Here is a 129573-nt window from a genome sequence, read left to right as displayed (position 1 = left end):
ATATGGTAAAAGAAAAAAAAGATTTTGTTACTCTGCTCCATCAACGCTGAGCACACTGCAGCAGGATATGAAGCTTTCCACTTTGATTATTTTGGGACAATTCAAAATTAAGATAAAACGAGAAATCTTCTTTTGAAACTTGCTCTTGTTTTTGGCTCATATTTTAATTGTTTTAATCAAAACTCTTGGATCTCAGTGAGACAAGCCGTATAAATAAAGAGGGGGGGATTATAATGTAATTTTAAATTCCATGTTTCACCAGTGAGGTTTCACCTGTGTCTCCATCTTTTTCATTTTGGACCTCCACGCTCATTACAGAACTTATTTTCTCCTTCTTCTTTTGCATCCACTAGGCCTCCTGATCCTCAAAATGTCATCCATCCATTTTCTTGCACCCTTGTCCCTTAGTGGGGTTGTGAGAGGTGCTGGTGCCCATCTCCAGCTAACGTTCCGGGCGAGAGGCGGGTCACCCTGGACAGGTCACCAGTCTGTCGCAGGGCAACACACAGACACACTGGAAAAACAACCATGCACACACACTCACACCTAGGGGCAATTTGGAGAGGCCAATTAACCTGACAGTCATGTTTTTGGACTGTGGGAGGAAACCAGAGTACCTGGAGAAAACCCACACATGCAGAACATGCAAACTCCATGCAGAAAGACCAAGGCCAGGAATCAAACCCGGAACCTTCTTGCTGCAAGGCAACAGCTCTACCAACTGCACCACTGTGCAGCCTTCCTCAAAATGTCATACCTAGAAAAAGTGTTTAATTCAGATGAAGATTTGCTGTTTTTGTACAAACAGTGACTCCTGCTGTCAGAGGGAGGCAAATAAGAGAAAAACACATCTATTGAAAGTTGATAATTCAGTTCAGTTTTATATTTGTAGTGATCACATCTCAAGGCACTTTACAAAAAAAATCAGTCTAATTTAAAGTCAAGTACATCATTTCAATATATCCCAGTTATAAAACAATACAATGAGGCTCTGTTAAAATAAACCAGACATTTCCAGTGAAATAATAAACCAACAGCTATCCAACTAACAATTTGTTTCACCTTCGTTAAACATTAAAGCTGCAGACAAACATAGAGCCTTGAGCCAATTAGTAAACTGACTTACAAATGCTGGCAGCTCTGTAGTCTCAGTTATGTAACATCTGCAGTCGCTGCATCTATGAGGTTCTGCTAAATTAGGATTTCATTGGGTCACAGAATGTGATTTCATAGTAAATCATCAATGAGATTTGAGAACAAAACAGACTTACTTTGTAATAGTTTGAACTTTAAAGTTAACAACTCTTCCAATTTTCTGACCTGGAACCAGTTTTATTTGACAAACTTAAAGACATGATCTTCATTGTTTGTTAGAGTCTTACCACCATGTGTTGTATTACTAAACAACAGATAATAGCCTGTAATTATGCTGGTTTTCTCCTTTGTCTCCTGTCTGGACATCAGCTTTCCGCATGGTTTTGGTATTCATGGTCACCCAGAAGTATTTTGCTGTAAAGCTGCTGCTGTTCTTCTTTAAAAGTATCCTTCACTTTGGTTCGTTTCAGTCCGGCGTCCCTGGGTGAGCATATATGAATAGAAAATGCACTGTCACTCAGAAAATCAATGTTAACGCTAATGTTTCCCACTGACCCTGAAGGGAGCAATTAGGGCTTGAGCCTCCGATTTAGCTCCGGGGTTTAATACTGTCAAAGATAAAATCCCCAATAATGTGTTTCATGAACTAGGGCCAGTGTTCTGCACTATTATTACTGTCCCCATAAAAATGTGAAATGAAAATGATAAATAAACTAAATGACATTTAAATAAAACAGTGACTCACCATATGAGGTCCACCAGCCCTCCCTGGGCAGCTATGGCAGCTTTTACTCGATTGGCGAACTGCGTGGCATCCTCTCCTTCCTACAAATGAATTTTTAAAAGAAATGAAAATAAAAAAGACATCCTCTTTTCTTAATGTAACTTTACATACTTTGAATAATGTATACAGTCATATTAAAGGTGATGTTTCCCTGTTTTAAAGGAAAACATATTGGGTTTTTATCTTATACAAGTCACTTTAAGCTCACCAAAATGGAAATGGGAAGAGATATTTTATATTTTATTGCCTATACAAATGGGCTTATTTTGATTATTCATTATGCCATTAAAATAACTTTTTGAGGTATAAAATACCTCACCTTCTTGTTCATCGGTGGCAAGTACCAAACGCTGCAGACGATGGCCCAGCTGCTCATCATCCTCAGAAGGTATCCCACCAAACCAAATTTACTGCTATTCCAAAAAGCATCTCCAAAGCGAGGATCATACTGAAAAAAAATTTAAAAAAGTCTTGTCTCAGTGGCTGCTATGAACAACATGAGCGCAGTAGAGAGCGCAAACACCCAGAGCTACCTTAATGGCAGCAGGATAGACGGTGCAGCCGATTTCGAAGCTCCCCTTCCTAAACATCATCACTGATGTGTTGTTGACACAAGTACCTGTAAATAAAATAATGTGAGGATTTTAAAACAAATGTTTGCAAATGTAGCATGATATATTTGTTTTTGCCTGTCTTTAAAATACTTTTTGCAGCCTGACTGAAGGAACTTTTTAAATGACTCTCAAACATTTTCGTATACGCTCTGGATACTTTATCCTGACAGTACAGTTAGATCTTATTTTTGCTTTCAGATGACAGATTTGGCATCTGGTGAGACAAATTTCTGCTATTGTAGCTAATCTGTTTAAAACAAGTTTTTGTTTAGCTTTTTTTTTTTTTTTTGCCTAATGGATATTTTCTCCTGTTTCGTCGATTCCCCTTAAACCTGAAAAAATGGTCTTGAGTTAAACTTTAAGTACATCAACAGTATCTGTTTAAAAACACTTTAATTCTCCGTCTTCCTTGGGTTGAATTTCAACACGTTGTCTTCACCACATCTCAGGTTGCTGCTATGCAAGGGGCAAATTTACTGCTTTTGTTAACAAAATGTTGAAAAGATTTAAGAGACAAACAGTCATGTGATTAAAATTGTGATATATGTGTATCACATGTGATAAATGTAATTAACCTTTCTTTCTCTCTCTCTTTACATGTAAAGAAAAAAAGGACCATTCATTTGCGTGACATTGGAATTGAAGGGAAAAATATCTATCTGGAGAGAAATAATTATTTTATGTGCATAAACGTCATTAATATCATTTTTGCAGACTGGATGTTACCATAGTAAGCACTTTAGCAGTATGCTTGCTACATTTAGTACTGTTGTCCTCCAATGTTAAGTATTCAAAAAAGTGTGAATGTATTTTTTTTAATCTTAAGGATTGTTTTGACAAAATTAATGTTCACATTTAAATGTATTTATATGTAGTAGGAGAATTGTACGGAAGACGATTAGGGCCACTGGGAAAAAAATTATAAAAAATTCTGACTTTAATCTCAGAATTCTGAGATTAAAGTCAGAACTGTTTTATTTATATATTTTTTCGCAGTGGCCCTAATCCTCTTCCGTAAACTTGTGCTTAAATTAATTTAATATTTCATACAGTCAAACTTCTCTGATTGGGTATCTAGTTATGTTGGATTTCCATACTCACCTTCAGGGAAGATGAGGACAGGATGTTTGTTTTCATCTGCAACATGATCCCTGAGCCTGAAATAACACCAACAAAACTGAATTAGAGGATTTGTTTTGTGTTATGCTACTCATTTTTAAATTTTTTGTTTTTTTGGAACAATGTACTTGTTTATTTTCACTTATACATAATATTTTTGAACTATTTTCACTGTAGTAGAAGTGGACAGCTTATATTATTTAATTGAAAATTATTTGGTGAGTCACAAGTTCATACTTCTCCCCTTTTAAAAGTGAAAACGCCATGAACTCAGAGACTAAAAAATAAATAGGTACAATTATTTAAATGAACCAAATCAGTTTTAAGACACTTTCTTACACGACGCTGTAATGTCTGTAATGCTACCTTTTGGCCACTAGGCGTCTGTCTTTGACTTCAGCTCGCTCAAACCATATATGAGGAGAGGACTTCACCATTGCTCTCTGGATCAATCCCAGCAAGCCTCCATGTAGCTGCCCAACCTGTGAGATGATTTCACTTTGAATTTACTTCTTCCCCTGAGCCTTTAAAAATACTCTACTTACAACTGACACCCTAAACACACACACACACTTAAAATTTCATACCAAAGAGTAGCAATGGTCATTGGCCAGGATGATCCCATCTATTGGTGTCGTGTGATTGGCCACGCAGATGCCGTCATTCTTTGGTTTGTTTTCCCTGCAGATACACAAGGCACAGACAGAGAAGTTATCTTGCTGCAAGCTTAAGTCCAGCTAGGAAATCACTTTAAATAAACTCTGCTGATTCTGATTAGCAGTGTGGTCAGATATCCTGCTAGATGGAAAGAAAAAGAAAGCGATCAAAAAATGTTTTGCCAAGGCAATATTTAAAATTGTTCGGATTGCATGTAATAACGACGAGTCAGCTGAAAGTCATGAAAATAGACACGCCTATGTTGAATGTATGTGTTCCTCTCACTGCAAATGTAGCGTTACCATTGTTGACTCTGTACAGCAGTATTGCTCTGCAGTGTTTTCAGTAAGGCAGGTTTGTTTCAGAACATTAATTATCCCATACCTGTTGTGATAGGTGATGATTCCAGTCAGAGATCTAACACAGAGGCGATATCCCATCAGATGCACCTTGTCACTAACGTAGGTTCTCAACCTAGAGTCACACGCAATGATCGGTTTAGATGGATACACACATGGCTAAGATTGTCAGGTTTGTAACTTAGGATCTATCAACGTAAACCTCACTTATATTCATGTTTGAGGCATTAGTAGAACTCACTTTGTGCAGGGTATTAATCCCACCACGGTACTTAAAACAACAAACAGAAAAATGCCTGTGACGGCTACAGTTGCTCTGCAAAACACAGAATAAAATGGTTATTTAAGACAGCTAAAAAAAATGTATCTTAAACCTACTTATTTGCCTCTCTGACCTGAAAGGCAGCAGTACACCATAGCGGATTAAAACTCCCAGAAACCACGAGGCTAAAAGTTTTAGACTTATGCAGCGGAAGTTGTGGTTGCTCCTAGTGAGCAAGTTCCAGTTTTCCAACTTCTGGGCCGAGAAGCGCTTGGTGACGTCATCGTCTATGATGTTCTCCAAAGCTTTCCGACAGAAGACGAAAACATCAGCCAGTTCAAACCGCGTATCCAGACTCAGACAACCAGTACTATGTCGTAGATCTTGAATTTCCTGCTTCAAAGTTGAATCTGGGACTTTGACTATGATACCTTAGCAGAAAAAAATTATAGTAAAGTTTCATAGAGAAAGATAAGTCAGTGCATAATTTGTGACTGAAATGGCAATGCTTTACCACTGGTGTAGTGTTTGTAGAGTTGGTGATTCTTCTCTTTTGCCTTTAGCTCCATTTGTAATGTTGTCCACTAAATAAGGACAAATAAACAGACAAAAGCCTCTTCAGGTCACTAGACAGGAATCATAGTTGGATATTTACGGAGAAAATGTGCAGCAGAAGGTAATGGTGTGATCAAAGCAATAACATCAGACAGCAAGTTTTCTCTGGAGCACAGCTATGCTCCACAGAAGATTGGGAGCACATGTGCTTTGCAGATGATAAACTCTATTATGGGCCAATTTTAGCTTCAAACTCTCACTAGCCAGCTTGCCAATTGAAAAAGTGGGTCATAAACTTGAGGGAGGAAAGTTCTGCATCAGATATAAGAAAGATAAATGTACAGTCATTGTGGAGTTGTGGAACAAACAGATGAATAGATGTAATACTTCTATTAAATATAACTATCTGAAATTTAAAATGTCCAAAACATAATGCATAAAAATGGGAAGTACAGCATTTTGTAAGACAGAAAATGACATGTATTACATACAGAAAAGTTTCATTCTGTTTCAATCTCGAGATAGTTTCAAAAAGGGCCAATTTAAGAAACTCCAGTTACCAGTATCGTATAAACGTACGGCTGGATTGTAACAAAAATGTTCCCATTCAAGTGGCTCCATGTAGAACGACTCAAAATATCCAAATCAACTGGTGGTGTCTCCCAATCTCCCAAGATTAACATTTCGCCACAAATTTGGTTACTTCCGCTTTAAATACAAGATCAGGACAGAATGTGTGTAGCTTCCACATGTGTAGGTAAACCACTGGGACTAAGCTTGTTCAAGAAACTGCATCGGATGAACAACTTCCCAGGGATCTGAGATTGATACAATATCAACATCAACTCAGATGGTGGTCCTAAGGCTGCAAGCTTTTCTCTCAGTGGGGAGGGTGTTAAGATAAGTCTTTTTAAATACAATTCTGTCACTCAAAAAGAGCCTTTAAAACCTCCTTGGAAAAAACAACCGATGATACTAAGTCATCTGGGCACACGGAGTAGAACTGCACATTGCTGCAAAGTGATATTTTCGAACAGATAATATAAAATTGCATGTCACTTGGGCATGATAATTTGTTTTAACTATTTTTTCCTTCTTTCTTGATTTTACTTTTGTCTGTTCAAAATAAATAAATAAACAAATAAATCAATCAATAAAACTGAGTTTTTTCATAAATTTTTCAGCTCAAATGCAACACAGTAAACAAGAGGAGGAGTGAGGAACCTTAGCAGGAAAAATATGGTATGTTTTGTGAAAGTAATTAAAGGAAGAACATGAATTTTCTTCTTTACTCAAGATTTGGATTTTTGACTGAGTGATAAGAACTCAATTCATCTGCTGTCAAAGTGATCAAAAATAGCTCTAAAGGAGTCAGAGGTGAGATTACTGAAATAGTTGAACATGATTTTTTCCCAAATAATTTTGTGTACCTCTTATCAATTCAAAACGTTTTAAAAATTAAATAAATAAGTCCAAAGTAATTCTTTTTCTCTCTCTCTTTCAGTCAGGAATAATTAGTAAAAAATGATGATGCAGTGGACCACCTGTTTGTGGTTCATTATCTGCAAATTCCCCTATTTGCTGATTTTTTTTTGTGGAACATAACTCAAATTTATTTGTGGAAATGTGCCTATTTGGGAAAATATTTCAAAGAAAATGTAGCTTGTAGCTAGGCTACTTTCCTTGGCACTGATTGGCTGAGACCACTATCTTTTATAATAGTGCAAAGACAGTTTCAACCTTGGTATTAATGCATATTAAGGTATAGTTAGTGGTATAGGTTAGTGTTGGGGTCATTAAAATAGACTGCTATAAGCATTGATAGAGGAGGTCCCAAGTATTTATGGGTTTATGTGCCACTTTAAAAAAAAAAGTGAAAATGAAGAATATTTATTCCAGGGATGTCAAACCAGAGACACTTCAAACTCACCTCAAATATACTGAGAAGTATCTTCATGTAGTATTTATGGATCCCAAAAGGAAGTCCAAACACAGCCGGCACAATTAGGAAGCCAAACACCAGAGTCAGCCACACATCGGTGAATAGGCTGAGATATTTGGAGAGCAGATCAACAGGCAACGTCAACCAAGCCATGATTTTAGTGTAGAAGGAGACATTAACTCTGAAGAGATGGAAACCTCCAGTGTTACAAAAAGACCTGCTGCTCTGTTTAAAACCACGATGACCGGGTCAGACATCAGGATTTAACAATGTAGATCTGATTTTTTTAAAAAAAGAAGAGAAAACTAAGATAAGAAACACACAAAAACAAACTTTGTGATCTCAAGCTGTTGTTTCTAGATGAGTAATGAATTAAATTGTCTGGGACATTTTCTTTTTGTATCTTTCTGTGCAATTCAACCTTTTTATAATAAGCTCACAGCAACACAAAGTAACCCACAATTGTCTCCTACCGTCTGTCGGGTATGAATTTGTACCTGAGAGGATGACAGATGATTAGTCGGTGCTCCATCTACGAGAACAAGGGACTCTGTGCTGTTTGCTTTTCAGACAAGCAGCAACAAGTCGCTGCAGAAACACTTGGCAACAGGTGGCCAATGAGAGCTGCAGTCACTGCGCTGTGGACTGGGAATAAACCTTAAATCAGATTATGGTGGATTTGCTATGCACTGCAGCAAAGCTTTTTGTTAGGGCAGAAAATTTTGAAGATTACCTACATTTTTGTTTTTAATCTTTTTTGATTAAAAGAAATGTTATGATGATGACTTTATAGAAGAATTTTTTTTGTTGAAAAATATTAAAATGATCAAATCAAAGTGTCAGGGATGAGAATAAAGTCAAAAGATTTTTTTTCACATGGTTTGTGGCCTTAAATTTCCATTTTCTTTGAATCTTTAAAAATACTTCTGTTAGTGGAGCATCTCTGGCAAATTCATGTTGTGACATTTAGCAAATTAAAATAATTTTGATAGTTCTCTGACCCAAAACAAGAAAAGTTTGGTCTGATTTAAATTCAGTGAGAACAAAAAGGTGGATCTGTCTTTCTATAAGGATTAATAAGGATATTTACACAGTTTAAACTGTTTGAAACGTATTTTTCTAGCCACATTAAGGTTCAAACTTCAATGTTTTACAATATTTATGATTAGTACGTTCAGCTTGTTTAAAAATGGTGTAATTTCAATATCAAATAAAAATAAAATGCAAATTGTGTGTCACATAAACACACATTTTCCAATTGAAATATCTTTATTTTTAAATATTCTGCTACAAATTGCAGTAGTTTTGCCATGCATAGTTTCACACAGTTAAGACACATAAAAATAACAAAGTTGGATTTCTTTTTTCAAATATATCTCAAGATCAACAAACATGCATATTCTCTCATGTTTATTCTTGAACAGTCAAAGCTGTCCCGGCTTTACTTATTAAACTAAATCAGGTTTTGTAAACGTTCTTTGGCTTTTTGCATAAGAAGCTCATCTTGCTTCCTTACATTTACTGATAATAAAGTAGTAACACAGGTTTCAGAGACTGGAATGTGTTTAGGGAGGAGAACGGAGGACATTTATGTTTCAGCTCACTTTGAGGTATATAATGCTGACAAACGTTGCACCAAAAGGGAACATTTTGGCTTTTGAAATAAGAAAACTTAACAAAATCCCCAAAATAAAACACTTTCATGACACCTAAAAACCATCACTTATTAACTAACCTGCTGACTTCCTCAGTGACAATTAGTGACGACGTTCTGATCACATACTTCATTGCTATTCATGCAAGTAATAACCAAACATAGAAATAATCAAAAGCTTATTCTGGTACTAATGATGTTTTTCTTACAGGACTGCAGCTAAATGAATGTATTCTGCACACTAGGAGTTGCACATGTATGTCACAGAAAAGTCATTGCTACGTTATACATACTCACCAAACAAATATCTGATTTTTCTGTAGACCGTATCGACGTTAAACATCAACAATACACAAAACGCGCACGCAGACATGACGAGATGACATGGAATATATTGCTTTTTGCGTCTGTGCTTCATATAACCTCTGCATTTAAAACAGATTGCGCTGCGCTTTGTGTCGCTTTGCTTCGCGCCGCTGTGTTAAATATAATTACTCTTAATTGCTACAGTCAGTAATAAGAGGCTGTTGGTGTTTGCAGAAAGTATCTCAAACATCACATCCGCCGTTACCCATTGCGTCGGTAAAAACATAGAAATGTTGCAGCTATTAAAGGAAATCGTGTTTTAAAAATGTACTCTGGAAAAGTCACGAGTGCAGCCGTCGGTTTTGTTTATGCTCGGAGGAACAGCAGCAGCGTGTTATTAACAGTGAGGCTCCCGGCTGGACTCGTCAGCCGCTCAAGCGAGGCAGTTTTGGGGCAAGGTTGATATGTTTTTGCCGTCTTCACAGTTCAGAGAAATTCGGTTTTCTTCGCCAGACTTTCTCCGCGCTCCTCCAGCTGAGGATCCAGGTCCGATGCAACGTCGCAGCCGAACTCATCGGGACATCATTCGAACAAATTCTGGGAGTTATGGAGAAAAGGATGTATTGTTAGCACAGATTAACGCGAAAATTTAATTTTGTTTTAAATAGATAATACCTGAATTTCAAAACTTCACTATTTGTTGATTTAATTTTTTTTTTACCTTCTATGTTGAACGTAAATAGCAATTTGATTATTTTATTCATTAAATTATTTAAACTATTTTATGGCTTTAATTTCAACACTTTGAAGCCTTGCAGTAGCTTGACGTAACCTCTTAAGTTAATTATTACACTTAACATTATATTCCCACGGCTGTTGCTGCATCTTTAAAACAAAAATAAACAAAACCTTAAAAAATACAGTCAAAATTCATCCATCATTTTATTTTCTGATTTAATGTGCCTATTTTCTATGTCCCTCTTCAGTCTCACTGTTGTTCAACTTTTTTATTTGTCTACTTATTGTCAAACACCTGATTAATTCCTATGATGCATTAGCTAAGCTACAAAAATAACGGTCAAAAAAAGTTTTAAATTCAGAATATATTAAATACTTGCACACAAAAATACAGAACAGATTTTGTGAATACTATATGCAAACTTCAAAAAGTTAAATGTCAACATTTGACCATTAGACATAAACATTTAATGAAATGCCTGCAAAACGTCATGAGAATGAAAGTATAAAAATTAAACAGTTTATTAATTCTTGATTTTTATTTTTAAACTTTATGTTTATCCATCTTTTTCTCTGGTGGTAATCTTTGAATCTTTAATCTTTGTGGCCTTGTAGATGAACTAACTCATTCATCCTTCACCCCTTCACTCCAAAACCAAGAACGTGTCACCACGAGATAGACACACACTCATTTTAAATAAATGCATCTGTGTGCATAAATAAACACACAACTTTTGGAAACTACCACAAAATGTAGATCCAGATCATAACTACTACATGTGTTATATTTTCACATGTGCATATAAGTACATATTAGCTCTTTCACCTTCAAAGTCTACATGTCCATCTCCGTTTAGGTCAATGTCACGAAGAATTTCCTCCAGATCTCTGTGTCCAACCTGGTAAAGTCGAGAGGAAAGTGTCAACTTCTGTGGCACACACTCAGACTAAATTTGCATGTGAGAAGAGACGGGCAGAAATCAGTCGGACACTGATTGATGGAGAGACGCCGAGAGGAGGGCAGTCTCTCGGAGCGGCTCCGTACCTGCTGTCCCAACAGTTTTTTCATTGCTTCTCTGAGTTCGGCTGTGCTGATCTGGCCGTCACCGTTGGTGTCAAACTGAAAATAAGGAAATCGATTGTTAAAATAAGCAGCTGGTGTAACTTCTTGGGTGTATTTTTTTCTTTTTGTAGCCTTTCTTCTGTTCTTTGTTTATCTCTTAAGTCTCTTAAGCAAATATAATGCGTTGCATAAAGAATAGGGAATACCTCTGCTACAAATATGAAAGCAACTTGGTTTTACTCGTTTCATTTTACAAGATGATACAAATATTTTTCAGCAATTTATGCACACAGATGTTATGCCAATTAGTCCTGAGTTAAGTGTCACACAGCAGAGGCATCTTCCTCACCTCCTTAAAGGCGTCTCTCAGCTCCTTTACTCCGATCATGTCGGCTGTTTCAGCCAGAAGTTTGGGCCCCATAAGTTCAACAAAGTCCTCAAAGTCAACATGTCCTCCCACTGTAGGAAAACAAGAGTTAACCTCAAATCCACGTCACATGCAAAAAAAAATAAAAAATCCACAAAGCTACGACGTGAAGCAGAAGATAAGCCAGTGTTGGACTTTATGTCAGGAGGAAATAAAACGAGACAAAACATTTACGGTTCATGTTGATCTGCTGGCTCAGTTCTATCAGCTCCATCTCTGTTGGCATGTATCCCATCGTCCGCATGCAGTTCCCCAGGTCTTTGCAGCCAATGAATCCGTCTTTATCTTTGTCAAACTCCTTGAATGCTTCACGCAACTCTGGGGACAAAAAATACGTCATAAAATTTGATGAAAATATTTCAGAAATTGCTCATTTGGATTGTTTATTCTGCTATAAATAAAGCTTTGTTCACAGTTATCAACAACTCTGGTAAATGTGTGTAGAAAAGCCTTTTAAAAAGTCTTTAAATAATGTGCATTATTAGTTTTGCTGCGGTTCTCATGGCTGTCATGTAGTGGGAAAATAAACTTGAATTGTCCAGAATTTGTAAATGTTGGGAAGTTGAAGTCAGTATCTAAAAATCCTTACGTTACTAATATGTTCTCTAATCTTTCCCATTTATGGAGAGTCCCAAACAGAAACAGGCCATTGCTTCACGTTTATAAGAAATTCCAGGGCAAACTGATAAGTTTATGTGGTAAAATATACCTAAATTTACATTTATTATTCATGAATTATTAGGATTTTTTTATTACTTTTCTTGGTTTGAGACGGAATGTACTCAAATAAGAGATTGGATTCCTCCACAATTTAAGATGTGAGATTGTAGCACAGCAGTAAAAAGTAACAGCTTTATTTTAAAGTACATCTTTAAACTTGATTGACGTTGTTGTCTGACATACCGTCCAGCTCTTCTGGCCTCAGCTCTCGGTCCTGTAAAGAAATCACAATGCAAGGTTATCACCCAAACTGTGGCTGACATGTTTAAACTCTTGCCAACTTTCCTCATTCCTCACACAACGTGACACTGCAAAAAATAAATAAAAAAATAAAAAAACCAAAAATAAGGACTTTTGGATGTGTGCCAGCAGTTTTCGGTTTTGCTTCCAGCTGGACAGGAGGAGCTCATCCGTAAGATCACAAAGAGATGAAAACACGCTGAGAGTCTCTTGGCAGTCGGGTAAAATTTGACATATGGAACAAAAGAAATTAGACAAACATCAGAAATATGGGATTTGTAACATTTCATTTTCACTGTGTGAGGAATAAATGTTTTGTTTTTCAGCTGGTATAATGTATACATACGTACAGTGGCTCTCATAAGTGTATGCTCCTGTTAAAATGCCTGGTTTTTCATTGTTTTTTTTTTTTGTTAAAGCAGCTTTTTAATCTTTTTCATTAGGAATCTGTCAGCGTCTTAAATCGTAACTAAAAGTTGGCCACTTCATTTTACAAATGTTCTCTAAATCTATTAGACTGTAATATAATAATTTAACAGTCTATCTCCTATCTAAATCCCTCTTCAGGTCAGATTCTGTCGGATTGCATCTTGGATTCTGGTTAGATCATCAAAATTTTAGATTCTATTGATGCTGATGTTAACTTGGATAATTATAAGCTTTCTAAGCAGAGAGATGATCGATTCTGGTTAAAACTGACTTGTTCATGAATTAATTCACAAAAAAATATGTTAGCTTCTATTTATGGTTGTTGAATTTAATTTTGTGCTACTTTCTCATTTGCTCTAAGATCCCTTAGCCTAGCTCGTCCTTTTGTTAGCTCTGTCACACGAGTGATAAGTGTGAAGAAGATTAAAAACCCTGCACTTTTAACAAGAGTATGTAAGCTTTTGAGAGCCTCTGTGAATTCTACGCAAAATCTATTTATTTTATTGACTCACTCAGAATGCTATCTGACAATTTGTTCACTAAAAACCAAAAAAAAAATCTACATATTTTTATGCATTTCTGCAGGAGCATGAAAAGAAATAATGACCAGGAAAGGTGTATTACAATTAATACCATAGCCCCTCTTTGTATTTTTCCATTTTCTTACTCAAGTACCCAGCTTGTTAGACTCAAATACACACCACGCAGACACACACACTGTTCTGTCTCGTTTCCAGCAACCAAGAACACTCCGTCCATGTGAGACTTTCAAGTCCCCCAAACGCCATCCTCTGAGCAACACCACATTTGTCAAATGCTTATACATCAGTGTATTGTGATCATAAAATCTTCTGCTGGTGGTTATTGTGCATAAACTGCATTTTGTGCTAATCTCCTTTGGATTGCATGCACTTTATATGTTCTGGACTTACGTACAGCCAGCCGGCTCTCAGCGAAGCCCTTGCGTAGAAAGATGCATGCAGGCCCCAGCACGTTGTGCATGTTGGCTCCGTTCTGGGCCAGGGCTACTAGTGGCTCAAGATGGCCCCCCCCAGATCCCCCCTCCTCACTGGACTGCACTGCTTTGTAGTTCTTCTTCTTGTCCTGGAGCAGCATCCAGGGTGAGGGGCCAGAAATGGGAGCAGAGGTAAAGACAGGGGTAGAGACTGTGACTCATTTTGTTGAGGTGTGGTGTCAACAAGGAGTCGGGTGGAAGTGGAACGGGGTAACGGGTTCAAAGGGCGTGCAGGGGGGGTGACTGTGGACTGACACATGTCAAATCAGGAAAGTATGAATTCAGGTTATGATGGATGAAAGAGCCCAGTCAAACAAAACAGGGTGTAACATATTATGACAAGGCAACTGATGCCATAAATGAATCTGACTTGTGCATTACCATCCTGCTTGGTAAAACGGTGGTAAATCTTCACATTATGTGGAATTAGTTGAGAATTACCCAACCATTTTGGAGTTAAAAACTGTTGTGTCGTTCTTCTAAAACATTTAAGGTATTGTATGTTGTGAACTGCAACATTGAAAAATGCCTCTAACAGGATTGAAAAATTTTTGATTTATCTTTTGAATGTTGTACCAAGCTCTTTGTAGGCGCTTTATTTCAAAATGTCTGCACTGAATAGAGCTTTTTGGAAATATATTTATACATTTGAGCTTTTTGTCAGCTCAGTTGGATTCGACAGGTAACGTCTAAATAGAAATTTTAACGGCTTGCCACAGATCCTGACTTTGACTGGGCCACTCTCTAGCATAAACATGCTTTGATCTCAGCCACTTCAGCAAGGCATTATTGTCTAAAATCTCACATTAACATATTTGCAATTCAATCTTCTTGTCTTGTTTCTTTTTTGTAAACCAATCCTGTTTGTCCTAAACGATGAAGTAAAATTTCACTTAGCCGTGAAATTATAATTACCAATTAGCCAATCAACCAGCGGGCAGATGTTGTTCTCTCAGTGGCCGTCTCAATTAGTGTGAGAGCTGCAGGTTAATTAAAAACAATCACTGCCTCTCAGAGTGGAAGATTCCTGTAGATTAAATCAAAAACGCTCCTACCATCATTATACTGGAGCATAAAGGCAACATTTCACAGCTTTTATTAAATTCAGAACATTAAATGTGGGGGTTCTGCTCTAAAAACCACAAAAGAGGATCAACGAGAAACTGTAAAAGCAACTGACTCAACATCTCGGAGAATAACCGAGCATCCATTTATCCGCTGCTTAAACTCTCTCTGACATGAGCTCGCAAACACAGGCAGATGAAACATTCCTTTACTTGTATGACATCCTACAAACAACCTTCACACTCCATCTGCCACCATGCCAGTCCTAATGCCAATTTGTGCATTCCTACAGTTCTCGCCACAGGAACGGATGCCCACTGGGTAATCTGAGCAAGCGATGCATGGAGCAGGGCTACATTCTGCCAGAAAAGTACCATGAAGCCTCGTGCCAGTTATATAATCTAACAAGAAGAGTAAAAAAAAAAGCACATCTACACATGCACACATCAGAAGAAGAAAGTGAGGAGAAACTCTGCAGCGCTCCTCGAACAGATGGCATCAACAGTTGCTTGTCATATTGTGCTTTCTCAAGGATGTGCAGCTGCAAATATGATGCTATGATGAGAGTGCATTCAAGCATAAGGATGACACAACCAGAGCAGCAAGTAATGAGATGAATTTGTTAGGTTTGATGTTTTTTTTTCGGGGGGGGGGGGACACTGTGATTAAATTCTGGTTATAAATTTTTATCTGACAGACTCTGATAGTAATAAGAAGCTGCTTACAATACAAGAGGAATTTAAGGCTTTTAGGTCTGATGACATGATCCTAATCATGAAAAGATCTGAAGCGCTAACCAACGCTGCAGGACAAATGCTGCGAAACAATCCTGTGTCAACTATCCTGACTAAAAGTCATGGCGTCAACAAGCTGTGACGCTAATTCTACACCAATCCCCTGTTTGATTTGACTTTATAGCTACAGCTGGGGACTAAAGTATCGAAATGAACAGAGGGATCAGTCAGGAGGGATTGAGTCAAATATTACAGCCACTGATCCAGTTGGTGACACACCATTACACAAACATGCACTGAGGGTCAGGGGGAGTCAAAGGGAGACGACCACAGGGTGAAAAACCTCAGAGCGAAGCTTACCTTCTTGGTGAAATTTTTTAGTGACTTTACAGAGTTTCCCATTGCAAAAAGAAAACAACAACAAAAAAAGGCAACAAAATCTCCCTGTCCTTTATGTTTTACCTCTAACTGTGCTACTGTGTCTGTTTGTGAGTGCACTTGTCTGCATGCATGTTTGGATGGGTGTCAAGGCATGCATTGGAGTAGAAGGATCAGAAAGGGGAAAAAGGTTCAGTGGGTTACTGACTGACATAAAGGGACATTTGGGGAAAGACGGAGGAAATACGAGGAGAAGGACAAAGGAGGACCTGCTGGACGGCACGAGGAGACGGAGGCTGAGACAAAATAAAGGACAGGTTAGGAGAACAAAGATTATCAGGGAGAGGAAGCATGCATGTGATCAGTGGAAGATGCGAGTGCCTAAAGTGGAAAAGCAGGATTGCTTATTCATTCCATCCTCTCCTCTCCTACAGTGTCTTCCCTCCCTCCCCTCTACCCTCGCTGTCTCTCGTTGTGTGTCCGTCAGTCTTGCTCTTTTTCCCCGCACACCCCCCATCCGCCTCCCAAACTCCTGCTAACGCCACACTTTTAAACCATCTTTGTACAAATGTGCCTGACAAAGTTCTTTCGGACAAGCATATTACCTTCTTCTGACCAAGAGGCTAAAGACACTAATCCAAACACGCAAACACACGCACACACACTTGATTAAACACACTTGGATGTGGGGCTAGGAAGCTAAAAATAAAACTCTCTCTCTCTCTGTCTCTTTTCTCCACCCCTTTTCCGACTCTACCCCCAGCATCCATCCCCGACTACACGGAGGCAACACAAAGTCATGATAAGCTTCAGGGCTCGGATTCAGATCAAAGCCAAAATGGTAAAGAAATTACACACGGATGCCGAATTACCCTGACGGAGAGACGAGCGGAGCAGCACGTGCAAACGCAAACACACACAGACAGGGAAAGAAATGCTCGCCGGCAGTTTGTCTTTTACACATTCACACACGCACACACACGCAAACATACACATTTACCACAGAGGATAAATGCTGAATATATAGAGCATCTCTAACACCAGCAGTTGGAAGGAGTAAATGTAAAAACAGAATATTTATTCCAATGCAGCTTTGAATAGAAAAATAAATTACAGTTTTGATGACAAAATTTACATTGTTGTTTTAGTTTCCAGAATGTCTTTAGCTTACACAGCATAGCTTATTTACTATGAGCCAAAAATCATTTCCTTTTATTCAGTGATTAGGATGTAAGGCTTTCTTGAAAGGTTTAAGGTTTTTCAGGCTCCAGAAGGTCTTTTAAAGATTTTGTTTGTACTGTGGCGTCTATTTCAGTTCCTTCACGTAAACCTTTAAATTATTTTAGGGATTTAGTCCTCATTTGATTCCCCCCACACATTTTAGTGTTTAATTTTGATGGTTTGTCTGTAAAAAAATTCCTGCTCTCAGAATATTGTTATTTTGCATAGGAAAGGAAGTGTGTTATTGACTGCTTCGTGTCTGTGAGATTGGATAATTTGCACACAAGATGGCAGCGTTTCGCCAGAAGCAATAGGTGAGGTTATCTATAGAGGAAGGTTTGATCAGTCTGCCAGACACCTGCTTTCTTTTCATTCTCTTGCTCTTGTGTTTGGCAGCTCCAGAAATACTTCTGTTATGCATGTTCTACCTACTTCTTCCAAGAGGAAACATGCTTGGTTTTGCTGCGCTAACAATAGTATAAGTATGGACACAACAAAGACGGACCACGGAGATGAAGACATCTCTTTATCAGCATCATACTGAATAACAGTATTATGATGTTCAAAAAGACCTTTTTTATTACTAAAACAAAAGGGGCCAAGTTTAATGATACTGTTAGGTAAATTATATTATTTTCTAATATTTGTTATACTTTTATAATGTTCTTACCTTATGTATTCTTATTTGTTTAGTCATATCTTTTAAGAAATGTTCCTGTATTGTTAAACACTCTGATTTCCTTTCTCAGAGGGCCTCTCTGAAGAAGAGCAGTGACAGCAGCTCTTCACAGAACGCCCTGCTTTGAGCTGTTAGATAGCTGTAAAACCATCACCGTGAAGATGTACAACTGGCTCTGTTTGACCCCATGTCAGAAACTGGATAATCTAGGTTAAGATAGATTGTGTTGCTAGTTAGTGATAATCATTGGCGCTGTAACTGTGTGATGAAGTGTCTTTCCCCCTCCCTTTAGAGTTACAGCGCTCTCTGTGATTAGGGATCCTAAAGACAATACAAAGAGAGGGGCAGGCAAATGTGCTTTCAGAGCAGTAGGAGATTTGTAACTGAAAGCACATCTCTGTCTGCTCTCCTCGTGAGTATTCAGAATCTAACTTTCTCTTGTCTTTCCTGTTTTATTTAATCTGTGTTTTATTTAATCTGTGTTAATAGGTGTCAACTCTGACAGATACATTTGGAGAAACCTGAGGGAAATCTGTCTTAAGTTCAGCCAAAAGCTCAGTAACTTTGAAATTAGGTTTAAATTCTCATTCTTCCTACATTGCTATGTGTGTGCATCTGTAAAGAGTAACACCAATACTGATTCTTTTTCAGGTGATGTAATAAGAATCACCACATCATTATTAATTATTTTAATTATCATCAACAACTTTCTTTAAATGCTTCTGAGTATTTATTTACAAGCCTAATTCCTATCAAATAGCAAATATTCACCTTACAGAGATCCCTGTTCACTTTATTTCTGCTTAAAAAATAAAGCGGGCCTTTGTCTGCTTGTATATGTAATTAGAAGCTGTGGATTACTGTTGAAATAATTTCAGGCACTATGATCAACTTAAAAAAAAGTAATAAAAATTATACATTTTATAGGAGATGTTTTGAGTGACACAAACTGTGGCAAAGTAAAACATTTATTTAGATTATGCTGCTGCTTAAAGGTTGATTTTACTTTGAACATCTAGCAAGGTTCACCAATTAATGTATTGTATTTCATGTGCTCACTATGTGATTTCAAGTTTCACATGTGAGTTGAAATTATGACTAGACTGAGTTTTCAATTAACTTTTGGATTCAAAGAAAATCATGCTCCTATGTAATTATTTTTTTTCACTGATCTTAAATCAACTTTATAGTTTCAAACTTGTTGATTTATTTTAGAAGGTCCAAACTCCTCTTCTGCCTTCTGCTGTGCCACACGCAGTAAAAGCATCCTCTCTTCAAAAAGCCGTCCGCCACTGTCTCAACTCCGCAGGTAACGCCAGCGTCAGCCACTGCAGCCACTGCAGCCACCTAATATTCTCTTCTCCTGCTCGACCTTGTCTGTTCGCTCCTGTTCTAATAAACACATTCACGCCGGAGTCATTTCAGATCTAAGCTCCCATTCAGCGTCCTCTTTGTTGCTCTGCAGATGATTCATCCAGCCTCTCACCGGAGGCTCATTGTGAACTTCAGAACACATCAGACGTCAGATACAGGAGCCGTCAGCTCTTATAATGTCACACCACAGTGTGAGGGCTTCATTTCCATCTCTTTCTCTCTCTTTATTTCTTTTTTGTGGAGTTTTTTTCTTCTCCTTACTGGATTTTACTCACTCACTAACTCAGAAAATCATGATTGCTATCTTACATAACTGTTGGACACAGCATAGTAACAGCATCCTGCAAAATAGCAGTGATTCTAGGATCTAACTTAGAAGCTGCTTGTAATAGACTTCATTAAATGTTTCAGGCGCATTAGGAAATAAACAACAGGTCACTCACTATAAGAAGAAATATTTGAAATTTGAGTCTACAGCCCTTCAACTTTTTCACATCTCACGACTTTTATGTATTTATTTAGATTTTATGTGATAGATCAAGGTAGTGCTTAAATGGAAATGAAACTCTTGAAGAGTTTATTCATATTTATTCCCCTTAAGTAAATACTTTGGAGAACTACGTTATGCTTTAGTTACAATCTTTTGGAGTGCGTCTCTTCCACCTCTCTACATCTAGTCTAAAATCTTGTTCTGCCAAAATATTTGCCAGTCTGCCTTCACACCTAGATGATCTTGAGTTACATCCCATTCTTAATTAATACAGTTCACTGTGATGTTATCCCACTCCTTTCGGTAATAACAGGTTCAAATCCTCTGGGAAAAAACAAACTTTCTACAAGGTTTGGAAGTGAACTTATGGGAAATTTTGACCATTCTTCTATATTACATTTTTGAGGTCAAACGCTGGTGTTGGTCAAGAAGGCTTGGCTGATAGTCTCCACTTCAATTCATCCCAAAGAGGTTTTGCTGAATTGGGGTCAGGCCAGTCAAATTCTTGTGCACCAAACTGGCTAATCAATGGTTTTATGGACCTTGTTTTGTGTAAAGATGCACAAGGTCATGTTGAAATATTAAGACATAAACCCCAAACTGTTCCAACAAGGCTGCTATGCTGCAGCATTAGGAGTTCCCTTACACTGGAACCAAGGGGTCAAGTTCATAAAAAAACCCACAAAATCATTTCCCGGCACCAAAATTTACCCTTGACAAAGAGGCAAGATTTGCCACTCCATATTTCTACTCTTCCCACTGGTTTAGCGCTTCACATCTGACATTTGACTCTTTGTGTTGCATCTGGTGATGTAAGGTTTGGATGCAGCTACAAACCCATTCCATAAAACTATCTACACAATGTTGTTGAGCTGCATGAAGTTTTAAGTCCTTCAGCCACCGACTCTGCTGAAAGTTGCCTTTCGTCTAATCTTGGATTTTATCTACCACTTGGTTGATTTTCTTGTAATAACCAGTAGCACCTCATTTGACTGTGGAATATTTAGAAAAGAGGACATTAATGACTGCACCACCCAGGAAAAGCAACCCATTCTTTTACAAGTGTTTGTAGAGGCAGTCTGCATGTCCAGGTGTTCGATTTTACACACTTGAGGTCATGGAAGTGACACCAAAATTCAATTGGATGGATGAAGAAATTCTTAAGGCAAATATAGTTATGGCTTTGATATGATTTAGGTCTGAACTCTGACTGAGCTATTGTAGCATGTGAGTTTTTCTTAATCTAAACCGTCCATTGTACATCTGCTTGTATATTTGAGGTCATTGTCCTGCTGGAAGATGAACCTCCATTATAGTCGCAATTCCTAATTTAACTTGCAAGGCGGTTGATTAAAAAGCAAAAAATCTCAATAAAATTCATTTTATTGCATGGTACTGGCTGGCTGTTAAATTTGTGTTATAAAGGAGAAAGAAAAAATATATTTTGCACCTTACATTGTGTATTTTAGGTCTATTTGTCCTCCTAGGAAGGCAATTACATTTCTCTGTGCATGTGGAAGCTGAGACGAAATAATGTGACCATGAGATTCCTTCTCTCTGTGCATTTCCGTCATCATAAACAGCATTGAAAAAAAAAAAAAACACATTTGCGTCATCTCCTCATGCTTTGGCTGAGACGTCACACTTTCATCCAAATGATCCACTAAAATCACATTTGACCAAAACATCAGACTTCATCCTAGATGTGGTTTTCATCTAGTGTGTCTCTATTTCTGTTCTTGTTTTTTTTAGTAAATCTATGTCTTTTTTTTGTTTCTTATTTTAGATTCAGATTGCCACAAACATTCATTTTTTTAACAAAGCAGAAATTCAAACTGTATATTGTGTGTGCGTGGGATCTGATCCTAATTTTGTGGATTTCACCATAGGGTAAATTTTCTGCCTCCATCTTTGGCAGCACAGATATAAAAATACCCAACTGTGTCTAAAAATAGCCTGTTACACTCCAGACAAACTGAGAACATATGCAGCCGTGAGATTAAGCCTCTCGCTCTCTCTTTTAATTTCCATACTCTGTGTGGTAAAGATGGATTTTTATTTCTTTGAGTGGATTCTTTGACGTCATCAAGGTCAGGGTGACCCAAGCGACCGAGGGAAAAAATGAGAAAAAAGGATGCTTTGTAAGGAGCGAAAAAAATAGAAGAGAGGTTAAAAAAAAACAAAAAACGCCATCGATTGCAAATGCAGAAGGACTAACTGTAGAAGTGAGGAATTGAGAAAATACTCTTTAGTCTGACTTCTGTCATTGTGAGCAGGCATATATTTTTCTTCCTGGTTTATCCAATTTTTGTGTTTTCTTCAGTTCCTTCCACCATGAAACGTTTCCGAGTTCACTCGTGGGACACAGAGGACGGCGAGTCTCTCTGTTGCACTCTGAAATATATTCTGCAAGCTTTATCTTATAGGTGCTTGCACCCTCTGCTGGATAACACATGCTTTCTTCCGCATTTTTATTTTACACAACTCCGACTCCTTGACAGCATGCAAGGTTCCCAAAGATCTAAGCATTTTCATATATATATAAACATAACATCTTCAAGAGAACAAACAGAGTCACGACTGTTATCTGAATCATTTAAAAAGCTGGAGCTTTTTATATTTTTTGTCTGCTTTGAATACAGAATCTGGCATTATAAAAAGAAGGACGTTGCTAGTTTATCATAGTCTGCAAATACCTTCACTGTCCTGTAATGCTGATTGCTTCTGCACATATATATAGGACAGGAGCTTGGAGCAACATCACAGCCGATGCTTAAAGGATTTGTTTGAATTACTATTCAGCTCTGTTAATTATCAAGTTGGCTCAATTTTTTCAAGTAAGACTTACAAAGAAACTCTGGCAGAACATGATTCCTGTTTGGGATGGAACAGAGACCTCGATGTTACATTATGAGAGAGTTTGCAGAATTTGATTAGCTGGAAAGATAGATATTTGTCCTACCTTCCCAAACGTAATTTCACTAAATGCTACAGTTCCGTTCTTTGTACATCGGGTTGGAGTTCTCTATGTCTCAGTTCAATTCTGCCATTCACTACTGCATCCCATAATCTTCTCTTTGTGTTTTTTCTCCTTGTAAGTTCTCCTTATTTCATTAATTCGCTTAACCACTATGTTCTATGTTAGATACATTCAAATCTGAAACATGATAGGTTTGGCTAGATGAGACAACAATTTAGCTGTAAACCAAAACATCATGTAGTTCTGGCTTGAATAAAGGACAAATATCTCAACAACAAAAAAAATATCATGGTCATTATTCATTGCAGTGATAGTGTGAGCTTTTGCTTCTCCTCCAAAAGAACATTGTTACCAAGACTTTAGAAAACTCAAATTGTATAATGATTCTAAGTTATTTTACTTGCAATGGGGTGAAATAGTTCACCCCATTGCACTTAAAATGCTACAATGACCCCTTCATGATCGCATCTTAAGGTGTGGATTGTAAACTTGTTTCTGGGGAGCCACAGGAAAGGTACTTGACTCACTAATCTGCTGTGTAAGCTTAAGTATTTCCCCTCTTTTTTTATTTTGGTAATACCCAAAAGAAAACACTGCTGTCCTCCAGTCTCATAATCAGGTCTTGATGGGCTATTTATAGCTTTTTGTACTTCCTGCAAGTGAGTTCTGCTGAGATTGCATGGGGATCTGGATGTTACATAAATGTGAAATGAAAGAGTTTGCAGAGTTTGACATCTCACCCTGGATTTTGAGTGATGCTGCTGCATCTCTTCAAGGAGAAAGCATCTTATTTGTTTTTCAGTTTTATTCCCATCATCATTCTCAGAGTCCTTCACATAATTTATGCTGATTGTGTTTGATGCCTCACAATGCAATGAGTGCACAAGGCAAATAATCTGCTTTTTTAATCCTGAGGTTAAAATCTGCTGTAACACTTTAAAGGAATAGTTAAAAATGTATAGGAAGTTAATATCTTACCTAAAGTAGATGATTCTCTTTGTGTCTGGATTTGGTATAATGACAACCTGAAGAGAGTTATTTACTTAGAATCTGATGACTGATGATCTAAGTGGTGCTGCGCTTACAATGGTCTGTCTTTTTCAAACAACTTACATGTTTTATAAATCTCTGGTAGTGAAATAAACTTTGGCTTTTGACAGTAAATATTTTTCACTTATTTCGAACTTTCAGTATGTATTTATCTTGATCTCTGAGATCATGTTTCATATTGTAAGATTGAGGATTTTATTGTGGAATGTAGCTCAATTATTTATAAAATAATTTGCAAAGCATATCTGAAATATGCCAAAAAAAATGCAGATTGGGAAGTTGAAATACCTATGCGTAATGGTACTTGACATGATATTAGCTGGCGTTTGCAAATCCAAATGTGGTATTTATTTTACTTGACGCTGATTGGCTGCTCCTTCAAGAGTGAAAAACTGTAGATATTTGTTTCTGCAGTATTGTGTTTGTATTAATGAATATTAAGATACATCACACTATTCATAGCTTGCTGTGATCCATAACTTCAATACTTCAGATCCACTGCAATATAAATAACTGATGCAAAATTGGCAATGGGTTCATGACATGTTAATTGTACATACCACTAGGATGGCGTTGTTTCAAAATGGTGGAAGTCTTAGATGCTTTCGCACTACAAGTTAGCTTCAAATTAATCTGGAAGCCAAGAATTGTGTCTGTTTCTTCAGGTTGATAAGCAAATCCATCCACTGATGCATTTGGACAAATCATCAGGGATGTTTCTGGAACCATTGGGTTTTTCGGGTCTTTCAGCATCATACACCCTCTTCCAGGAGTCTCAGGTGGGGATGATCAGACCCCAGCTTGTGTCTAGATGGCTAACTAGCTACATTGTTGCAGCCATCTTGTCTCCTGCCTGCAATTGGATGCTAATGAGCATGCTAATGAGACATGACCCAATCTCCAATGTTACAAAGAGCTAGGAAATGTAGACTTTATGAATCTTTTAAATTGTTGACAGTAGCTTACCGCAGACACTCCGCATCAAATCATTTCAAGGAGCAACATTTCTCCTTGCTACCAAAAATCAACGTTTTTCAGTCGCGCTTCATTTAGCACACCAATTAAAGACTCACACACTGATTTATAGACATGATCTAATAAATGTCTAATTAGCTCTTCTTTCCTCAGACATCAGCAGTTTTGGAGACCTTATGTAGCACACTGTGGCATGGATTTTTCCTCAGAGGAACCACCTAAGACTGATTGAAGCTTTGGCCTGGATTGAGGAGTTATTTCAGGAACACATCAGCGCACCGGGAGGTAATTGTCTCCTCTCGAGCTTTTTATCATCGGCCAAAAAAAGACAGATTTTAATGACGCAAGAAAAAGACTGGGAAGGATATTAGAGGCGAGGGAGGAGATTAGGGTGGGACTGGAAAACTTACTGTACAGCTGCATGATCTTTCAGAGCAACGAGGGAAATATCTCGGTATGGTATGTTTTATGAATGTGCGGATGAATTCCTTTTATCCCTTATTGTTTTTCTGCTCTGGTCTATGCAAACATTTTCCACAGAGCAGGTAAGGTGCTTGCTGCTCAGGTGGCAGTCTTGATGAAAGGCGCTGCATTCATATTGGAGGATATGAAAAAGGAACGGACACCAGACACGTGCTGCACCCAGATTTCAACATTCATTTTTAATCCGCCTCGACCCGCTGGCTGAACCTTTACTGGTTCCAGCTTCACCTGCGTCTCACCTGAGAGCCTTTTACCCCCTGCAGAGCAATCAACACTTTCACTACCCTTCCCTTCTGGGCTGCAGGGAACTTCAGTGGGACGGTGGATTCATCCAAATATAGCAGAACATTAATGTTACTACTTGTATTCCTATTTTTTTCCTTGCAGTATTATTTTTAAAATATTAGCATAACACCTTGAGCTGTTCCTGAAAGTGTTTTTGTGTAAATCTAAGATGATCTGTGAAGCTTATGCATGATGCGATAATCATTGTTTTTATTACTTATTAGGTCAGATTGGACGGATGGAGAGCATATCTGAACTTCTAAGCGCGTTTTGTTTTTTGGAGATTTTGTGACTCTGGTGGTCTTAATTTATAGTAATCAATCAAGAAAAGGTTAGAGAAGGGGAAGAGACAGAGCAAAGCAGAAGGCCAATAGCCTTATCACAGATCATTGACTTGATTTAGGATTTTATGCTTTAAATCATTCCACTACAGCTCTTGCTGTAGATTCAGGGTCCTTGTTCTGCTGGAAGGTAAACGTCTTCCACCCCAATCTCTCTAACAGGTTTTCCTGCATTACTGTTGGTAATATGAAAAGAGACAATTACAATGTGCTAGAAGGTGATTATAGTGAATAAACTGGGAGTTATTTCTTTGAAATGCTCATTTGGTCTTAGGGGCTCATTTCAAATGAAGAGAGAGTGAAAGAGGAGAGTCAAAGCCTTATGTTGTCTCCTCAAGTAAACATGAAATGTTTTATTGTTTTTCTAAAACACAGGGAATAGCACAGCCTTGTTAAGTTTATTTTTTAAATGATGAGCCTTACATAAACTTTAAAGCTTAGACAAGTTCTCTTGGGGCATCAAAGTCCATCATGGATTGGCCATGACTGTCAGGAACAGTGGGATTACATTGAACTCATTTTGACAGGAGACCATCTTTCTTCCGCATGAAGACCATCTTTCTTCCCTTTTTCCATGAATTAAATGTCATCTAAAAGGCAAACTAAAAATGTATGTCTTTTTGTTAATTCTGAGTCAATTTTCCCCCCTAAAACCTGGTCCTTCAAGTTGTTCTTCAGGTTCCAACTAATAAAATGTGTACTATTCCTTGAACAAACTCCAACACATTCGTGTGTTTTCTGTGAGCTGGACTTTAAAGCAAACTTTGAAGTAATTAAAGGTTTTAGTTACCTGCCCAAACACCGACTTCACTATGGGATGAAGGCTGGAGTCGCACTCTGACGCCGAGCCCAGTCTTTTGGCTTTGCGGCGGGATGCCGGTCGGACAGGTGCGTCCGAACTGAGAGTGGAAGTGGAGCCACTCACGGCTCTTTCGCTCTGTTCGAAGAGAAAATCCGCCTCGTCGGGGGGTTTTGGAAGAGAAGGAGTCGGCGATGTCCTCCTGTCCTGCCGGGAGTCGTCGTGGTGGACGAGGCGCTCTGCGGGAGGCGAATCGCGGTGCTGATGATGCTGATGGTGATGCGGTTTGGATCTGGAGGACTTGCTGCGCTCTTTCTGGTGAAGCCGGCTCGCCCTGTGTCTCGCATCCTCCTCCTGAGCGTAATCATCCTCCAGGTGGCTCGGCTGCCGCTGGGAGTAACTCCTCTGCACCCGGTGATGCTCAACTAAATGCCGAGACTCGGCGTGTCGCGGCTGGCAGAGTGGTCTCCGCGCACTCGTCTCACACTCATCCGACCAGGGCGCATCCTCGCTGCTTCCAGCTCTGGAAGGACGGTGAAGCTCATGATGGTGAGTGCGGTGGTAGACCCGGTGAGCGGCGGCGTGATCAGGGTGCGCAGCCCTGCGGCTGAGCCCCGACGACCGCAGCAGAGAGGTGGTCGACTCGCTTTTGGGAAGAGAGGAGCTCATCTTTCAATTTCTCCTTCCGAATGAGCGACGCGCGGCTGGAGAGGGATGCGAGTAGAGAAAATGAAAAGGCGACGGTCCGCAGTGTCCTTGCAGGTGCTCAGCCGCATCCAAAGGGTCTCTCTTTATCCCAGAGTCACACACCGGACGGCCCCTGAAGGCGCACCTGATCGGGGGGAGGGCAGCTGAGTGTGAAGTGTCGCCTGATGTGGCAGCAGGCGCTCAGTCAGGAGCTCCGCAGGGAGCTCCACCAAGTTTGGACGGCAGCAGCAGCGTGTTGAGCTGCGGCGTGGCCCACAAAAGTTCATTAAGACCCACGTCACAAGCCTACAGATAATTTTCACGCACAAAGAGCTGCTGAGATAACTTGTTCCCCCCTTTTTGTGCTTGATTAGATGGTGATGGAGGGAGGGCGCACGCTGAACTCCAGGAGATTGATGGAAAATGTCACACTAGAGGGCACACAGACGCCAAAGTGGTCACAGTGACATTAATTCCAGTGAGCAGAGGTGACTCCTGAGGGCGTGTTGTTTCTTTGGGGCCTTTGTTTTATGTTTTTTACTTAAGTTGAAAAGTGCTTTTTGGAAGGTTTCTTTGGTCTAAAGATGAAGATGTTGAATCTAAATGTTCCCATAAACCTAAACATAAGACCACTGAAATATGTCGCATCCACAAATAACTTCACATTTACTTTTTACCACTGCAGATCTTCTACCTCCATTATCATCCATGAACTTTTTATGTGATCTTCCTCTTCTCCTCATCTCTACAATCAAAATCCATGTCTAATATTTATTTTACCCCTCTGTTCAAATCAGTTCAGACTCTCTGCTTCCAAACTGTCCAACCTGAGTCATCCTTAAATGTCCCACTCTTTCATAATTTCTAATTATTCAGGGAAAATCTAATAATAATCAATTCTGCTTGAAGTTTTTTTCTTACATTCTAAAATGTAACAAAATGTAACAAATTAAATAAAAATTCTTATATATATATATATATATATATATATATATATATATATATATATATATATATATATATATATATATATATATATATATATAAGAATATATATATATATAAGAATATATATATTCTTATATATAAGAATATATATATTCTTATATATATATATAAGAATATATATATTTGCAATGAAAAGACTATATATATAGTCTTTTCATATATATATATATATATATATATATATATATATATATATATATATATATATAGTCTTTTCATTGCAAATTTTTTATGTCCATCATATTTAAGACTGCATAAAAAAAATCTCACTTTCAGTATCATGTCAGCCCAAATTTGAATGAAAGTATTTAAGATTTTGCCAAAGGGCTTTCAGTTATCTTGAACAACACTCTGCACTTTGATCAAGAAATCAGATAGAGCTGTTGCCGCACATTCCTCTAGTTTATCTCACCTGTTACTGTCAAAACATTGGTCTAAAATTCACCTATTTACAAATCCTAAAAGATTAAACTCCCCAATCAGCTTTCCAAAAACACCATAATGTCAAAAACAGAATAGGGAATTTTGACAAACAGCCAAGAAAGAATATAAACACAACTCAAACAAATACATCTGCACACCCGCGGTCATAATTCTCTCAGCAGAAGGTAGATAACGACGTTAATACATTCAGCTAATTAGACAGAACTGTTTTTCTCAGAGTAAGTGGAAAAAATGAGCAGATTTTGCGCATCTCTCTCAGGGGAGTATGTGTTCTCTGACATCTGTGTCTCTTCTGCTCCAGGGACAGACAGAGTATCATCACTAATGTCCTCTTCAGCAGTGGCCTGCTTCAACTACGCTGCTGTTTTCATTCATCAAGAACATTATCATCAAGTGTTTTGATCTTACAGCTTAAACTTTAAGACCATTTTTAAAAATAATAATAATATGTCCATAGAAATCTTGTTAAAATTAATCTCCTCCATTTTTTTCCTTGTCATGTGGTATATGTACCTCTTCATGTTGGTCTGGCACTTGTCTTTTGGAGACACTGGGCTGCAGCAGGAACATTCAAGCCTCGAGGTGCAAAATGGCCCATTTATTGTCCTCAGAGACAGAGAGACAACAGGAGAAGGTGGGCTGAAAAAATACAAACAAAAACACGTTCGCCAAAAGAAAAATGTACAATGGTTCAAAAGTGGAAAGCAAAAATTTAATTTTGGTTCATTGCCACACTCAAGGCTCAGATTATCAAATTTTTAAATGCTGCAGTGCACACAGCTGTGGCTCTGTATTCACAAACAGCAAATAATGGTAAATAATTGCAACCTATTTTAGGCATCCACCTATTCTGGATATCTTTAAAATTCTCAACCTATCTGTTTAATATTTTTTGCGTTTCTTTTATGTTTTTTATTTGCTGCTTTTTGGACTTGTTCCAGCTGAGGAAAGTTCCGAAATATTCAGTCAAGAACAACACAGGAAAAAAAAAGAAAAAATCTAAATGTTTCTAAAAATGATCTGGTATGCAAAATCATTTTATGTCTGACTTTAAGTTCTAGTCACATCTGCTGTGTACTCACACTCACTCTCTTTGCACAATTTAATATCACTGAAACATTAAACAGGATTAATGATTAATGACAGAGTGGATTGGGTCACCCGATGAAGAATGGGCTTTCTCAGGTGAGTCGTTGCTCTCTCGGATGAGCATCTGGTTCTGCAGGATGTAACATCACTGGAACAGTGGAGGCAGGAACGCTCAGTAGCTGAATGAGATTAATTATCGAGTTAGAAACTGATACCTTGAGACAGTGAAAGGGTAATATAATAACAGAGCATAACAAATTGATCATACAGTGTGTTTATTCCTTTAAAGTTCCTCTGTGGCTTTTAGTTCTGTGGTTATGAGGAACTGATAATTGATTTTTGCTGCAGAATCTTCCCTTCATTTATCAATTTCAACAAACACAAAGAGATGGACTTTCAATGGATCTAAAATAAATTTACATTTGATTAAAATAATGAAATGTTTAACAAATTTGTAATGAGAGACTAAAAATGTTAATAGTTTGTTTAGTGTGAGGATTTTTGTCCAATTTGGAAAAACTAAGAATATTTCCCACCATAATATCTGACCAACAAGTGTTTAGTTTTTATTTACACGGACAAGCTTATTCCACTTTATCAGCTTTTGTTACAAATTACATTCATGAATTTACAAATGACCTCTTTAGCTTTTGTTTTTGTTGCATCTTATGAATACAAAGTACTTGTACAAGTTTTAATGTTGTGGTCAAAGACACTTTGACAGAGTTTCGGCTTCAGCAGTGTTCAAGCTGAGTTGTAGCGTCATGACTTTATTCATTCAGTCCCTCTTTAAGCCTTATTTCTTCTAAAATACCCAATTTTATTCCCAGGTCAGCTGTCTGAAATGCAGCCGCTCAGGTTATTTCATCCACCGTCCCTCTCAGTCAGCCTGAATGTTTCTTTATTTCCTGGTCTGTTGGCTGCAGGCCTCCACTTCCAGATCCCGCTTAAAGCATGCCTCTACATGCCTCACTGGCTCACATTTTCTGTAGCCAACGTTGAAAGCGGTTGAAAGTCACATGAGGCGACATGCTAAGAAACAACAAAATAATCTGGTAAGTCAGCTGTGTGAATGGGAGTGAGTGGCTACAGTAACATATCAGATCCCTGCTAATAAAACAATCACACAAGAAAACATTTGATAAATGTCTCAGATAGGAATTATGCTTGCTGATAATTTTACAGTTCTTTCAAAAACCATTACATAATCTCAGAAAAAATAACAATGCTTGTGCATTTAGTGAAGCAGGATTATTACTATTTTTATTTGTTTCAGTTACTTCAGGGTTCATCAATGTTAACTTAAAAAGTATAAATAAATAAGCAAAAAATGAATTTAGCGACTTTTTCATACCTGTGTCCTGTTTCTTTAATTTCGATGACTGAATAAGATTTCAGATTTTTAACAAGAAATTTTTTTATTTTGTTGTGAAATGTATACATGTATTTTTCAATCAATTAATCAAAATATTTATCTATATTTTCCTGTCCTTTGTACAATTTATAAAATTAAAATTTTTTTTTAATTCAGAAATGTAATTTATTTCTCTGTTCTGTAATTTATTTTCGACACGAAATAAAAGTTTTTTGGGTTTTTTTGCTAAAAGTCCTAGGTACAGGACACCATTATGAGATTTCATTGCTCAACAAGAGCATATGCTAAAAAGCATGTAGCACTTGAGCGACTGTGGCTGTGTGGTTAGAGTAGTTGTCTTGCGATCGGAAGGTTGTAGGTTCGATTCCAGCTTCTTCCTGCCATGTGTTGATGTGCCCCTGGGAGGGCAGGGCACTGGCAAGGCACTTAACCGGTTGGGTGAATGTGACTCTAGTGCAGTGGTTCTTAACCAGGGGGATGAGTCGGTCCCAGGGGTTTGGTGGAGCCTCTGCCAAGGAGGTAAAGACACACCTGTGTAAAGTCGTGATGACGCCCCGCTTTGCCATCACTTGCTGCACAGTATCACGTTACATTGCTTAGTCAATCAGTGCTGCGGAGGAGCACTGATTGAAGGAGTTCCACTCTCAGCATGGATTTGAACTTGTGTCTTTATTTACTTCAGCAAAGCTCAGTTTTTACCAAATTCTGTAGCTTCCGGTGTACTTCTAAATCAAGACCTTAATGTGGTTCCAGTTTCTCTCGAAGGAACTGTGGCAAATTTTAAATACCTTGGGTCAGTCAGCTCAACTTTGAAAACACTGACTATATTTTGAAGAACTGACTATATTTTGAAAGGTAGAGTTCTCAGAGACTCTACCTTTTAAGAAGACTTGGTGATCTTGGGGTGACCCAACTAGACTCTAGTTGAGCCACCCATATGTCTTGAATTTGAGGGGGAAAAAAATAATATTTTATTTATCACTACAGAAGGGTTCAGTGAATATCAAACTGGTGGGTTCGGTACCTCAAAAAAGGTTAAGAACCACTGCTCTACTGCTCTAGTGTAAAGCGCGTTGAGTGGTCAAAAATGATTGGATAAAGTGCTATATAAGTTCAGTCCATTTACCATATCTTCAGGAGCAAAATAACATTAAAGAAATAAAACAAGAAACATATAAACATATGAAAAAGTGAATTTCTGTATAATCTGTCAAATCATTCTTATAATTTTGTGGAAAGTCAGTTTGAAAAGTTCATATAGAGGGATTGAGAAGCCTCTGACATCGTTCAGGATTGTTTTATTGAAACATTCCCAGAACAAATCCTGCACAGAGAATAAAGGTACTACAAAAATCCTTTCCATGTTGTCTGCCATATTGCAGCTAAAGAGTGCAGGCTACATGTTTTAGTGATGGCAGGTAGTGTTTCAGCAGGTTCTGGAAACAGGAAATACAGTGTCAATATAATGGCACCCATTGTATTGTAAGACAAGACCTGACTTTACTTTGTCCAGGTGTAAATGCTGAAATGTAATCCTGAGATTTGAAGATGCTGCAGGAATTTGTAGAGTATTAGGATAATTAGTTGCAGTTGGTCCCACCTCTCTTCCCAGTTGCTTCATCTGAAGCTAAACACATAAAGAAGAAGAAAATATGTTGTGTGCCTGTGGGATGATTTAAAGGAAAACACTGAAACCTCTTCTTTTGTGGTGTGGCTCCCACTTTAGATACTCCAAGTACATTTCTGTTTAACATCTTCACGGAGAACAAAAAGCCTATTCAGCTCAAGAGTTGGCTTTTTCAGTGTTGTGTGTCAGAGTTCACCTTGTTTTAACTTTGATCAAGTGAAGAAAAAAACAAACTTTTACGTCCCATTTGTAGTCTGATTCTTTCTCATATCAGAAACATTTGAAGTTAGTAGGAAATCAGTTGTATAGTAATTTGCAAGGATTTATAAATCAATGAATGTCCCGTTTTATATTCTCATGCCTGTCATGTTTTATTCTGTGACAGAGTAAAACATGTACAAGGTCTTTGACAAGACACTGCAAATACGCAAGAGTTCAGACTTGCTACCAAAACCAAACCTGGAGAAATTCCCTCATGCGTTGTTTTGGAATGATGAGTTGTGAACATGCAGGAAACAATGAATCAAATTTCAGGACACTAGTCCACTGTGCTATTAATAATAGACATCAATAGCAACCTTTAGAAATGTCCAGTGGAGCTGAAACAACCCAACATCTGTTTGTCTTAACCAAGAACTCATGAAGCAAAAAACATGAACAGTTCTGACAGAGGGAGGTCAGTAACCTCCATAATCATCTGGATGCTGAGGAGACTCATGAGGTCCCTTGTCAAAGATCAGTCGGACTGAATAACGGCAAAGTGGAACAAAATGTAAATGTATCTCGGTCCGTTCTGCACAGTTATGACTGCAGGCTTAATCCACTCAGAGAGAAACTCCAGACAAACCAAATTTCACATAATCCCATCATAGCAAAAAGTGAAGTTTCTTGGAATTTTGTTTTTTTTCATTTGACAAGCAAAAGTATTCATACCCTCACGTTTTTGTCTAGTTTTAGAGACATAATTAGGTATATATGTGACAGACCAGATAGTGCACAATTGTAAAATAAAAGGAAAAGAACATGGATATTTTTCTTTTTTGTAAATGGAAATATGAAAAAATGGTGGCATGCATTTGTAGTTAGCTTTAGGGAGAAAAATAAAACTTTTTCTGCTTCCAACTTTGCAAATCTAGTGACTGAACTCCATAAATTGGATTTAAGCCATAGCAGGAAGAGACTCCACCTGGACTGAGATTTTTTGGAGTGCAGGGAAACCTTTACTGACTTTATTGACGGTTATCTACACCAATTAATTAACCTCACCAGAAAGGCCAGCTCACTGACCCAGTTCAGGTGGTCGGAAACGAAAAAATCTAAAGCTAAAAGTAACATCACTATTGGGCAATGTCTCCCAGTCCAATGATGAAGCTGTTGCTGAACTAAAACGTTCCTTCATTGACAGACTGCGGCATTCAGGTGCACAAAAGAGCCGTACCTCAGATCCTTCCAGCCAGCTGCTGCAAGACTTTGTAACCATTACCAAAAAAAGCAAAGACATTTTTTTTTTTTTAACCAAAAAAAGTCTTTGCATATGTTTTGTATGCAAAGACAGGGATGCATACGTACATCTATTTGTCTATGTTTGTATGCAATGTTATGGTTTCTTCACACTAAACTGTGTTTATAATAAAAGTACAGGTGCACTCCAACCATTAGATGGTTTCTGAAGGCTGTTGTGACGCTGGATTTTGTTCAGGAGTATCAGGGATTGAATACAAATGTACACCACACTTTTATCAGCAATAAGATTTGAAAGTCATGTGTCCTTTTCCTTCAAATTTACAATTGTGTTCTACGTTACACGCTCTTGTCAAGCAAGCCCTTAAAAAATACACCAAAGTTTGTGGTTCCACCAAAGGTGACACATTTATGTTCGCTTGTTTCAAAGCTTCAAATATTTTTCCATCAAAACATGAAGCACAAAGCTGGCTCTGGAAATGCTCCAGTTTTTCATTGTTTTATCTATCCTGTCCTTGATGTCCATTTCAAATTCTATGAAAAGGTGAAGCTTACAGAAAATACAAAAAAAAAATGCTTGTTGCTGTTGGCGCTGGTTTCAAAGAAGCCATCTGTTGACTTTTTTTATAACAGTTTGAAATTCAGTCCCCATGGACGCCTCTGTTGAAGCAGGGAAAGTATTTTTTTCTCTAAGTGACACAACGCTGGCTGCAAAACTGAAAAAAAAAAAAAAAAGAACAGGAAAAGCTGCAGCTTGGCTGTGGTCAGTGAAAGGTTACTTGCACAAGTTAATGACATTTTAGAATGACAAATTGCAAAGCTAACATCTTTGAGCGGTTATTCACAGACAAACCATAAATAATGTTCACCCCCATTTGTTTACACAACCCAAGGCATGGGGAGGCCACTGAACTGTAACAAGACAAGGAAATTTAAAACCACCCAATTAAAATTGTCATGACATGTTTCTTAAAGCCAAAGCTTCGACTTGATAGTTTCATTGATCTATCCGTTTTAGCTCGGCTGCCTGCCAATGAACTTGGGTTTGTGCCATGGTGATTGCTTAAAACCCCATTTGGCATCATGAAGACATCCAGCAGCCTCAAGGGGAAACAGATCCAGACATGATAGCTGAATATTCAGCAACGTAGGAGTCTCCTAACTCTGTCTCTGTCTCTGTCAGTAAGCTATGTGGCTTCTGACAACCAGTCAATGTGAGTATTATATTCTTAAACTTAAGGTAATTATGATACCTGAGGCTAAACACACATCAGACACATCAGCTCATTGGAGGCTGATTGCACCCTGGACATGTTGTCAGTCCATCAAAACGTTGGACTCACTTCAGCACCTTAAATCATTTGATTAATTGAGTGAAGTTTATTTAACTTCGCTCATAATTTTAAAATGAATTTTACATAGTAAAAGGAAATTACATGATAGCCTGTACACCATTCAGACTATGTAGTGTGACATAAACATTTATGATATTAAAATTAAATAGCAACACAAGCAACGCTTAACAGTTCAATTCACGTTTGACTAATTCACATAATGTGAGTTTCATGCTTCTGTTGTAATCTTTGAGACTTTTCTCTCGTATTTTGTTCTGTTTTTACAGTTTTTGGGTTTTAATCCAAGTTATTTTGTCTCCCTCTGCCTTTAACGCATAAATTCACAACCTGTGACAGAAAAGGGGAAGCAAGGTTTCTTTGAACACATACAAATAACCACAAACATACTAGATATAGTTATGGGGACAAATAATATTAATGATTATAAGTATAGTCATACAGATTGCATCCTATGATTCATTCATTTGCAAAACCATCGTCAACGACGACTTAAAGTTGTTTTCTTTGTAATTTCATCAGCTGTACAGGAATGTTGCCGCTCTGCTTTATATCAGCTCGGTTCACTGAGGTTTGTGAACATTTGTTTAAAAAAATCCAGTTGAAAGTTTAGAGATGCCAAATTGCCAGAGATCGCTGAGTTTTCCTCTTTAAGTTGTAAAGATGATTATTCACCATTTTAATGTTGCTAATGTCGAAAACTACTTAAAGAATTGTAAAGGGAAAAAAATTTAGATGTATTAAGTTTAACAATTGATTTTATTGGCAAAACTCCTCAGGAACAATGATTGCTGCCCTTGAGTTGCACTTCAATCAGTTTGGAGTGTTTGCACTCTGACCAAGGTGGAGAAAAGGAGCTAAATTACTTCATTAAACTGTTTAAAAAAAACATATTAGGTCATAAAATATTTTGTATTAGAAAAAAATCTGATGTGCTGCACCACATCAAATTCTAAAATTTTATTTGGAATACAGTTGTTTTTAAAGTGACCAAATATGTGGCTGAGAAAAATGCATGATTCATTACATCAAGCTCATACACATTAGTAAAAAATATATACATTTTCTACCAGTGCATGATTGAGCAATGAGTTATTAGGGATGAGGCAGTGATTACTCTCCATCATTCCTGCCTTTTCCTGTTGCATGTCATTCCCTTTTTTCCGGGTGAATCAGACGGGTAAAAATAGTTCTGGGACTATTTATTCAGAAAAAGGCGGAATCAGAATTATTCTGGTGCCTCATCTGTCAGCCTCCGAGAGTTTTTTCCAAAAATTATATAATCCAAAATACACAAAGACACGACACAGTTCAGGAGAACCCCCCTGAAGCATGAAAATGTAAAACAAAAGTGCAGAAAGATGCAAATAAGAAAGGAAGGACTGGTTTGAATGAGCGGACTCAGAGCTGTACACGCTCAGCGCTGTGACAGGATGCTGGATTTGAGTGAACAGGGGCTGGCATTGGTGAGTAGGGGGGCTGCTGGTATGACGCAGGGAGTGCAGAATAAAGGGATGCTCTATTTATAGCAACGCAGCGACCTACAGTATGATATTCTTGCTGAATCTTCTCCTACACCTTCTCTCTCTGCTTACATTGACTCAAATTATGGCACGCAGCTTGTAATTTATTCAGACTAATTAGGGGGCTTTGATAGCTGAGGATGAACTAATCCTCTCACAGCTCGGGGCAGATCCACTCAGCAATGAGGAAAAGAAGGCCGTGGATAACAAAAAACACTGCAAATTTACATTTATAAGCGCAGAATTCCTGGATTTATTTTTTAGAAATGTTTGTGAAATTTACTTTACAGGATTCTTTCATCCTGTAAAGTGATTCTGTTTGGAAAAAGTGACTTGGGAATAAGTTCCTGGATAAATACAGGTCATATTTAGTAATTGGGACATAATTTAGAAGAAGTAAAATTCAGTGTGAGAATGTGCTTAATTCTTTTATTTCTGTCTCGGGGTGAATTTTTGCAGCTGAAAATATGCACATTATCGTCCCCTGGTGTTGAAAGCTGTACTGATCACAGGCGCTTTGGATAAAAAGAAGTTTTTGTCTATTAGGAAAGCAAGACAATGCAATTATATTTGCTTAGCTGAATTTATACTCTAAGTGATTGACAGAAAATCAGTAGAGCAGACATAAGTCGCACTAAAAACATAAAATGAACCAAAAAAACAAACAAACAAAAAAAACATACAAGTGAAAAATGTGGGATCAAATAAAAACAATAACATATTTAAATGCAACCCCAAGCAAATTAAATGGTAAAGCCATTTTATACTTTGCAAACTCTGGTTTAAGTCTCAACTTAAATGAGTCAACATTTTCTCTTCCTCTCTGGTATTCAGGGAATTTGTTCCAGGAAGAAGCAATAAAAACATCTGCAGTCATTGTAGATTTCAGGATAAGAGTTCAGGTGGTGACGGATAGTTAAATAAATATGATAAAAAATTTTAACTGATGATATCATAGAAGTATGACTGCCTTTATTTTTTAATTAAAAATCCATAAAAGTCATAGCGACCCTGCAGAGAGCTTCATTGAAATGGAGTTGGCTTCTTTTATCCAGTCATGCAAATCAGTCAAGCTTTCAAGTGAAGCAGTTTAGATGTGTGTAAAACCGTAGCGTTTGGGCCTCAAACATAAAGCGTCTTAATCTGATGGTTGTTGTTTGGCCGATAGTTTGAAATAAGTCCTGAGAAGTTGAACCAGCTTCCCATATTCAGGATCTTGACCATGACCTTTGCATCTGACCTTAGATGTTTCTGGGAAGAGTCCGACTCTGTGTCGTTTCATCCTTTATTCGACGTCCAAAAGGCAGAAATAAGCTCTGCAGACATAATTATTGTACCTTCAACATTTTCTTTTCTTTGTTTAGTTGGTTTGACAATCTCCAACATGCTTTTCACCTTATGGTTTGATTCTCTAATAAATAGATTTTTATTTTCCAAAAAGGAATGGTGCTGATTACGTCCTGTTTGTCCTGATCTCAGAGTCACGCCTTTCGAGTAGTGATCCCTCGTGATGTCCTGCCTTGCAAGCTTCTACTGGCCTTAATAGGCCTTTGTTACACACTGTTCAGATTTTTTTTAATGTCTGTTTAATGCCCGTTCGAGAAAGAGAACATCTAAAACTCCCACAGAACGAAACGTTTTCTTGATGTGGGTAGTAAAATTAACTGTTTCACTGCTATATCTGGAAAATAGAGTAAACTATTGTCATGCTTCTAGAGACTAATGAACGTATTTTGTGCTCGTTTCTCATATATTGACACACTTCCTTCAATTTTATCAAAAGGCCTTTGACATAATTTGCTTGAATGGTATAAATTACCTGACTTTTGAGCTATTGTATTTGAAGAATGTTTCCCCTGTCTTCCATGTGACTATTTTAAATGTTTGAGATCAATATTTAACCACTTTAAAACATCAGACAAATTAATTTAAATACAGAAACGTCTTTTAAATATAAATTACTCATAAAACGCTGGTGAAAATAAAATGAGGTCTAAACAGGCTTCGGAGCTTATTGAACGAATTAAAACAGTACATCAACTATATTCAGCTACACCTTCCGATGATTTATACAGAGAAAAAATCCTACTTCAAACAGAATTTGATTCAGTCACGAATGTCAAAGCTATAGACATGCACCTGAGGTCTCGTCTCACCTATGAGTCTGGGGATCGTGCCAGCAAAATGTTCTCCCATCAACTTAAACAGTCAACAGCTGCAGGTTTCATTACAGCAATAAAGGATGAGCATGGTAGTATATTTACTAACCAAAATTAGATTAATGCCCAGTTTAAGTCATTTTTTGAGAATTTGTATACTTCTGAAGCTGATGACACTGCCTTGATCGAAGACCTGTTTAGCAATTTGACTATGCCCATTTTAGATGATTCGGACAAATCTAAGTTGGAGGGCACTATTACAATATCAGAAATAACTCAGGCCATCACAAAAATGAAATCTGGAAAGGCGCCTGGTCCAGACGGGTTTCCCATAGAGTTCTTTAAAAAATTTGCACCAAAATTAGTCCCTTTACTGTTAAGAGTTTTTAGGGAAATATTGGACCAAAAGGCTCTACCTGTGACTATGACTCAAGCAGTTATTTCACTAATACTTAAAAAATCTAAAGACCCCATGCTCTGTGAATCATATCGTCCAATTAGTTTGCTATGTTGTGATTATAAGATTTTGGCAAAGATCCTTGCTGGCAGGCTCGAAGATGTTCTTCCCAAACTTGTTGCCCAGACCAGGCAGGGTTTGTAAGGGACAGGCAGATATCCAGTAATTTGCGAAGTCTCTTTAATGTAATCTATCAGCGCCATAATGTTGAACCTGAAGTAGTAATATCCCTTGACGCCCAAAAGGCATTTGATAGACTTGAATATAACTTTTTGTTTACTACACTCAAAAAATTTGGATTCGGCCCAGTTTTCTGCACTTGGATCACCATTTTGTACAAAGCCCCACATGCGTCAGTACAAACAAATTAGGTCACGTCTAGTTTCTTTCCTCTTTCACGTGGTACTCGACAAGGATGCCTCCTTAGCCCCCTTTTATTTGATATTGCTATTGAATCTCTGGCAATCATGATAAGGGACTCTGCTAATTTAGCTGGTGTGCAGAGAGGTGGGCACGTTAACAAATTATCCCTCTATGCTGATGACCTCCTCCTTTTTCTGTCTAGACCCAGTACCACAATACCTATTGCTCTAAATCTAATTGAAAAATTTGGGCAGGTATCTGGTTATAGATTAAACCTATCCAAAAGTGTTTTATTCCCAATCAACAAAAAAGTGTGTCAAATGACCTTCCATAGTTTCCCCTTTACAGTCATTAAGGATAGTTTTGATTATTTGGGTGCCTGTGTAACATATGACTACAATTGCTTGTTTAACAAAAATTTCACTAAGGCATTGAATAAGGCTAGATTGAATATGGAGAAGTAATCAAAACTCCCTCTGTCTCTTGTAGGAAGAATAAACTCAATCAAGATGACAATTATGCCAAGGTTCTTATACCTGTTTCAAACCATACCAGTCTTTATTCCTAAGATGTTCTTCAAAGAATTAAACAAACATGTATCTGTGTTTATCTGGAATAAAAACATCCCGCAAATTAGAAAGAAATATCTGGAGAGACAGAGGGAGGATGGTGGACTATCCCTACCTAATTTTCTTTACTATTACTGGGCAACCAATATCCATACGTTTTTGTACTGGTTTAAGGATCAGTCAGATGCCGAATCTCCAGTTTGGGTCCACCTGGAACAACATTCCAGCAATCCAGTTTTGCTTAGTTCATTAATATGTAGCCCTTTACCATTGATTAAATGTCATCGGACAAACAATCCTGTTGTTGGGGACTCTCTAAAGATATGGTCCCAATTTAGGACTCATTTTCAAAGTAGAAATGCATTAACTGCATCTCCTGTGCGATGCAATGTTCAGTTCACCCCATTCTTGATAGACCCATTCTTTCAGAAGTTGCATGAAAGAGGCATAACTTGCATAAAGGACCTCTTTGAAAGAGACCAATTTATTTCTTTTGAACGGCTAAATAGGGACTTTGGTGTACCTCAGGCTGACTTCTTCAGGTATCTCCAAGTATGTAGTTACGTGAAAGATATGAATCTGACTGATAAGGGCTTTGTATCAGCTATATATGGCAAAATTCTGAACGCCGCTTCCCCATTGCTTAGACACCTGAAAGAATCATGGGAAGAAGAGTTAAGGGAACCATTTACTGATACAGCCTGGCAGGCTGCAATTTCTAGAATCCACTCTTCTTCAATGTGCATTAGACATAGCCTGCTACAGTTTAAGGTGCTGCACAGACTATACTTGTCCATTAATAAAATATCTGAAATGTATCTGGATGTAGAGTCATCTTGTGCTAGGTGTGGGCACAGCCCTGCTGACCTCAGTCATATGTTCTGGCTTTGCCCCAGGCTCTTCCCCTTTTGGGAGTCAATCTTTAGCACGTTTACATTTGTACGTAAGAGGAATATTGATCAAAGTGCTCTAACTGCTCTATTTGGGGTTGTCCCTCCGGCCCACCAATAACAACGCAGCAGACCAAAGTCATAGCTTTTGCTGCACTACTTTCCAGACGCTTAATATTATTTAATTGGAAGCGAGTCGCTCCTTCTCGTTATCCATTGCTTATGGATAACATCCTCCATCCATAAGCAATGGATGGAGGATGTTATGTTTCCTCTGAAGCTTGAGAATCTGAAACATACAGTCAATGACTCCATTCAAAAATACAACATTACCTGGCAGTCATTTTTTTTGTATTTTGAGACCGTCTTCATGAGTATGTAGTCCTTTCACCCCCCTTCTTCTGTCCCTCTTCCCCTCCACCCTTTTTACTAAATATGTGATGTTAGCACCTGTTGTCATTTTGTTTTTGTTTGTTTAATTGTTGTCATTACATGTCTAAAACAAATAGAAAGATTTGATTTGATAATAAATTACTCATAAAACACTGATATTTCTCTTCTTTGCAAATAGGTGCTTGTTTCTATCAGTTTTTAACTTATCCATCAAATCTCAAAGAAATTTTTAGTCCTTTTTTCTTTGGTTTCTCACATTTTTACAAGCTGAACCTGAAGAAATTTTGACAAGTTCTTAACATTGAAACGTTTTATGCTGACACTTTTTTTTGAAAACATTAAAAGTGGGATATCTGCCAAAAACTAATAATTCAGACAGCCAAATAAATGTGTGCTCACAGGCAAGAGTCAATCTAGACTAAATATTACACATATTAGTAATATTATTTATCAAACTGGACTCATACTCAAGCACTAAACAATGACATTTTGTTATTTTTAGGGTTTTTTCTCAATAAACAATAAGGAAAAGTGTAAAAGATTACAGTGAATCACATCTAACCTATTATTTCAGCTGTTTTTTTTTATTTCATTTTCAAATAAAATGCTTGTGACTCAACATAGCATTCTAATGAGACAAACATGACTGCTTATGACTGTGCACAAATTGATCCGGAATGTCAGGAGACACATATTTTGAGAATATGACACAAACGGGTAAGAAGCAGCCTTTTGGTTGTTTATTGCTGAAAAAATGATCCGTCAAAGAGGCTATTGTCGCTTCTTTATAGTGACAATAGCTGCTATAAAGAGGCTATTGTCCTCAGCACAGCTGTCAAAGGTTTGACCTTTGACCACAAGCCCTCTTCTTTTTTCTTCTTCTCCTTGCTTCTGTCTGAAAACTGAATCAAAATAATGTTTAGTATTTTGGTCAATTACAAGAATAGGAGAGCATCATGCTGTATTACAAATAAAAGGTTTATTTTTAAATATATAAAATGTGTACATGCATCAAATGAATTGAAATAAGCTTTAATCTGATATATAATGATGTAATTGTTGTGTAGATAATGTTAAGTTTAATTCAACTGAATAAAACTTTTTTTTCCCTTTTGACAGAGAAAATGACCCTTCATTTTAAATATTTTGGAAATTTAAAATAATGTTATTGTATTAAAACATATTTACTCCTTTTGAAATTTTGAAACTAAGATTGTCCACATGTAAAAAATGTGGCCTATGACAGATTAGGAAATCCTCATGGTTGTTAAAAAGAAAAGTATCTTTTACTCAGCATGACTTATGAGCGATGAGTAACAAACGCTGCGCCACAGAACGATGACTATTTACTTTTAATGCATTACAATGGAATCTGGATTATGTTGGATCTTTAGTGTGAGAAACATCCTGATGAATGTCGATTTTCTCCTATCTGACAGAGGCAGAAATGTGTTAACATTAGCAGCCTTAAAAGGACTGTCTAACATACAAAAGACTTAAAGAACAGTTTATACAAACTTGCAAGCAGAACAGTGTGAACTTTCCTTTTGTGGTGTTTGTCCAGAATGAAGAAAAATCTATAAACAGAAAGTATTTATTGAATAAAAAATGGGTCTGAAAGCAAACTGTTGCTGACTCGATGTCATCCAGCTGCAAAAATTGTACAGGAAAGATAAAATTTGTGCCTTATTAAGTACAAACATTAAGGGAGAGATGGGAGACCAAATTATACAAGAATCGATGCAGAACTGGCCTGAGTTATATCAAAATAACCCAATACAACTTCCAACATCAAATCTACATGTGGCATTGAAGAGGGTTTATTCCTACAGAAACACATTCTGGGACGACATTCCTGATATTAAGTCAGAACAAAAGGCTTTCCTTTCCATTAGATTCCCAAATATGAGGAGACTGTGCAAATCTGAATACACAATTAATAAAATAGAAAGTACACGGTCATTATGAGGAAGTCTGACTACAATCCAATGTTAAAATGTTGCTATATTTCACAAATTGTCAGTCACCAGTGTTTTATTTTACTTTTGTGATTGTTTTTTCTTCTCCTTTGGGATATTGACGTGTTGCTTATATTTTATTAACGTTAACTTTTAAAAACACATCACCATTTAAGCAATAGGAATTGGAACGGTGCGTTGGATTGGTGTGGATGAGTTCAAACATGTGAGGTTATGAAAGACCTTACAGGTAAGGATTTTGATGCAAAGACATACTGCAATGGTAAGACAAAGACTCTCATGAGCTTTAAAAATCCAATAAACACTTTTGCTCTTGTTCTACTTTCAAGATTTATTGCCACTGAACAAAAAAATCTCCTCCGTCTAAGTCAAGGTAACAGAGAGCAAAACTGTGTGCCAACTGCAGTCGGGTGGCCTTCTGGCTGCACAGTCCATCAGTAATTGTTGCATTAAACCCTTTAAACTCAGCAAAGATTTGCTTTTGAATTTCATTGGTCCTTTTACAAAACATGTTGGGGTTGCAGAAAGATAACCTAATCCTACTTTGAAGTGTGTTGAGAAAGGAGCTGGAGAGGAGGCAAGGAGAAAAGGTAGAGCTGGATGTCATCTGCATAGCAATGAACTTTGACACTGAAACTATAGACAATAATGCAAAAAGATATATGATCAATAAAAGAGGAATGAGGACAGAACCTTGATGAAATGTGGTAAGTGTTGTCAGAGTGGTATAATTTAAATATTTAACTCATCCAGCGAATTTTATCAAAGACTGAAGTCAATTATGTTCTAAATCTGGATAGGGTTATAGTCATGAGAAAGTAAATTAAATCAAATAAATGTACTGTTGTATTGTAATGGCCAACTTTGCCTTTTGTTTAGTGTTTTTTTAATTGTATAACTTTTTATTCAGCATTAGATTTTTTAGAATAAAGTCTAACGTCATTTCTGTTTTCAAATGGCAGCTTTAGTGCTTTAAGTGTTGGTATGTAAGGCAAAGATAAGATCGTTTTAAGCAATTTTATGCTATGTTATGTCAATTTAGTCAGTGTTTTATATGTTTTATTTGAATTTTATTGTCTGTAAGTCATAATCATCAGAATTACAGAAAATCCATCCATCCATCCATTTTCTTACACCCTTCTGTTGCTGGTGCCAATCTCCAGCTAACGTTCCAGGTGAGAGGCAGGGTCACCCTGGACAGGTCGCCAGTCTGTCGCAGGGCAACACAGAGACACACAGGACAACCATACACACACACATTCACACCTAGGGTGAATGTACAGGGACAATTTGGAGAGGCCAGTTAACCTGACAGTCATGTTTTTGGACTGTGGGAGGAAACCAGAGTACCCAGAGTAAACCCATCATGCACAGGGAGAACATGCAAACTCCATGCAGAAAGACTGGGGCCGGGAATCGAACCCAGAACCTTCTTGCTGCAAGGCAACAGCTCTACCAACTGTGCCACTGTGCAGCCCATTACAGAAAATAAAGGTTTGAAATGTTTCACTCTTTAATTAATCTATGACAAAAAATACTGTTTTTTTTCCTAAGTTTTGATTGAAACGTTTAAATTTGACTTAACAAGTCTTGGGCAATACCGTCAGAAGATTGTTGTTCAAATTGCTGCTCTTTGGGACATTTAAGCCTCTGGGCGATTTTCTTTCCAAGACCAACAAACTTTGCTTAGTCTTGGAAAGACCAAGGGGTATAGAACAGTTTTTGATAACTTTCAAGAAGTGTGAAATAAATCGGTCATTGAATTACTAGACACGCACGTTTTTCGGGAGCAAAACATGACATCAAGGTTTTTCCCCTCCCCACGACTCATGGTTAGTAAGAATGATCCATTCTACATCCAGTAAATTACTGCTTTCGTTTCTGGAATCTCAGGGTGAAAGAGGAGGAGGAGGAGGAGGAAGAGGAGGAGGGGTGTGAGCCAGGGTAGTTCATGCTTTGGTTAATACGGATTTGATTGTGCGTCTGTGCGCACTTCATCGAGCGCAGGCGAACTTGTCTGTAAAAGTTTTACCCACTCACACACAAAGCGCAATGGCCAAACATAAGCCCTGGCTGACGGCATGCTGCGTCCTCCTTATTGTGATTTGCGCTGTTGCTCTTGTGAGCCTGTGCATCGCCACGCTTCTTGGTGCGGGTTGCTCCGGCGGCAGATTCAGACATGCGGCTGTTTCGGCAGACTCGCAACTTTGCTCCGAGATCGGAAAGTAAGTGGCCTCCCTCCTCCTTTCTTGTTAAGACTTTAATGTGATCAAATTGATGCTAAAAACTATTTTTCATTCAGAATTTTCCCACCTGAATCTTAAAACGTGTTTTTTATTCATTGACGTGCACCTGAATTGAATCGGGCTTCGCCTCCTGGCAGTGGGAATAAGCAGTTTAAGAGATTTGATCGGCTCTGTGAGATTATAGCATAGCGCATCCAGGTCCTTTGATTGCTCTGAGCATTTGCCGAATCAATTCATTCAGAGTACATAAACACTGATGCTGTCGTTTATGTTGAAAGGTCTTGGCTCTGCTTTGGTTATTTGTCTTACTTGCAGTTGCGAGTCAATTAATCAGTCATCACTAACTTCAAAAGTGCAAAGGTTGTTTCACTGGAATGTGTGCGACTCTTCCTGCTTTTGTGCACAGCGGGGGATTTTTCTTTTTTTTTTTTCTTTTTTTTTTCCTTTGCCCTTGTGAGAATGTTTGTGGATAGTTCATTTTGCAGTTCAAAGCAGAGACAATTAAAGGTTCAGATGTGAGTGACAAAGAGATGAACTGAGCGCAAACTCCGGAACATTGGCTTAAAGTTAAAAAGGTCAGCTTTGCACACACATAGAAAAAAAAAGTTGCAACAAGTATTTTATTAACAGAAGAGCAGCATGTCTCTCTGTGTGTAAAATAAACATTATTTTTGTTAATTTGCTTTCCACAAAGTTTTTTAATTGCAATATTTAAAAAAAATTATGTCAAGATTTGAAAGTGATGTCATCGCTCCACCTCTAACTCACAACCACACGCCAGTCTTCGGTGCACCTTGAAACTCCTGCAAAACTTTTGAGCTGGCAAGGTCTAAACATTCCCAACGCTGCCTTCTCTTGCAGCTTAGGAGGCAAAGAGAAGTCAGTGCCAGCATTCGTGAAAAGATCCTTTATGTTTCCAACACAGACCGCAGAGTTGTTTTCTCTTTTTTTTTCTGCTTTTCTAACGTCAGTCCAACTGAGGTGAAGAAATCCAACCGTGACAAACGAGATGTATTTTTGCAATTATTACCTGGTCACTTTCATGAAAGACAGGGGAGCACAGGGATTAACTTTGAATGGTTTCTCAGTTGTAAAATAAAGGACACCCCCAGAGTAAAAGCCATCAAATAACACATCAGTGTGCCGGTGGGTGTCCAAATGTGCGCGGAGCATCGCAGTCAGATTACTGGTTTCCCGTAAATCCACCGAGCATTGTTTTCCAGGAACATGCTTCTCCAGGGCGGATCGGCAGTAGATGGCGCCATTGCAGCTCTCCTCTGCACATCTGTGGTCAACCCTCAGAGCATGGGAATAGGAGGAGGCTCCATTGTGGTTGTCAGAAATAAAACAGGTGGGTAGTCTGCGTTTGATTTATTTTTCAGGACATGTTTTCGTTGGGATCAAACCTTTGAATTATCACCACTTTTCTTTCTTTTTCAACTTACGTGGTGTAGAAATAATCATCAATGTCATATTTTACCTTTATGTCAGTAGAGATTCAGACCGAGTCATACACAATAAATATATTTTGGGTTTGTTCATATTTACTTTGCTCATTTATTCCCAGGCAATGTTAAAGTTTACAACTTCAGAGAGTCAACCCCCCAGTCATTCAAACCTTCTCTGTTAAAAGACTGTCCCACTAAATTCGGACTGTCCGCAGGTAAGGTGCACCTGATACACAGTCCGATTTTTGACTCGTTTTTTGTTTGTTTTCCTAATTTAATTAAAGTACAGGTGATCCAGAAGATTTTTCCACATTTTCCACAGCTTTTTTTTTTGCATATTTATTAAAATTAGCAAACCAAGAAATCATATTTCCATAAATGTTGACAACCTTCATTTCCACTGATCCTCCTTAAGATGTTTTTATAAAATAAGTGGAGACCATCTGTGGAAAATTCAGTTGACTAGATTTAATTTGAAAGACACAGTTGACATCAGGTCAGAGGTCAAACTCTAAGCAATCAAAAGGGTTTTCTGTAGACCACAGAGACAGGATTGTCCTGCAGCAGGAACTGAAAAGAATACAGGAAAATCTCTGTTAGAGGGTCAAAACGAAAGTCATTCCCTAATAAAGGACACATGACAGAAAGTCTGGAGTTTGCCAAAATTCACTTGAAGGACTCTTAGTCCACGAGAAACGAAATTCTCTGGCCTGATGAGACAAAGATTGAACTCTTTGATGTGGATGCCAGGCATCACTGCGTGAATGTGCTGCACTGGCCACACCAGAGTCCAGGCCTGAATCTCATTAAACATCTCGGGAGAGACCTGAAAATGGCTGCACAGATGTTTCCGTCCAACTTGACGGAGCAGGAGATGAACTGCGAAGAAGAATGAACCAAACGGCCCAATGATGCGCGTTCAAAGCTTGTGGCATCATATTCAAAAAGGGCTTGCTGCCAAAGATGACTTAGCAAAGTTTTCAGTGAATACTTAAACGTGATTTCTTGGTTTTCTATTTACAACTTTGCAAAATAATCAGAAATGTTTCCATATTGTCTTAATTGGGTATTTGTGTGTTGAATTTTGAGGAAAGCAATTAATTTTAATACGATTTGGAATAAGTCTTGCACATATGCAAGTCAAGTTTATTTATATAGCAAATGGTCGATTTGCTATATAAGCAGGTAAATATGTTATATAAACAGATATATCTGTTTTTCCTGAGTAATGTCAATTTGCTTTTTGGAGGCTGATCAAGGAACAACTTACGAGGAGAGTTTTAGGTAACAGGTGTGATTTGATTCGTCTAATCTTTTATTCCAGTTCTTGTATTATTATCTATCCGCCCTCAAAAAGAATGGCTCAAATAAATAATTAAAAAAAACCAAATAATATGAAATTTATGTCAATGATGAATAAGCCCCTGATCAGAATTGCATGTTTACAATAAGAAACCTTAAATTAAACTTTTAAGAAATCCAACGCAACTGAAAAATGTCTCTTTTTTACGAATATTGTCTTGTCTAAGAGCTACAGTTCATTGTTTTGTTGTTTTTAGGTAAGATGTCTTCACAGTTTTAGCTTCCAAAATATTTTGTTTTTCCTCATTTTCCTCCTCAATGTTGCAGGTAGTCAGTGGATTGGCGTTCCCGGGGAGCTGCTGGGCTACGACGCCATGCACAGAGAGTACGGGAAGTTGTCCTGGGCCAAACTGTTTGAGCCAACCATTAAACTGGCCAGGGAAGGAATCCCCATCCCTCCATACCTGGCTCGCTTTATGACCCACAAGATAGTGAAGGCGCATGTGGAAACGTCATCTCTGTGGTAAAATTTCAAACATGCATCTCAGACAAAGAGGCTTTAAAAAGTTTCAAGAAATTATAATTGCTAGTGCAGATGAAACGTACAGAAATTAAAGTAAAATTATGTGTTTCAGCAAAAGAAATGAACCCATTGGAAACTTTCTTTTAAATCTCCAATTCTTTTAAATCAAAAACACTTTATATAACCACCAGTTAAAATTGACTGATTGTTGCTCTTTACCTCTTAACCTCTATTTTCACTTCAAACTGACTGTGAAAATGACTGGTTTAGACAAAATATGCTTCACCTTTCCTCATAAACCCCACTCAAAAACGTTATATCTTATTGCTAAATATTTTTCATCGAAGCAAAACTTTGGTGAAATGTATTGCTTTCCTGTTGGTGATGAATTTCAGCTGTTTGGAGCAGTTACTCAATTGTGTTCTGACTCGGCACAATTTTTATGTAGCAGCAGTGCTAGGAAAGAGGCCAGCAAAAGTTTTGGATTATAGTCGTCCAATGTTTCCATGACGTTGCTCTAAGGTTATGAAGGCTGCGTCTAGAGGAGGGTTTGTTGAGACTGATGGAAAAAGGTGGGGTCAGGAGTCAGTCGCTTAGAGATTCACTCCTCTGTGCAACAAGAGATGGTTTCATCTCAGAATCAGGGGGAGGCTTTTGTGAGGAAAGTTTTTGCCCGTTTCACACTTTTGCCTCATTTATGTGTTTCTAATCATCATGCAGAAGTAATCTGAGTAAATATCTAGTGTTCTTTCAGCCATTTAATCCCTCTTTTTATGTTAAAAATGTGGTTTTTGTCATTAATAAGACTCCTAATTGGAGATTGCTCATTTCAACGTTGTATTAGACTGAATGTAGGTCTGATGCTAAATAGCGACATTAGGCACATAGCATATAAAACCAATTCTCCAGTGTAAATTTGTAGAATCTTGTATTGATTACTCAAGCAGAACTTAGGCTTCTGAATAACTATTGCCTTTTTAGGCTGAATACCAAAAAGCACGTTGCTATGTAGATACATATACATTTATCATCTTATTTGAATTCTAAAATTGTGCATTATTTCTCCCTTAATATTTATGCATTCACTATTCATAATCTAACTTATTCATTTAACTAGTAGTCTTAATTTTAGGCCTTACTGCTAAATCTTTGGAGTAAAATGACCTGGGAGAAAAGCCTTACATGTAAACACTTGATTGAAAAACTTAAATGTGCTGAACCTTCTTCACCTCCAAAGTCTTACGTTTAGGGTCCCTGACGGCAGAAATTGTGGCTCATAAATTTGCATTTCTGTTGTATTTTTCTGGAATGAATGAGACAAGTATGAGCTGACCTGAAATATCTCCAATAAAGATGTGTTGGGAGGCTTTTGCACAAAAGAATCAAAGTCAAGCTTGTAGGCTAAGGATTTGTGGTAGCAAGAAATGTTAATTCAGCTCCTATAAAAGTAAAAACAATGATTGTGAACTCAAAAAGCAAAATGCAAAAAAATTAATAAATAAATAAATCACAGATGAGATAGATTACCATCTGAGCGTCAAAACCTCAGAGCACAGCTGATGAAGGTTCCTATTTCTTTAGTTTGGAGAGCATTGTGATGTATTTTTTCATTTCACTGCTTCATCACAGTATTCTGGTTTGAGCATGCTGGTCTTTCAGAGTTTCTCTGTGTGATCTTTTTCTCTCACTTTCCTACAAAATATATGATTTAGGTAATGGTAGCTTTAAGTTAGGTATAGGTGTTCTTTTTTCTTTCTTTAATTGAAAAACTTTCCAGGGTTTACCCCACTTCTTCACAAAGCCATTGTAGGGCCTGGCTCTTTGTGAATTTAAGCAAAACAAAACAATTTAAGCATCAAGTCAGGTCACTTTTTGTCAGGATGTATTGTGTAACAACTATTTTCTGCTTTTGTCTAATGTATGCTTTTATCTACTTTCGTTTTGTTCAGCGAAGTCTTTTGCAACAAGAACAAAACAATCCTGAGAATGGGCGACACCCTGCAGTTTTCTAAACTTGCAGAAACCTTGGAAATCATTGCAAAGGAAGGAGTAAAAGCCTTTTACACTGGCAGGATTGGACTTGACTTAATCCAAGACATAAAAGACGCAGGTTGGTGCAAGATTGGCCTGGGCAAACTGAGGCTGTGTCATTTAATAATGTAAATAAAATAGAAGCACATAGACTTTACAGAAATGTGTTTTTTTGTCCTTAGGTGGTACATTAACAGCGGACGATCTGAAGTCTTACAGTGTGCGGGTTGGCAGTCCATGGACAGTTTCTCTGGGGAATCATAAGATGCACATCGCTCCGCCCCCTTCCGGGGGGCCGCTTCTGGCTTTTATTCTCAGAATCATGAAAGGTTTCACATCTTTTGTTGTAACTCAGATGGGATTCTTTGAATGCGTTCATTTGGGCAATTAAAAACCTGAACTCTTGCTCCCAAAGGGTTCTCGTTTATGCCAGACTCTCTGGTTGGTGAAAAGAAGATTCAGATGTACCATCATTACATAGAGACAGCTAAATTTGCTAACGGACAAAAGAGGAACATTCGAGATCCTGCCTACAGTAGCAGCAAGGTGGGTACACTGAAATTATTCCTTTCCGAGAAAGTAATTGTTCTGACTCAAGCATTACAGAGTTTGACGTAGTGTAAAATGTATGAATGCACTGAATGCAACTTCAGTATTTCATATAAAATTGAGTTTTTGCCTCTTTATTCAGCTATTTACTCATTCTGAAAAAAATGGGGACAAAAATCTGATATGTTTACAGAAATTACTGGAAACAGAAGAGTATAATACAGAAAATTGCAGGGATTAAATTGGAGATGGACAATATGTATTCAATAAATTATAATATATGTCCCATTCTTTGGTCAGATTAAAAGTACCTTTTGAAAAAAAAAGCCTTTAAGGAAATACTTTTCATTAAACCCAAATTTCTGTGTCTAAAAATATATATTTTCATTGTTCTGATGTAATTATATTAACTTTACTATAAGCTAATAAAGGCTTTTAAACATTTATGTAAGTGTAATTATATAAAGTGTTTAACTGATAAAGATCCTGAAATAAATGGACTTTTAAAAATATTCTAACTTATTGAATGGGTCTTTTAGATTGGAAACTAATAGCCAGACTAGAGATGGATTTATAATAAAACAAAATAAAATATATTTCAAAAACTATTAACCCTTTTAAAAGTTCAAAACAATGAATTGAACAGTAAAAATAAAATAAGGACAAAAGTGTTAATTTTTTGTATGTTACTCTTTCAGATTGCTGATTACTTAATTGATCCTTCGTTCGTTGATCGCACAGCGAGGCTGATATCCTCGAATAGCACACATGATAACTCCTATTATCTCAACCACAAGCCTTTGCCTGATAACTTTGGAACGACTCACGTTTCTGTCATTGATGCGGACGGACTCGCAGTCTCTGCCACCAGCACCATAAACCAGCTGTGAGCACAAAAATTATTTATATTTTCAAAATCCACATGAAGTGACGGCACAGTCCTAATCCCGCTGTGCGGTTCTGCAGGTTTGGAGGAGCCATCTACTCTCCACGAACGGGGATCATCCTCAACAACGAGCTTGCTGACTTTTGTGGGAGAGTAGATTCGATAAGGGGAGGTAAAGAAACAAAACTGACCGCAGAGTTAAGGACAAATCCGTCCGACGTTCACTGATCCTGAGCCATTATCCGTCTCATGCAGGTGAACAGCCGCCGTCCTCGATGACTCCTCTTATACTGGAGAAAGAATCTGGAGGCATCCTTGTGATGGGAGGGTCAGGAGGAAGTCTCATCACCACATCAGTGGCCTTGGTAAATCACTGCTTGCTTTGTTGGTTTGTTTTTGGGCTTTTTTGGGATTAAATAAGTATATTTTTTTCTAACAGTCTCTAATAAACCGCCTGTGGCTGGGGATGAGCTTACAAGACGCCATTGCTGCTCCTATAATCTTCGTCAGTTCAAACAACGATGTGAATTTTGAACCAGGATTCGATCAGGTGATGTATTTTCATCATGACTGTGAATTTCTGTTTCACATTGATTTCCACACTTATTAACATCCCTGTTCAATGAGGAAAAAAATTACATTTATATTTTATTGAGGGAGCATCATCCAACAATGAACTGAAGTGCAGATATTCACTGGGACAAAATACAATGTTAAGAAATGACTTTTTATTCATCAGAGGAATTTCTCATAATGTATAATGTTCTAATTTTAAGTTCATCAATGTGTGGGAACCTTTAATTAATAATACTTGACTTACTTTCTTCTGAAATATAAAAAGTGATGTGCCACAGAGACACACTTCTCCATCCAGAGGAGCAGCCATATTTAGCTTGGCAGGGCCCAAAGTTAGGAGAGCATCAGCTGCAGCAAAAAGTCCTACTTGGAGTTTCACCAACTCTCCAAAATTAGATGCCATTTAATCTTCTTTGTCAAACTGTCACAAAGGTAAACATGCAGTTTGTTAAACTCTACTGGGACTTTACCTGGAAATGTCAGATTTGACAAGGACTAAACTTCTGAATTAGAGAATGAACAACAAGGTGATCTGTGATGCTGTGGGCCAGTTTCTCCTATAGAGTGAGGCCTCATTAATTCCTGGAAATGTAGGTTTTTAATTAAACATCTGGTGGCATCTGCCAGAAAAAAAAGGAAGTGTGTAACTGTCCAAAATATAACAAAGTCAACATAGAAATGGTTCAAGACAACATCGACTTTTTCCTATAACTATCTCAACTTCTACACTTAAAGCATGTGGAAACTTTGTGATGTAAAGTGAAGATAAGAGAGCATAAAAACAAGCTTGATATCTTGCAAAGAGGGATGGAAGATCCAACTTTGTGTGTGATAGTTATTACAAAAAGGGTCTTGTAATAACACTTGTAATAACAGCAGAAATGCTAAGTACCACACCGCTGATTCTGTACAAAACAGGATATTTTTTGAATTGGAAAAACATGTCAGTATTAGATGATACTATAATATAAATTCAGTTTAATTAAAGACTAAATGTCTTTACCAATGTGCCAATATGTGTGTAAAGAGCTGTAGAAAATGACTTTCCTATGACTAATATGGAGATTTTCATATTGTATTTGTCATACTTTTGTCTGATTTAATTTTAACTGTGCTGTGTGTCGTTGTAGTCCGTCATAAAAGGCCTTACGCGTCTTGGACACAAACCTGGGAACTGGTCGTTCTTTTTAAATGTGGTCAACGCCTTGGAGAAGGAGGACGGCTGCATAGCGGCAGTGTCAGACAGCAGGAAGCTGGGAATGTCAGCTGGATACTGATCATGAGGATCAGGCGTAACCGTCCACAAATGTCTTTTCTTTGACTAACTGAGCCTTTAGGATTCGTACCAGTGAATGTGGTGCAGCTCTGAAAAACGGAATGTGAATGATACTGTTTTTTTATTCTATTTGCCTTTTAGGAAGAAATATGAATGCTCAGAAGTTGGGATCTTTTAATCCACCTAGAGAGATAAAAATGCTGGTAATGAACTCCAGCTTTGTGTTTTTAAAAAGTGACTGAATGTAGGCGCACATCCGTATAGTATTAGTCTAATACTATATAAAAGTTTTAAAAAAAGAATCACGACCATGAACATATTTTAGATGAAGACAGATACAGATGATAAATGAATACTGTATATCCATCCAACACATTCTTCTTTTTGTTTGTTTTTTGTGTTTGTTTGTTTGTTTGTATGTTTGTTTTTTACATATATGTTGCCTTGTGCAGCTATAGAACTGTGCAGACGTTTTAAACCTATCCAATATAAGCAAATAAGAAGCAAAGATTTGACACAGAATGATGTTTCATTGATGCACTTTGGGAAAGAGATTACATTAGGTTCATGCCTTAATGGTATTTTCTCAGATTCAAATAGGACTGCATCTCTGTTTCAGGTTGCTAGAAACCAAGTGCCTAAAGAAACCAGTTTCAGATTGTTTTATATCACATGAGACAAAACTTGCTCAGTCTACAAGTTTTGCAAAACAGTACCAGCAACCCAAAAGAAAAAGCACAAACTAGTCTGAAAATGATTGTAGAAAGCAGCCAAAGTCGGAAGAAATAAACTGAACAATCTTCACAACGTCTCAATCAAGAACAATTTTCCTCCCTCCTTTAAAAGGAACATTTTGAATAAATGAGGGGTGGTTTGAGACTTTTGCACAGTCCTGCATTAGTGTTTAGAAACAGTAATGTTGAGATGCATTTTCTAAAGAGCACTGCTACCCTTGTTCTCATAAAATGGGTATGAAAGTTTCTGAAAGACTGACTTTGCAGTCGACATTTATCACTTTGCACTGTTGACCCATATTTACTCTGTTACACGTAGCAACATAAATGTGTTTTTTTTATATTTGAACTAGTCGATTTGTTGGTGTTTGCTACTACATGTGAGCCAGTTAGCCTCTTAAAAAGGAAATCCTGAGACACTAAAACCTTTTACTGTGACTTTTAGCATTTTACTGTATCAGAGAGCCTTATGCTTATAATGTTTTAGATTCAATATGCTGTAAAAAAAAAAAAAAACTATTTTTACTAAACCACTTTTTTACTTGTGTTTTGTTTGAAGTGTTTTTAAAGACTTGTTCATGACTGTTCACTGTTTATTTTTGTTTTTTCACAATAAAAACTTTCCCTTGATTCTGTTTATATATATATATATATATATATATATATATATATATACAGTATATTTCTGGAAGCAAAAAAATTCAAGAGTTTTACACATTTCGGGCAAATCTTGGGTTCTCGATTACTCCAAGTCGGACAATTTTATAGCACTGTGATTTTTACACATTTGAAGCTGTAATTCTTTTTACTCTCACTCTACGTTTTAACAAAAGTGAATAGACAAATATTTTAGTCTTCAACACTTGAGGGACGATAAAGTTCAGTTCCATTTTCTTAAAATGAAGTAGCCATATTTACAAGTGAGCGTTTTAGACGTTTTGGAGATTTGAGTGAATCTACAGGATTCTGCTTTAAACAACACTTGGGAATTATCAACAATAATACCTCATGTTTCCCAATTTGGCTTTTTGAGAGCAGAAGAGAGATTTAAAAAAAAAAAGAAAGTTGTAATGAGATACGTTCTCAGTAGAGGAACTTCTGAATTAGTAATGATTTCTTAAGTGGATTCTGCTCGGCTCCCCTTCGAGGCGCTCAGTGTGAGTTATGAGAACATGCAAATTTCACTCTTTGTGAAGTGTCTCTGTCTTTGTTGAATGACAAATGAGTTAATTTTGATAAGCTTTGGCTTTTACAGCTTTAGTATCATAACATCAACTTCTGTCTGTCAGGCGTAAAAACAAACAATAGCTTTAAAATCCACAGACTTCTCTATGACAATTTTCACTTTAACTGCAGGAAGTTAAATGCTCCGCTGATGACTCTGTATACTTTTACCCCCGTAGCCATTTTGATGAAGCGAATTACTCCAACAACAGCTGTTTGATGCTTTTGTACGTACTTCTTTGCATGTGTGTCGCTATTTTAATCTGCCTGGATGTAGTCCAAAGCAATGACTCAAGTTTAAATCACGTATGTGGAGACTGCAGCTTTTCTTTTTTTTCCCCCCTACGCCTGCAGGGTTGATAATTTGACCTATTATAGTTGCACAACTCTGTTCATTATAACTACAGTATGTGGATGTTGAACTGCGCCTAATTGGGCCTTCAAGGAAACTTTCAGTGTGCTTTGACAAGGTCACTGATGAATTCTACGAAAAAGAAAGAAATGGAGCACGATGAAGCTGTGGGACTTGGTTCCAGCATTTTGTTTCAACATCTTGTACCTGCAACTTGATTAACTCCTGAAAAAATAAACGCAGAAGAAAATAGAGTCAAACTTAGCCGACGCTAATAGTTTTTCTCTTTGTGTAGATTTTTAGACACACAGAACATCTACAGTGTTCCAGCAGCTTAAGGGAGGAAAAAAATATCATAAACTCGCTGAACCAAATCTTTCAGGGTGATATTTTTCAACTGCAATTAAAGATTGATTTATTTTAAGGGGGATTGCATTTATTTATTGGGGGGATTTATTGGGCAGTGAAGTTCAGGTAGTGCCTCTCAGGGGTGAGGGATTTCTGAGAAAAGCTTTGCTGTTTTCTAAAAAACTCAACGTATAACTACACATCTGATTTCACAGAGTTTTATTTATTACTACATAGATGTTCTCCTTTCATAATTAAACCAATCCTGTCTTCACATTTGTTACACAACGCTTTTCAAGTGAGAATAAGAAAGTCTTCTTGTTGGAAACAGTCAGCAGTTCTGTGAAGCTTTCACTCTCTCTCTCTCTCTCTCTCTCTCTCTCTCTCTCTCTCTCTCTCTCTCTCTCTCTCTTCTCTCTCTCCCTCCCGCTGCCTGCTTTCTGCTCTTGCTGGGGGCCTCATCCTGGGTCAGCCAAGAGATATATGAGCTCCAGCTAGTCCTGGGTCTGCCCCAAATCCTCCTCCCAGTGGAACGTGTCCAGATCAGCTCTGAGAAATGTTCATGGGAATGTCTCCCCATGTCTCTGAACATTTAGCTACAGAAACCAGAGCAGCACTCGCTCCTCATGTGAGCCGACCTTGATGGTTACAAACTAGAAAATGATCCAGGGCTATTAAAAGAAACACTTTTTTTTTTCTTTTCTTTGTTTTTTTTCAAAAGACAAACAGATATTCTGAGAGCTTTGCTCTGGAGTCAAGAGAAAAAAATATTCACATAAAATGATGTCAGTTCCCCCAAAACCTTTGCCACAGCAGCAGCATTGGACAAATAGCGACAGGTCGTTACTTTCACTGTCCCCAACTATTTATCATTTCAATATGCAGTTTTATGTGCAGTATTATGAATTTTCTCATAGTGTTTCCCTAACAGCTGTCTTATAGCATAACCAAGTAACTCTGTTACTTCAGTTGTTTTAAAAATGTCGTATGTATCAAACATTGAAATTAGGCCTCTGTCTCTTTAAGAAGCTCCTACTTCTGTTATTTTTCTAAACTTGTAGAAGATTCATAAATACAGTTGTGATATATGTGTATTTCTTTTTTATCATGCCTGTCATCATGAGATATTTACTTAAATATATTTTTGTGGCTTTAGTTTGCTCACTTGTAGCCTTGTAAAAAATGCAGCCTGATTTAAAGCAGAACTCACAACATACTCAAGAGGGATCAGGTAAAATATGTTACTCCATTAAATTTGATAAGAAAATAAATATTCAACCACTCAATATGAAATTTGTTCATTTTTAGCAACAATGATTTATTCAAAAAATCATAATGCTAGGAAATAATAATAGTTGTTCTGATAAATAGATCAGTAACCAAAAATCCTTCAAAAATAAATAAATAAAAATAAATCATTCAGTTTCTGTCAGCAAAAAAAACCAAAACTAAATTATTAAATGTCCAAAAATTCCCGTTCTTTTTTAATGAGAGTAATGTGTGCAGAGTCCCATAACCTCAAAAGACAAAATAAAGTCCTGGAAGTATTTCCCCGTTTTAATCCAAAATGAAAAATCCAAAACGTCAATCACACCTAAAACCAGCATGATGCTTCCAAAATCAGTTTTGAGTAGTGGAAACTTGTAATAATTTTTAACAATCACGTAATAGCAGCTGTTCTACATAACAGTTTGATATATTTACTCTGTAATGTATTTATTCAGAAAAAAAAACAAACAAACATAGCGGTTATGTTACAACCTGGAGTTTGAACAGACGTCTTCAGACAAAAGATATGCAGGATAAAAATGTGCTAAAAATAGGTTTATTATATTATATTATAATATGTTGAAGGTAATTCCCTGATAGTGCAACCTAAAGCTGAAATGTACTTATCAACATCAATATTTTTATTATCAGCTGCAGTAGTTGTTACTGAATTGTTGCTAAATAATTTCACAGCTGTATCATTGTACCATTGGCATTAACAATGGGCAATAATGTAAACCATTCAACATTTCATCCCTTATGCAACAACTGTGCTCCTCCAGGTCTAATCCTGGTGAGCTGACAATCAAACTAATTGATACCACTGACTGCCTGCCTGCCTCGATCAACAATTTATGTCTGAGAAACAGAGACAGTCCTGACAGTGAGAGTTAAGACGGTTAATGCCCACTAAAACAGCGTTTCACCCCACAGACATAAACATTTTCTGACTGAGTTGTTTTAAAATCAGCTAAAGCTTTCCATCTCCCTGAGGATTAATCACTCTTCCCAACTCAAGGCTGTGTGACATTTTACGACATCTAGGGGAGCTCACACTCGCAGCAACCTCCCAGAACCTCTAGAAAACATACTGTCCCTTTAACGCACAAGAAATCATATTTCTTTGACAGGAGGCCCATGAGAAGAAAATATTAACCTATGAACGGATATGCTGCAGTGTTCTTGTAAAATAGCTTTGTGAAAATAAAAGTGATAGGAGCGCTTCCTAATACTTCCTAGTTCAGCCAATGAAAGACGTAGTTTTAAGAAGAAGCAGCCAATATAATGAGATGAGGTCACTGTAGGTCGCTGCACTCTGGGTGTTAGCAAATTATTGTGAGTCATTACATTATTTTGTCTCCTGGAATGGCTTGTCCCAGAGGTGTTGCAGTCTGAGCCCTTTGTTATTCCTTTTCTTACAGTTCAACAACCAAAAGCGGCTCGATAGCAGCTCAGTAGTGCCAGTGATTTCAGAAAGAACAACACAAATAATTTTTAAATTACACAGGATTAGAACAAAACTGTAAAACTACATTTTTTAAAAAAAGGGGTTGATAATAAATTAAGTTGTCTATAAATAAAGAAGAGATTAGAATTAACAATAGTGCTGTTTTGTAAAAAACACAACAAACATAACTCAGTTTGTACAAAATCCGCTGAGTCAGCAATGGTAGTTTGGCTTCGCTGAGTTCTCTCGTCTCTAATGTTGTGTGAAAGGTGTTAAAGTTCAAACAGCTACTGCAACATCATAATCAGTGTAGGATTTATGGCCTCAGTACCCGGCAGCATACCCCCCTTTACGAGGATCCGACTTGGCAGACAGCTTGTTGTCGCGACGCAACACGGCCTGCACTACAGCTCCTGGTGCCGTGAGGAACGCCGTATAATGGTTCTTCTTTGCCAAACCATCTATGATTTCCTGTGAGGTAAAACAAGAGACAGCATGAAACTCTGAACATTTCCCTGTAGCTTCAGTGATAAAGCAGGCCTTTTAAAAGTAAATAAAACACATTTTTACTTCATTTGGTATTTTAAAGCAACTATTTAAACTCAAACCATTATTCTTTTTTATACAAACCAATGACTTCATGAATTTTGAAAACAAGGACTGGGTGTACAAGTTTTAATTTATTTATTTCAAAGCTAGACTTTACAAATTTCAAATATATCCAGCTCTGGAAAAAGTTAAGAGACCACTGCAAAATGATCAGTTTCTCTGATTTTACTTTTTATAGGTATGTGTTTGAGTAAAATTAACATTGTTCTTTTATTCTATAAACTACTGACAACATGTCTCCGAAATTCCAAGCAAAAATTTTGTAAATGAGAAATGGTAAAAATAATGAAAAATAATGCACAAACACAATTCATATTAACTTAGAAACAACAATACTAATGTTTTACCTCGGAAGAGTTTTCAAAGGGGTTCAATGCAGCGCTCTCTTCATTTTTTTCCAGAGCTGCATATAAAATCTCTCACTAAACATTTTTCTATTATTGTTTCATAATACCTTTTAACTATGTAAAGTCAAGATCTGTCATTGATTACAGCTGCAAACTTTTTTAGCCTGAATAAAATGAAAATAATTAACTAATTGACCAAAACTCAACAAATCAGGAAAGATCTTGAAACTCAGAAGATAAGCTGACATGCTGTCTAATAACTATTAGTTATTTCTGAACAACTATAAATTCAAACATTATATATTCGGTTTTATGTAAGTGTTAATTATTTGCAGTGGATTCCATTTTGCCATAAACTGGAAAAGACCCAAGCGATAACCGTGTGATAAAGTTAAGGGTGTTTCCACACATGATAGTTCAGTAGACTTGATTAGATCAGGAACCAAAATTGAAACATTTGTTAGGAGTTCAGTTTGCGCGTTTCTTTTTCACACCACAATGTCAAACGACCCAAACGCTTTGAAAAACTCGGCCAACGTTCACAACTATGTGGTTGAAGTGCCACGGAGGGTGTAGAGGTATGTTTAAACATTGTCTTAAACCATTACATAGGAATGTTGTAAAGTCATTATGTTGTAAAATTATTATGTTGTAAAGTCATTATATTGTAGAATGATTATGATTACTGTTTAACCTCACGACAGAGCTGCTTTCTCTCAGTCAGAGAGTTTAAGTGAAAACTTTTCATCCCTGAAAGGTGTAAGGTAATGACTGGTGGTTACAGCATTCTGTGTTATTTTGGATACTGGATCGTCTCTCTGAGCAGCACAGCTCGCTAACATTAGCTGCATAAATCAGCACTTCTTTGTGTTTTTGACACTCACTTTGTCAAAGTCAGACTCCGCCTGAGTGGTGTTGGGACTTAGCTGGTTGTGTAACCTTGGGTCTGCGACGGCTTTTTCAACATCGAAGTCGAAGAAGAGCGCTTTGAGAATCACCTTTAAAACAGCAAACATGTCCAACATTGCAAAAAGAAATAGAAATGTTCACATCTTTACGGTTTAGGTGAGAATGTGTTTTACCTGAGCGATGGAAGTAGTGATTTTTGTTCCTCCTGAACCTCCGACTACCATTTTGACATTGTTGTTTTTGTCAAAAAGGATTGTTGGACACATAGACGACATCGGCCTTTTCCCTGTTGACAGAATGTAAGGGTTAATTATACTTACAGATAAATAAAAACAAAGCAATTTACCTGCTATTTTCTATTTTGTCCAAGCCTAAGTAAATGTCACTTCATACAACTACACTACATGTTGAAGAGTTTTATTTTCAAAGTGTCTTTTTTTGTAATACAACTTATGTAGTTAATATAAATTTGAAGGAGGATGTTGGAAAAACTGAACAAACTAACACATTGTAAGCCTCAGTGTTTTTCCATCAAAAACCTAAATTAGAAAATAATATATTATTCCCCTCCACAGTTCTGTAATTTTATCCTTGTCAGATAAAATACGTATAAAATACACAGAAACTTTATAGTTATGTGACAAAATGTCACCAAGGTCAAAGGGCATGAATAATTGAAGCTGGTTTTTGATTAAGAAGCTATAACATGCCTGTGATCGGATGAGCCATAAATCATTACGTGATTCAGCATTTAGAAAAGTGGTGTGAGGTTTTAATAATCAGAACCATCAATCACTGAAGTGACCAATCATTAATAAACAGAAGGAAAATAGAGCTTTGTTAAAAAGGCATAACCTGATAACATTTAGGCTGACTTCCAAGTAAAGTTACTTAAAAATTAAGATAAAGAGCCATCCTCCTAAAACACAAGCTCCACCTTGACTAATGACAAGGTAAAAAAAATGAGGAGAAGGGAGTTAATTTAAAAATTATCTGATCTTTACAAAGCTATAAAATTTTTTCAACCTAACCTCAAGCATTAAAGTAACCAAAGTCTTCAAACGGAGCTTATTCTGGGAGAGAGTATTAGATAAATACAGATTATTTAAGAGAATAATCTGTATTAGTTTCAACTCAACAACATCACATCCATATTCTGACTCACTAAACGCCTTTGATTTGTGCAATAAATCTGCTGTGAAGTTCATCATTGGATCAGCTAGAAGACCCAGGACATGTGAAGGAACATTGACCTTCACAATGGTGGAAAATTTCATTATGAGGCAAAACATTATGACTATCTGACGGTCATGTCATGTCTTTACTCTTCGTGCTTTTGAACTCTCTGCAGATGAACCTTTTTTGGGTTGCACTCACAAGGTTAGAGGTTGTTTTTCTGCAGCTGCTCAGGAACCAAACTCTCTCTCCAATGTTTAGTATTTCCTTATATTTGATATAAAACTCATGTGTGGCTCTGTCTGTCAGAGCCAGCTTTGACTCCACACAGATTTAGACCAACCACAATAACTTCATTTTGGATAAACAAAGAAATATGATGGTCTTTCATTCCTCTGCACTTTTACACTAATATCCTATTTAAATTTTCTAATCATTGTTTCCACTAACTTTACGTCTTAGCTGTCTTGGTGTTCTTGTTGGTTCACTTTTGCTGTTTTCCAATCTATAAGGCCTTCACTGCACAGTTGTATTTATACTAAGAAACTTTTGCGTAGTGACTTCTGAAGCATCGCTGTTGCAGCTGTTCAGACAATTTGTAAACTTTTTGAAAACCTCTTATGTTCTTCCTTCCACTTAACAATTGCAATATTTTTAGCCTTGCCTTACATGCACTTCCCCTACATTCCCAATGATTCTTTTATGGTTTTTCTATGAATACACTGTTTTTTTGTAGCTTTATCATACTTTGAAATACTTTTAAATGTGAACAATATACTGTATAGATAATATTTACTAACTGTAGCAACATTTAAAAGAGTTATGTTATTTTGAAGCTTTGGTTTGGTTGTTCTCATTTAATTAAAAGAGTTGAAATAAACGTATTAAGCATACTTTTGTACCCTCTGATCCTTTTTAGATACACAACTTACACCTGCACAAAAAGTTAAACATCTACCTGGCTTGATGAAGTTGCTTGGGGAAGGAGGAACATCGAACCCATTAATGATATATGGCGAGCTGAAGTCATCCATCTCATTGTTAAGAATGATTCCCGTAGATCTTGACATGACTTTGGAGCCCAAACTGCAGGAAGACAATAACTGATCAGATATGAAGGGACAAGAGCTACAACAGATTAATTAGGAGGTCTTACTAGAGGTTGATGGTGCTGGTGGCAGCCACCGCACTCCCATCCTCTGAAACGACGGACAGGTGAGACGTCCCGTGGTTTTCAGGAAGCCAGAACTGTGGCTCGTAGTAGGCCATGGGATGTGTGGTATCATCCGTAATCTTTGCCCGCATGATGTCAGCATATGAAGTGGAGGTCATGTTCTTGATTAACTTTTGGAAGAAAACAGTTGATTAGGTTCAGAACAACAACACAGAGCTATAAGGAATTTGCTTATCTTGCTCCCTAAGTTACTGTCAGTTTGAGTCTTGTGCTTTTTGTTCACTTAGTTTTGTTTATCTTATCCTCATGTTCCCCAAACCTTGTCAGTTCATCAAACCACTAAGAAATTTCCAAACATTGAGGTCTTCGTACATTTTGGAGTGAATGTTGGTAAAGAAATTATTTGGCTTTGGATAAAAAAAGACCAATAACAAGCTTTTGTCAGCAACTTAAATACAACCTGTGTTTGATAGCAATGGATGATTTAGTCCCAACTAGACTGGAGTCGTTTAACTGAGTTGTGTCACACATTTCTTCTCTGTTCTGTAAAAATGTAGCAGGGATACAAAGTTCTTGAGTCACCAGGTTGTGTTATCTGCAGATTGCCATGTTTCCAAGACTTCCTACTTATCTACAGCGAGCACATGTGGCTTACTTTGTTTCATTTTCTTTCTGTCAATTCCTAGACAGGTAAAAGATCAACTATAACCGTTTTGTCCCCCCCTGCTCTATTAGTCACTGCACAACAAAAACGAACATACTTCCCGTAACTTACATCTTCAATCTGGAGAAACTTTGGATCTCCAAGCAAAGTTCTCTTTGCATAAGCGAAGCGAAAGGCCTCCACAATGCGGTGGTAAGTTAGGATCTTTTTCTCCTTGGTCGCCATGCTGTCTGCGCTGAAGTTGTATCCTGCAAACACACACAGCCGCAATTAGAGCTTGATTAAAACTAAGGCTTTCGTAATCTATCTGTATACTTTTGGGTTCAAATACACAGAGAACAAATTGACTTGGCGCGCAATGTGTTTTCATTTAGTTCCACATGTGTGTTACTCCGAGGTGAAAGCCCCAGAAGGACGACAGTTCAGGACTTATTCGGGACAGAAGCAGGCGTCACGGCACATCAGCAGAGCGGGAGCGTTTCATTCTACGCTGACTGAAATGTGAGTCAAGCTTGAACAAGTCATCTGTGTCCAATTAGAAGTACATTTGTGGGATTACTGTTCGGGTGTCTGAGGCAGTGGGGTACAGTGAGTGGGCGGCCAGTCAAAGGGAAAGGGAGCGGGTTTTGATGATTAATTATTTTAGAGGAAAGTTTCTCTAATCCTCAGTGGCAGATACTGTCACTGCTCCGGCACGAAGCCGAGGCAGCGTGACGGTGTCTTCACAGACCAGCAGCTTGAATGTTACGGCCCAGCCAGCAACAAGCTAAATCAGACGGATGACGTCAGCAGAACAAAGAAAAAGGTTTTCAGTTTGAAAATAAATAGCATTTTAATAATCAGCGCTTATTCCACATCTAAGCCCATATAAGGACAAATAGAGCGCATCCCTGTTAAAAATCTGTGGGTTTTTTTTTTACCAGTTACATAACCCATCCTATTTCTGGTTAAATTAAGAGAAAAGACCCTTTAAAGAGAGGATTTCCTGTACTCGTCCCTCGGAGCCGACTCCTTTCTGTGAGAGCGGCTGGAAGGCAGCTCACGCTGCAACACATTTTCTCCCACTCAGGATGTTTTTGGACGGCGTATCAAGGCTTACCATTCAGGATGTTTAATATCAGCGATAGCACAGGGCCGCTAGCGGGGGCATTGGGAACAACCATGGCGTACTCCCCCACATTCACCCGTAAAGGGCTTTCATCCAAGACAGGCTCATAATCCCTCAGATCTTCCTTTGTGATGATGCCGCCTAAACATGGATTGACAAACACTGTGAATACATTTCTGAGCAGAAAAGGGGGAACAAATTCTCCTTATCCTGCAAATAGGAGGCGCAGCGAAGCCCGTAGAGCAGGAATTAAATAAAATGCAGACTTTTATCTGAAGATGGAAACATTGGGTTGAATTTGAAACTTTTGTGGCATTTAGAGTTACTGCACAAGATCATTCGCAACAGATTCTAAGAAGGACTTGGAACAGAAATCCTGTCAAGCTTTTATTTTCCAGAATAGATAACATCTGTTGCTTGAAACTTCTTAAAAGTCAAGTCAGCGTTTATAAAACTGGTTAATTACAAATATTGCTGACTTTTTAAAGATTTCTTTTTGCAACTACAGCCACAAATTTTATTGCTATTTGTTGGGTTTTTATGCGAAAGATCAAAGACTTTTATCGTGAAAGGATTTCTGATGAGTGGCAGCATTATGCTGCGGGGATAGAGATGCCGATTAGTTGATAGAAAGTTGGATGGAGCAAAATAGAGAGAAATCCTTAAAGATAAAACCTGTTTGCGGCTGCAGAAGTCTTTAATTTATAGCAAGAAAATGATCCTAAAAACACAACTTGAGCTGTAATGTAATGTTTTAGCTCCAAGCATTTATTTGTGTTAAAAGAGCTAAAGTTGGGAAGATTTGAAAATTGATGTTCACAGATGATCTCCATCAAATCTAAATGAGCTGTTTGGCCAAAAAAGAAAAAGGCAAGAAAAAGCACGATCTCCATAATCAATGATAGAAAGTGTTAATACAAATACATGCCACACATTTTGTGTTTTTAGTCTATTTGTTTTTTGGATCAACTTTGCTGAGATACTATATAATAACATCCTGTCAATCTGCTAAAGCTTGAACTGCTTTGCAAACAAGAAAAGACAGAAATTTCAGTCTCTTTTTGTCTAGACGTATCCCGAAAGACCTTTTTATATTTTAAGAGTTCATGGAACATTTCCTTCCACATTACTTTGTCTTTCAACTACTTTGCTACATAAAACTCCAATAAAATCTAATTAAGTTTGAGCCTTTAGCACAACAAAGCGAAAGCTATTTCAAGGGGAAATGAGCACTTTCACAGGTTGGTGTGTGTAGCAACAATATGAAATGATTTGATAGTAAGAACCAATGATACCTGCGGCCTGAATATCCTTCACAAGCTCATCTGACAGTTGTCCTGTATAAAACTCCTCTGCTCCTTTCTCGGCGATTCTCCTGTATGTTCCTGCCAGCCTGATGAATTTAACGGTGTCATTTTCTTTCAACACGCCGCTGTTTTTCGCACAAAACACTTCACTGAAAGAGGACAAGAAAGATCATGTCAGACAGAGAATGTTATCTATGAAGCAGAGAGAGAGCTAATTAAAGGTGATGTCTCTCACCAGAGGGCTGTGTCATTCACGATGAGTTCCTTGTTTCTATCAATCGCCGCCGCCAGCGCCTTGCCCATTGGAAATCCTTTTTCTGCAAGCTCGATGCTTGGCTGAAACAAATCTTTCCAAGGCAGTTTGCCATGTCGTTTGTGGGCCATGTCGTAACCCCGAAGCTCTCCGGGAACAGCGATGGCCAACCCTCCTAAAGACCAAGAACCGGTTGAGAAGTTTAGATTTTTAGGGGAGCTTTCACTCATTTTATTTGATCTTTTTGTATTTCTGAACAGAAGAAATGTCCTATAAATAAATCTGTGTGCTATGCAGTTACAAAACATCTAAAAATGAAACAGCGATCAACCATTGGGGGGAAACAGCCCATATCAAGATGTACAAGGAGGATAAAGGGCAGTTCCAATGTATCGAAACAGATTATATCACATTTTAAGGCAGGAGGCCCAATAAATGTCATCTTATTTCCATTTCTACTTTTGAACATTACCTGTCTGGGATAAATCTGAGCTGTTTCTAAACATGTCCTGCGTTGCATTGCGGGGCGCCGTCTCCCGTGCATCAATTACCTCAACCTTTCCTGCATAGAAGTCACATAATTTCCTTCAGTTTGTTTGGTTTGTAGAGATGCAAAGATGTGAGAAGTCTTGTGGTGAGAAATGTGTGTTGTTGTACCGGTTTTTGCATCATAGATGGTGAGGAAAAGACCTCCTCCTATGCCCATACTGTGAGCATTCATTAATCCAACACATAGCAGCGACGCTATTGAGGCATCCACTGCAGATCCTCCTTTCAGGAGAATGTCCCTACAGTGCAGATAATTTAAAAAAAACACACATAGGGACAGCTTTATTCTCTGCGTAGGTGGTCACAGTCATAACTCAAACAGGTTTCTATATCAATGTTGTTGAAACAAGCTCTTACCTGCCAACCTCTGAGCAGGTGCCTGCATCTGCTGCTACTGCTGCTTTCCAGGAGCCATTCGCTCTGTTGCTGTTCAGACCAAAGAAAACACCCAGAAATGTGGCGAGGCATGCTGACAGCAGCACTGCAACGGCCACTATTATTACTTTCTTGGCCATTTTGAATCTTCGGGGGAGCTAACAATTTGTCTGGAGAAGGGAAAAAAAGATACATGTAAATGTGAAACATTTGCCTTTGTCATTTGACAAAAAAAAAAAAAAAAAAAAAAGGCTGGGCTTATTTGAATCCAGTCGTTGGTAAACAAAGACTCACAAGTCAAGTCAAATCAGTTATTGTCATGATTCATTTGTGTTTGTGTTTGCTTAATATTCCTGGATTTATTTTTGACATCAAGATCTCAGTTCATTTCTGTTTTCAGTATTGTTGTTGGAGTCTTATCATATAATTTATACTTTGGGTTTAGTCCAGCTCTTTCTGCTTGGTATTTTCTCTCTACCCTCTCCTCGGTATTTCAGCTCCTTCATTTTTATTGTTTCCCACTTTTTTAATGTAATTTCTTAAATCATTCTGCATTTGGATCTTACTGCAAACCCATTCAATTCATTCTTAATGTGATTAAAAAAAACTTTGAGTTTGGGTTTGTGCGTAACTCAAATCAGAGGAGATATGTTATCATTAAAAACTGAATGAAGAAACTACCATAAACACATAACACAGCTGTTATTTATTGTTAATCCTCTATTTATCTGGTATTATTACTTTTCTCATTGAGTTGGTTGTTCATCTGCATATTGAAAATAATATTTTTGAATTTTTGGTGAGGTTTGTATTACACTGCAAATGTTTAGGTGCCTCTGACTAATCAGCAATGAAACTGTATCAAAGAAAGCTAATTATTGGGGGTATGTTTGTATTTCTCTCTTCATGATAACATAGAATCATATATTGCAGATGTTTTAAGCAACACAACATACAAATATAAACTCCTCTCTGATGAAAGAAGACACTCTGTCCTACTTTACAGAAAACACAGATTAAGCTGTTTAGGGATATTTCTGGTGGCAATAAAAAAACAAAGTCATGATGTGAAATCAAAATAGCGCCACCTACAGCTATTATGAAGGTAATGCTGCATAGACAAGCCAGGAGCGACATATCTGTTGAGCAGCTTTTCTACCTTAGCAGATGGCTTGCATAAATAAGCAACTAATATCAGCTTGTGTTACTATAAAAAGAACAAAAATGTAAAAAATATATGTATTATTAACATACTGTGCATTAATCTATGACAAGTATGACTGAATTTAGCAGATGTTCATTATCTGCTTTTGCTTAAATCTTAAATATTACAACAGATGCTAATCGTAACGAGCTAGATAGTTTTAGCCACAGCAGAAATCAATGTTGTGTTAATGTTTGAAACATTAACGCAACAATGTTCCGTCTGAATATTTCTACTTTCAGGAAATGAGAAGTAAGCAGCAGAGCTACTCTTCTTGGAAACCTCAAATATAAATGTATTTATCTCTTTTGAACTTTGTGAACTACATTTGAAGTTTCAGTCAGTCACGAGTCTGCAGAGGAATATTTGAGAACTGGGAGTCGCTGTACCGTACTTGCTGTGCTTTCCAAAGCCCAAAAAGACAAATGACAGCAAATAAATAAATAAATAAAATGTCTGGAGTGTTTCAAGTTTATCCCCTAAAACCCCAAAGCCTCCCGTCAGGCTGATTCTTTGCTCTGTCACAGAAGTGTACCCAGATTATGTAACAGGGGGAGTGAGCTGATTTAGTTGAACAAGGGCTGCATGCTACTCTACAGAAATCACTTACAGGAAGTAAGTTTCTGATTTTCACATTTGATATTATCAGAATGGCTCTAATTATTCAGTTTTTAGTCTAACAAAACCATAAACAAATTGAGGGAATCGTTTACCTCTCTAAGGATAAGAATAGGGAAAATCTCTTACCCTGGTTCTCCTTGGAGCTTCTGCTGCAGGCTGTGTCTGTTATGCCAGCAGCTTATAGGTGATGCATTTATGTCACAGTCATTAAACTTTAACCCATCCCACAATAAACCCTCTAACCTGAGTCATCATTAGTGGTAAAAAAGAACAGACCGAACAAGGAGAAACAACCAGAAAAACAGCCTAAAAGTTATTTTGTTCACAATGTTCACTTTGATGAACCCAGGCTGATTTACTGCAACACCCTGAAACCTACGGAGCAAAACAACGTGCAGGCAAAAGTTTTTCTTTTATCTACAGTGATACTTAAACAGATCTGTGACAAATATTAACTTTCAGAAGCGTCATTTTGTTAGTCATTCACTTTAAATTGATGATGCAGAGAGAAAACATTTTGCAATGGTTGTGTTGCACAACTCTACCTAGGAAAAATAGGGGGGAAATACTCAGGGGGAAAATAGGGATTTCTTTAAAATAAAATGTTTCACAAGCCTTTTCATGTGGGAGTTTTAGACAAAGTGCACACTAAATGACAAAAAATAAAAAAAAATAAAAGCTTTCGTGAAGGTGAGGGAAAGGATCACATCTCCTGAGTGAGGACGGAAAAAGATGCTGAAACTGAATTGTTTGAAGACGAAGCCTGCAGTAAATAAGCAACCAGACCAGCCGTCATGGACACCATCAGGGACATTTGACTGTGAGTTTTGACATCAACACTTTTCTGTTCAGTCATGTGGTAACTATCTCATTGCTCTCTCAACAACTAGCGTCTACACCTGATGATTCCTCCACAGCTTTTACTCTAAGCTCAGACGCCACGTGAAGTTTTGCCTGTTAATAGTTGAGACAAGAAGTGAGAAACATTTCATGAGCTTCACATCGGATGACCTGAAGCGGCTTAGGGGAGGAATAGTTCAGATAAAATCAGAAAGAATGCCTCAGCTTTATGAACAAGGACTAGTTAGGACTAATTTTGTAATTTTTTTATGTAATTTTATCCTTAAATCTCATTGTAAGAGATATCATTACTCTGCCACCGTATTTCCATCTCTAGCATGTTACAATCACATAACTTAAAGCTGCAGTAGGTAACTTTTATGAAAATGTATTTTTATGCATCTGTTCAAATGTCCTGCCAGTAGAACAAATGAAAGAGAATCTACAAAAATAAAATAAAGCCCTTCTACTTTCTTCTTGCAGTAGGAGAGTCTTAGTGCTGCCATTAATGCTTTTGTACACAGTCCTCAGTCCTCCACAGTCCCCCCTTCTGCGTTTTGTTGTTCAAGCTTAAAATTGCTGGCGTGCTGCAGCTACGCTAATGGCAGAGAAACAACAAAACTTTACAGGAAATTTCTGCCCTACAGGGCAGACCCTGCTGTGGAGGGAGAGCCGCAGCGCAGCAGAGAGTGAGAGGCGGTGACCTGCAAGGTGTGCTACTTCAGATTTTGTTTTCTTAGAACGCCCTACTGCGGCTTTTATTTATTGTTAATGGGATTATGTAACAGACAAAACATATTGTTTGTTGTTCAGTGAAAGAAAAGTGGTGCAAAGTTCTTTTTTTTTAATGAAAAACATAAACGTAGGATTTGCACTTGTATTAAGTTCACCTTTGTGTGATTTATCACACCGACCACATGTGTCAAACTCAAGTCTGGCCTCAAGACTGTATAGAGCACATCAATAAAACTTCAAGATAATAGCTGTGTGTTTAGATATTACTTATTATTTCAACTCAAATCAACTTTTATTTGCACAGTGCCAAATTATATTAATGAAAAAAGTCCTATTTTGTAATATTTTAACAGTTTAACAGGTAGTTTTATTAATACTTATAGCACATTCATAATTTTGATGTTTAAATGAGTTTGACACCCCTGACCAAAGCCAAGTAAAAGGAAAGATCAGGAATGCAGTTGTGGAGAAGTTTAAAATAAGAGCTATGCTATAAAAAAAATATGTCTAACGTTGTTCGTTTCACAGAAAAAGCATCTTCCCAAAACGGAAAGAGTGACACGACTGCAACCTCAGCAAGATCTGGGGGTCCACCTGACCTGTCAGCCTTGGTATTTAGAGACGCAGCTATTAGTGCTGTGGTAACTTCTGGATGAACTGCAGAGATACACAACCCAGGTGGAAAAAAGTTGTAAACAAGACAGCTATTAGCTGTCCACAAATCTGGCCTTTACAGAAGACTGACAGAAAAAAAGGTCTTAAAAAATAAAAACATTCAAGTCCTGATAGGATTATTTACATTACTGGCTGCAATCCAGTTCTTAAACCTATTTTTAGAAACATTTTTTAAAGATAACTATATGAAAAACTAGCAGCCATATAATTGCTAACAAACTGTTAATCACAGTTTTCCATTTTTCAAGTGATGTAAATTGTGAAATTTTAACTCTTTGTTTGTTACATGCAATGTGACACAACTTTGTTTCTCCTTGTTACACAATTCAAAGCAGAAGGTGTGTTTAGGATGTCCAATGTGTGACTTTTTTTTTGACTCAGCAGCAGGTAATTCTGCAAAGGGTATTTTTATGGGGAGGTAACTATATAAATTTTATGACAAGCCATAAAGTCATCCTGACCTTGAGCAATTGCTTTTATCTAGCCGAACAGCTGAGAGTCACTGGATAAAAACATAAAAACAAAACAAGAGAAAGGTGTTCTTGCAAAACTAAAATTACATTACAAAATTAAGCATAAAACTTAGGTATTTAACTTTTTATGATTAAAAAGTTAAATACCTAACTTGGGCTGCCACCTTATCGTGGTGGAGGGGTTTGAGTGTCCCAATGATCCTAGGAGCTATGCTGTCTGGGGCTTTATACCCCTGGTAGGGTCACCCAAGGCAGACAGGTCCTAGGTGAGGAACCAGACAAAGCGCAGCCCGAAGACCCCTATGATGAATACAAACTTTGGACTTCGTTTTCCCTCGCCCGGACGCGGGTCACCGGGGCCCCACTCTGGAGCCAGGCCTGGAGGTGGGGCACGATGGCGAGCGCCTGGTGGCCGGGCTTTTACCCACGGAGCCCGGCCGGGCTCAGCCCGAAGAGGAGACGTGGGTCCCCCATCCGATGGGCTCACCACCTGTCCGAGGGGCCAAAGGGGTCGGGTGCATTGTGCTATGGGCGGCAGCCAAGGGAGGGGACCCTGGCGGTCTGATCCTCGGCTGCAGAAGCTGGCTCTTGGGACGTGGAACGTCACCTCTCTGGTGGGGAAGGAGCCGGAGCTAGTGTGCGAGGCTGAGAGGTTCCGACTAGAAATAGTCGGCCTCACCTCGACACATGGCTCTGGTTCTGGAACCAGTCTCCTTGAGAGGGGCTGGACGTACTTCCACTCTGGAGTTGCCCATGGTGAGAGGCGCCGGGCTGGAGTGGGCATACTTGTTGCCCCCCATTTGGGCGCCTGTACGTTGGGGTTCACCCCGGTGAACGAGAGGTTAGCCTCCCTCCGCCTACGGGTGGGGGGACGGGTTCTGACTGTTGTTTGTGCTTACGGGCCGAACGGCAGTTCAGATTACCCACCCTTCTTGGAGTCCTTAGAGGGGGTACTGGAGAGTGCCCCTCCTGGGGACTCCCTTGTTCTACTGGGGGACTTCAATGCTCACGTGGGCAATGACAGTGAGACCTGGAGAGGCGTGGTTGGGAGGAACGGCCCCCCCCGATCTGAACCCAAGTGGTGTTCTGTTGTTGGACTTCCGTGCTCATCACGGATTGTCCATCACGAACACCATGTTCAGGCATAAGGGCGTCCATATGTGCACTTGGCACCAGGACGCCCTAGGCCGCAGTTCGATGATTGACTTTGTCATCGTCTCATTGGATTTGCGGCCGTATGTCTTGGACACTCGGGTGAAGAGAGGTGCGGAGCTGTCCACTGACCACTACCTGGTGACGAGTTGGCTCCGGTGGTGGGGGAGGAAGCCAGTCAGACCTGGCAAGCCCAAACGTGTAGTGAGGGTCTGCTGGGAACGTCTGGCGGAGTCCCCTGTGAGACGGAGCTTCAACTCTCATCTCCGGCAGAACTTCGAACACTTTCTGGGGGAGGTATGTTGGTGCAAGGTTGTTGGTGCCTGTCGCGGCGGCAACCCTCGAACCCGTTGGTGGACACCTTCGGTGAGGGATGCTGTCAAGCTGAAGAAGGAGTCCTACCGAGCCTTTTTGGCCTGTGGGACTCCAGAAGCAGCTGATGGGTACCGGCGGGCGAAACAGCATGCGGCTCGGGTTGTCGCTGAGGCAAAAACTCGGGCATGGGAGGAGTTTGGAGAGGCCATGGAGACAGACTTCCATACGGCTTCGAGGCGATTCTGGTCCACCATCCGGTGTCTCAGGAGGGGGAAGCAGTGCAGCACCAACACTGTTTATAGTGGGGATGGTGCGCTGCTGACCTCAACTCGGGACGTTGTGGGCCGGTGGGCAGAATACTTCGAAGACCTCCTCAATCCCACCAACATGCCTTCTGTTGAGGAAGCTGAGCATGGGGACTCTGGGTTGGGCTCTCCAATCTCTGGGGACGAGGTCGCCGAGGTGGTCAAAAAGCTCCTCGGTGGCAGGGCCCCGGGGGTGGATGAGATCCGCCCGGAGTTCCTTAAGCCTCTGGATGTTGCGGGGTTGTGTTGGCTAACGCGACTCTGCAATATCGCATGGACATCAGGGGCAGTCCCCCTGGACTGGCAGACTGGGGTGGTGGTCCCCCCCCTTTATAGAGGGGGACCGGAGGGTGTGCTCCAATTACAGGGGGATCACACTCTTAAGCCTGGTAAGGTCTATTCAGGTGTCCTGGAGAGGAGGGTCCGTCGGATAGTCGAACCTCGGATTCAGGAAGAGCAGTGTGGTTTTCGTCCTGGTCGTGGAACACTGGACCAGCTCTACACCCTCAGCAGGGTCCTGGAGGGTGCATGGGAGTTCTCCCAACCAGTCTACATGTGTTTTGTGGACTTGGAGAAGGCGTTCGACCGTGTCCCTAGGGGGTTCTTGTGGTGGGTTCTCCGGGAGTATGGGGTACTGGGCCCTTTGATACAGGCCGTCAGGTCCCTGTATGACCGGTGTCAGAGTCTGGTCCAGCAGTAAGTCGGGCTCGTTTCCGGTGAGAGTTGGACTCCGCCAAGGCTGCCCTTTGTCACCGATTCTGTTCATTACTTTTATGGACAGAATTTCTAGGCACAGCCGAGGTGTTGAGGGGATCCGTTTTGGTGGCCTTAGGATCGCATCTCTGCTTTTTGCGGATGATGTGGTCCTGTTGGCTTCATCGGAACGTGATCTGCAGCTCTCACTGGAGCGGTTCGCAGCCGAGTGTGAAGCGGCCGGGATGAGGCTCAGTGCCTCCAAATCCGAGGCCATGGTCTTGAGCCGGAAAAGGGTAGAGTGCCTTCTCCGGGTCAGGGGGGTCGTCCTGCCTCAAGTGGAGGAGTTTAAGTATCTGGGGATCTTGTTCACGAATGAGGGAAGAAGGGAGCGGGAGATCGACAGGCGGATTGGGGCAGCGTCTACTGTGAAGCGGGCGCTGTACCGGTCCGTCGTGGTGAAAAGAGAGCTGAGCCAAAAAGCGAAGCTCTCGATTTACCGGTCAATCTACGTTCCCACCCTCATCTATGGTCATGAGCTTTGGGTCATGACCGAAAGAACGAGATCACGGGTACAAGCAGCCGAAATGGGTTTCCTCCGCAGGGTGGCTGGGCTCTCCCTTAGAGATAGGGTGAGAAGCTCGGTCATCCGGGAGGGACTCAGAGTAGAGCCGCTGCTCCTCCACGTCGAGAGGAGCCAGTTGAGGTGGCTCGGGCATCTGGTAAGGATGCCTCCTGGACGCCTCCCTGGTGAGGTGTTCCGGGCACGTCCCACCGGGAGGAGGCCTCGGGGAAGACCCAGGACACGCTGGAGGGATTACGTCTCTCGGCTGGCCTGGGAACGCCTTGGGATTCCCCAGGAGGAGCTGGAAGAAGTGGCTGGGGAGAGGGAAGTCTGGGCCTCCCTTCTGAAGCTGCTGCCCCCGCGACCCGACCCCGGATAAGCGGAAGAAAATGGATGGATGGATGGATGGATGGATGGATGGATGGATGGATGGATGGATGGATGGATGGATGGATGGATGGATGGATGGATGGATGGATGGATGGATGATTAAAAAAGGTAAATATGATGGGTGTAAGATGCAATTAGAAACTTGTATACTGCTAACTGAAATAAAAACTCAGTTTGCTCAACGCGTGAAGTTTAACGAGGAGGTATTACGCAGTTTCCAGACACATTGTCTCTTTTATAACACAATGTTAACTTCAGTCAGACGAAATATGAGACAATGGGAACATTTCAAAAAGAGGATATGACTGGTTATGTACTTGATGTGCTGCTGTCTCTCCAGCCCCCTCCAGCAGAACTTTGGGCTGAAACTGTTTCCTCACTTATTGACGTTTGGTCGGCATGTTCAAGCGGCAGAGATGCGCTCATCAGTCATGATGTTGGCAATCGTCACGGAGTAGCGAAACTGAAATTCAAACATACTTTATTGGCTTATGAAGATTTAATTAGACTTTCACACATAGCTTCAAACCAAGCAAACTTTCAGTTTTGCAGGTTTGTTTGCTTTTCAGTTGAATTGTACAGGATAAATGTTAGAGATTTTTTGGTATTATCATTTTGTTATTACTTTAGTTCATATTCAGTCTAATGTTCAATTTAAAGTGTTCTCTTCCTTCTGTGTGTATAAACTGACCTGGAGGCCCCATCTGCCTGTATCTTCATGTGAAACAGTTAACTGTGTGTTTCCCAGACCTTAAATTATGTTTCCACAGGTGCCTTCTTATCAACCGGAATACTCCCTCTCTTAGAAACTACCTGTGCAGTAATAATTTATCCCTGCTGTCTTCTTTACCTGTTCTCCCTGTTTCTGCTTGATAATAAAAGATAAGCTGTAACCAAAGGTCTTCAGAATGTTTAGTGAACGGCTTGGAGGAGTAGTTTGCTGAGCCTTCTCCTTTGCAAAAGCTTGGTCATAAAATTCATATACGTTGTCTGTGGTTCTTTTAATGAAGGTTTGAGAAAAATACCCGTCAATAAATGTCACATTAAAGGTGATGAAAGGAAGGAAATGATTAACCTCAGTCTTATTTTTACCACAATACATTCAGGGTTTTTTTAACAGTGGTCCATACACTTGAGAACCAGGCAGAGAGGTGTTTTCCTCTTCTTCCCCTGTGTGTTTCTCCGTGTGCTTCCTTATTAACACAGTTTACATCCTGTACACAAAGAAATCACAACATCCTGACACATCCATCTGTGCTGCATAGGTGCAAAGGCAATCAGGAGGCTGCACTGTAAATCAGCTCCTGTGCAGGAGGCAGGTATTCACAGACACATCAATATGATGCCAGCTTTATGCTTGACAGTGCACAGAAGAGAAGCTGTGTGGGGGGCAAATTAGCTTTAGGTATTCTCACACCTGCTCCAGGATTTTCTTTTGAGTTTAAAAAACTGAGCTAATCTGAGCAAACAACGTACGGCGGGGCCTACAGATAAAACTGGAGAGCATTTAACTTTATTTCCTTTAGAGAGCACCAGCCACATTTCTATGACTGATTGTAGAAACAAATGCATTTGCAGATGTATCCAAATCACTTTGTGCCGCTGTTATCAGGAATGACAGATGTCCCTTACAGGGGATGGTTGTCCAGTGTAAAATTTATCACAAGTACATGTTTTTTAGCTCAGAGAAGAAACCAACAGAGCGGCACAGACAAAATGTAACCTTATCAGCAGGAAAATACAACACTAATAGAATTAGAATGAGCCCTGCTCTCTTCCTGGCTCCACTGGTGGATTTATTTTCACAAAACAAAATAAAAACATTACTCAGGTTTCAAAATTTGCATTTCACAACTTTTTTAGTTTAAGGAAAAGTGTGACAGAATGAAAAGGATTTATCTGTTTATCTGTCTATATCAGTTCACTCTGAAACAACGCTAAACACTAATTGTTCACCCATTTGAAATCAACAGTTTGTGATTTTTTTTTAACTGCTTCGTCACATTTCTCTGATCTACTAAATATTAGCTGAACCTCCACAACATTTAGTCCATCACAGTAGTAAACACAAAGAAGTTCATATGATGCAGCTTTTAAGTTGAAGGTTATCGATCTGGCAGTACAGATTGATAGTTGCTGTACGTGAACTCGGCGTGAACGAATCTATGGTTCGGCGTTGGAGCGGCAGAAACACCAGCGGCTTATAGCCAGGTGCTATAGTGAGGTGCGCTCTATAGTTCAGAAAATACGGTATATTAAATTATCTTACATCAGTATGAATCCACTCAAGTATCTGTTTCACTCTACATCCCAAAAATCCTCACTTGGCGATCAGTCTGCAGAAGTCTGCCATGCCTGTGTTGTTCTTTACCAGTTTGAATCCAAGGAAGATGAGACTGAGTAACAATAGTGGTCATTTATTGTAATTTTTTTTTTTTAAATCTAACTTTCTAATTCTTTTATATTATTTTAAGTTTACATTTACTGCATTTTCTGTAATATAAAAGGTATTTCAGTCTTCAGTCGCAGTTAGACCAAAATGTCAATAAAATGCTGACTAAAGCCTTTCTGGTTCTTGTCCCAGTTCTTTGCAAGAAGGACAATTTGGCACCAGCCGTGTTTAAAGATGACCAACAATACTAGCATGAATGTGTTATCTAATATGTAATAATTGATTTGAGTAGCTCATGTTTGAAGGCTTTATTTGCTTTTGTTTTATATTTCAAATGTTTGCCATGGTTAGAACCGTTTGCAAACAAAATGTGTCACTTTGACCATGAGTGTCGGTGTTAACTGTTTTGAAAATGTGAGGTTGACGGCTTCATGAAAGCAGTCGAGAAAAATGTAAACAAATATTTGAATACCCTCACTGACAGTCATTCAGCTCTGCAGGTCTGGTAACGAGCCATTTATTTGACTCAGGAATGGACTGAAGTAAGGATCTAAAGGAAACCAACTCAGTTCATTAAATAACTTCAAAGTACAGTATGTTTTGCTTGACGTAAACAAAAAAAAAAATCTCAGTATTTGTGGTTGTACTTTCTTAATTTCAGTAAACCACAAGTTATCTGGAATACATGTGTGTTTTGGAATAAAAAATTGGAGTATCCCCACAAAACGATGACATGTTTGTTACATTTCACTGTATCTTCCTGTCATCAATAAAACCAGATAAAAACTGCATAAAAATGGAGAATCCAGGAACAAAAATATTTTACTTTTAGTGTTGGTGTGTTCTCTTTGTCTATTATTAATTAGATTAAATGCATGTATAAAAAAAAACAGAGTACGTGGAGAAAACTAATTCAGAGAACCTATGCATGTGTGAGAAAAAAATATCAGAAAAACAAGTTGTATGTTGTCTCTGTCATCAATTATGCTTTGATCCCTGGGATAAAGTCAGGACCAAAGCCCAACCAAAATCAAGAACAAGACTTAGAAGAAAGGAAGATCAAGCTCAGTTATTTATGACATAATCCTAATAAATTAGCCGTTTCTGAAAACAACTAAGACAAATCTGTCTGTTGGAGCTCATTAGCAACTTAAATAATCCCTCTGGACCAACTGGTTGCACTGGTGCATCACACTATTTGAGTTACTCCCACAACATTTAGGTTGAACCCAAACCAGTTTTCAAACGAACCCTCAACATCACCTGTGAAGGCTGAGTGAGTGAAGGAAATAAAAACAATTATTTTATCCAGCATGTTGCAAAGACAGAAAACATTTATCCGTGAGAAGAGGGACAGAACAGGTCCTATGGCTTCATGCACAAGCACACAATTTCCTGGTGTTTGCTGAATATTTTTTTATTGTAAACTTAGTAGTAGATGGTGCCCGTAAAATCCCTTGTCCTGGAGCAAAACTCAACACATTATAATAGTTTAAAACAAATAAAGGAATACTAAGATAATATATTATAACAATTAAATATAAGTATTCAAATAAATAATTATAAAAATATCAATGAAATGAATTAAAAATCATTTTTATATGTTTTCCAACTCAATTGAAATTTGTTTTTGTCAACAACGTCAGACATAAAAAGAATGAATGAAAAAAAAATAAATAAATAAATAAAAATCAGGCGTTATTGTGGGGCACCATAACTTCTGAGGACCCCATGACCTCTTCCGTTTTCTTCCTTTCCTAAGAGAGCTAGTTAGCTCTGGTTAGCATGTTATTCTTTTGTTTTTTTCTTCCGTTTTATTCAGTCGTTCGTCACAACCATGATGTGTCAACACCATAACTGTCAATTTACAAAACTTTGATGAAATTTAGTGAAATAAATTTAATTTCAGTATACTAAAGATTTCATGGACCTGATGAGCTACGATATGGCCTCCTTCAGAGTAACGTATAAATTGGCATTTTGTCAACTCCGTCAGATGTCAACTCAGTTTTTAACGATGTGACTCTTTCAGTGATAGTGGTGGCAAATCTCACTAAAATGTGCAATTAAATCATTTTAATGTATTTTACATAAATTGCATTACTTCACATGTATCAAGTATTTATTTTTACTCCCTAGTTTGTCACCATCAGTTCTACGTCAACTCCGTCACTGTTGGACTTTTTGTTGTTTTTTGTTTTAAATAATATTTATTTTGTTTCTTGAGAAACATTTGTCTGCCAAACTATGTAAAATTGTCCCTAATAGGGTAATTAAAAAGGATTTTGTATTTATTTTTGTCAGATGGTGTTGATGAAGTTCTGGGTCAGGTCCATTAAAATGTCATATTCAAACAAATTTGCCAACTAGGAACCTGCGCCTTAGCATTTCCAAAACATTATTTGTCATATTTGAATACATAAGGTTGAGAAATAATAAAAAATTTTGGAGGGGAAAATTTAAATCCATGTACTGGAATAGGTTTTTGCCTTCTCATCTCCACATTCGAAAGTAAAAACGTTGTATTGGTTGCATTTGAAGACAAGCAGGAATTTTACACATAAAAAAAATAAAATAAAAAATAGCTGCACTTTTATCCTATAGGAGCATCCAGAAAAAGAAACTAAGTAACCAGAATTCAGAAATTATGTTTCTTCTTGGTATAGTTAGGTATAGTTATTCATTATGAGGGATTTAAAGCATTCAAATTGTTTCTGCTTGTTCTTTTGCGCTTCTGTTGAGTATTCAATCAGTGTGTGTTTGTCTCTAACCTGTCTGCCTTGCTTATGGTGCGGGGGAAAGGTGGGAAAACGAATCTGACAACATTCAACAGTCTGCTGCATGACTCTCGCTCCCAAGCTGAGCAGCAGCTCTCCGTCTGATTGGCTGAGAAGAGCTCAAGCTCCGAGTGGAGGCAAAGGATGCCAGAGTGCTCAGGCAGTGCATGGAGAGGGATGCATGCAGGGGACGTCGGCGACACGGACAGCGCACCGTTATGTGCTTTTGCAGCGCGTTCATAAGCAGCTTTGCAACTTTCAAGCACACGTCTGATGCGCGTCCAGTCCCGTACGGAGCAGCTTAGGTGTGATGTTTTGGCCGCGTGTTGCACAAGCCCTGCTCCCGCTCCCGCTCAGTTCCACCGCCGCCGACACGTCCTCCCTGGAGTGATGGGCTCCAAGTTAACCCGACAAAGAAGTCTGGATTTTGAGAGCAAATTGACCAAAAGGAGACACCAGCGGAATGATCAGCCCAAAGAGGAGGAGAGAAGTGGCGGCAGGAGCGGCGGAGACTTCTTGTTTACATCCCTGATGCTCAAGTCCGACAAGCTGCCGGGGATGCTGCGGAAAACCAACCAGAGCCCGTATGTCAGACGGGTGGCCTGGGTCCGGGAGATCCAGAGGATGCTCCGGGAGCACAAGATGGAGCAAGCAGGTGAAGTGCTCAAACTACTGAGGAAGGTAGGAACTTATTATGATTTTTTTGGCTTCCTTTGAATCTTATTTATACTTATTTATAAAAAAAAAAGAAAGAAAAGAAGTTAAGTTTTGTCAGAACACAAACGTTTCTGATGGTTTTGCTTTGCTTTTGTTTTGTTGTTTTTTTATATAGGGTAAAAGATTGTAACAATTTCCTGTTACAATCTAGAACAGTACAACCCTGTGGGCTGCACAGTGACGCAGTTGGTAGAGCTGTTGCCTTGCAGCAAGAAGGTTCTGGGTTCGATTCCCGGCCCCGGTCTTTCTGCATGGAGTTTGCATGTTCTCCCTGTGCATGCGTGGGTTTTCTCCGGGTACTCCGGTTTCCTCCCACAGTCAAAAAACATGACTGTCAGGTTAATTGGCCTCTCCAAATTGCCCCTATAGGTGTGAGTACGTGCATGGTTGTGTGTCCTGTGTGTTTCTGTGTTCGCTCTGCGACAGACTGGCGACCTGTCCAGGGTGTACCCCGCCTCTCGCCCGGAACGTTAGCTGGAGATAGGCACCAGCAACCCTCCCGACCCCACTAAGGGACAAGGGTGCAAGAAAATGGATGGATGGATGGACCCATATTTAAAATATTTGCTACAAGATAAATAATAAAGACAAATAATTTCATTCAGAAGACACACAAACTCCAAATGATTAGTTGTATTTAGTTAGATATGAATCTGTGTGCCTTTGTTGATAATTTCTGAAAGGTGAAACAATTTTAATCATTTACTATTTGTAGCTTCTTTAAACATTGATGTCCTTGTTTACTATAAAATTAAACCTATTTCTTTTTCTTCTGCTAAACTTTTGAACACTTACGTTGTCTGGATACTGACATAAATTCAGCCCGCTTTGGAAATAATTGTCAACTTTTAATGCAAAAGATTCCTTACCTGTTCATTGTGTTTGATATTGCATCCTTTAGAGGTGTGAATAAGGATCCAGGAAGAATGATGCATCAAAGTGGAGCAGTTAAAGCTCAGCTGTGCTTTTAACATGGATTATTCAAGATTTTTATGGGACCCTTTTGCATAGCACTGTAGTTGTTTTTGATGGTTCTATAGAAAGAATCCCTTTTCTTCTAACAAATGTACACTGACATAAGCACAGAGCTGTTTGGATTTGAAATGTTGGATTTAAAAAAATACATCAAAAAGTGCTTTTAAGAAAAAGATCCTACCAATTCTGTTTTGTGTTTGAGTTGATGACAAGACTCAATCAGCTGGCATTAGTTATCACGAAGCGGCATTTGACAGATTTTGCAGTCGATTCTGCAGCATTTGAGTTGCAGAGGGTAAAAGTCATGTCTAGGTCAGTTTGATTCCAGTCGCCCCCCTCCAGCAAAGATGACAGAAATTGTGGAGATCAATTATCATCGTAATTTTAACTGACTGGCTTAGATTTTTATGTCTGACTGATTTCTGTGCATATTTGCAACCCCTAAAATGACGAAGCGCAGCATCATGGTTGTTTTTACTAACGTTTGGGGTCTTTCGCTCCATTGCTGGAGTCCTTGCAAGTTTTCCGTGCATCCCTAAAATAACACCCCTGAATCTATGGGCTGAACAGCTTCCTGAGCATATAACAGAGTCCTGCTAACTTTGTGATTTGATCCAGGTGTGTTGATGCAGGGAAACATAAAAAAATGCAGGACTCTGCCCAATGAGTTTGGGAACCCGTCCTTAAATGTCTTTTCATTTTTACCCAAGACACTTAAAAAAATTGCATGCTAATGGAAGCATGAGGAAAACTTTGTGAGAAACAGACCCATATATGACATTTTAAAGGCTTTCAACAGCAAATTATGTTGGATTATGGACATAAGACTTGTTGGGAACCAACTATTTTATTGAAGTAAATTAATTGAATCCTTGTGGAGGTAAAAAGACAGTTTTTGCTCAAGATGGCTTTGTTCTGTCAATGATATGAGGCGTCGAACAGTGAGTTGAACATTACTTTTCATACATTATTGGAATCTCAGGTGATGTATTATATGTATATTGACATAGAAATGGTGTAACAAAATTAAAAACTCATAAGATTGTAATGTCCCATCAATGGGACGCTAATGGGTAATAGCAATGCAGTTTGCCAGGACAGTACTTGATGTCTGGACTTAAAGTATACTCGTATTTGTCTCAACAACTTTGTTTTCTCTTTCTGAGAAATAGGACTCAAACTTCTGCTGATGTCAAAAAACTCATTGAAGCAACTTAATTTGCTCTCTGACTTTGTTTTCACACCTGAGGTTTCTTTCCTTCCTTCACTCGGACACAGCTACTGTCTGCTGCCAGCCTGACCCAAACTCCTTCTCAAAGCCAGGTTTGCTTTGTGAGAGCAAATGGACTAATAAACTATTTTTCATTAAACATAAAGCCCTTTGCAGCTTTGAAGAGATCTCAAAATCATTTGATGTGCTTTCTGATAATAGTACCCAGGAAGAAAACTAATAAAATGAATAAATTCACCTTGTTTTTTACAAGCTTAGAACATCTGCTACCTGTATTTTAGATTTGTTTATTGGTCGGATGTGCCCTTGGCAGAACAACCAGACTGAACGGTCTCACCTGGCTTCCTGTGATTGGTTTCGGTTTGCTTGGAGCTAATAATAATTTTTTAAAAACACCTCAAAAATCAAACTTATCAGCTGATTTGGAACAAAGCAAATTAACTATAGGTGGTAAAAGACGCTTGAAAGTTATAATTCTGATACACTGGCTGCATTTTTAATCTCAGTTTTAACTCTTATGAATTATTAATAGGTATCAGTTGGTCTTTTTTGTTGTTTATCTGAAAAAACTAAATATTGATTGAGATGGACGCTGTCAAAAGAGCTCCATATATACTCTGACTTAAATAACTTCATACAAATGCAGAAAGCATGGACAACAGGAAATTTAAAAAATGTCAACCTATAGGTGTTGCACAGATTTTGCACAAAAATCATGCTGATATATATATATATATATATATAATATATATATATATATATATATATATAAAATATATATATATATATATATAATATATATATACTAGCAATATATATATAAAATATATATATATATATATATTTAAAAAAATTCCCTTCTCACCCTCCGCGGGTGGTTTGTTTCATCCTCTGAGCTCGGGTCCTCTACCAGAGGCCTGGGAGCTTGAGGGTTCTGCGCAGTATCTTGGCTGTGCCTAGAACTGCACATTTCTGGACTGAGATGTCTGATGTTGTTCCTGGGATCTGTTTGAGCCACTGCTCCAGTTTGGGGGTGACTGCCCCGAGGGCCCCGATGACCACAGGCACCACTGTGGTCTTCACCTTCCAGGTCTTTTCCAGTTCCTCCCTGAGGCCCTGGTATTTCTCCAATTTCTCATGCTCCTTTTTCCTGATGTTGTAGTCACTTGGTATTGCTACATCCACCACAACGGCTTTCCTCTGTTCTTTATCCACCACCACAATGTCCGGTTGGTTCGCCATTACCATCTTGTCTGTCTGGATCTGGAAGTCCCACAGGATCTTAGCTCGGTCATTCTCCACCACTTTTGGGGGTGTTTCCCACTTCGATCTCGGGGCTTCCAGTCCATATTCTGCACAGATGTTCCTGTACACTATGCCCGCCACTTGGTTATGTCGTTCCATGTATGCTTTCCCTGCCAGCATCTTGCACCCTGCTATTATGTGCTGGACTGTCTCAGGGGCCTCCTTGCACAACCTACACCTTGGGTCTTGTCTGGTGTGGTAGATCTGAGCCTCTATTGGTCTGGTGTTTAGGGCCTGTTCCTGGGCGGCCAGGATGAGAGCCTCTGTGCTGTCCTTGAGTCCAGCTTTCTCCAGCCATTGGTAGGTTTTCCTGACATCAGCCACTTCAGTTATTTGTCGGTGGTACATCCCATGTAGGGGCTTGTCCTCCCATGATGGTACTTCCAGCACCTTGTCTTCTGTTCCCCATTGTCTGAGACATTCGCTGAGCACATCGTCTGTTGAGGCTTTGTCCTTGATGTATTTATGGATCTTGGATGTTTCATCCTGGACAGTGGCTCTCACACTCACTAGTCCTCTGCCTCCTTCCTTACGGCTCGTGTACAGTCTCAGGGTGCTGGATTTGGGGTGGAATCCTCCATGCATGGTTAGTAGCTTCCTAGTCTTAACATCCATGGCCTTCATCTCTTCTATTGGCCAGCTAATTATTCCGGCAGGGTATCTGATTACTGGTAAGGCATAGCTGTTTATTGCACGGATCTTGTTCTTGCCATTGAGCTGGCTTCTCAGGACTTGCCTTATTCGTTGGAGGTATTTGGCTGTGGCTCCTTTCCTTGTGACCTCATCGAGGTTGCCATTTGCTTGTGGTATTCCCAGGTACTATATATATATATATATATATATATATATATATATATATATATATATATATATCTTAAAGCAGCTCTGCAATCTGTTAAATCTCAGATGGGATACCGGCTCTGCCTTCTGTTTCATACGTCTCCATATCACCACGTTTAAGATGCTCACGAAGCACGACTGCTCCCTCCATCGCCAGGCGAGGTGAAGCCAGAGCGCTGCTACATTGTTTGGGCTGAAGCCAAGTGTCTGACTAATAACACTTCAAGATGGGGGGTGAAAAAGTGCCAGTAGATCTCCCGGTGCAACTCTCCAGCAGTAAGGCAGCTTTTCCTCCCAGGAATGGATGAATGTGGAGATAATCACCTTGAGATGACAGATGAAGGAGCCTTTTTCATTCTTTCACACACAGGAAGTTATTGCAAACAGGAACCATTAACAGTGTTAAATCTTCATCAAGCATATGACTTCTGGACCATTACGTTAATTAGTTTGGGATTATTCTAGACATTAATTAGTAAACAAAGCATAGACAAGTGTTTACTGGAATAAAGTAAGCTGCAACAAAGCTACAGTTCAAGGGAAGCGAAGCTGTCGCATTTTATTTGTTTTAATAAACCTTACATCACATTGTTTTCAAACCAGTTGATGTGATTCTTTACAAAATAAAAGTAAGCAAGTAAAAGATTTTAAACTGAAGGAGTGGCAACTTGCAACTTTATAAACGTTGGTCAATCTTGGAAGCAAAACTCACCCCATGCCTAATTTTACATATATAGATGCTGGAATGATGATTGTTATTCAATATATTGTTCAGCTTTACGTATAAACTTAATTTTTAACGTTTTTGTCACATATTTTTAATCATTGCATTATTTACAGGTGATTTAACAGCAAACTAGAGAACGTTTGTTTTATTTTGTGACATTTTGTGACTTCTTTTATCAACGTGACTTCAGTTCATTCAAAATATTCACATTGTGCTGTTCTAGATTAAACAGGACAGAATATGTCTTGCATGAGCTGTTAATTCAAACTCATTGCCTTAAAGTAAGTAGTGTTTAAAAGTGGTTTTTGTGTTTATACTTTGTCATTGTCTGATGCCATTTTACACTGTGACATAGTTTAAAGTTGATGCAAATACTTTTCTAAGTTATTTTTTGTCACCTAATCATAAGCAGGAAACATCACCAAAGCTGGTCGATCATCATCTGAGGCCCTCCAAACACTCCAACATTAGCCGTTATATTGGTAAATTTATGTGTGGCAATCCACTGAAGCATTGACAGACAGGTTTTTGTTTCAACAGGATTTGATGCTAGTATAGATCGTAGTTTGGATGCATGAATAAATTGTCAGATATGAATTCCTTCGGTGAGTTTGAACATACAGACTGTGATCTTTAAATGGGGAAAACAGATTTTGTAAGTTTCACGTTCTGTTTTTGTTTTGTTTTTTCAACCAGACAAAAACAGTCCTAAAAGCTGTTTGCAGTCTCATTTTTGTCCAGATTACATCAGACTTTTCTCACAACCTCTTGAAAAGTTTAGCAGTTGTGTCTTGACGACGCACATGTTTTGGATTTCATGCATTTAGCCCTTGATGTCATTAACAAGCGGATTGCAACAGCAAGTCATCCAGTCATGAACAATTAATCAGGTAGTTGAACCAGAGGACCATAAATCTATAAAAAATGGAGTTAAACGAACTGCTGCTGCATATTTCTTTCATGGGAGCAGAAACCTGTGGGATGGGATTTATTACATTAGGCTTTATACTTTTCTGGATTCTAATGAACCATGTGTGGGACGATGTTCTCCGGTTTAGAGATTCTCTCTTTATTCAAACCTGGAGATGTGCAGCTTTAACGAGGAGAGTACAAAGGCTTCCTGTCGGGGACAAAGAGCAGAAGATTTCATGCTTTCACAATGAGAAGTCAGTGAATGCAATCAGATCTCTGTGTATTTAAAAGCGGGTGTCTTTTCATCTGCGCACCAGAATGTGATGCAGCAGCGGCGCGGATCAGATGAGGCACTTATATAATCAAAAGGCGCTGTTTAAAAATCCTCAGTGCCTCAGTTTCTTCACACATGTGGTGTGTGGAGGATATTCCAGCATCAGGGAATCCCGCCGATCTCGGCTGTAATAAATCAACCGAGGAGCTGGAGGAGGAGAAACTGCTGATGGGTTTTTTTTGTCTTTGTTTCCACTGAGCCCCCAAAGCGTTATGGCAGTCAGCACATATAGAAGATGTTTAGCCTCCAGCCTGCCGTTTCAAAAGCGTTTCAGCTCAAAGAACCGCTGACAACATTTATTCGGCAGCGCCGCAGCCTCTGGTTTCGCCATAAAGGAGCGCGTGATGGACTGGTGGAAACGTGGCTCCTCTCTTTATGTTTGGTAAAACCAGTTATGTCCATGATGAAAGGGAGGAAAAGCCCTTTTTAGGTTTGCATGGATTAAGAAAGTAATAATTAAGCTTTACGCCTAAAAAGAAACAATTTCCTCTAAACTTTTATTCCCTCAAACCTTTCAGCTAATTGTGTTGTTTCATCTCTTCTCTCTTGCTTGTTCAGTGCAAACAAGCTTCAGCCTGTCTTAAAGCATCATGTATCCTAACAAACTCATGCTACATCAATGCTTTATTTACATTATTGGGGTAAACAGATATAGGAAAACATACAATTCATAAGCCTCTGGGTTTCTGGTTTTATTAAATCTTTAACTTCTTCAATCCTTGAAGGTAGATAAACACTTGAATAGCTTTTAATTTTCTTCACCAGAGAGTAAAACTGTATTATCTGATTAAGGTATAGCAATGTCGCATCTGTTCTCGCTTAAACGCAGCTCCCAAACGGCTCTCAGCTTTTGAAATTATCTTCATATATACATTGGCACTGTGTGCGATGGAGCTGTGCGGCGCTCCGATGGGGAATCCCCATCTCCTCGCATGATGATAACAAGCCGAGATGAAAGGAGAAAGTAAAAGAAAAGCTCGGAAATCTCTTTTTCGATCTGTCCTTATCTAAAAAGCACTCAAACCGGCTGGTGAAATTTGTAGCGTTCACATGCTGTTTAATCAGATGGAGGTCCGAGCTAAGTGAGAGTTTAATTTCTGTCTTTTCTTTCCCCTCAGGATTTGGGACTGCAGGGATCGTCGCTGAACGACATTTTGTACAAGAACGCAGCTTTTCTCAACCTAGTGGACCCCATTTCTCACGAGCTGCTGCTCAGTCTCGCCCGGGACCTGCAATGCCCAAAACGGGTACGAACATGTTTCAGATGGTTTGAAATGTCGCATTGGTGACCACTTATTGTAAAATCAGGTGTCTTATGCAGGCTTTAAAATCAGTAGTTTAATTTTATTGTTCATCTATGTCTGGTTAACTACAGAACTACTGGAACACAATAATCCACTACAACCAAATCAAAGGAAAACTGCATTTTAATTTTTTTATTTTTTTGCTTTTCCCAAATGCATGAATCAAGTTGTACTCACTTTAAAAAATAAAGTGACAGCTAAGGATGGATAAAGGGGACAGAGAGCGCATTATATCTGGTTGTGACCCTGTTTAGTGCTCTGGTCTTTCTTTGCGCTGTGAAAAGTTGGCAGCTTTTTGACTTTGGTGCCGAAGTCAAAAAGCTTCTTGGCCACCGAGCTACTGGGTCAGAGGAGATTTGGCACCAACAGTAAGGACACTCTGAGGACTTTGACAAGTGGCTGGTGGAGAGACAAAACAAGAAAACTCCCCTAATTCCTGAATGCTGCCTCTGAAAGCGGGCCATCACATTCTTCAAGATTTTCCTGCAGTTGTATTTCTGCAACTATCCTCATCTCAACGTGTCGGAAACTAAAATGGAACCACTGATTCTTTAAGAAGTAAATTGTGTTTCGTCCAGACTGGCAGCCGAGCTCATTCACTTGCGGTGCGGCATACAAATCAGATGCGTTAAAATTCAAGATACATTTCGATGTTGGGCATGTGAACAGAGGCACAGCTGCTCAGATTGGCTGCAAAAAAGACAACAAAAAAAATCCTGTGAAGCTATTATCTTTCTTTGTGGTGAGATGTCATTCCTGTAAGGAAAAGATTGAGATAAGATCACAAAAGTCCAATGATAAAGTCTGTAGGAAACTTCATTTTTATTCCTGTTTGCTTCGGAAGCAGAAGCCCAGGAGTCAGGGAAGGAAAGTGAAAGACTGGCAGCGGTGAGCTCCTGACTGGCCACCGACCCGTAGCGAGATACTGTGTCAAACGTGACGAGGGTGTAGAGAGGCTGGATTCAGGGCCCTGCAGCTGCTTCTGTCACCAACATTTTCCAACAACCCAGGAGTCGTATAGATTTAATATCCAAACACATCCTGCGAGTCGAGACAAACCTCATTTTTCGAGTGTGTTGTCAGACTAATTCAGCGTACGCTTGGGTTGAATTCACCCACCAGATTATTTCACACGATTGGCTGTGTGGATCCATCCAGACGTTGGATCCTTTGAAAAAAACTCCCGGTGACTTAATGCTTGATCATTCAAGTGGTTGAAAAGGTTGAAGCCTGTTCAGTTTGTCAGCTGTAGGAAGTAGCAGCAGGAGTGGTTCGTTTCCTCAGGGTGAATTAAACAATGTTTTTCCCCCTTTTACGACATTGCCTTTCGGTCGTCATTGATTTGTAGCATTAATTAGATTCACCCTGTTCAGCTCAACTTAACAGCTCAACCCTGCTCTTACACTTAAAGTCTGTGGTGAAATTTCTGCTGGATGAAATGTTTGAAGGAGGTTTTTTTTTTCAATTGAGTTTATTGGAAGGCTTAAAATATCAAACATCTGAATTTGTCTTGCATGTTAAAACAAAGTTAAAGCATGGTTTTCATGATATATATTGTGACACAGGCCTGTCACAATAATCAATAAATCAATTAATCACATGATAAATTAAAACAAGCTCTATAATTTCCATTGATATGATTTATTGTTTCTCTTTTTTTCTTTCTCTTTCTACCAAAAATTGGATGATAAAAGTCTTAAGTTTGGTGGTTTGGTCTCAACTAGCCCTTTTTTTGAAGGACAATTTTATTTACAAAGACTTTAAAATTCATAAAATTTTTTATTTTGTTTGATTTATTTTAGATATTTAAAATGTCTTCCAGTTTCAGTGTTAAATATTCATTAGAATTTAAAGTTTACTGATCTTTCACAATGAGCCCTTGCATTATTATTTTTGCCATTACCATTATATTACTTAAAAATGGTTTAAGAACAACAATATTATCGTTTATCGTTATTGCGATATTTCTGGCATCTAGCCACAGGATCCCAACTGACAAAACATGAAAAGTTTTAGTTTTTTTGAGAAAGTTTGAGAAAACAGTCTGTCTTTTTGCATAGTACATGTGGTTTCAAAGGTATTTTGTTTCTCAGGAGTATGATTCACTTGTATTTCTGTGCTTTTGCAGGAGACTGAGTCACTCAAATCCACCAACAAGATCTGCCGCCAGCTGATTTACCACTTGACCCCTCACTCCAAGTGGACTAAACAGAGCGTGCCCAGAAGGAAGTCCCAGGCATGGTGGGTGTTTGTGTGAGCGAGCGAGTGAGTGAAAGTGACACTCTGCTGTCGTTTGTAAGACGATGCACTCGTTGATCGAGTGACCACAGCAAAGTGATTCCCAGTCCGCTGCCATTTTGGAAAAGTCTCTCCGCTTGATCTCGCTTCAATGTGATCGAGCAGCGATCGCAATTTCCAGCCACTTCTGATGGCTAAAACCTCATCAAACACAAAATTCCCTCCCTTGAAAATAATCCCTCCAAGGTTCATAATGGATGGTTTAGCTTTGTCTTAATTAAACATCAAGCCAGTTTTGTCTTAATTAAACGTTAGCCCTGCTTTCTAACTCTTGCCTTCCCTCAAGCCCTATTAGTTTTTCAACATTAGAAAACTGATACATTTTTATTTTTGTATTGGCTGAAGTATTGTAAAACACTAAGTAAACTGACGCAACTAAAGTCCATGCACTATCATTAACTTTAAGTTGTGGTTTAAAAAAATCAGCTTCACCTCTGTCCCACGTTATATTCTACAAGAAACTTTTTTTGTGAGAATTAGCTGAGAAATAGTTAAAGCTGATGGGGAAGTAAAATATTTTGGGGTGTTGACCCCCAATGACATTTGGAGAAAAGTACGTATGGATGTATAGGTTGTATTGGTAAAACGAAGTCTTGTAATGGCAGCTTTAGAGCTTATATTGATGCGTATTTCTTCTCACACATTTTCACCCTACCGATGCTTGTATTAGTCTGTCAGGGTTACATAAGCGTGGTTTTTAATTCAGCGATGGCACCTCTCTGCTGACATAACCGAGCAATCCACTTCAAAGGTTTAAACAGACACGAACCCAGCCACGCCCTTCATTTGTTAATTAAAAATGAAATAAATCAGGCCATCCCTCCAGAGGAAGAACTGCTGATGTGAAAGAGCAAAAAATCTTTCCTGAATGAGCTTTTCAGTCTGTAATGTGGTCCTTGCCCCCATTTCAGTCAAAACAAACAATTATTAAGACAAATTATTCATTCTTTGACTTGCAGAACTCAAATGATAACAAATTAAACAATTAAATAAATTGAATAAAACCATGTTCCTTTTTTCTTGGTGTCCTAGTCAAAGTCCAGACCTGAATCCAGGTGGATAATTTCTGACATGAATTGAACAAGGCTGTCCACAGATTCTTTTTTTTAGATATTTTACAAGCATGAATAGTCAAAAATATTAGTCTATACAGGTTTCAAAACTTTCATTTCTTTCAACTTTGTCATTAAAATTGTCATCATCTGCTGATCCTTGAAGCAAAATCCCAATAAAATAATATAGATAATTGCACAAGGCACTGTGCAATTTTTTTTTGAATTGTTGAGGAACACCTATCAGATAAAATGATATATCAAGCTAGAAATTAGAAAACTATTTGTGTGTTTTCAGTTTACGCACTTTTTTTTTTACTTTCTGTGCTTATTCATAAGTAATAAAATACATCAGTACCCATTTACAAACTACAGAGTATTGTGACTTTGTCAACACTAGTAACCAATGAAATAATCAAACATGATAACTAAATAAAATAGAATTAGAAAATATTGTTTTTATGCTTAGAATATTCCAATTAATTGACTTTAAAGGACAACGTTTAAAATATGACAGAATTAGCTTCAAACGATGTGAGAACATGCAATGTTTTTGGCATCGGCTCTTTTGAGCAAAATGTTGCTTATTCAGAATTGAATCAGGGATTTCAATAAGGGCTTAAAGCCTTAATTTTTTCCCAGTTGAGATTCACCTGATGTTGTGAACTGCAGGTAAAAATTCACTCCACTGTGTGCAAGAACATCCAGTGTTTGCAAGTTATCTGTGCAATGTGAAATCTCAGGAATGAAGGCTGAAAGTGGTCGTCTGTGCTATTATTTTTCATGATTTTTTTCTTTTGCTTCATAAAGTTTCGACAGCTTAAATCTGTAACCGTACAGGTTTGTTATAAATGATTGAAGAGCCATTAACCACTGTATTTTGGACTTATTGGTCGTAAAAGTCTACTGTATTTGGCAAAGGTATGAGGATAAGACGATGGCAATACCTTATAAAGATAGCAGGGTAAAAAAAAGAGAAAAAGACAAATAGTGTTATTGTCTTGGGTTTGCAGAAGACTTTAAAATACCTCCCACTGGATGCAACAAATATCCCCGGAAACTCGCTTATCCCAAAAACTACAAAATTAAGTATTTTCCAGCATTATTTGCAAAATGACAAAAACAAAACAGACTGGCCTACACAACACACAACATTCATTCATTTCTACTTTTTTGGCATGTTGGATGCTGCTGGGAAAGCGGTAAATGTTTTCAGGTCAAACAGAAACTCTGTGGGAAGTAGGACACCACTGGAGTGGCCTAAGCAATACCATGTTTATATTTTGTGCTAACTAATGAGAAAATTCCAGCTTGACTGAAACGGCATTCAAGCTATATCAAGAAAGAAGAGGGGGGAAAAAAATAACATCTCCAGTGATAATGATGAGGCGTTCTCCCTGAGCAATTAACCCAGATTGAAAGATTTTTATTTTTGACAGCTCGAGTTAACTTCCCGCCCCTGCCTCTCCGTTGCAATGTTTCAAACACTCAACAAAACAACAAGGCAAGGCCTCCCAGTATGCTCATTAGCAAGTGCTGCAAACATCCAAACAGCAGCAGCGGCGCTTCGCTGTAGGATTCATATCTGCGAATACGAAAGAAACACGCAGAAAACTCAAATGCCTCTTTGCATGGAATTAAACCCGGTCTCACAGTGAGGGAGGCGGAACGCTTGCTTTCTCCGTTTCACCTTCCTAATCCTTTCTTAGCCTTTCTCTGCTCTCTTTTTATGTTTCTGGCCCTCAATTTCACCTGTTTAAAAGAAATCCCCCCTCCTCCTTGCATCCATTCTCTGGCTTATTTTTATGAGAGCCCATTTTGTTCAACAGTTGCCGTACATGGCGGTTCTGCAGGTTGAGCCGAGGCTCTGGGGAAATGCTCTGAGGAAAGGCACTGTCAGAAGAAGAGGAGAAAAAGCGAGGAGGGGGGAGGAAATCACTGCAAGATAGCAGATCAAGTCACGTATTTCCCATCGTTCCGCCAGCATCACTTTGAATTGATCTTGGGTTGTTGTTTTTTTCATATTTTGGATGGGGAAAAGGCTTATGCTTATATCTTATTTTCTCCTGATGGTGAAATTGAGAAGTCAATCTAATAAGTACAGAGCCTGCTCTCCGTTTCTTGTCTCAAATTGGATTGTTTCTCGTGACATGCAAGCAAGTGGCCGCAAATGTCCCAGAGATAACTCATAAATCATAACTCGAGGTTTATTACCGAGGCCTGCTTTGCTTCTACGATGCTGTAAGTGCGGTGCGCGTCTGTCGCGCTTAAGGCGATGTTTCTGTTGTCTTCCTCTGCAGCACAAGCCAGGTTTCCCACATCCACAGAGGGAGGTTTCTAATGTTTTTTGGGGACCAGTATTGAATTTCAGATTAATGAAGATCAGATTTTTTTATGAGATAAAAATTGCATCTACAGCACATTTTCAAGGTATTGGACTCCAGGTATAGATGTGATTTCATCTTTTATTTTCATAGCAACTCAAGTAACTAATTTTACAGCCATGATTATAGAGACTATGAGACGTTTTGATGAGATAAAGTAGCTCCTCCCTTTCTACAGGCTTCTGTATTAGTAGTGATGAAAATCTCAAACTACCCTGCCGTATCTGAGGTCACTCACCGTCAAATCTGTAAAATCTTGATCTTTGCAATCTTTGGAGTAAAAGGAGTTGTGTCTATTTAGACCAGGTGTCGTTAACTGTGGGTTAGAGCTGATAGTATGTCGTGATAACTGATCTATATCTGTCATTGCTCAGGCTGAAGTACTCTTCCTCCTACAGCTCACAACGTGGCGGCTATCCAGCAGCCGTCTTGGTTTTTGTGATGTTGATTGTGACTGTAAGCAAGGCAGAAACCAGCTTAGGTTAAAATGTAAAAACATAAATAAATCAAATCTGGCATCACGTCTCAATATCAGTCCTGACGTCTGATAATCAGTTTGGAAATTTGAAATTTTTATTTATTTATTTATTTTCAAAATACAGTGAAAATTTTGACAAGCAGCAAAATAGCTTCTGCTAAAAAAAATCTTATAATTGCTTCCCAATTCTGTGAAAAGAAATGTAAAAATATACCAATATGTGCTGCTAACATCTCTTAAACCGTCCTCTGACACTTTGTGTCCTATTTCATACTGGTGTTTCTTTTCTGTTGTTTTCTACGTATAAACACATAATTTTGTACACATGTACACAAACCTTGCATGCCAGTTTGTTCCCCTCTGTAGTTAAAATAATCAAGAAAATCCTGACCTTTCGGAATAATCTAATTCAATAGCGAGTTAACTGCATATTTGTGCTGCTGATTTCATATTACAACATATTTTGTTGTTTGTGATCCTGCTAATTCTTATGAAAGGTGACATATTTTTACCCCTGATAAAACTAAAACATCTCAGTATTCTCTTGCATCATCTACTGAAATAGCATAACTTTACAATAGCTATGTATAGATTATTCATCCTATTTCTGGTGGTAATACTGAAGGATTAATTAACTGCAGTGGTTGTTTTTACCTACCGTTTAACACCAGAAACATCACATATTTAGCTCTTCTTCTTCTTACAATGCTATTCCTTGCACCCCAATAGCAGGTCAGCCTCTAATGTGTATAAATGATAAAAATGAAGTGATTTTGTCTTTAATAAACATGGAACATCAGCCTGATCCCAGGTGAATTTATGGTTTTTTGGGGGGGGAGATTTTCAGAGATTGTCATTCTCAGTTTAGCTCTTATTTATCTTCTAGGTCACCTTTTTGCCACAGAACTTGCTACATATTGTATTACTTCCTTACTTTGGTTTTTATTACCTTTTTACTGCCCAAGTTTGCAAGCAAGATGGACATTAAATGCAGTATCTGTCAGTGGTCATCGAGAAAATGAGGGTTGTTGTGGAAATGTTTTCATAATTAGGAAGGCTCACAAGAAGCCAATTTGTTGAGGTGCCGAAGCCAAGAAAAACATCAAAACCACCTGCTGAAATGGACTTAATAAAATATTGTGCAATCAGAAGCCCACACAAACCCCTGTAAATCACATGAAAGACTGCCATGTCTTTTCAAAGTCGTCCCCTGACATGCAGATGCATCACAGTTACATCTAGTTGAGATATCTGATTAAATATCTGAGTGCATTTTTTTTACTGCTACGTTTTAAGAGCTGTAGGTCTCCAATGTGTCAACCATGTTTCAGTGATCATCAATGAAGAGTCACCTTCAGTACTTCTGGTCTCTTTTTTTTGCTTGCTTTGCTTAATTTACTCAGATTTTGTTTCCTTCATTTTGTTATTTTTGCGCTACTCTTTCTTTGAATCTACTGTAACAAAAGTTTCTAGGATGATGGGGGGGGAAAAAACTTGATTTTTATTGAGTTTCAAACCTCTAAGAATATATTTTATCTATGGGACCATGGTGCTTTTGTTGGACGTTATATGAAAAGTTTCATACAAGTTCAGTCAACCTATCAGGAAGATCTATCCTGGTTGATCAGGTCTGACTTTGCTCACCTGGCCCACTTCAACCGGGACTGAACCACAAACCCAAAGCAGACTTTTGGACAATTCGGGAGCATATTATCCAGCCAGTAAGCTAAAAGTAGGCTGAGGTTAGCCAATTTGAGAAATGTCTTGTTCTGTGATGTCCGAACAAACTGAGACTCTGGCATTTCCTCTTACCTAAAACCAGTGGTGGAGAAAGTACTCAAAAAATTTACTTAAGTAAAAGTACAAATACACAGACAAAAATGTACTCAAGTAAAAGTCAAAGTACCACATTAACATTTTACTTAAGTAAAAGTAAAAAAGTACTGGTTTTTAAAAATACTTAAGTATTAAAAGTAAAAGTACTTGCTAATGCATTGGCTAATCACTAATATCATTAAGTGTACCGATCATATGATCATATGCCACAGATAAAGCATGTTTTTATTGAGTTTACTCTGTAACATAGTTTAGACTTAGATATGTGATTCTATGCATCATAATTTCAGGGATGGAAACATCTCGTCTCCTGTCCTAACATAACATGAACTTCACTTTTTTGCCACACATTTATTTTGAAAGAAATCCAACTGGCAGAGGAGGACATGGAACCAAGGAGCCTCGTAGCAGAGTTGTAGTCTGGACCACTGAACCCAAGACCAAATCAAAACCAGCACCCCGTGCTACATGACAATAAAATTAAGTGCACCTATCAAAACTGCTTCTCAAATTGATCTGAAAGATTCACTTTCCCACCTAGATATTAAATACTTAGACCTGAAATAAATTTAACAAGTATCAATTCAAACTCTTCTTCATTCTGTTTTGCTTTCATCTCTGTGCCACAATACACAGAGGTCTCCTGCCATCCCTAAAAAAAATAACGCCCTGTGCGGTTGCCCATATTGCCAATGTCAGAAATAATAATTGTCTGCACCATTAAACATAGCAATTAACAACGCTCAACTATGAACACTGTCCAAGGCACAATAAGCAAGAAGTAACCAAGCAGGAGGAGCACCATGACTGTTCTCATCCTCCCTCCTGCTGCAATGTCTTCCACCACGACAAGTGACAAAAACAAAGAGCAATGAGCATGCTCTGCGTTCTTATGTTCTTGTTTTATTTATTCACCAATTAAATATAAAAATATTTTAATGAAATAAAATAGCTACTGCAGTGTACGCAGAGCATTACAAGAACAAAGAACGGCTCTCAGTGAGGCTTCAGCAGTATAGGACTTAGTCAAGATCCGTCCAGAAGAATCGGATCGTCCATGAATGTCATATTACAATATTGCACTTTGGTCACAGCGTTGTCCCATGCCTGCTACATGTCAGTCATCGCAGATGCAACATGTGTCTCAGTCAATACAGCTAGCTTTGCTAGCATCACGTCCACGGAGCTTACCTTTCTTTAAGCTTTCCTTCCAAGTGACGTTAAAAATTGGACGAAGTCCCCACCGTCTGTGAAAGCGAAGCGCTGCTGATTTTACATGTCGCCATATCTTATTATTTATGCAGCGCTTCCGTACTATTATATTACTGACGCTCAGAGGAAACCACTGCGCATGTCTTGGAGCTCCGCGTGCGAGTAAAGGTGGAGCCGATGGGTGACAACAGACACTAAGTCACGTTATTGCTCGGATTTTACGGCGCCACCTTAAATCCCTGAACTTCACATTTTAACGAAAAAAAAAACACAATGCGACTTGGATGTAACGAGTAACGCGACAGTTTTGTAGAAATGTAGTGAAGTAGAAAGTACAGATACTTACTGTAAAATGTAGTGGAGTAAAAGTAGAAAGTATCCATTATTAAATCTACTTAAGTAAAGTACAGATACACGAAAATTGTACTTAAGTACAGTAACGACGTACTTGTACTTCGTTACTTCCCACCACTGCCTAAAACAAACTGCTAAGAGATTATTTGAACGTAATTTAAAGCATCATTGTTTCAGAAGATTAAAGCGGTTTCCCACTCAGAACCCTGCACTGATAAACTGTGGAATATTTTTATTTAAAGTAGCGGTTCTCAACGTGGGCGGTACCGCCCCCCAGGGGGCGTTCAGAGGACGGCAGGGGGCGCTGGCGGACATTTTTACAAAAGGGGGGCGCTGGGATGCCTTTGGGGGGCGTTTGGTCGAAGGTAAACTTTACACCTTAAATCCACAACAATACCAGTTTAGACTTTGAGCAACTTGGTAAAACTGTATTGTGTAACATTAAATCATGCTTGGCTGCAACTGTATCGAAGGCAGCTCTTCTTCTATTCAGTGTTCGTAGCTTCATGGCGCAGCTCCGCTCCGCATCAGTTCAGCGGAACTGATGCTGAACTGGTATTTAGCTACATATGTTTTGGCAGTTCTGTGATCATGTCAAAGCAGCAACTTATATTAAAAAGTGTTTTATTTCCGTTTGAAAGCTGCCCACTTCCATGGAAGGACAACCGAAAATCGCTCTTATAAACATATAATTACTAAAATCACGATGCCCTCACTTTGTATCTCTCCGAAAAATGAACACATTTAAATAAAGAAATCCCTCCATGGGTGATGCCACCATAGAGAGCGTTCATTTTAGAGCGTTAACACGGAGCTGTAAGTGGTCCGACGTGAAACGGGTTTGATGGAACAACGGTACAACAGCACTTTTAAATTTCAATAACCAGAACACCGAAACTGTTTCCGTTGTTTTAAAAGTCTGCCTTTTCCCCATCGATATGTTTCCCGACCGCCCTGCATCTTAGGGAGTTAAAAAAAAAACGACAACAAAAAAAAACCGCCGCCCACATTGCGTAAAACTCTGAAACACGAGAAGCGGGCAAAACGGAGCGACGAACTAGATGTGAATTATGGCATAAAAACAAAGAATCCGACGCAGAACAGTGAAAAAATCAACACATGATGTGAAACACATGACGATTAGGCGGCGCAGCAGGTGATGAGTGAAAATTACTGATGGTCAATAAACGATCAAATAAATCTAGCAACAGGAAAGAAACTAAAGTGGACATAGCAATAAACCGAGAGAGGATCATATTAATCAAATGAAACTAAATGGAAATGAATGAAGAACAAAATGCAAGAATAAACTAAGAAACTAAAGTAAATTCGGAGGAATAAACTGTTATGGCAAGAGCAAGAGGACTTTATGGCAAGAATAAACAGGCACTATTTCCAGATAAAAGGTAAAATAATATTGTTGAAGTGCCATGGGTAGGGGCGCAACTACACATTATTCAGGTGGATGCGAAAACATAAATCGGCGCCCCCCACGAAGAAACGTAGAAACATACGATGCCCCCCCCCCACCCGCGCGCTACATTTACCCCATTATGTGCGCGAGGTGAAGCAGCGTAAGGCGCGCTGAAGTGTACGGGAAAGCATAATCGGTGTGCCGATTCAAAACATCTACAATAATGATAGTAACATTAATATTAAATAATTGTCAGTGCAAAGTAGCCTACAAATTTTTTGGTGGGGGGCTAGGGGGGGCGCTGGGCCGAAAAAGGTTGAGAAACACTGATTTAAAGGAAAATAATTGGTTACCTTTCATGATTCCTTATGAGAGTCCAACGTTCTGCAGATTAATTTCAGATAAACCAAACGATAACAACAAAGGGTAAATCCTCATGATGAAAGATGAGCCTATTGCTTTAAGAAAGGCGGTTTGCTCTATTCTGTCAATAAAAATTAGCTAGTTAGCTAAACTGAGCAAAAGAGCTGAGTTTTTTCTAAATAAAAGGCTGAAGTGCAAAAGTTTGTTCATGCCACATAGACATAATAACAGTCAGTAAATGCTTTAGTTCCTCAATTAAACCTCTAATCCTGCTAAACCAAGATTACCTAAAAGTAATCTTTTAATTTTACCTTAAGATTAGGGTAATGACAAGGAGTACTTCCAGCTTCAAACACTTGGAGCTCATTAGATGAATAATCAAAATATCATTACAAGCTATTATAGGAAGAATTTTTTTTACACTAATTTATTGAGAATGGTTTAAATAATTTCTGATATGCTGTTTTCTTACCCATCTATTTTCCTTTCATAAACAAACTTCCTGCTGAGTGAAAATAATTTAAAGATCGCTGAGAGTGTGAATAATTCTGGGCTCAGATGTTTGGTAGATTATTCTGACTGCAGTCTAATCGCATCTGTTTTCTGTAAAGCAGCTGTTGGACCACCCTCACTAATATTATGTGGGCGGATTATTACACCTTTGCACCGACTTTTTACATATCAGACAAATTTTGGAGAATCCAATTACCGTCTCTCGGCATCGTTAATCTGCCAGAATGACTGACCCAGTGGCAAAGATGACTAAACTATGACGGTGAGGTTGAATTGAGACAATCTTAAACCTCTAATGAAAGAAAGAACCCTGCTATGATAATCACTTACAGATAAGTGGTTATTAAAATCGGTTGCAATTTGAATTAGATTAGATTTCTTGTCAGATTTGAAGCAGTTAGCAGGGAGTGGGCAGCTGTGGACAGACAACCCCAGAGCCTGTTTCAGTCAACTGCAGTGTTTGAAACGGTGCTTTTTTTTCACTACATTGTATTCACATAGAAAAGAATAATTTGGATTGGGGTAGCCTGATGTTTTGCATTTCAAACACCACTTGAGCTCCGCTTTTCTTTATAAATATGCAATGGGTATTCCCTGTTACATGTCGCATAAATAAACGCTGGCAGCATTCACTGGAGTAGATGCATGTATCTGGGCTAATGGACAGCATGATGTTGTTGCTTTGGGCTGAAATCCCATTGAAAATAGCTTATCTGACTTAATGGCACCTTCAGTTTTGACAGAAATCCAACTTTATACTTCTACATTATACTGCGTTCAGTTACAAAAGCATCCAGAGCTTGGAGTGCGCCAGAAGAGCATTTAAGTGATTCTAAGCATATTATTGCCAGACGACCTAATGTGACTATTTCAGAGACTCGTGACCTACAGAGATTTCACTTTACCTTAGGGATTGATCTAAAAAGACAAAATATCCAGGGAGTGACGGTTATACAGAGGAAAAAATGGTTTGGTGATGAATTAACAGATTGGTTCAAGAAGAAGATGGCTGTAATGGTATCTTTTTGTGAACAGTAACTTGGATTTTCTGTTCCATGTCTTTTTACTGGAGTTTTACACAAAAACAACATACATGTCCACATTCGTCACTATCAAACAATTGAGGCAATCTCAATAGTGACAATTAATTTTTTTTAAATTGAAATAAAATTAAAGGAATTAAGGGGAAAAAAGAGGTTCTACCAGCATTTTAGACAGCTGTTAATCTCGTGAAGGGTTGTTATTTTTTTTCTTTTTGGGATATCTTCTTCTTTGTCTCCTTTGGAAACTTTTGGCTTCTTAGTACCAGCTATGCATTATGAAAACACCATACCGTACTAAGTTTTGCCGCTGATCATGCCTCTACGTACATCTATCTATTACAAGTATACAGGATTAAAGTTTTATTAGTCCATGAACCTCAGAACTTTTCTAAATTATTAGAAAAATGTTTATATTTAAGCTGAAATAATAGGGGAAATACATAATGATACTCTTTTGATTCAGCAGCGTGATTTACTTGTTATGATGCTAATTGTACCGCTAGCAAAGATAAGGACGACTGTAGTCGGGCTGGGCAATAAAACTTATCAATATCAATATAATATTCAGAACCGCACAGGATTCTGGGGGACGTAGTGAGTAAAGAGTGTAATAGATGTTTCTGGTCTTGTTTGCTGTCTGATCTTACTCGTCGTACCTGATTACATGTTGCATCCAGTTGGTTCGGTTTGCTTTCTGTCTGACCTCCACTTTTAATAGAGATGTAACGATCCAGCCACCATCTTTCTCCATGAATAATTGAGGGCTTCCCACGGAACAAGCTGAGATCCTGCAGGATGAGTGGGAGGAAGGAAGAGACACTCAATATTATCTGTGGCTCCTGTCTTCAGGCCACACAACTATAATGAAATAATTAGAATGATTCAATGCATTTGCTAGTAAACACGTGGTTCTACACAATTTTTTAAATGTGCTGGGATTAAAAATCTTGTATTATTTCAGAACACTTCTATTGTTTGTTGAGGGATTGAGGTTTTCTCTAAACTCTGGGAGAACTGCTGGGATTTTGATCTGCAAGTGTTGCTTCTTTAATTTTGATGCGCATCTCCCGCAATCTTCAAACCACCTGCTTTGAGTTAAGAGAACGGCTCGTCCTAATGCTGGTTTTGTAACTGGAGCTTGACGTTCCATGTCAGACACAAGCGCAATGCTCAGTGATATACGGTTATGTAATCCAGAGTTGTGTCTCTGCTTTCTCTTCACCTAAACATTCAGTTCGTCACATCAAATCAAATCCGAGGTGAATTTATAGCTCCCTTGAGGGGTGAACGTCACATTTTACATGCTACACAGCTGCATTGTGACACTTACTGTAAAAATAAAATTGCGTAATAATTGTCAAATAATAAGCAAAAAGCAGGCTGAAGTTCTGGGATGCTCATTTCTGATGGTTATGTCATTTTGAGCATGTTGTTTTCTTTCTTTCTTCCCCTCCTCACCTTTTTGCGTTTTGCTACTTTGACTTGCTTTCTGCATTTATTTGCTAAAACCCCCTGAGAATTGCATGATGGAGCAGCTGAAAGCCATGAAAGGTTTATTGCATTTGGCAGACCCTTAAGTCCTTTTGTTTTTCTTTGTCCAATTAAAGCTCCTTGCTCAATCCTACATAGAACTCTGATTTGGACTCGACTTAAGCAGTTTAAAGGTAACCTGTTTTGCTTCCTTGAACAGGTCAGGATAAGTCTATGGACTAAACAAAACATGTGCAGTCCATGTGTTGTTATTGATCTTAAGCTGCTGCTTTGCGCTCCTTTCAGAATGATCTGTTTTAGTGCGTCTTGTCACTTTAATTCAAAATGAGCTGCTCTCTCCAACACACATGTGAAAATATCTGCAAACAGATGTGCAATTTACAACTGTACATCTTTGAAAAGCAGAAGAAGAGCATCCAACACAACCAACAAGAACATAGCAAGTGGTTTCTTGTTGGCAAGTCAACAACAAAACATGTAACTTTTCCAGCACCGATTGTTCACCAGGTAGTGTGGTAAAACCAGCTGATCAAATGTGCTGGAGCTCCGCTTGGCTTGCTTGCAATTGCAACTCAACAACTAGGAGGTTTTTGAAATGGCTCCTTTTCCAGACACCAAAAAACATTAACTTTTTTTTTTTTTTTTAAAGGCCTGGGAGTTTTTTTTAAGCTCTTGGAGTGTTTTTAGGAGCAGTCAAGACCCAAATGCATGTACAAATACGTGCAAAGAGTGAAATTTGCATACTAATTTGGGAACTTGACCTCTGCTTTAAAAGATATGTTTCTTTTTATTCCATCTTTTCCTGAGGGAATATGTGCTGTCAGTTCAAGAGGCAGATCTGGGGTGCTAAAGCGGTGCGCAGCCTTTAGCTGCTTCACTGATGATAGACAATGAAGGCAGCCTTAATCAACCCATCTGCTAAATGTTTCACTAAAATTTAATCCAAATCCAAATGAGCTCTGAGGCTATGTTCTTTCTTCCCAGTAAATGTGCCATTATCCTGGTGGTGCTGTAGGATACTAGATGGTGGAGGGAAACATCCCATTTATTGGCTCAACATTTTCATGAGAGTTACAGTATTCGTTTGACAGTCATATTGTTAGAGTAGAGGCAAATTTGGCTCCATTTCTGCCCAGAATAATTATAGGGAATTCTCATTAATGCCGTTCAAAACTGCTCAAGGCACAAGATTGACATGTAAAACAAAAACATAGAAACTGTGCTTCTCTTCCCGACGTTGACTTTATACAGTAGAGCCATGCAGATTTTCATACGCCTGAGCCAGACTAGCATCGCTACATTATACAGATGCCTGCAGGCGAAACAGTTCAAATCGATCTGAGGAATAAACAAGTCAGGAGCAAAGCGTTGATGAAGCAGACATTGATCTGGCCATCCCACGGGTCTGTGGAACCGCAATCCGTTATGTTTTTTAAGTGCTTTTATTTCATTCTCTTGAAATGAGTCAAATGACCGTCTGCATGCTCAGCAGGAAATAATTTCCGACTGGTATTACAGGAAGTTCTTCCTCCCAGCTGAAATAACATTGAGTTTTGTGTGTTGTTGGAATGTTGCTGGACTGTAACGCAGCTCTAACCATGTTGTGGTTTTCTACCAATTAGAACAACAATCTTTGACAGATTTTCCATCACCGCTTTAGATGATTCACTGCCTCTTCTGAAGATCAGACAGCAGCAATTTTAACGTTCGTCAGGTGAGAACCCCAATTATTTCATGGAGATAAAAGAAGAGAAGTTGAGGATAAAAGAAAGTTTTGAAAAATTATTTCTCCGATTGTAAGTTTTTTAAAAATAAAATGAAACAATAATAAAGAGATTAATATGATTTTGTGTGTTCAGATTGACATGACTTAAGGACAACATACTGCTGTTTTTCTGATTCTTATTGCCATTCCTGCTCACAATAAAAGCTTTGCATTATGACTATAAATAAATCAATATTCACCAGATATTTTCCCCAGTAATCTAAAACTCTATGTAGCTTGATGTTTCATACTGTTATTTTTATTTCTCTTGAGCGACATGTTAGATTTAACCTTTTTGTCAAGAATTTTAGTGACAAGAATCAGTATGTTACAAAGAACATAAGATAGTCGTTGTTGTTGTTGTCAATTTTATTGCCGAGTGATTTTACACGGACATGCCGGTTAAACTGTAAAATAAAGTAAAAAATAAAAATAAAAAACGTCAATACTTAACATTGCAATATTCAATAAACACAAACTTAACGTAGGTTAAGTTTGTGTTTAACCGGTTATAAAGCAAAGTTTACTCTCAGAACATTTTGTAATATAATAAGCATCGGCATTCAAATATCGCAGTGCAGCAAAGAAGAGCTAGCATTTGGCTAATTAGCTCTAGCAAACTCACCAAGCGCACGCTTAGAAGAGATAACAAAGAACTTATCTAGCAACAACCAGGTTCAGCTTGTTAGTTTAAGCTAACGGCAACTTGAGCGCACATCTGGTCCGCCGTTATTTTTCTTCCTCTCCACGTCAACTCACGTACACATGCAAAGCAACTATAGAGCCCTCTAGTGGAATGGGAGGAGCGAATTCACAAGTTTTAACTTTATTAAATAAAAAAATCCTTTCCAAACACTTTTTTTGCCATATAGATCGGAGATGTAAAAAAAAGAAAAAGATTATTTTAAAAAAAGATATTCCCTTCTCACATTGCTGGCCATAATTTATGTGATGATGTACAAATAAATAGCTATAATTACAATTATATTTAACAGTACTTACCATAATTGACTTCAATAAGTTGTCTTTGAAATACAATACATCATACCTTGCCATTTACTGAGTTATAACATTCCCCACCTATTATTATGTTAAATCCCTTGGTAGATTAACAAGTTATTACCTCCAACATGTCTCTGCGTCTCTTGATGTTTTACTCATTCATGAGAGTAAATGAAGGGGAACATGTACTGGAAGTGGGATGATGAGTTACAAGTCTTGGCTGCCGTTTGCTTTTCACTTTCACAGATGGGCCAAAATATTAACTGACTATAAGATGAGTTTTCTTAAGAAAATCCATCATATTAAAAGAGACTTTACATGTTCTAAAAAATAAAAAAAGCAACATTTTCCACCCTCAGCTCCGTCTGGTTCAGTGTAGAGAAAGTGGTGGTTGCTTTCGAGCGGAAATTGATTAGCAAAATGGTGAAGCAAAAAGGCTTGAGCGTAATGATGAGCACTTATATTTTGTAACATCAAGGGACACAGCTAGTCTGAGTGGAGGCTGACCAGAGCGGAGGCTGGAAAATGAGGTTGGACACACACACAAAAAAAAAATCAATGGATGTACCCTTTAACAAAGAGGAACAACAGTCATCTGGGAACTGGAGGCACGATTGCGTAGCTCTGCTTTTACATATAAGGTGGATATTCTCAAGTACTGAAACTCCAAGCTGAGCATGTTGATACTCAATTTAAAGTACAAAGGTGCAAAAGTTTCTCGCAGCTGAGGATGACTGAATGCATCTCTCGGCGATGTCAGACTGCGATATACATTATTAACCCACAGGAGATTGAACACCCGTACTAGCTGCGTGTTTCAAATTAGAGGCAATCAGTCCTTGGCAGAATATTGTTGCTTTGAAATGCCGCTCTAAATTGCTTCATTAGGTGACACAATTTTAATATATTTGGCGTCTTTGCCTGAACACTAATACAGCATCAGATGTTTTATGTCCTACCTCTAGGTTTACATAACAATAAAGTGAAAATGACCCTTGTTCAGTGCATAAACGTTAACGTCCCAGAGGAAAGACAGACTTCAAAAAGCAATTAGACAGTCTGCATGAAGCTACATTTAAACAGCCAATAGCTTGACACACAAGACTCTGCTCTTATTAAATCTCTGCATGGTTGCATCACTTTCACTTGAGGATATCAATACATGGATTTCTCCCAACTTATTTTCCTTCAAATGACTTTTGAAGGAGTCTTGTTTGCTACTCTTGTACGCTTGTTATTTTTCAAGCTTGTGACTTGCCTTCCTACCTTGCAAAAGTATTTATTTCATATTTTATCACATTAAAACCGCAAACTTTATTCTGTTTTATTGGGATTTTATGCGATAGGGCTAACCGAGAGTAGTAAATAATTGTAAGGTGGGGTGAAAAGGATAAATGGTTTTCAGATTTTATTGCAGATACAAATCGAAAAGTGTGACATTCATTTGTATTCATTAGTCGATGTTTGGAACCTCATTTCATTGCGATTAGAGCAGCAAGTCTTCTGGGGTTTGTCTCCACCAGCACTGAACTTCAAAAGATTCCTTTTTTTTTGTCCATTTCTCCTTATTGAATCGCTCATCTTAGTCAGGTAGATGGAAAGCGTCTGTGAACTAAAATTTTAAGCATTTAGTCAGCTCCATCTCTCCTCCCGTCAACTCTGACCAGCTTCCCTGACCCTACAAAAGAAGAAGAAAAGCCTCCCGATAGGGTGATGCTATAAGTCTCATCTAACAGCAGAACTTATGTCGCCTACATTCAGATTTGACAAACTTTTAATTGAACTTTTTGGGGTTTTTTTGTTAAATAATAGTTTTGTTCTTTATCCCTGGCTGTCTGCTGTGTTCTGTAAAGCTGTCAACGCCAGAATTTTTTTTATTAATCTTTAAAGCAATTTTGGAAAACTATGACCTTTTCATGTCAGTAACTCATTCTGTTGGTCCACTTAACCATTTTCCATTACCTTGTGCCGGTAAATCACGTAAAATCCAAGTATGGTGCAACGGTTTTCACCTGAAAACGTGTGAGAACATCAAATTGATAATAATGATTCTGCAAGGTACAGTCTGTACCACTACCGAAAGAAACCAGGCAGAATAATTTCCTTTGGTGTTATTCCATGCTTATGAATTATAGCTTAGTTCATCTCTTGGCTTTAGAAATACTTGCTGTGGGTTTGGCATTGCAGGCATTGAACCAGCCTGTGGGTGGAACTGTGTCCATGAAGCCCGGTGGCAGCAGGGTTTTGAAGAAAGTCTGAAGTCTGTGCTCTGTCTCATTAAAATCTCTTTATATACTACATTCCCAGTGTGCCACCCACTCAGCTGCAGCACCAACTCCGCCTGGCTCGTGATGTCAGTCTCACCAAACAAACAAACAAACAAACAAACAAACGGGTGACTTGGAAAAGCTGCAAAAGCAGGGAACCCCCTACCTTAGTAAGTCAGTAGAGACAGATTTTATAGTTTTCTTGCAGTAAGCAAAGTGTGGCACAGACGACTCTAATGACTGACTACGTATGCCAGGATGATGTTGAAAACTTTCCCAGAACTTGTTTCAAAGCTGACTGGTATGATTTTATAATTGAAACCCATATGTGATGTGCAAAACAGTCTAAGAAGAAATTAAGAAATGAAGAGCGAATCGTTCCTGAAAACTCAATCAGTAAGGCAGATTTGAAGAACAGTTGTTTCTGATTGCAAAACTTCTGTTTTTTGAGTGGATTTGTCATTATTGTTGACTGAGAGCCGATGGCAATGCTTTAATATTTTTTCTTAGTTTTGTTGCTCCTCTCTGTGTCCAGAGCTGTGAAGATGCATTTTCCACTTGTGTTCCCACACTTCAATATTTCAGATCATCATCCAAAATGTTAATATTAGACAATAATAATCATAGTAAAAACAGAAAGTTATTTTCAAAAAATGATTCCACATATTAACAATTTTGTTTATTGTGAATTTCCGGCTGTCCTGGCTATACAGTCAATTGTCTGACAGTATTCAGTAGGTGAAAAGATCTGAAAACGCAACATATGAATCTGGAAAGGAAGTCATTTCTGAGTGTTTAGGTTTACCTACTATTGTAGAAAAAAATGGATGGTCCTTCCAGATGTGACCTGACAACTAAAATTACACCCTGAGCGTCTCAGTATCTCATCCTGCTGGTCAAAAGAGAATAAAAAATTACATTAAATGAACTGCAGGTCTGACTCACCTCAGTTAAGGTGAGAGTTCAGAATTGGCCAACACCAATGTCTGTTTTCCTTTAAAGACTAACCCTCCTATAGTCTTCTAGGGACTGCAGCTATAAGACAAGATAATGTTTACACATTTTGTTTTAATGAACAGTCAAATTTCCATGACAGAAAAACAAGAGCCACAAGTTTCTTGATTGATACTGTACTTTTTGGATTCATTAGAAGATGAAAGCAGACGTCTGTGACATGACAAACTTTGTAACTCAACTCCTTGAGCTCCCCGGGTGAAACAGGAGTTTACTGTAAACTTTGAATCATGAAGTCTGTGATCTTAATTAGTCGTCTGAAGAGCAGCAGGGTCCAAAGTCAGTCCTCCAGAGCCAGTTTCCAGTATGTTTCAGTTCTTATGTGGTTCAACACACCTGAATCAAATGATGGCTCATTAGCAGGCTGCTGTAGCTCATTATCATCCCAGTTTAAGACCACAGCTGACATTCAATGCTTAAGAATTGACTAAAGATTAACCAGAACGGTGCATATTTTTAAATACTGTAATTGTTTTGATTCTGTAGTTTTGAATATATTGTTGCATTTCTCTTTTTTATCATTTTATTTCATTTACAGTTCATCAGTTTATCTAAATCAACTGTTAGGGACAATAAAAAGGAGGTAGATGGACCGTTTGAATCAGCTGTGTTGGCGTCTGGAACTGGACACACACTTTCTGTTCCTTAAGGACAGGAGAGTGGAGTTAGTGAATGTCTAGAGGTTTGATTGTATCATGAACTGTTCTTTCTAGCTGAAGAGTTGTTACCGACACAGGGGAAAATACTCATATCCCAGGATGGCTGAGCTAATAGATGGACATGTAAGTGGAGTTGAGTGATTTGGTTAGCCGCTCTGCAAATTAAGATGCTGCTGACAGCGAACACGCGAGAGAGTTCTTGTAGGTTAAGTGGACATGTAAGGGGCCAGCTCCCCACCCTTCAGGATTATGTCCAGTTTTTTCTTGCAAGGCAATTATCCTCATGCTTGGTGATTTAGAGAGATAAATTAACCTAATAGACAAAGCTTTAGACTGTTGGAGGAAGCTGGAGTACCCAGAGAGAACATCCAGACTCCATGTAGGTCATATATATATATATATATATATATATATATATATATATATATATATATATACCATTAGTCTGCTGAACTCAAAACAGGACAATTAAGCAGAGAGATGTGGTGTTTTTAAAGCAAAATATTGAGATTTTTACTTTTGAAACTCTTTTATTCTACTTTTGACTTGTCTAATTGAGAGAAAGTAATGCTATAGAGCTGACTGGTGCGTTACTAATTTATGTGCTTCCAAGGATCAAGAACTTCGAAAGGTAAGGAAAATAACGACGACTTTCATCCACAGTGTATCACGGCTCATTAAATAATATTTTCTTACAACCTTTTGTGTGGTTCTCTAAGGACAGGTCAGAACTAATTTAATTAAACAATTAATCAGCTTCTAATTAAATTAACTGCTGGCAGTGTTGAGTGCAAATTGGCAGAGCACAGTCAGTGTGGCAACTTGATCTTTACTGTAAGACACATCAGGAGTTGCATAATGCTGTCTGGGATCCAATTTGTAATTGTGTCAAGCAACTACTGATGAGTTCCAGTAAATTATCTTGACTTTTATTCCCTATTTGACTATATAAAAGACTAACTTGTCTTTATGTGACTGGATTGGAGTAAAATCTAGTTTGACATTTACTGTCTTCATGGGTGGTATTTATATTTTGTAAAAACTTGGACTTCAATCAAGGTTCTTGAACCTGGCGTGACTTGCTTAGCATTAATCATCACTTTGACATCAGTGTAGCAAAATGTTGGTCTGCTTTAATGTTTCCAAAACAAAAGCGATAATTGAGCTCCAGTACTCTGGTCTGTAGTTAAAATCTCTTAATTAAAAGGCATCTGAGCTAAATCTCTCGTTTCCACAGTAAAAATCTGAGCTTTCCTGCTTGAGCTACTTCACTGTGAAGTCAAACTCTTCTACATAGATCTATGGAAAACATTAAGAGGCCACTTAAAATGATCAGTTTCACTGATTTCACTTTTTATGCATATATATTTGAGTAAAATGAACATTGTTCTTTTATTCTATGAACTTCTGACATGTCTCTGAAATTCCAAGCAAAAACTTATTTGCAGAAAATGAGAAATGGTCAAAAAATACTTTAAAAGATGCAGTTCTTTTTTTAATAATGCATTAAAACAAGTTCATATTCATTTAGAAACAACAATACTAATATTTTAAGAGTTCTGAAATCAATATTTGGCAGAAGGTTTTCAATGGGGTTTATCTTTTGTGCACCTTCCACGTTTGGAAGACTACCTGTTGACAACTTCCTTGCTTAAAATATTTTATTTATTGGCACAAAATTAATTAGCTTAATATTTTGGGTAATAAGTGCATCTAGTTTGGACCTATTCATAGTTTAGTAATCAACACATGGAGGTTGAATCTCAAAATGTTCAAAAAAGCTTTTTAAAAAATATATTTTTCCCTTGCATATAAATGGTTTGCAGATTAATTTAGTAACGCTTCTGGATACTTGATTCTCTTAGCAATTAATAAAGGTTAGAATAGACTACTGATTATATATATATATTTTAAGGAGAATAATAAATTAGGTCCAGATCACAAGTTGCAATCAGACCACACACAGCAAAAAGGGGGGAAAAGGCCTGAACTGGACTGAAAACATGAGGTAGGAGAGGATGAATTACCAACTGCTTTTGGAATCAATAATCCCACGAATCACCACCTCAGATCTTTTCCTTTCGCTTAACCAAGCAGAGGGAGTGACGAATGCAAAGAGCAAAGCCTGTTGATTTATGAGGCTCCCTATCAGAGCAGGAAGCAGCAATAGACGCAGAGAGAATCCTCTCTGTGTGGCTGAGGAGGCAGACGAGGAAATGCAAACAAGTCTGAGAGAGAAAAGATAATGTTTTCCTCTTGTTATACAAAAAAAAATCTCACCCACAGTTCTTCCTCATTTGTTTGACAGATGCTTTCCCGCTGACATGTTCCAAGTGCAAACAAAGAAGTCTAATGTGCTGCAGCAAGCACTAACAAGAAGGTTTCTGCAGCCGTATAGCTCTCCTATACATATTTAACCACACTGTTATACAGACCAGACTGTTGCAGACTGGAGTGTGGGCAGAAGCATTGAGACATGATCCAGCCTGAGAAGTTTAGTAAAAAAAAACAAACATATTCCTTTGTGAGAAAGATTCATGAAACATGTGCTATTTGCAATATGTTTTACTCTTATTTTGGGGGAAATACATTGATTTTCTCACTTCTAGTTTAGATGAGAAAATTATATCAGAAATATTATGGGGGGAAAAACATTTTGTTTCATTGTAACAAGCTTTTTTGATTTTATTTTTAAAGAAAATTTGGTTTTCCTAAGATACAGGCATGATTTTAATCGAATAAACCATATTTGTAGACACTTTGGCAGTTTAGAGTCCATCTCTTAATAAACTTTTGTCATAAATATGCATTGCAGGAATAAGCGGCACTGGAAACACAATATTCTGTCCTTGTAGACTGCATATTAATTTTAATTTGTATATATTGCAGCTCTAAAGATTATCACGAGAAAACATGGTAATCTAGGTCAAAATGACATCTCGCCAAATCACCTTTTTTGCTTTATCTTTCAATTTCAGGCACTTTACAAGACAAGCACAATTATGCAAAATCTAATTAGGTTCAGACTGAATCTACATCAATCCAATTTATAGCAATGCAACCCTAATATACAGTCAGATTCACGTCGATTTGCATGCAGCCCAGTTCACTAATTACAATAAATCCAGCTTGCTGTGGCCTGCAAAATGGAAAAAAGTTATGTAAGAAAACTCGGGCATTTGTAGCAAGTCTTACTGGGAATTTTAGAAAATATTCACTTGCTTTTGCAGCAACTGCTACGTGGTTCATGTGAGGCTTGTTAATTTCACTTTGCTGGATCTTAGGGAGGGCTCAGACGAGAAAGGTGAACTCAAAGGTCTTTATCAACGTCCCAATGCTGAGCCAGAAACATCTGTTCCCAGACTTCCTGTGCAAGATTTGTGATAAAATTTGTATAAGAAGGTAGTGACTCTGTTAGTTAGAACAGACCATGAATAAACTCACCGATCTCTGCTTGGTAACTTAAAGTAACGGTTCATTAGGAGAAACTCCTTTATCTTCATTTTATCACAAGTCTGTAATTTTTCCAGGAATTCCTTCTCTAAACAATGACCACTTTTGTTCTTCAAATATTATTTTCCTCAACAAACTATGAAACTTTCTGGCAACAGTCCTGGAGGAGAGTTGTACAAGAGAAAGAAACACAAGGCATTGCTGGAAAGCCAACGAAATATCTCTCTGACAGGCACACACACAAAACTCGTGACTTGTTACAATTTCATATTTACATTTAAAATGCATGTGTCCCCAGCAAATCAAACCCATACAAAACTGCAGGTGAATCAAAGATTAAATAAGATGTGAGGAAAGTCCAGAATCTTAGCAAATTTGTCATTACATAATATCTGAAAGCCTGGACATGGACAGACAGGACCCAAATATACCAAAGTAGAGAAAGCGATGATTTAAGAAATGCACTTTATCCTTCTCACCAACTGCACCAAACAAAGCAGGTATTAAAGGTCAACTAAATTGGTGGCCAGATAATCTGTAGAACTGAGAAGGAGCGGTTCGAAGAACACATTTCAGCTGCAGGTCTGAAAAATGTGAGTTTTGATCTGTTGCTCAAATTCTGCAAGTTTGGTTTATATAAAAAAAAAAAATCTTTAATATGGTTCATATTCGCTATTTTATGTCTCACCTGAACGATGCCACACAGGTGTGAGGTGGGAAAAGTCGCCTACATAAAACTGCTGAAGATTGAGAGATGTGTCTGCAGTATGAAGGCGCGTCGGATTACTGGGTTAATTGTAGTCGTGCATTTTGACAGCAAAGTAAACGTCAACGCACACTGGCAGTGCGAGTCAAAAAATACGTCCTTATTGTTTTCTGTTCACCCACCGCAGCTGCGCCTGGCTGGCAGCCAGCAAAGCACGGCATCCAGCGATCCTTTTCAAACCTGTTCTGTTCAGACGCACTGATGTTTCTGATAGCACCACATCTGATAGCGTCAGATAGTCAGGGATGTTTACCTTTCCAAACGTGAGATAAGGCGAATTTGCAGGTGACAAAACAGGATTTGAGGATAAAAATAAGCCTGGCTTCATGTTGCTTAATAATTGAGAATGTTTTTTTAGTTTTTTTTTTTAAGAAAATGTTTGTGCTTCCTTACGGTTTTGAGTTCCAGGTAAGTGAGCTGAGTGTCAGAGAGGTTGAGTTTAAACACTTTTTAATTAAAAAACTTAACTGTTGCACAAATTTAAGTAATCAAACTAGTTGTGCAATGAAAACACAAGTGGAAAAAAGTAATATATCAACATAAAGTGAAACTTTCTGCTTATTGTAACTGATTAGTGCTGACAGCATTGAAGTGGTTTAGATTAGATTATTCTCTTCAAGCATGTCGCGAACCAGTAGAACCAGTAGAATCAGTCTCAATACCAGAGGCCATCCATCAAAGCAGTAGTCTCTAAAAAAAAAAAAAAACAGACTTAATCAGTAACTTTGTCCAGGAAAGACACAGATAACAAGTTAACAAGGACTCCTGAAACAAATAACAGAAAGAGAAGATGAAATTAAAGGCAGCAGTAACTGCAAAAAACCCATAAATGGAGAGTAGTAAGAGAAAACAACAGAATGAGGAGAAATGTTAAGTCCTTCAGCAGCCTAATCTCCTAACGGCTTGGGCCGTCTCTCATTACCTCAAAACAATGCCAAGGAATTAAAATTCGGAGCCTATTGGCTCTGGAAGATGAGAGAAAGGATAAAACTTGAAAAAGTTCCTGTTTGCAACTTGCTGTCAGGAGAAGGACTTGAAATAGACTCCATTTAAAGCCTGCCAGCCAAGCTGCACCACGTTGGCCAAAATAAATGTAACTGAACTGATTGAACTGATTGAACATCCTGGCAACCTGCCCACGGCGTAAATCACCCTTCATTCAATGGCTGCTTTCACCGCCAGTCCCTCACGACCCTAAATGAGATTAAGCAGGTATAGAAAATCGATGGGTGGATAATACATGTTTAAAACCCCATAATAGAAAATAGTTTTGTGCTGTAAAGCAGTAATCAGAGTCATTATCTTCGTCTTCCTGCTGGTCGGTTGGCAGAGGAAGAAGAAATCCCGAGACAGGATTTTAGAAAGGAACTTGACTCAGTTTAAATGTCTCATAAACCTTTCAGTCACAGCGAGTGACCTATTTTTCAAGAATAATTAATATTTTTTACATTTTTTTCTGATCCTATGCATTTAGAAAGCAGCACCTAAAGTTGGTGTGAGATGAAACTACAACCTCCTGTCATTTACGTGGCTACTTTCCCTCATCCTGTCTTATAAATCCAACTGTTTCCATGTATTTATTATTAATTTTTTCTGTCAAGGTAGTTTTCTTTTTCTAGGAGTCTTACAGCTGGCCTAGAGGTGACACTCGAGCCAGAAAACAGCTGCTGCTTTTCCACAGATAACTTTCAGCGCAGGCGACAGAATTTGTTATGCAAGCCGCTCAGAGTCATGCATTTAAATGCAAATTCTCTTTTGCACATTATTGATTGTTTAACTCTCTTCGCCGCTGCTTGCTGTTGTTGTTGTTTTTTTTTGCATGCTTTGCAGATGCTCTGTACTTGTGGACTGCGTGGCACCCCATTACAGACCCTCTTAAATCAATAAACTCACTATCATTAAGTATAGATCGCTTGCTTTTGGATAAATGACTGTCAGCGCAGAAGAATCAAAGTACCTTAACTGTTTTTTTATTATTATTATTTTGAACAGACAATAAAAAGCTAAACAGAAAATAATAATAATAATAATAATCTCATGTATATCAACAATCAATCATTTAAGTTTCCCCACACCAGTTCAACCCTGGAAGTATTCCCTCATTAAATGACATTTAAACTTTACATTCTCATCTTTTATTGAACAACTATTTACACATTATTAACCTCAACAATAGCAACGTTTCCCTTTGAACATCAAAAACATCCTGGTAATTTAAAATGTCCTTCTCATCTTAAATTGTAACCCACTTCTCTGTCACAAAACATTTTTGGATTATTGTGTGGAAGTTGATAGTTTCTTGCTTGAACATAAATTGTATGATTTTGAATTTTACAAGGTCCCAGAAATTCATGTAAGTAGTTTGGTTTCCATTACAAATGTTCGCGAAAGTTTGTCGATATTCTGCTAACGTCCATAAGTAAGAAAGAGAATGAAAGTCGCTCTTGTTCACTCAATAAGTCATTAAAAAACACCCTCCTTCCACTTCCTGTCATCCTCTTCATCTTCTCCATGAGTAGTAACATCCGGTTGTTGATGCAATAAAAAAAAGGTGTCTCCATTGCAGTCTTGAGAAATTCAGCGTAAAAAAACACCACATCCTAAAGCATGAGTTTTGTCAACATTGGAGAGCAAATTTATTTTCATTATTAAGCATCAGAGATGCAACAAAGCATTAAAAGTTTTCTTCCTTTTTTTTTTTTTTGTCTGACAGTCTGAAGACCACCCTGAAGAAGCGTCTGTCCGGTGACGTGGTGAACCTGTCGGGAATCCCGCTGTCCGGACGCGACGTCCACCGCGTGGCCTTCTACCTGCAGACCTGCAGCGAGGCGGTGTCGGCCGTGGACCTGAGCTTCACCGAGCTGCAGGACGACAGCTTGCGTCTGCTGCTGCCCTACCTCAGCTGCCTGCCCAAACTGACCACGCTGGCCGTCAACGGCAACCGCCTCACGGCCGCCATACTAAAAGACCTGAAGGAGACGGTGAAGGACCCCAGGAAGTTCCCCAGTCTGGCCTGGATCGACATGGGCAACAACGTGGACGTCTTCACCGTCCCGCAGCCGCTGCTCGTGGCCCTGCGGCGCCGCTTTGGTTTGCGCAGCAGCCTGCCCACCATCTACGAGTACAGCGAGGCGCAGGTGTTTGGTAGCTACAACCCAAACATGGAGACGTCTGTGGAGGAACCCAGTCTGTATGAGGAGGGGGATGTAGAGGAAGACGATAGAGTGGAGGAGGAAGAGGAGGAGGACAGACTGGAGCTTCGAGCCTGGGGCTTCAGAGAGGAAAACATGTCAAAGAATGGGCCGCTCCACTTCTGTGGGAGGTGATCGCCCAGGGCGGCTTTCTTTTAGACTGGCAGCCTCTTGTATCCTCAAGTCTAGCCTGCTCTGCTGGAGTGGCAGGAGATGCTGACGTTGACCCACACGCTTCTGAAAATAACTTTAAAATGAGTAACCGTGTTGTGTGTCCCTGTGGACGCTCCGAACACTGCAGACAGCTCTGTGCTTTTACAGTCAGTAAGAATAAATTTGTACACTGATTTAATCTTTATTTATCCAGGGAGGTTTAACTGAATAGGCTTGTTGTTTTCCAGTGCAACATGACTGTAAGACTGGGAGATTTCCTGTAAAGACTCTCCCGGTTTTCCAAAACTGTCCACTGGAGCCACTTGGGAATTAAGTGCCTTAAACACAGGCACATCAGGAGGAGCTGCTGAAGAAGACAGGATCATTACATGACTTTTTACTTTATGTAGGGGTAAAGCTGCTAGAATCAAGGATAAATATAAACCTGACGCTGTAAATATATTACAACATTTTTCCAATTAAAAGCCCCTTTATTTATTTATTTCCCCTGTTGCAGAAAACGCAGAAAGAGGGCAAAGGTTGCTTAGAAATGTACAGTAATTTCAATACCTCAAAACAATGCATTTTCATCTGCAGATAACAAAACTGTAAAAAGAATAGAATAGAATAGAATAGAATAGAATAGAATAGAATAGAATATGTAGACTTTTGAAATGAAATTGGGGAAGACAATATAAGAATATAATATATAAAAAAGGCTGAAGAAATAAATACATTTAAACATGGATTTTCTTCAAAATAAATACTTAAAAAGTTACCAAAAGAATCCATAAGACAATAAAAACCAGAAGTAAATAAAATGCATATAAAAAAATAAGTAGATAAACTATGATATGTAAAACTGCTACCACATTTAACCAGCCGTTTATATATTTTTACAATTTTTTGCCGTCCCATACTTTACCCTACATGTGACTCCTCAAAGTGACTCCTCAAAGACAATAAAGCTCAAAGTCAGCTTTATTGTCAGTTTGCTGCATTTGCCAGACTTGAGAATTCGATCCCGATAATCACACAATGCGACACACGATAAGCAACATCTGAAGGAAAGCACCATAGCAACAAACGGCAACATTAAAACAGCTGAAATCTATTCAGTGAGTTTCAAAAAATTGTCTACAATGCATCAGTTGTTTGTTAAAAAAAATCCCCCCAAAAAACGAATATTTAACTTCTCGTAATGTTGTGAAACTTTCTGCTGAGCTTCCTGGAGCTTCTTCTGATTCAACTTGACTTCATTCCAGATAGTAACAAATTAACACAAAGCAAATCTTCTGAAACAAGATCACACACTGATGGTGTTTGGCAGAGACTTTTTGCCATTGAATGGAGCGAACTGTCGATCTGTGACTTCTCTCCCGGCACAGGCCAGAGGAAGGACACCAGAATATTTTTGTGTTATTCGAGGTAGCAAGAAGCAGAGCAAAACTTTTATCATTTTGCATAATGCTGTGATCCCTGTTGATCAGATCAGGAGAGGCTCGCAAAAGAAACAACAGCGTCAACAATTATCATGCTGTAATGGTTGTAGGGCCATTTTTATAAAAAATGTAATGGCCGCAAGTCCTAAAACTGTATTTGGCAAAAAATATGCAGGCAGAGAGTCACCTCATTAATATTAAACCCAATGTAAAACATGATTTCTCACCCACGGGGTGATGGACTGGTCGGAATAACAATCGGTGCTGAGCTGCACAGGGAGAACAGAGACGAGGCTTCAGGGAAAAGGAACGTGAACGTCCTCCAGTCATCCAGATAGATCTAGAAGATGTAGACCATCTCTGAAGATGGCTCTATGTGGGATACACGCTGAATGCCATCGTCCAGCCTGGTCAAATGTGAAGAAAAAATGTAAAAACTGTGCCTGGAGTCAAAGGAGTCGGATGCAAAGCAGTTTTAGCTTTATTTTTAGTAAATGAACAAAACCGGGCTCAGATTAGCGAGAAGTATTTACGTTTTAACAATTTAATAAGTTTCATTTCATTTGCATTCTCTAACGTCCATTCTGCTGTCCCATGTTAGTGAGGTAGTGATGCATTTGAACAGTATTTTTGCTTTGGCTCATGTGATTTTCACCATGACTCATTAAGAGGAAGATACAGTTGTTTCCATTTCTTCCCGACAATACGATTCACTTGTCGTACTTCTGTGAACGATACATCTGCAGCCGCTGCTAAGTGTCTTTGCAGAGAAAAGCCATGTCCTGACACACACACTCAGACCTCACACACAGTATTCGGGTGCGAGCCGCTGATGAACTGATTACTGCCTCTATCAGGCCTCGTTATCCCCCTTCTGTCACAGATGGTGTGCAGAGCTTCGATTTTTTTTCTCTTTTTTTCTTATAAAATAGGACTGGCCCCAGATAATTTTGGCCAGTGATGATTTCTGAACGTCTCTATTTCTGAATTTGACTGAGAGGAAGAGGAACGATCCCCGTTTTTAGGATTTAACCACCATGTAGACCACAACAAGCAGCTCTGCTTCTTCTGTTGCTGTACAGGAAGCTCTTTGTTGTAGCATGAAAACAATCTTTCTTTTGTGGACTGCAGTTTTTTGGGGTTTTTTGTATTGATGTTAATGTTTTGTGTTGTTTTTAAGCAAATAGCTGTGACTTAGGGTAGAGAGAATTTCTTCAAGCGAACTAGTTTTTCAGTAAATTTCAGCATTTGGAGGTAAATTATAGACAAAAATTGAAGCTTGTGTCTTGCCTGCAAACAATGTGGTAGGGTTTGTTTTATTTCCTGCTTATTATTTTGTGAACATCTGCTTCCTTGTCTTCTGAGAGCAGGACGGCAGATTTGTGTGCTTGCGTAAGTTTCTGTGAGAAGGTAATTAGAGTGTGTCTGTTTATGTTGTGGACACACGGAGTAAATTGCTACCTTTGATCGTAGAAATGAAATGTTTGCTCATTTGCACTTTTAAGAACGACTCGGTCCCCGTATGCATAATTTGTTTTTGCTTTGTTTTTTTTATTATTGTGACTCACTGGCACAAAAACAAGCACCTCAGTTGTGTGTCCTATAAACTGATTCTTTTTCTCAACTTCTTTGGTTTGTAACCTTTTTATTAACCTTGGTGTTGTGATACAATCATTTGTGTATCTGCTCAGTCTTGGTTTTTGCTTTTCTGGCTCATTTCTAAGGTGGAAATAGTGTTTGCCTGCAGCTGCTTAAAATAAAAAGTGTTTTCCATAAGATAAGCATTTTTATTTACTTTTTTTTTTCTTCATCATGTCTGGAATAATAAAAATATTCCTCCAAGGTATAACACTATAAAGTTTCGCCTCATCCCAAAGTTTAAAACTGAAACTCAACAAAAATCCATTTATTTTGTGCTTAGTGATATGAATAAGGATTTCTCCTGGACCACAAACAGCTATAAAATTGAATTAGCTGTTTTAGTGCCAAGTTTTCTTTTTTTTTCCAAGCAGGAAATGTGAGCATGTGACAGTGACATCAGTCTGGGATGTTTTGCTAACCCTAACATTCAGTTTTTGACATGTAACCTAAACCCAGAAGCAAAATCTGGATTTTTTCCTGTTGAAACTCTAGTACTGTGGACATGATCTGTTTTAATTTCCAACTTTTACAACATAAATAAACATATTATCTTACTTAGCAGCTTCATAAACCTCCACAAAGCTGACTATAAAGAATATATTTATGTACTGACCACTGCTGACGCTGTCATTTCTTCCAGACAAGGCTTTTGAATTTTGATGAAATTAGATAGAGTTAAATACAGTGCATTTATAAAGCGCCAACAGCAAATGTCGCCTCAAGGTACTTTACTAATGGGTTATATTGATTTTTCCACCACTTTTCTTGTTTGGTATGCACACAAAATGTCTCCTTCAAGCCAGTTGTGGACAATGTTATACAATAACATAATTTAATGTAAAAGGATTTGAACCTCTGAACGTTTTTACACGTTATCGCTTTACATTGAACGTCGTAGCTCTTCATATGGCTTTAGACCAACACAAAGTAGTGGATTAAAAACTGAAATATGAAAAATATGTCACATATTTGGATTCACCAGCCCTGTTTACTCAGATAAACTAACTTAAAAGTAAGTTTTCAGTTAGCTATAAGGCCTTGCTTTAAGTAAACAACTCCTTAATATTGATGACAAAGTATTTGTTTTATTGGTATTTAAATTAACTTATAACATGTAAAAAATGTCTTGTTAGAAGTTAAATAATCTGCCAATAGAACCAGTACTTTTTCATCAGTATTAAGAAATTATTTATTTAAAACAATCTCCTATAGCTTACTGAAAAAATACTTTTAAGATAGTTAAACTTATTTCAAGCTTACTAAGACATTTGAACTAGAAACTAGACCAGAAATACTTGGTAAGATGTTGTTTTTGAAGTGACATAATTGTGACCTGACCCCTATTTTGGAAACTTCTGCCCTAAAGGTTTTGAAACTGTAACTGCAGCAAAAGGTGAATCTGTGAACACATGTTGGGTGAAAACATGGGTGAAAACATATCCTGTGTGTTCCCGCTGCTCTCCTCAGTTCGCGCCGAGCTGCGCTAGAGAGAGGTAAGCGTATAAAGTTGTCTTCTGTTCATGTGTTAAAATATTAAAAAGGTTCTAAAAAGTATGTTGTAAACTCACAAGCAGTTATATATATATTGTTGTTTAACTGTTTATGTTTAGCGCAGCACTGTACTGGGCATTTATTTCCCGCGTTAGTAACATCTATGACGTTTTCTGTGCCAACGTGATTATTTTTTTGTTCTTTTGGTTGGTTAAGGTGTTTGTGAGGAAGCCAGAACTCAAGAACTGCTGTGCTGAGAGTGTTTTTGTTTTGAACCGGCATGTGAGTTGCTTCAATTTTATTTGGATGTTAAATTAATGTGTTTAGTATATTTTTATGTTATTATGGAAGATTGTAATTATTGGGCAGATTATTTCTGTTTGGGTTTTATTTTTTTAATTGTTTTGAATGAATGTAGATTTTACATTATTATGTTGGTTGGTTTTAGCACATTCCTGTCAGTTCGCACCGAGCTGAGCTGCTAGAGAGAGGTGTTTGTGAGGAAGCCAGAACTCAAGAACTGCTGTGCTGAGAGGGTTTTTGTTTTGAACAGAATAAACCTGCCTGTGGTCCAGTGGTCCTCGACTGCTGGTTCCTGTCTTAACACAACGCAGAGTACATGCAACAGATGAGCCGGATGGAGGCGGCAACAGATGGTCTAAGGAAAATAACCTGCCAATGGAATAAGACATTTTTCCCATATTATAAGTTAAATCACACCTTGAAGAATGTGGTGGTTTTGCAGTGTATTTAAGGTCATACGAGACTCTACAGGACTTTTCCCAAGAACCGAGGTCTTTCCTGGTCAGGTAACATTTCCACTATTCAATGTTCCCACATTGTGTGCATAAGATAGCATTGCTCCTTTTGCATTAATCACCGACTGCAGACAGCACCAAAAAGCATGAAAGTGCGTAGCGCTCATTCTTCCAAGACTCTTTGCAGGGATTCTGATGGCTCAGCTTTCCATGTCAGCATCTAATACTGGTGTTGATGAGAGCGGACTCCCTGCACGGGCCTGTCGACGCGCTGAATAATGTCAACATCCTGCTGACTCGTAGCTGCTCTGCTGGCGAGGGGGTTTCATGTTCGCAGGGGCAGAGCCCCAGGCATCCATCTGTGATCTCCATCCGTTCAAAGAAAGGAAACAGCCGAGTCGGATAACGGAGGATCGTGTTCTGGTTTGTAGCCAACACTGAAAGTGCTGCATCATGTCTGTGCGTCGTGTCAGACATAAACACTGTCTTGTTTACACGACTAGAGGATTAAGCAGAAATGATGATGATTACTGTTTGAGAATTTTCTAAGGAAGGTTGATCAAGAACTTTGAGAATAAAATACTTAATCAGATGGAAAACACCTCCAATTTCAGTAGCCACTGTTGGTATTTTATATTTCCTTTTTCTTAGTCTGTGTCTTAGAAGATTTAACAAAGTGCTTTCAGCTGCAAAGTCGCTCAGTCAACAATCAACCAAACTGATGGGCCTCAAAGAGCGCTGCATAACCTTTCAAAATAAAATCACGATTAATTAGCTGGTTATTCCTCTGTGACTTATTAGATCAATGAATCCGGGGCGTCAGTTTCTGTTCACCAATTAGTTTTAGAGACTGCTGTTAAAATTACAGCAAGTTTCATCAAGATCCTGACGTAGGATTGTTGGCAACTTGGGGGAAAAAATTACAAAATTCCCAAACACAATTGCTCAGTTTACTGCACAGCACACATTTTCAGTCTTAAAGTTTATCTAATAGGAAAAGAAAAAGACTTTTTAAAATGCCTATTTGGAAATGCAATTGGGATTTATAGACAAAAGAAATATATATTTTTTGTTCTTTAGTTTGGTTGGTTTCGACGGTCAGTACATTGGTTGTTGTAATTTCAAGCACTTGTTTACATGGAATAAATGAATGACCAATTATTTCTTTTATATCAATGTCAAAATCAAAATGTCATCAAGTCACACAATTAATAAGTTTTAGAGAACACACAAATATACTGAAGGACTTTGTATGTGAATCTAATGTTGAATCAAGTAAAGGATTTTTTTATTTAGCCGTTTGATCAAATTTGTGGGTGAGATTAAAGCACCTGATTCTTAAAGCAGCAGTGGAGCTCATTAGTCTGTGACCCGGTTCTGATCAAGAACCAATAGCAGGTCACAGGTTTGCACAGAATCTTCTGCCTTCCATGTAGGTGAGAAACATTTTCAATCGTCTGAATTTTTTTATTTTTATTTTTTTTGCTTTTCATCCCGACACACACGCTCTTAGACTTGCACGCACAGGTCAGTGGATAATGAACCAGAGAATAGTCTGATCCGTTCATCGTCACTGTAGAAGTTTAACAATTGTAAAGATGTCATTTGGGATTAAACCCAGACAAACGTGTGACCAAATTACTGAAAACAAAACAGCTAAAATTGTTTTGTGTATTATTTTTGGACTTGAATAAATATATTTCATGTTCAACAAATTTTATGTGAGGGATTTTGTTTAATAAAAATACATATTGTGACATATTATGTGATCCACTCCTATTTCCAACTATTGATCTCAGAAAGAAAACCCAGACATCCCCGGCCCCTGCGGCTCTCTCCAGCCTATTATCTGAGACTCCCAGGCGTTCCCGGGTCAGAGGGGATGTGTAGCTGCTCCAGTGAGTTGCCAGTCTGCCCCGGAGTCTCCTCTGAGTGTCACATTACAGTGAAAGCTGTCTTCCTGGTAGGTTCAAACAGGTCTAGCTGTAGCTTGTTCAGTCTGGTTTCCTGGTCTTTCCTGAGGCACTCTTACTCTGAACCAAAAGGAAGAGATGGCAAAACTCATGGGCTCAAACTCTTCCAATGTGATAAAGTGACGATTTTGAGCTGGAGAATACAAACCTGTGAATAATATAAGAGATAAAGATTTTCCTAAATTTATCTGTCATTTCACATTTAGCCTAGTCATTTTCTATCCAGTCCACTGCTTTCCTATGATTGATTCTCATCTCCCTTCAGTGCTCCGTCTGGGATTTCTCACATTGAGCTTGATTTCAAATACCAGGATTATCACCTTTGTCCCAAAAACCTCAGTTGTTTGTTGGGAAGCTGAAGACGAGGAGACATTTTAGTTTTCAGCAATACAGTGAGTGATTTTTTTTTTTTTTTTTTGTTTACTTTTCATATTCTTTTATGATAAATAATTGTGTAATTTTTTTCCAAACAGAGACTCAAGAGGGTGGAGAATTAATTTTTTCTAAGCGAACTCACTGTTAAAGCGTGCATTCCCATCAATTTATTTCAATTAAGTTTATGGAATTATCTTTGAAATAATTAGATGCTTACAGTTTCCACTGCAAGAAAAGACGCTGAAAGTGTTGCAAAAGAGAACACTTCAAATTATATTGATATTGATTACAGTTCAGCTAATGATGACTAGTGACTTGTTAAGTTATGATGAAGTTCCCGGACATTTATACTGGATAATCAGCGATGAGGTCAGAGCTTAAAAACCTGGAATATTTACTGTACCGTAAACTTGCACTTTCTTACTTCCTGCCTTCTAATTCTTTCTTACTTTCTTACTTCCTGCCTTCTTATAATTCTCTCAGCTTCTTCAGAAATCCTCATTTTCTCAGCCATGTAACAGAAGTGGCTTTGGAAAGCACACATGCGCCACCTGGTGGCTCTCATAGTTAGCTGCAGGGAGAAGAACCAGAGTCAACCCACAACATATGTTGATGGGGGATTTATATATATATATACTTCTGTTCACAAGAGTGTTGAGAAATTCTTTGCTGTTGCTCTTTTTTTTCTGACATGCTGAAACTTATCAAACAAACGAAAGAGAGCAGAACACACATGCGGGATCGTTCCCAGAAAGATTGTTTCTGTTTATAGAGGTTTCGAACTAAGTCAAACGGCTTTCTTGTTTATTTTGGATCCAGATGAGAATCATCTGGATGAGAAACTTACTTGCATTGTCATTTCATGCTTTTAACTAAACCTGGCCTTTTATGAGTTTATAAAAGTGTGTGCTGTGGAGGAGCAGCTCATGTTTCACAATCCTGCAGGAAGAGAAGTGGTGAACTCTCTCAGGGATTTATCGGTGTGCAGTCTGTGCACAGTTTGAACATGTCATCTGGACCTCATCCAAAGTTAGTTTCTAAATTTGCTGGAGCGAAAAAAGAGACCCATCAGAAGTCTATTGTTTTCAGAAGAATTGGCTAAAATAAACTGTATTTCCCAGAAGAATACAGGTTTTCCAGTAAAAGATTTTAATCATGCTAATGAGCTTCATCCCACCAGGCTTAACTAGTAGCAGATTGGAGATTTGGACAACTTATTGTGCAAAGGGAGGCAGGTGAAATAAGGTCCTGCCACAGCAGACAAGGTAGCACATATTATGTCAATTTAATTCATTAAATGGAGGAAAATATAAATAAAACTGCCAGAGAAAAAGAAAGAAAGCAGTTGAAAGAACATGATACGCTGCGCACTGAGAAGGTATTAATGAATCTTGTTCACACTTTCTTCTCATCTCAATGACTATCAGCTATCTGCTGTGTGTTTGGTTTGTGGTATTTCTGACAGATGTTTATGTCTTGGTGCCAAACCATTTGTCTAAACAGTTTCCCACTGGGAGAACGCTTTGTGTTAGTCATCTTAGGGGGGGGGGGTGAATTTCCTGGGAACACATGCTGAATCACAGTTGAAACTGAGTGCTTTCCAAAATTGCTAGAGATAATTTTTTTAGCTTTTCTTATTGTTTGTTTCGATTTTTCTCATGTTGAAAACCTCAGATATTCAGTTGTTTCTAAACTTGCCAAATCAGAGCTGTGTTTTATTTCTACTCCGAAGCAAAAAGAAAAGGATGCTTGCTTTTTAAAATGACTTACAAGGAAAGATATGTAAAAATATGGCATCAACTTTACTGCAAAAACCAACCATTTGCAAGAACACTAAATCAAGAATCAACATGTGTGTAATTTAATCTAATTATAGATCCAGTTATAAGATTATGTGCTTTTTGTTACATGGAAAATGATATAAATGTCAGAAAGCTAAAATTGCGCAACACTCTGAATGCAGCAACCCTTGGTAAAACACAATGGTGGCAGCATCATACTGTGGAAAAATATTTTTTTCCTGTAAAAAAGCTGCAAAAGACTGAAGATCAGAACCAAACTTTATCTTCTTAGAGGACTGTTACCCCAAACATCCACCCAGAGCTGAAGCTCATTTCACATTCACGTAGAAAATGGTCCAGTCAAAGTCCAGACCAAAATCCACTTGGACATAAGCTGGACGTTGTTAGAACAGAGCAGTCTTTCAATGTACAAATATGGTACAGATAAACCTCAAGAAGCTTTGGAGGCTAAATACAAAATCCTGTAATGTTACTTTGAGATATTTATTTGTAAAAACTGTTTAAAAAGTATGTTTTTCTTCCACTTCAAAATGATGTCGGTCTGCCACTTAGCATCGCATAACCACACATTTGGGCTTTTGGATGTAACATGAAGAGTGCAAACAGTTTTCAGGCACTCCATACGAAGTGTTGGATGCAAAAACAAAAGTGAGTTTAGAGGAAAAATCTGATATTTCCAACGTCAACATTTCTCCTAAACGATTTGTGTGAAAGTTTAGGACTGCTTCACTTCTGTGAACATGAATTTCTAATTTATATGAAGCAAGAGGATGTTGGTTGCTTCAACCTTTTTTACGGTTTCAGAATGACAGGGTTTGGGCATCTTGCCTGGGCGATATTTAATAGCTTCAGTTCTGGCAGCTGTTCTGCTTTTAAAGCAGCTCTGGGAGATTTCCAACCGCTTTTAATTTACTGACATGCCTGGGTCATCTTTGCGTGAATTTGTTGGACCTTAGCTGAACTTTCTCTTTGCAAATGTGTTCAAGATAATCACCAACCTCCTTTTTGTT

General features: G+C 38.4%; 5 protein-coding genes across 9 annotated transcripts; 2 read left to right on the top strand and 3 right to left on the bottom strand.

The window, feature by feature from the left end:
* Positions 1-854: 854 nt before the first annotated feature.
* Positions 855-8546, bottom strand: gpat4 (glycerol-3-phosphate acyltransferase 4). 2 transcript variants are annotated; one of them, XM_008424156.3, is made up of 13 exons: positions 7885-8546; positions 7376-7493; positions 5405-5474; positions 5024-5321; positions 4870-4944; positions 4654-4743; positions 4200-4293; positions 3979-4094; positions 3595-3650; positions 2413-2498; positions 2199-2327; positions 1841-1920; positions 855-1575 (listed from the first exon to the last, which is right to left on the bottom strand). In XM_008424156.3, the coding sequence occupies exons 1-13, from the start codon at positions 7917-7919 to the stop codon at positions 1461-1463; spliced, it is 1362 nt and encodes a 453-aa protein (XP_008422378.2). In that variant the 5' UTR covers positions 7920-8546; the 3' UTR covers positions 855-1460. The 2 variants fall into 2 exon arrangements, with proteins under 2 accessions (XP_008422378.2, XP_008422376.2); XM_008424154.3 differs by having other exon boundaries at positions 7376-7664; positions 7885-8542.
* A 91-nt stretch (positions 8547-8637) lies between these two features.
* On the bottom strand, positions 8638-28374 carry cabp1b (calcium binding protein 1b). Of its 3 annotated transcripts, none has more exons than XM_008424158.3 (8): positions 26825-28374; positions 13901-14068; positions 12479-12509; positions 11750-11893; positions 11498-11607; positions 11131-11205; positions 10912-10984; positions 8638-9944 (listed from the first exon to the last, which is right to left on the bottom strand). In XM_008424158.3, exons 1-8 carry the CDS (start codon positions 27500-27502, stop codon positions 9919-9921), a joined length of 1305 nt encoding a protein of 434 aa, XP_008422380.1. In that variant the 5' UTR covers positions 27503-28374; the 3' UTR covers positions 8638-9918. The 3 variants fall into 3 exon arrangements, with proteins under 3 accessions (XP_008422380.1, XP_008422383.1, XP_008422382.1); XM_008424161.3 differs by lacking the exon at positions 26825-28374 and adding an exon at positions 16139-18508; XM_008424160.3 differs by lacking the exon at positions 13901-14068 and having other exon boundaries at positions 26825-28369.
* Positions 28375-46114: 17740 nt separating this feature from the next.
* Positions 46115-56410, top strand: ggt5b (gamma-glutamyltransferase 5b). The gene is made up of 12 exons (XM_008424163.3): positions 46115-46434; positions 47679-47806; positions 48023-48118; positions 49533-49728; positions 51678-51838; positions 51942-52088; positions 52175-52305; positions 53007-53194; positions 53275-53366; positions 53450-53559; positions 53634-53744; positions 54901-56410. Exons 1-12 carry the CDS (start codon positions 46262-46264, stop codon positions 55045-55047), a joined length of 1680 nt encoding a protein of 559 aa, XP_008422385.2. The 5' UTR covers positions 46115-46261; the 3' UTR covers positions 55048-56410.
* A 2830-nt stretch (positions 56411-59240) lies between these two features.
* ggt1b (gamma-glutamyltransferase 1b) lies at positions 59241-71168 on the bottom strand. The gene is made up of 13 exons (XM_081613647.1): positions 70843-71168; positions 68874-69061; positions 68625-68755; positions 68440-68529; positions 67950-68142; positions 67703-67863; positions 66399-66548; positions 65411-65547; positions 64618-64805; positions 64420-64547; positions 62459-62571; positions 62261-62374; positions 59241-60891 (listed from the first exon to the last, which is right to left on the bottom strand). The coding sequence occupies exons 2-13, from the start codon at positions 69029-69031 to the stop codon at positions 60745-60747; spliced, it is 1710 nt and encodes a 569-aa protein (XP_081469773.1). The 5' UTR covers positions 69032-69061; positions 70843-71168; the 3' UTR covers positions 59241-60744.
* A 10879-nt stretch (positions 71169-82047) lies between these two features.
* Positions 82048-124836, top strand: lrrc75bb (leucine rich repeat containing 75Bb). Of its 2 annotated transcripts, XM_081613648.1 has the most exons (6): positions 82048-82709; positions 90188-90316; positions 92502-92614; positions 118451-123937; positions 124209-124464; positions 124601-124836. In XM_081613648.1, exons 1-4 carry the CDS (start codon positions 82302-82304, stop codon positions 119061-119063), a joined length of 1263 nt encoding a protein of 420 aa, XP_081469774.1. In that variant the 5' UTR covers positions 82048-82301; the 3' UTR covers positions 119064-123937; positions 124209-124464; positions 124601-124836. The 2 variants fall into 2 exon arrangements, with proteins under 2 accessions (XP_081469774.1, XP_008422386.2); XM_008424164.3 differs by having other exon boundaries at positions 124209-124836.
* Positions 124837-129573: the final 4737 nt, after the last annotated feature.

The sequence above is a fragment of the Poecilia reticulata genome, chromosome 12, assembly GCF_904066995.2.
Source record: "Poecilia reticulata chromosome 12, P_reticulata-male-v2, whole genome shotgun sequence".
NCBI classification, from domain to species: domain Eukaryota; kingdom Metazoa; phylum Chordata; class Actinopteri; order Cyprinodontiformes; family Poeciliidae; genus Poecilia; species Poecilia reticulata.
This window is presented reverse-complemented; position numbering and strand designations above follow the sequence as displayed.

Coding starts and splice junctions, on each gene's coding strand:
- gpat4 (XM_008424154.3), bottom strand. CDS start 7,540: ATGGCTTGGTTGACGTTGCCTGTTGATCTGCTCTCCAAATATCTCAGC. Junction 4,945..5,023: donor GGTGTACTGCTGCCTTTCAG/GTCAGAGAGGCA, acceptor TGTGTTTTGCAG/AGCAACTGTAGCCGTCACAG. Junction 2,328..2,412: donor TCTATCCTGCTGCCATTAAG/GTAGCTCTGGGT, acceptor ATTTTTTTTCAG/TATGATCCTCGCTTTGGAGA.
- cabp1b (XM_008424158.3), bottom strand. CDS start 27,502: ATGAGCTCCTCTCTTCCCAAAAGCGAGTCGACCACCTCTCTGCTGCGG. Junction 14,069..26,824: donor TGAAGTCGGTGTTTGGGCAG/GTAACTAAAACC, acceptor ATGCTGCTCCAG/GACAAGAAGAAGAACTACAA. Junction 12,510..13,900: donor TCGCTGAGAGCCGGCTGGCT/GTACGTAAGTCC, acceptor ATTTCTTTACAG/GACCGAGAGCTGAGGCCAGA.
- ggt5b (XM_008424163.3), top strand. CDS start 46,262: ATGGCCAAACATAAGCCCTGGCTGACGGCATGCTGCGTCCTCCTTATT. Junction 48,119..49,532: donor TAAATTCGGACTGTCCGCAG/GTAAGGTGCACC, acceptor TCAATGTTGCAG/GTAGTCAGTGGATTGGCGTT. Junction 49,729..51,677: donor GTGGAAACGTCATCTCTGTG/GTAAAATTTCAA, acceptor CGTTTTGTTCAG/CGAAGTCTTTTGCAACAAGA.
- ggt1b (XM_081613647.1), bottom strand. CDS start 69,031: ATGGCCAAGAAAGTAATAATAGTGGCCGTTGCAGTGCTGCTGTCAGCA. Junction 65,548..66,398: donor GATATTAAACATCCTGAATG/GTAAGCCTTGAT, acceptor GTGTGTTTGCAG/GATACAACTTCAGCGCAGAC. Junction 64,806..65,410: donor AGTTTCTCCAGATTGAAGAT/GTAAGTTACGGG, acceptor TTCTTCCAAAAG/TTAATCAAGAACATGACCTC.
- lrrc75bb (XM_081613648.1), top strand. CDS start 82,302: ATGCGCGTCCAGTCCCGTACGGAGCAGCTTAGGTGTGATGTTTTGGCC. Junction 82,710..90,187: donor TGCTCAAACTACTGAGGAAG/GTAGGAACTTAT, acceptor CTTTCCCCTCAG/GATTTGGGACTGCAGGGATC. Junction 90,317..92,501: donor ACCTGCAATGCCCAAAACGG/GTACGAACATGT, acceptor GTGCTTTTGCAG/GAGACTGAGTCACTCAAATC.